The following is a 105955-nucleotide window of genomic DNA, read 5'->3' as shown; positions in this document are numbered from 1 at the left end:
TTTTCCTTGGTTTCTTTGACCTCTTCCTTCACTTCTTTCTGTTCCTTCACTTCTTTCACCTTTGCCTTCCCTTTCTTGGGCTTCATGAAGCAGAAGCAGGAACAACAAGGACACTGAAACAAGAACTTCATCTTCTTCTTCTTCTGTTCTCAGATCTCAAACTTTCAGGAGAATCTGTAGTGTACTGATAAGAGTTACTAATAAAAGGTTCAGCCTTTATGATTTCTCTGTCTCCTTTTATTTATTTCATATATTGGTGCAATTTTTGTATTGTCCCCACTATATTCTTTTTTGTTTTTTTGGTTTATCCTTTTGCCCCATGTTTATTCATGAACCGTTGGATTCCAATTCCATCACTTTCAATGAACATGCTTGCCTGGTAATGACAGCTTTAGAATGATGGAGGATAGCTAGTGGGGCTACACTAGACATAGTGGAAAATAAGTAGAATCTTTATGTTGAATCTTCTTCAAACATTGCAATCTGTATCATTATTGAGGAGAGTTTAAATCCTACCTATCAAATGCAATTTACTACCTATAAATTTATTAAATTATCTCTCTCTCTCTCTCTCTCTTCAATTATGGGACCCTGGGCTAATACAGATTCAAGTTCATATAAGAAAATGGTACGAATACTCAAAAAATTAAATTCCATGCATACTCATTCATGTGATAGGTGCAATACTTATATGTTAAATAATTCTGAGAGTATTTTATTTCTCGTATTTTGAATTTTTTTATTTCAAAAGATGTAAAATGTAAAATAAAAAGGTTTTAATTTTTAATTTAAAAAGTAATCATGCCTTAACTAAAAGAAAAAAGAGAAGAAAAGGAGTGAAATATCAAATGGGACGCAGTCTCAGTTGTGTCAACCTTGTGGGTCAACTTGGTCATGAATTGGGGACAAAAGGGCACTCCTTTTTTGAATTTTTCATTTTTTTCTAATATTATAATGATTCCTAAGCTGGCAAGCAATAAGATAATAATTATATGCTAAGGAAAAAAAAGAATATTTCAAGATTTAAAAGAATAAGTTATTAGCATTCTGAGGGAAGGGTTTGGTATTTAATAATCTTGGATGAAAGAAAAGATTGAATTCAAGTTTAAACTGCGTTATGTCGTTAAACTTCAGTTTTATTGACGGCACCATAAATTTCAGTAACTTCAGTAACTTTCATCCAAAATAAACCTAACCATTAATTTATAAACAATGAATTTCAAGATATTAAAAATTATAAGATTATAGGATAAAAGACTCCTAATCCAGCCCATGAAGGTCATCATCAAGAAGATCAAAACTCGATAAAATCCCTATGTGGAGGCCCAACACAGTAAAGGCCCAAGTTAGTGTATTGTCTTTGGGCCTCTTTATTCTGAATCATCAGCCCAGTTTCCAACCCATCACAGTAACATAGTTATTACTCATGACGGACTCGTCGTGTGTCGACCCAAAATAAGAAAACAGGAACAACCTAATCCAAGGTTTGAAAAAATCTTTTGATTCCAACATAGTAGCATGATCAAGTATCACTTCGGAAACCAACGGGAGTTGGGTAAAAGAAAAGAAAATAAAAATATTTTTTCATAAGGTGACGGAGATCAAAAGACATGTGAAAGCGTGTTAGGTGACGGCATACAAGTTTGTGTTTTGTTTGAAATCTGAGTTAGCCTTTTTCTTTGTTGGGGATATTTTCCCATTGTTGGAGGCTTAGATATATCATCCAAGTATTAATTATATATTGGAGCATCGCGTGTGTGGTTAAAAATAAACGAGTGCGAGAAAAAAAGAACAAAGATTAAGACAATAATCTGGTTATTGGAGTGATGATTTAAAAGGGTGGTCCTGGTGGTCCAATTTGTGTGTGTGTGTGTGAATCCATTGAAACTATTGGTTAGGAATCCAATGAAATGAACGTGCTTGTTCTCTTGGATTTCATATATGATCAAAGTGATTATGAAAATAACAAACTTATGTCACATTCAAACCGATTTTAGATAGCTCGGCCTTCTTTCTTTCTCAAGTTGTTAGAAGTATGTTCTTATCCTACTTCTAAATATGTCTATTGATTAACATCATTTTGTTGTTTTACCCCAAAAGAAAAAACAGAGCATATGACACTAAACAGTCAGGATAAGCATTAGCCCTTTTTAACTTTTTTGTTTGCTTGGTTTATTTTATAAATTGGGCCAGTTTTGTTGTGGGCGAAATCAAACCCAGTGAGCAGGGTGTTTGAATTCAATTTGGTTTGGAGGAAGAAGAGAGTGGGAGATTAAGGGGGGGAAAAGGGGAAGAAAGTGAAAAGAAAAGAGAGGCAAAGAGGGTAATGTTTGCTTTAGGCTTTAAGGTTGCGTGGCTGACTGGGAAAAGCACCATTACTATTCAGCACACTTCTTTGCTTTCTTCATTCCTCATAGCTGCTTTCTTCCTCACTAATCCATCCCTTCTAATTTCAATCTCTTGTCTTTCACATCACTAAGCATGGCAACAAACCAAATTGTTACACCAAATTGTTTGTTGCGTTTCCAAAAATAAGTTCTATTTTTTTATATGATATAATTAAATACACATACACATACAAATATGTACTTTGTTTGTCAATATTGAGTTCTCATCTAAGCATGATATGACATTGCCACTAGAACAACTAACTGTTGACGTTGACAGGTCTATTATGTTGTTTCTCATGCATTCCTGTAAAAATCGTACTTGTATATGTGAGTTTGCTGTGTGCTTCATTAAAGAGCAAGCTTATGGCATAAATAAAGGTAGGAAGTAAACTATACACACACATATATATTTATAAAGGTGCATGACATATGTTCAAGGAAAAATGTACTTAATTATTTACTTCTTAGAAATTTTTCCTCTGTTTTGTTTGGAGTATGAAAATAAATTATACGGCTTGTTATTTATGAATAGTTTGACCTAATATACGTTTTTAGGAAAAATGATATATTAGAGACCACTGTAATTAACAAATTAATTATATTTACTGATAGCTAATTGTTAGAAAATATCTTTGGGAGGGTTGCCTTAATTGGATCTAACAATGCTCAAATTTAACCTAGTCGAACCATCATATAAGAAGATGAATAATAATGACGGACCGAAATTTTTTAAAATAAATAAGTAAAATTGTCTTTACTTGTGCAATGGCATCTTCATTGTAAATTTTAAAAGCTTAATTACAAATTTTAGAAGATCATATTTAAATCAGTTGTAAAAGACTATAAAATTCACGATTGATTTGGAATTAATATTCCCAAATGAACTTCCGGAATTAATGTAGCCGTGTTCTTTTGCCAATTTATGAAGCTAAAAGGGAGTTTGGATAAAAACTAAACTACACTTTGAAAAGTAATTTTACGGTGTACGAAGCAAATATATGAAGGCGTTTGTCTCGATTTGTGAAAAAGTGGTTTTCAGAAACATTTTTATGTCATGCCAAACACCGCCTAACACAATTTACAATTGATTTACAGAATTACAGCTGATTCTTGGGAATTTTGCAGCCATGTTATTTCTCTGATACCCAAGGGCATTTTAAATCCATTTCTTTGTTTTTTTTTTACAAAAAGAACCTTGGTTCTTTTTTGTAATTTCATGAATTGGTGGTTTTAAAATCTAATTAATTCCCTAGACTAGCCGCTCTAAACGCCATTTTCCCTGCATTTACATTTTTTTTTGCCAACAATTTACTATATGCATATTATGATATGAATTTCTTAAGATCTGAACATTAGTATGTTTTTATAAGTTTTAAGAAAAATGTTAATTTCGTCTGGCAAAAACAAAAATGTTAATTTCAATATTTTTAAAACAATTACTCCATTTTTAAATTTTGTAAAAGAAAGAGGTAGGTGGCAATCAAGCGCCATAATCCTATCTTTGACTTTTTAACTGCGCTATTATAAAAGATAATAATGATTTATCAAAACGTCATTGAGCCGCTACGCCAATCGGATTAGTCCTATTCTTTCAAAAGAAAGCAACCTAACCAAATAAATAACTGAGTTTTTATATTTTACAATTTGGAAAATGGTATCACTAATTATAGATTTCGCATTTTATATTGATGTGGAAAGTTAGGTGGTTGGTTGGAGGATAGACACGTTTTACTATATTAAAATTTATTTTCTTAAGACGTACACATTCGTTGTAAAGCAAAATATATTATATATTCTCTTTAATCTTGATTATAAGCACTTTTTTAAAAAAATGACTGAATTTATTATAAGGCGTATTAATTAATTTTTTTTAATATCACCCTTATTTTAAGTCATTAGATATGGAGATAATATAATTCATATATGAAAACTTTCTATTCAAATATGGGTAAAATAAAAAAATTTATCCAGTTTTCATTTAAAGTTAATGACTTAATTACATTTTCTTAAGAAAAATTTCAAAAAAATTCTTCTTGAATTTTAAAATTTTAAATCGCTGTTGTTTACTATACTTTAATAATAATTGATTATACTTGAAAAAAAAATAACAAGTATCTCCTAATTTAGAATTTTAAAATTTTTAGGGATATTTTTTTTAAAAATTTTTCGTTATCTTAATTGGGTAAGATAGTTTATAGTGCATTATATCAAATAGGGAGGGTCATTTTTTAGGCCCTGTGTCACCAGTCATAATTATCTCCTTACACGAAAACGTTTAAAGGCTGACAATTTTATCAGTAATGATAGAATCAAAGTGGCAAAAAAAAACTCAATTTTCTTTAAGTTTGATAATTCAAATTTTGTCAAGGCCAAAAATAATAATAATTCAAATTTTGTGGGTTTGAAATAATCACATTGGCAGAAATATCCTCTATTTTACCTGACAATACAGTATATATATTGGAAAATAAAAAGCAAGCAATCATGTCTCTTCCTAGAAATGGAGATATGTAATATTTGGATATGATATTATGGATTTATTTATTTATATTGCATGATTAAAGAAAAAATATGAGAGTGTTAATTAGAGACTTTAAAAAATGTCAACGATGCAAAAGGGAAAAGGGAGAAGCCAAGGGAACAAGTGGGAAAAAGGGGTATGATTGAAGTGTTAATGGTGGGAGTCGGTGCCATGATGGTCAAGTGTGAAAGTCTATGCCCTCTTTTCATTATCTTCCTTTGCAAGACATATCATTAAACCAACCATTTTTTTTAATTTTCACTCCCAAAAAAAATTAAATTAAAAATAAGGTGCAAAACCATTTGGAACAAAAGTGATTTGGTTACAATAAGCCAAATTAGCATTATGATCAAACCCCCTCTTTAATTTATGATCAATAATTCACATCATTCATTAATTTTCTTCTTTTTAACCCCAAAACATTAGACTTATTACTTTTTGTCGAGTCAATTTTTTATGCATGGAGCAATTTTCTAAAAGCCGACCAATTTTTTTGAACACACATTTAAGTCAAACTAAACCATGCGTTTAAATTAAAGCCCTTTAAAACAATACTACTTCTGATCCTAATTATAAATACCAATTGACTAATTTGAGAATATTAAGGAAATAAGTTAAGTTAGTTATTTGTAATAAATATGTGTTGTTTTTCCTAAAATATCTTGCTAATGAAGTGTATTGGTTAGAATTACTATTATTAGAAGGAATATTTTGGCAAAGAATAGATAAATATGAGAGACAAAGTAGATGGAGTCTTATATTTAGAATCAAAATAAAAATAAAATGAGGTCTTATATTAAAAATCGGAGATAGTATGTGTGTGTGTAAAATCAAGATTAAATGGCGATGGTACTTTTGAAACAATTGATATTAGTGTGTGTATTCATCCGTTCTCTCTTCTTCTTTTTTCCCCTATCTGCTGTTTTTAAATATAAAGAACAAATAATTTGAGTAGAACTTTTTCCTGCCTTCATTTTATTCCTCTTAAGGATCACTAATATTCCCACCAGCTAACAAATTTACATACAACAAATGCTATTGAAGTTTTTATGGAGAGCAAATATCTTCTATATATATATATACACACTATATAAATTCAAAACTATTTTTTTGGCCGGTAATATATATTCAAAACTATTACAGCTTTATTCAAAGTTTAGGTAAAATCATTACCTAAAGAAGTTGAATTGATTCTTCTTCTCCAACAGTTGTAGATTCTCTACTTGCCTTTATTGATCTACTGGTAGGATTTTTTTCCATGGGACCAAGAATATTTTCATTAGACAAGGAAAACTAATCTCTCTCGGGATGTGGGATATGGGATATGGAAGGAAAAGGATCTTCATGTTGTAATTATTGAAGTTTGAGTTGTAAATTTTGAATTGTTAGTTTGTAAATTGACCCTCATATTATACTTTTTCTTATTAAGAACTAGTTGAGAGTTAAATCCTATTATAAATATAAAATTTTAATTTATTTTTTATCCCAAACTTATAATTTTCCTTTAAAGTATCCCTACTAAATATTGATTACAAGGAATTCTCACCAATAAATAGTTTTACTATACATAATTAAAGAGGGTAATTTGTAACTAACATAGCTAATTTTTTTCAATATCTTCAAATTAGTTATCTCATTGTTATAATAAGGATTGAATGTACTATCAGCTTTCTTATCATTCTCCCTAAATAAAGTTCAGGAGATGTTTGACATAATTTAATTATTTTCAAATAAAAGGATATTAGAACAGAAAAATAAATTAAAATCAATCCAACTTGTTGATGAATTAAATATGAATGGTGGATGTATAATTGATCACGCTGATGCATCATGGCCCATTAATTAATATTAATAAGCACAGAATTCTTACATTCGTTACCGAAATTAAGGACTAAGGTCACTAATGTGTCCTATGATTAAGGAGCATTGTGTTGATTTTACAGGGCAAAATGTGGACTTTTCACACGACAAGAAGACAAGTAGTGCTGAAATTGTGGTACAGCTGAAGATAATCCCAATAATATATTGGCTTACCCTAAAGCTCCTTTTTATCATAATCAGCTCTTTTATGTAAAAGTGGTATTGCTTTAAGTATTACTTATAATATATATATATACTCCTCCAGTCCTTAATATATGACCTAATTGTTGAGTTAGTTTTGGTCCTAAATATAAATATAAGATTCATTTCTCATATTTATCAATTTTTTCTAAATTACTCTAATGGATACTCTCTCAATCATAATCAAGTAGAAGATGAAGAGGGGTATTAAAAAAGATGATTATGGTATTTTAGGAAAAACGTGTCACATTTCTTATAATTAACTAACTTACTTAACTTTCTTAATCTAATCAAATTAATTAAATAAATCTTATATTAAAGGAGTATTATTTTCTTCTTTATTTGGTATAAAAACTACTTAATTGATTTGAGTATATTAAAAAAGTCAGGTAAATTAGTCAATTATAACATATGCAACATGATTTTTGTAAAATATTTCTATATTATGTGAGATTATATCTCAATTTATAAGTTAGATAAATTAATTTAAAAAATAATAAATATGAAATATAAAATAAATTGAAATATTATATTTATGACCAAACATAATACTCCCAAAAGGAGTATTTATATAATTGAAACTAATATGCGTTAGTAGTAGATTTTATATAATATAACGTACAGATACAAATGCACATTTCACATCATACAGTATATTTTACGGGGAAATCTTAATAAGCTCCCTCAAACTTCTGTTAATCCATATGAAATAATTGGATTGCACCGTATTGTACTATATGTTTTATTGTATGGCATTATACTTTTTTAGTTTTAAAATTAATTAATGAGTCTCATTTTTTCGCGGGCTAACATATATCTGACCATTGAAAAGAATGAACGTTCTTTCAAGACCAAAAATATACCTGGTTGATGGCATAAACTACTTTTTTTTGGGGGGGGGGGGGAGTATGGACAATTAAAGTGAAAGAACTACATGAGAAATAATAAGTCAATAAAACTTTTACTTCTAAATAAAATACGTGGAAAAATAATAAAAAATAAAATTGTACTAGACTGAGTGGTTTTGAAAATAAAAAATATTATATAGAATTCAATAAAAGATGCATAATTTATAGTAATTCATAAATAATGCGGCTACTCTCTTAAATTTTATGTTTTATAGTGTGAAAATATAATAACAAGCCGATAAAAAAAAGGATAAAATGGGATGTGAACCAACTTCGATTAGGCTGTGTCCCAAATTGTGAAGTGTGATGATGAGCTCCTAAAAAACTGTGATCTCTGAGACAAGTTGACTGCTTTCCGCATTGCCTTTACGTGAGATATTCAAAGTCTTATTTATTATATTCACATTTTGCATGCATACCATATTCCAATCCAATTTTGCCTCGTCTTCTCTATTATTCTCACATTAATGTTAGTCCTCACTGATTTGTGCCTAATCTGTAATCTCTTATCTAAATTTGTCAACTACCCTCAAATTGTTTTAGGAAGTATTTGGATGGAATCAAAACTATAATTTTAAAAGTATTTTTACGGTATACGAAATAAATATATAGGAGAATTTATCTTGATCATAGGAAAAGTGTTTTTCAGAAGTATTTCTGATGCTACCCAAACACCTTTTTAAAAATACTTTTGTGACTATTCTCACAATAAAGTTAGTGCTCACTTATTTGTGACTAGTCAAGCCTGTCTTTTTACTACTCCTATGGTCTTTAATGTAAAACATGTTTAACTATATTTAAGTATGTTAAGAAAGTCAAGTAAATTAGTTAATTATATGAAATATGATATGTTTTTTCTAAAACATCATAATCATCTTTCTTAATATCTTTCATCTCTTTCCTACTTGATTATGGTTGAGAGAGTATCAACAAAGATTATTTAATAAAAATTTATAAATATAAGAAATAAGTCTTACATTTAGGACCAAGATTAAGTTAATAATTAGGGCATATATGAATATATATATATATATATTCGTTTTAAATGTCCTCCATGCTGTTTAGGTATTTTCTGCATGTTACGTTAATTTATATTTGAAGTCTGATGTAAACTATGTTTTAATTAAATAATCCGAAATACCTTAACCACATAGTATCGGAATTTATGGAAGCCTCGCATTTCGAAAATAGAAGCAAAAGTACAATTAATCCTGCATGTGCAGTGCAAGTTGATGCATGTGTAGTAGTTAACATTAATTGTGCATTTCGATGCATATATATATATATATATATATATATGCAAGTTGGTTCTTCCTCAGTCATGAGACATGAAACTAACGTACATATGCGGATCCCTATGACTAAATTTGAGCGACATATAAACTAATTACTAATATAATACATAGTACTATTTGTCTTTCAACCTTTAATCACATGCATATCAACAGATCCATTTTATTACTTGTTATTATTATCATTATTATTATTATTGTTATGTACAAACAAGTGAAATTTAAAACATTTGTAGTTCTTGTTGGTAAAAAAAATAAGGTTAATACAAACTTTAGTGTCCAAGTTTTAATCTTAAATTTTTTTTATTTATAATATTTTTTCTATAATCTAATAAAAAATTAGACCATGTTATCTAACTTATAATTTAAAATTAGAGGGGATTAAAATAAAAATGAGGGCAAACTTAAAAAATAAAAAATTATATTAATCTAAAAAAAATATTTTAAGTTCCAGATCTCATGGTGAACGTGAGGAGAGGAGGGGTGGATGCGTGTGATGCCATTAAGGACACTACCACATAAAATTGCATTTATTGTCCCGAGTTTTTTAGGAATACAGTACAAGTTTTTTAATTAATAATTAATACAACCATATGATATCAAATACTATGTTATTATGAAATATTATGGTATTAGATTTGAGTTTTATCATATATTAAATTATACTTTTCTGATCCTAAATATAAGACTCTTTTTGTAGTATAAATTACACTATAAAAAATGTCTTATATTTAGAACCGGAGGAGTATTTTTCTTTCTTACCTCACACACACATACTGGTCACATTTTTCTTTCTTGAGGATTTAAGATCGCAAATTCATATGAGAAACAACTTTAATTTAAGAAATGTCCTCAGTGTAATTATTTGGGTTACAAAGTCTTGATAACATTTAAAGCAGCAACAAAAATGTAGAAGGGTTTAATTAGAATTGCTTATTATATTAAGTGTTTATCAATACGTTCATCTGAGCCAATTTTTTGGTTGTTGCAAACTTACTTATTTTGTATTTTATAAATCACAATAAAAAAATAATTTTGAAGAATCCCAGTGCCATTCTGAATAAGCACTAACTCAACTATAGCTTATGCTAGTTTACCCGATGGTTGAGTTTTTTTTTTTTTTACTTGATTTAAGGCACGTGCAACTATCTGTTCAAAAACTAAGGAAATGTGATTAAATTATTAAATTTGTTTGAAAATAAAAACTTTCTAAATCTGGTCACATCAAATAAGGCAAATAACATGAATCATACATAAGAAGTCATAGAAATTATAATTAATGAGATTTTAAATTTTAAACAGAGAAAATTTTACAAAAATATAATTAATAACTTAATTGTTAGTAACTTATAATAAGGATTGATGTTTCGATGATCATACAGATCAAGGAGGGCCGCTTAGGAAAGCCGCGTCACCATTAGACTTAAATTAGTCGGATGCTAACGGATATGAGTGGGTTTAATTAAAAAAATTTAATTAAAGTGTGTTGTAATTAAAAGAGTATGGCTTAATGTATACTTATTCCGATCTTATTTATAAGTTTGAAATTTAGAAAGAGATATGATTGATTATATAAGTTTTAATTTTTTTTATTTTTTTCATTATTTATTTTATCTTATTTGTTATATTCTCTCTTATCACATTTTTCAACAATTCTTTTTCATAATGTTTTTCCTTTATTATATTTTTAATTAATTTTAATTAATAATCCGTGAATTAGTAATTGGAGTTGATAATTACCAGTATTGATGAATGAAAGGAATCATAATTGGGGGGGGGGGGAGTTGACCCGACAAGGGAGAGAGAAAGAGAGGCTGATCAAATAAACACAGCTTCTTCAACCCGTGACGTTCGCCTACCGTACCGCCGCTCTCCTTTTCACCTACTCTGTTTCAGCGCGTCCTCTTTCACTTCTCCGTTCTCCTCGTACCTCCCACTCCCCGTTAGGTATCAAGATAAAAACTAGATAATGATTTTAAAAGTGTTTTTATGGTATACGAAGTAAATATGTAGAGGAGTCTGTTTCGTTTTGTAAAAAAATATTTTTCAGAAACACTTTTCTATCGTGCCAAACACCCCCTAAATTAAGCTTATTTTTTTTAAAAAAAAAAAATCATTTACAATTACTTAATAGTAGTTCGTTGCTACCATGAAGCCATGAGCTATAAAGTATCAAGGTTCACTTTCTGTGAACAAGTAATTGTAGAAGTGGTCTACTTTTTTCTTTTTTTAAAACAAATGTCTTCGTGCTGGATTCATAACTCTTAACCTTCGTGATGCGGTTTTAAGATCTCTACTATCAATCTTTAACAAATACTATTGGCATGACATTTTATCTTTTGTATCTGATTTCTTTTCTTATTATTATGTTCAACGATGTTTCCTTACCCTCTTTTCTTAGTTGTTTAAAGTAATTTATCTGTTCATTATCTTATTGTAAATTTTAAACATTTCATTTTTTTAACATATCGTTTTGTCTTCCTTTCAAAAAAATTATTGCTAATTCATTAAAAAGTTAGAGTGACTGATATTTTAAAATAAAACCAAAACTTGAAGTCACTCAAACTATAGTAGATGAATGACATATAATGTGATGGATGTTTCCTAAGAAAAATGGCAGATTATAAATTATGAACAATACAACTTTCAGGATTCATTATTAACAAAATAGGTCCATATTACTTTCATAAAGTAACTTAACATATGTTGTTTAAAAAAAAAACAGGATATATTTCCAGTATAATATTTTTAACTAATTTGTATAATTTAAAAAATATTTAAGATGATCACTTTGTAATCAATATGTAGAGAATTTATGACATTCTTTGTAAAAATACTCATAGTATTTAATAATTAAAATTTATGCAAAGATAAAAAGATTCCGATAAAGAAGAGTATTATGAAACAAAACGTAAATGTGCCTCCAACACTCTAATCTTTTTTTTTAAGTGCATCCAACACCTAGTTATTTTTATTGTGTTCTTCTTTTCAATGCATCTAACATTCTGATATTATTTTTTTAGTTATATCAACACCCAAATCTTTGCTAGATGCATTGAAAATAAAATTAGGATGCTAGATGCACTAAAAAATATGATCAGGATATTGTATCTTTGTATGCACTATTAACAAGATTAGAGTGCTAAATTGCATTTGAAAAGAAATATTAGAGTGTTAAATGCACATTTACCCTTTTTTTTATAATAATATTTTTATTGGGATTTTTTTACGTCTGTATAAATTTTGATTATTAAATAGTATGAGCATTTTTAAAGAATGTCACAAATTCTCTACATATTAATTACAAAATAAAAATCTTAGATATTTTTTAAAATTACACAAATTAGTTAGAACAAATAATGCAAAAAAGAAAAAAGACTTATATTTAGAATTAAATAAAACTTTTAAATATACTTATATTTAGGGGGTGTTTGGGTAAGAACAAAACCATGATTTCAGAAGTGTTTTTACGGTATACGAAATAAATACGTGCAGGAATTTATCTCGATTTACGAAAAAATACTTCTGAAAAGTGATTCTGAGTGTTTCCAAACACCCCCTTAATCAAACAAAAAATCAATACTATTTTAACTATAAAAATTAAAAAGCACTTTGGTAGAGTCAAATGATAGCGCGAGCAATTGAGTGTTAAATGCACATTTACCCTTTTTTTATAATAATATTTTTTGTTGGGATTTTTTTACGTCTGTATAAATTTTGATTATTAAATAGTATGAGCATTTTTAAAGAATGTCACAAATTCTCTACATATTAATTACAAAATAAAAATCTTAGATATTTTTTAAAATTACACAAATTAGTTAGAACAAATAATGCAAAAAAGAAAAAGACTTATATTTAGAATTAAATAAACTTTTAAATATACTTATATTTAGGGGGTGTTTAGGTAAGAATAAAATCATAGTTTCAGAAGTGTTTTTACAGTATAACGAAATAAATATGTACAAAAATTTATCTCGATTTATAGAAAATACTTCTAAAAAGTGATTCTGGGTGTTTCCAAACACTCCCTTAATCAAACAAAAATCAATACTATTTTAACTATAAAAATTAAAAAGCACTTTGGTAGAGTCAAATGATAGCGCGAGCAATTGAGACAAAGACCCATTTGTAATCATAGCTGTGCCACGTGTGCAAAGCACGCGCGTAATGAAAGCGTGGGGCTTGGAAACCTCTTTTTCTCCTCGTTTTACCGCACTTACCGAATCTGTTGAACCTCTTAACCCCATCGCCCCTCTTTATTCCAAAGAGAGAGAAAGAAGGCAGACAAATGCAGGTGCCGAGCATTGACGCTCAGACACACACATAGACATAGAGAGAGAAAGAGCGGGGGGGAGAGAGAGAAGATGGCCATGTGGGCTCTCTTTCAAGTCAGCATGTGAAGGAGCAGGCAGCCTCGCAGGCATTTATCCACTGTGAACAGGAAAGAAAGCAATCCAAGCGGTAGAGAAAAATACTTATAGTGCTCAAGTCAGCTCTCTTCCCTTCGTTCTCGTTTCAACCTTCAAACCTCTCTCTCTCTCTCTCTACTTACTACTACGACCCAACCAAATAAAAAATTAGATTCTCAGGAAAGAGAAAGAACTTTCCTTTTCTGTCTCGCACTGTGCTACTGCCTACTAGTGCTCTCTCTCTCTTGCACTATTTCTTTGATTTGAAATATCTGCTCCCCTTGTCTCTCTCTCCTCTAGATTCTACCCTCGTCTGTGTTTGGTTTGAAAATCAGAGAGAAGACAGCTATTACGTTTGAAAAAAAAAATTTACTCACTGTAGCGCAGGGAAAAGACCATAGAGAAGAAAAGATCGCCTGGTTTGGAAACCAAGGGATACCCTTTGACGAAAGTTTTTTTCCTGCTGAAGTTAGGTTCGCAGGGCCTTGTCATGTACCCGTACTCCATCTTTCTTTATTCTTCTTTGTCAACTCCCTTAGCGCATAAGTTCAACTTCTGTCTCCTTAAGTAGCCAAAAGATTTGTTTTTTTATGGAAGGGTTTTTTTGGTAGTTATGTTGTGATCTAGTGGGATTTAATTTTCATTCAATAATCTGTGTGGTTCTTGTTTTAAGTTTTTGGCTTTTGTCCCGTCAATTTTTAGTTTATGGATTCTTGATTTTCGGTCAAGGATCTTAATTGCAGGTGGGGACGAGGGAAGATCACCAGTTCTACCTGTATAATTGATTGTTGTTTCCTTTACCTTTTTTTTTTTTTTTTGGGGCTCCTTCATGGCCACTGTTGTTCGCTTCACCCGCAAGCTGCTCTTGGATGGTCCTTTTTGTGCTTTCTTAGGCGTCTGGGGGCAGGGGATATAAGTTTCTTCATTTGCGCTTCTTATCTCTTTCTTCAAGGGCTTGTTTGTGAGTGTGCGTTCAGATTGAGTAGTGTTTTTTTCCCATTGTCTCGATCTCTCCTCTGGGGATTTGATTTTCCACTTGGGGATTGGTGACATCCTTTGTTTATTTGTAATTTGTTCTTCTTCCCTTGCGATTTCAAGCTCCTTCTTTGTAGTTCTGAAAAGCATTGAGATTCTCATGACGCTAGCTTCTTCTTCGCCGATGGGAGCTTAGCCCTGCCTTGACTTCAGCTTGAGGATATTATTTGGTTTCATGATGGTGGTACCGAGACATTTCTTGATGAGTTTTCTCCAATGGGGGCTCTTGGCCTGCTTTCTTTGCTTATCTCTGGGTCTGAAAACCTCAACCCAATCCTGTGACTCTCGTGATGTGTTGGCTCTGAGGCAATTTGCTGGCAGCCTCACTAATGGGTCTATTATCGCATCATGGTCCACTGATATTGATTGCTGCAATTGGGTTGGAGTGGTCTGTGATAATTTGACTGATGAGACAACTGGTAATAGAGTGACCAAGTTGATTCTGCCTCAAATGGGTCTCAAAGGGGTAATTTCTACTTCTCTAGCGCAATTGGACCACTTAATTGTGCTGGATCTTTCGTTCAATCATCTCCAAGGTGCGTTGCCCTCAGAATTCTCCAAGTTGAAGCTGCTGAAATATCTGGATTTGAGCCATAATATGCTGTCAGGACCTGTTGCTGAAGCTCTTTCCGGCTTGCAGTCCATTCGGACACTGAACATTTCCAGCAATTCAATTAGTGGAAACCTCTCTGAGCTTGGGGAATTTCCTTATCTCGTTGCATTCAACATAAGCAACAATTCATTCAACGGTCAGTTCAATTCTCAAATTTGCAGTTCCTCTAAGGGGCTTCGCGTCCTTGATATATCTGCCAATCGCTTTGCTGGTGGTCTCGAAGGCTTGGGCAAATGTAACACATCTCTTCATGAGTTGCATTTGGATAATAATTTATTTTCAGGCCCTCTTCCGGATTCTCTGTACTCACTGTCAGCCTTGGAGCAACTCTCGGCGTCTGTGAACAATTTCTCTGGTCAGTTAAGCACGCAACTAAGTAAGCTCTCTAGCCTAAAGTCCATAGTAATTTCTGGCAACCAGTTTTCTGGGGTACTCCCAAATGTGTTTGGGAATTTGTCAGATTTAGAACAATTGGCAGCGCACTCCAATTTATTTTCTGGGTCATTGCCATCTAGCTTGGCTTTATGCTCAAAGCTTCGTGTGCTTGATCTTCGGAACAATTCTCTGGCGGGTGGAATTGATCTTGATTTTACTGGGTTGTCTAAACTCTGTAACCTTGATCTTGCGTCTAATCATTTTACTGGCCCTCTTCCAAACTCCTTGTCATATTGCCGTGAACTGAAAGTTTTGAGCCTTGCTAAGAATGGGTTGACAGGCTCAATTCCTGAAAACTATGCAAACCTTTCATCGCTGTTCTTTTTGTCTTTGTCAAACAACAGCTTAGAGAACTTATCTGGGGCCCTGTCTGTGCTGCAGCATTGTAAAAACCTCACTACAGTTATCCTCACAAAGAATTTCCATGGTGAGGAAATACCAAAAAGTATTTTGGGATTTGAGAGCCTAATGGTTTTAGCTCTGGGAAATTGTGGTCTCAAAGGCCAAGTACCTGCTTGGCTTTTGAATTGCAGCAAATTAGCAGTCCTTGATTTGTCTTGGAACCGTTTGGAAGGCAATATCCCTTCTTGGATTGGTAGGATGGACAATTTATTCTACCTGGATTTCTCAAACAATTCTTTCGTTGGAGAAATGCCAAAAAGTTTGACACAGTTGAAGGGTCTTGTATCCACAAATTGCACTAGGCCAAATCTGTCTGCATCAGCCGGTGTTCCTCTCTATGTCAAGAGAAACAAGAGTGCTAATGGGCTGCAATATAACCAGGCTTCAAGTTTCCCCCCTTCATTATTATTGAGCAATAACAGATTGAGTGGAGTGATATGGCCAGAAATTGGGCAACTCAAAGCACTGCATGTTTTGGATTTAAGCAGGAATGAAATCTCTGATACAATTCCTAGCAGCATTTCAGAGATGGAGAACTTGGAAACATTAGATCTGTCATATAATGATCTCTATGGAATGATCCCTCCATCGTTTAACAAGCTTACATTCTTGTCAAAGTTCAGCGTGGCATATAATCACTTGCAGGGACAAATTCCATCCGGGGGACAGTTTCTAAGCTTTCCTAGTACAAGTTTTGATGGCAACCCGGGACTTTGTGGTGGAATAATTTCTCAATGCAAAACCAACAATATGGGATGGAGGCCCAATATGCCTGCTGGTTCTTCCAGCAGATTTGGTAGAAACAATGTCCTTGGTATAACAATCAGTATAGGGGTAGGGCTTGCCCTGCTTCTTGCCATTGTTCTTCTGAAAGTATCAAAAAGGGATGAAGAGAAGCAGGTTGAAAACTTTGATGAGGAATTGGGTCGGCCCCCCAGGTTATCTGAAGGACTTGTTTCTTCAAAATTGGTTCTTTTTCAGAATTCAGATTGCAAGGATCTCACAGTTGCGGATTTGTTGAAATCCACAAACAATTTTAACCAAGCAAACATTATTGGTTGTGGTGGGTTTGGTCTCGTTTACAAGGCAAATCTTCCAAATGGCACAAAAGCTGCAGTCAAGAGACTTTCTGGTGACTGTGGTCAGATGGAGCGTGAATTCCAAGCTGAAGTAGAGGCCCTTTCCAGAGCTCAGCACAAGAACCTTGTTTCTCTAAAAGGTTATTGCCGGCATGGCAATGTCAGATTGTTAATCTATTCCTACTTGGAGAATGGAAGTCTGGATTACTGGCTGCATGAGTGCGTGGATGAAAAATCAGCTTTGAAATGGGATGTGAGACTCAAGATTGCAAAAGGTGCTGCTCATGGATTAGCTTACTTGCATAAGGGGTGCGAGCCATTCATAGTTCATCGGGATGTCAAATCTAGCAATATACTTCTGGATGATAAATTTGAAGCTCATTTGGCTGATTTTGGCCTTTCAAGACTACTTCAGCCTTATGACACCCATGTTACAACAGACTTAGTGGGTACATTGGGATATATTCCGCCAGAGTATAGTCAGACATTGACAGCAACCTTCAGGGGTGATGTCTATAGCTTCGGTGTTGTTCTTCTCGAACTTCTTACTGGTAGAAGGCCGGTAGAAGTCATCAAAGGTAAAAACTGCAGGAACCTGGTGTCTTGGGTGTTTCAGATGAAATCAGAAAACAAGGAGCAAGAAATTTTCGACCCAGCCATTTGGGACAAGGATAATGAGAAGCAGCTCTTGGAGGTACTGGCCATTGCTTGTAGATGTTTGGACCAGGAACCAAGGCAAAGACCCTGTATTGAAGAAGTTGTTTCATCGCTCGATCGTGTAGGGGCTGATGGTTTGCAGCAGTGATTATGAGTTCTTACATACGTGACAGCTAGCTATCTGGATTTTGGTTGTTCTCTGACTGCCAACATTTATAGCAAGTTTGTTGTATGGGGGTTCGGCGTTCTTTGGTTTTTTTTTTCCTGGTCCTTTTCTCACACTATACTGATACGTGTACTCTGTAAAAAAGGCTAATTTTGGCCACCAGATGTTCCTGCAAATAAGAATTATAGAGGATCTGCATTTTCTTCCCATTAACTGAGTTGTAAAATTGTGAGTTTCAATATCACAAATCGTGCAAGTCATCTAACTGTTCTTTCCTTGCATTTGTACATGCATGCAACAGATGGTGAATGTGACAAAAATTGCTCTTTCCTGCTGTGTTGTTCCTAATAACCTTTATTTCTGTTCCACTGGACCTGAACACGATTCATTTACAGTAATATCTGTTCCGCATAGCGATGGCATCCAAATACCTTTAAAAAAATCCATAGTGGGTATTAGACTATCTTATCAAAGTCTGAGGTTATAATTAAACTGATATATATTGGTTGTTGTGGCTCAATGGGACAGCTACTTTGTCACCAAAATTGATCTAAAGATTATCTCTCCACCCACCAAAAAAATAAGGACTGACAATACATAGTGGTTCAAAGGGGTAGTTGACAAAACAGATAGAGATTCAAAAACCCAAATGGGATCAGACCACTGGAAGAGTCTCGGCAAGATTTTGAAAGAAATAAGTGGAATCTGCACTTTAGAATCAACCAATTGGCTGAAGAAAATACCATCTCAGTATATTGTGTGTGTGTGTGTGTGTATTGCTGATGCGAAGTCCCACTTGGTAACAGTATATTACTTGGGATGATCCTTTTTTCCGCATGGTTGAAACTCCTCTTGTGCTTTTACTTTAAGAGGCAAGTACTGGCGCGGAACTCACAAAGTGGCCTTTCTCTTTTTATAAAAAGAAGCTAATCTGTGTGGTTCAGAGGCACGGAAGTTTCCTATCAGAAAAAGGCTTTGAACAAACATTAAAATCCTCATGAAACCAACCATAAAGTTCCAATCGGACAGTTAAGGATACACTCAAATATTGGTGTGGATTCTGTCCCAGTGAGTTTGTTGTCTATCTAGTGCTGGAGGCAAACATTTCAAAGGTGTTTTCTCCACTGCCGTTTCCTTTTTTTTTTTTTTTTTTTAATGTTTTGAGTTAAAAGGACAAACACTAATAGCTAGAGGTTATAAGCGATAGTGAACCCGCAACCTCTTACTTACAAAGAAAAATCAATACCACTGGGCTACAGGACCTTTGACTTTCAATTTTATTTTTAATTACAATATTCTGATTGCAGATACAATAATTAAAACTTAATTAAAAAATGCAGCTAACAATATGTTAAGGTTAGCAGATCATTTTAATATCTTAGATTATAGGTACTCTCAATAAATGTTGCGGCCTTGATCAATTCTGTAGTCCAAATTGAAACGGACCAAACTTCTCACAATGTGTGGCTTAGTGTTTATCTTTGTTTCCTTTCATATTGTAATATAATAAGACATGTTTTTTTAGGTAATAAAAAGTAACTTATTTTTAGAGTTATATTGAATTTTATACTTAATTTGAATACACTCGAGTGAGATTATATGTGTATAAAAATTTTAACAACTTTAGGATTATAAGACGTGTTTTAAAAATTTATTTGGGAGAAGATTCTTCATAATATAACTTGATGAATGGTGCTGCCATTATTATATTTAAATAAAATATTTTATAATCATGTAATCATACATTCAGTAGATAGAATGGATGAGATTAAATAGAGTATCTAGAATAATTTTCCTTATTTATAGTCATCTTCTTTTTAGTTTTTTAAATTAATATATGATCAACGTAATCAACCTATCAACTCACCATCCACATCAATATCAATTAATATTCAATATAAAACATAATTGCATAAGGACCGACCCAGCATGCAATTATTATTCTCGTAATTAGTCAAAATCATTAACTTAGCTAATTAATTCAGTGATTTCATTATGACACATTTTTAATAGTATATGGTAAAGAAAGATAGTGTGAAATTGCCTAATGCGTTTCCCATTACAAATTGAGTGGCAATTTCACTTTTTTCCCCCCCTTGTTCTTCATGAGATAGCGACCTATAAGCTATAATACTTATAATAAAAGGAGATAAATTTGGAGATTATTAAACAAAACAAAAACGGTAATGCAGGTCAATGTCATGATCCAGAAATTAAGGTTCAAAATTTTCAAACTTTTGATAATAGTAAAAAATTCAAACACAAAATATAAATGCTTGGAACGCGGTCTCCTCTTCTTTACGTCTCTTTGGAAAACACTGGGCTATGGGAGAAAGTATTCACCCAATATTCAAATCTTTTTAAAAAATTTGAGACTTAGACAGATAACCATAACATCCATTCATACTCTTTTTTTTTTTTTCAAATTGATAAGATGACGAAAAGAATTATATAACGGTAACAGTTTATCCTGTGAATTTTGTAAATTTTGAAGAAAATTGCATGAATTAGTGTTTTTCAGAGTAATTTTAAGATATACGAAGTAAGGATGTGAGGAAAATTTTATCTTAGTTTATGAAAACACTTGTTTTATTATAAGGCTTTTCAAATTCTTCGATATAGACTTATTATCTCCCCTTCTTTTCTTTTCTTTTCTTTTATTTTTTTTTTGGTAACAACTCTTTTTCTCTTTTTTATTTTTAATGGTTCAAGCATTTATTGGGTGGGAGTTTTGTGGCCTCTCACTAATTTATTGGGCCTACCACCATTTTTAACAGTTTGCCAAATGGGCCATTCTGATCCAAAACAACAATGCATCCTAATTTCAACTTATGTGAAGTGATTCGACAGCGTATGCATCGATTCTATTTTCTTATGCGCACAAAACTTTTGCCTTCTATAATTTTTTTTTCACAAGAAAATCAAACTTCATTAAAATGTAAAACGACTTGGCACATTAAAACCCTCCTATAAAACGTCAGAGAGCCTAAATGAGAATAGGTATTCGAACACTAATGTGTACATTTTTTTGAGAACTGGCTCTTTTTAAGATCCAATTGTTAGCGTAAGTTAAATGTTTGATGATTGTTTTGTGATAACCAACAGCGTTTGATCGTTACTACACATATGCATCGGTATTTCTATTTTCTTTCTTCTTGTGGTGGTTGTTGTAAATGAAGCTACGCGGTGCAAGAGGCAAGAGTGTGTCCAAAATCCATAAAGGAAGGTGTTCCGATCAACTCTCGCCGATTAATTAAACTCCCCCCCCCCCCCCTCTCTCAACATCAGTTATATCCACAACCATACATGGTGACAGCGCAGAGAGAGATATATAAACGCCGTACCAAACCAAATCGACAATCATTATTATTATTATTGCAGTAACGTTATAATGTTCACAAACAACATCCTCAGTATCTCCAAATTCCCTCTTCATGTCTTGTCCCTGCGCTCTTCTGCTTGCCAGTTTTCGCTAAACCCTACCTCTTTCTTCTCCGCAGCTTTCCAACATCGTCCCCAGGTCGTGTACATACAAACATACATACATACATATATATATATATATCACAGTGGTTTTTGCATGCATACAATGCAGGGCGGTGGAGAAGGAGGTGGTGGTGGCCGGTGGGGGTTTGGCGAGAGAGGAAATGTACGAAGTGAAGCAAGAGGAGATGGCTATGACGAATGATGCAGCAAGAGAAGGCCCCATAAGAGCTGTGGAAGCTTCTGACATGGAGGCCATGCATGACGGCTGGAAAGAAACTCAGCGAACTGCTAACTGGGTTCATCACAATATTAATACTAAGAAGGATGACCTCAACAACAAAGGCTCAAACAATAACTATTGAACCACATTATATAGTTGCACAAGAATCTAACAAGGGTTTGTTTCAATGTCATAATTAACAATGAATGGCTCCACTTAATTATTAAAAGTGTCTCAGTTCAGCACAAGGAGCCCAAAGGCTTTGATTAATTTCCTTTCTACGTGTTGCTCTAATTTCTTGTTCAGATATCTCATTTGGTTTCGGTTCAAGTTAAGTTGGATCAAATTGATTAATCTTTTTTGGATATGTTTTTTTTTTTTCATCTAATTAAACCAAATCCCAGCTTGGCACGAAGAGATATTGAACTTTGGTCACCCACCAACACCATTACTGCCAGTTATATTCTAATTTTTTTGGGGGGCCGGGGGGACATGAGGAGCTGGAGATTATGTTTGTAAACACAGCATTAAATTCTCTTTTTTGGCGAATTTTTCTCACAATAAAATGGTATAAATATCTATTTTAAATTTTTTTAAAACAGGTTTGTATCATATCTCAAACAAGTATTTTTACCAACTATCCATTTTCCTTAATATGCATGTTTCCCCTTTTACCTCGAGAAATAATTGAACGTTTCTGTAATTTTTGATACATTCTTTATAATTGAAGTTAGAATAGTGGGTTCTTCAATTTTCACTCATAAATTTATGCTTCATGATTATATTGTATGTGCTAATGATTACCACCTATTGTTAGTGAACATGAATGTACAAGAGTTGTTGTCATTGAAACTTATAATACTCTCCCCAATCCATACTATACGATCCCTCTTCACGACAAAATCGTATGTAACTTGTCTGAAATTTATTTCATAAACATCATATATTTCTTAATGAAATAAATAGCCTCTTAACTTACTCATTGTATTCTATTTAATAAATTTTATCATGAATAATTTTAAGAATTTAATAGCATTAATTAATTTTAATAATTTTTTTATCCTATGTAAAGTCACTCAATAAAACTCGTAAGAAGTAAATACAAGAGCAAATATATATAAATATATATTCCGGGAAGTTCACGAAAATGTTAAGGATATATTGTCACATATTTTAAACATAACACTATACACTAGATGCAAGAAGAAATATTTTTCCTCAAACAACTACTACACACACACACACACACACATCAAGAGATATTTCTTTTGAACAATTCATTAATTTCTCTGTTTTTGCCCTTTATATCTTCTTGCAATGAACGAAGCACACGTCTCCTATACTACTAACTTTAATCAAATCCACAAGCATCTCTTTAAATCAATGGCTTGTTTGTTCATGCTCTCCGAACTAGAAATCAACTGATCCAAGCGGAGCGTTTTGAATGAAAAATCTCCACTTGACGTCAGGATATATAGTGATTCCAAGACAACCCAAAAGAAAAAAAATAAAAGTCAATTACGAACCTAGTAGAACCATGTCAAAATTTCCATAGAATCAGATACCTTAGTCAATTATTTTATCACCCACCCACAAATCCTCCTCGTATAAAGTTACAGCAAATCAAAACAAGTTTGTGACAGAAGACTCAAAGGTACCTACCTTCATATACATCATTGTACGAAGAAGAAGTGTGGCGTGAAAACAAGTCCTCGGTTTTCTTTCCTTTCTTTTAAGTTTCTTTCAGGAGGCCTAATGGAAGTGTCCTTGGGACAAACAACAAAATACCATATGCTCTTAGCATGAACATGACTTTAATTAATTCCTCTGATCTTATCAATCATTCAACAATCTAGCTGTCTTCACAAAGACACATGGAAGCAGAAGAAGAGGAAGAAGAAGAATCCGCTCGAGATAGCACTACAATTTGAGGCTTGCCTTTAATTCTTGCTTTTGTCCATTCACAATAAGAATTTGCTCACAACTGTCCTACACAAACGAGGGCCTTTTCCATCTTCACTTCTCTCTTTCTCTCTCTGTGTCCACCTTAACGCGTCCCAGTCATGCATGTACCTTTGTGGGGTTGCAGGGCTTTATTGTCGTGGTGGATACACCTGCAATTGCATAACAAGTCACTGCTGAGAGAGAAGAATATAATCGAAAGAGCGAAAGCAGGGGACCGTAACACAACTCAACGTCTCAACGAGTGTGACAGGGTTGATTTTGTGGCGTTGAAGTTTTTGTGTGGTGTGATATTCTGATTCTTGTAGTGGACAAGAAAGAATAACACAATTATTATTATCATGACTGATGAATTGATACACAATACTCTATATCATGTATTACTGTTTCATATACTTCACATCAGTACAATTTGAAAGGATGTTTGATGTAGTAATAGTGAGCCTCCAAATCAAACTTTATATATATAGACAAGTGCTTTGAAGCTTTAAAGGCTTTCGAGGATTATTGCGGTGAAAAACCATACAAATATGGCCTAACATTCAAGCATGTTCATGAGTTTATGAAGCACCTAAGTCCCACGTTAAAGAATATGGAATATTTTCTGAGATATTTAAGGAGATTGATTCTTAGCTAGTTTTTTTGGCTTCAGGAATACTACAAATAATAATTGTTTAGAGCTTTTGATTGACGGTTCCTCACATGACTTCAACTATCCGTCAGGTTTCAACTAAAGCATTTCCATACTTAAAGAAGGCATTACCTGACGAAGAGTTTTCCTGGAAGATGCCAAGAGGTGCTTGAACCTGTCTTTGGAAATTTTCAAATCAGTAAAAAAGCACAGAACGTGAGCGATGTCCCACAAATGGGTGAAAGTGAGAACAAGCTAGCAGTCTAATAATAAAGCACAGATGTGAACATCAAATCCTCAGATCTTTTCCCATTAATAAGTGTTTGAACCCACCTGCTTTTGTCTTCCATATCCAGATACCTTCCATATGGTGAAAGCTCACATCAAGTACTTAGTACTATGGCATCTTATGAATGGTGCTAGCGTGCTTGGTCATGTCAGTGTAAAACATCATTTTCTTTGTGGCCCTGCTAGTTCAGTACTACTGTTGTAACATACATACAAAGCGTCACGGTTCAGAATTTTTGTTTTGGTTTTGAAGAATATGGCATGATTATCACCTTGATACCCACAAAGATTTAAAAGTTAAAATACATCTGAGGACGCAAAAAAAGAATTAATTTTCAAAATCGAAAGTTTGCATCAAATTTTACGGTATTTATTACAAGTTTTAAGAAAGTTATGATCAACTGCAACTCTTTGTAATTTGATAACAATTTTATTTGTTAGCAGTGATAGCTTTTTAAAAGATGTTCTTTAATAAAAATTTAGGCCTTGAAAGAATGTTTTTATCCTGATGTTAAGTTGGTGTAATTGTCAATTTGGTACCCTGATTTTTTTCGTTCTGCTGTAAAATAGTTCAAAGTTTGCATTTGTTTCAACGTCATGAAATATCTGATTTAAAGGCTGTTTGTTGCCATCTTCCATTTTCAGAGCAATGAAATTATTTTTAAGGGGATGAACAAAATCATACTCTAAGGTACTAAACTGAAACAAAAATGGGCTTTTGTCCAAAAACTTAAAGCTAATGATTGAAAAATTTGGTAAAGACATCCGTACAACGGGGAGACGGTAGAGGAAAATAGAGCACGATTCAAATTTTGAAGGGCAAGGGGGAAGCTAGAAATAACAAGGAAAAGAGAAACAGTTTGATATACTGTACATTTAACTTGAAAAGGCTTCCAAGTAAAACTTGTTATGTCTCTCTCATCTTCCTAACCTCTCTCAGTACGCTGAGCTCTTCATATAGACTTTAAGTAAAAATGCAGTACATCAGTACCTTCCACCCTTTCCATCTCAGTTGAATGCTTAACCCACAAAATTGTAGTGAGAGTACTGGAAAAGAGACCAGGACTGAAATGTCTACCATTTACCCTATACATGTAAATAAATAGTGGCAGTGAATAATTTCCTGGTAAAGTTCTTGTGGTGATTCTGCAAAAGTTTGAAGGATGCCATGAAATTTTTGGTAAATATGGTTTTGAAGACATGGATTCATTATGCACTGCTTGTAATGTGGTCTGCTTATCATAAAGCATAAAAACAAACAAGGCAGAATTTCCCTTTTTCATGTATAATTCCTTCAGCACCAATAGTTAAGCTTTTGAATTGACATGTAAGTGTATCTGAGGGCACTGTCACTTTCAACACACCTTTCATACAAAATCAATCCCCACTTCCCACTTACTGCAAGAATTGGGATCTAAACTTTTTGTTACCTTTCCATAACAGACAAAACCTATTGCATAAAGACAAGGCTTTGATGAAGTTCTTCATGCATTTGCTATCTAATTCTCTAATAAAAATGTTTTTTGAAAAATAAAAATAAAAAAGTTTTGTCTACCAATAATCCTCCTCTATGCATATTCCCACACTATTAATAAAAAGCACACACTTGACAAAATGGAACCTGTGGTCCACCCTCTCTCCCCTTTTCCTCCTTATAAACTCCCTCATCACTTCCTAGCTTCCCAAATGGCGTGTTCCATTCAGTGTACTTGTTCCCACCACTTTCTTCACCTACATTAACACCACCTTAGTGTAAGATCTCACAATAGAAGCCAAGATGGAGAGGAAGAAAACTTTAGTTGAGAAGGTAAGGAGGGATAACAACATAGTTGAAGAAGAAGAAGTAGAGGATGAGATAGAAGAGGAAGAAGAAAGCGGTGGTGGAGGTGATGGCGGAGTTGTAGAAGAGCAGAAGAGGAAAGGTTTCATGGGAAGTGGAAGAAGAGGGTCAAGTGGATGTGGCGGAGTTTCTCCACCTTCCTGTCAGGCAGAGAGGTGTGGAGCTGATCTGAGTGATGCAAAGCGGTACCATCGCCGCCATAGGGTGTGTGAGTTCCACTCCAAGGCACCAGTTGTCATGGTTGCAGGACTGAGGCAGAGGTTTTGCCAGCAATGTAGCAGGTGCTTAATCTCTTCGTCAACTAGAGCTTCATCCCTATGTTTGAAATTTCACTACAGATTATAAAGATTGATTTTTCCTCTACTATGATATGATATACATTTGTTTCATTCCTTCTTAAGTATTCTGGTTTTTGTGAAGCACAGGAAGGAATAATAGCATTTATATAAACAAGCTAATAGAGATCGGATGGTATCCTCCTGCACCGTGGATATAGGAAAATTAAGTGAAATGGATAGAAATTTTGATCACTTTAGTTCGCCTAATATTATAAGCCATAAAAGGCTGGTTCCTGCTTACCATTTCTAGCAATTGAGAATCAATGTCCTGTGCTTTAAACATGATCGTAACCTTGTCTAAGAACTTGAACTTCTTTGCCTAAGCCATTTTCACTTTACTTTTCTCATGAACCCCAGGGAGAATAAATTCCAAATAAATGTTCAATGTTCTGCTTCTGTGTGTTTACCTTAATAGGAACCTATCATGACTCTGCAGGTTCCACGACTTGGGGGAATTTGATGAAGCCAAGAGAAGCTGCCGAAGGCGCTTGGCTGGGCACAATGAACGTCGCCGCAAAAGCACTGGTGAGATTTACAACGAGAGCTGCAACCGTGGCAAAGGTCACCACACAAAGGAGAGCCATTGCAGACATGCTGATGATAGAGGAAGGGTTCAAATGAGCGTTTCTGGGAGTTCTGGCTACAAATCTTTTCACATAAAATAAAGCCTTAGCTATATAAGAGGCTCTCTCTCTTCTGTCATCCTCCAGTTTCTTATGTTCCAAGGCATACACCGAATATTTGCATGTTATCAGAATAAGCCAAAGAGAGTAAATCATTGTCCAGAGAGGGTGACTTCTACGAGTTTAGTTATTAGTTATTAGTAATTAGTACGTGACTTAGGCAGAATAAGTATAAAAGAACGATCCGTTGTCTAGAGTGTGACTTTTGCGAGTTTTATTAGTACGTGAATCAGGCTTTTTGCCAGGAGCTCTCTGTTTATGTGCGTTTCTTCTGTTTCTGTGTGCCTTAGCTAAGTGTCCTGTGAGAGCACCTTAAATGGAGTCCTTGTCTTGGACTTGCATGGGCAAAGAGGATTCCCTCTATCAATTATTTTCATACCTATTGTATGTTCTATTCTATGTTATGAGAATAAACTGTCCAAAAGGGAGTTATTAGCGCGGTTGGTCAAGAAAAATATTATCTCTTCTTACGTTAACCTCCAACAACACTCACAAGCACACTTTAATTGCAATATCAAAAAAACCAAAAAAAAAAAAAAATACAAAAGGAAAAGCAGAAACTACCTCATATGAAAATAGAAAATAACATGTGTTTGATACTCGGACTGCATACTTTGAGCTCCTTTATATTCATTTTATTTTGTTGGTTATAGAGATAACTCTCCATCAACTTTGACTCGCTTCACCTCTAAATAACAAGTTGCAGAAACTCAAAAGGCAAGAAGCGTGCCCTCCTAAACATGCTCTTCGGTAAATGCTTTCGGAACCGATGGGCTAAGGCCCTTGCAAGGGTTATTCATAGAATAAAGCATGTTCTTCAGTAAATGCTTTTTATTCAGGAATGATTTCCGAAAAGTTTGGTATCTTACCATCCTTAATTTCGTTTAATAAAGCATCAAGGCACAGCATTCCCAGATTTCCCCTCCTTTTTCCCCAACAAAAAGGCACACAAACATACACAAACGAAGATGACTTGTATTTCATATGAAAAATGTGTCTGTAAGATCTCCTAACCCGAGCAAACATCCTTGAATTATACATTAACACGTTTGTTTTGTCTATCATATTAAACAACAGGTCACTTCCCCAGATTTTTTGCAAGAAAGCAGGCACGACATCACGTTCACCCCTTAAAGGACTCAAGCATAGCACCTGGCGCACATCAAGCTTTCCAAACAACAAACTGTTATACACTACTTCCAAGTCTGCACACCTTATTGCAAATATGATGAGTTCTTGCGAGTTGCGATCATTGAAACTTCAAGACAATACAGGAGATATCATCTGAGCTCTTCCTGTTAAGTGCCTCTTCAGTAAGAAGTTTTGCTGCTGATCGAGCATCCTTTACATCCTTGATAGTATCAACTGCTTCTTGATTTGACATTACCTAGGATAGATGTGATAAATTAAGTGTGAGCAGCAGATAAGTATGCAAGTGAATCCAGCTATATATAGATAGATAGATAGATAATGCAACAAAGCATCTGTGAGGTGCATCATGATTTGGTGTCATTTATTAAATCTGACCTTCCATAATCCATCACTGGCTAGTATAACAAACTCAGCATCATCTATAATCTCCTCTGCTACATGTGGTTCTGAACTAAGGTGATTCTTCAAGCTTTTGTCACCAAATGCCCTGGACACTGCCAACTGCCCATCCACGCGTGGAACATCCCCTAAATTAATCACTAATCAGAAAGACATCTATGCTATAATCATAAGCCCATCACACTACAGCCACCATAAAAGGATGAGCCAGAGCAGTATTCTAACGAGAATGGAGCAGAATGATCACAACGTCTAAAACCTGCTTACCTGGGAAGTTTGAGACAAAACCACCTCTATTTTCGATCTGCTCTCTTTCAGTGCTTGGCTCATGATCCACTGATAGCTGTTTGGCCACACCATTCCTGGATAGAACAGCCCTTGAATCCCCAACATTAGCAATTACCAGCTTTTGACAATCAATCAATATCGCCGTGACTGCGGTGGAGCCCCCCGGCCCCAATTCAAATGCTTTCTCTAGAATGGCTGAATCAGTTATACGATATGCTCTCCTGATGGCTTTTCCAGTTTCTGTCCAGAAGTCAGGCTACAGGGGAAGATGAATAAGGGGAAAAGTGTTATTGGAAAATATCATGTTCCAAAACCATTGTCAATCCTAAGTAAAAGCAAACAGAAGGACAAAATAATTGACAACACAGACCCAAAAACTGGAAGGGTTTGATACAACTTACAAGTGTACATTGAAACATAATTTACAAAACAAATAGAGCCCACTTGTCAAATACAACATGATACGGTGCACTTTGAAAACTGTATAATGAGAGCACAAATTTGAGTATATATATATTGAACAATTTAATAGGAAAAAAAATATAACAATATTAAAAAAAATTGTTTTGAATAATATAACACTATAAATTTTAGTTCAAAATAAATATCACTCGTCATCTTTATATCATTCAAATTTTCTATTAGCTCTTGAAGCCGACCAAAAAAAACCAACACTCATATCGAACACGTCAGAATATGAAATGCACACATCATTTCAAATATGTGCCCGATATGAGCGTGTCAACTATTATGAAGCATCAGAGCAACATGGTGCACAAATAAATACCCAATGGATGCAACTCATAATTTAAGCAACGGGATCCTTCAGTACCTCTTTTAAGATATTTTCAAATAAATGACACTGTAAGTAGTCAGCCACGTCATGACCCATGTGGCCATCGAATATTGCAAACAAACCCAATTCATGATCATCAACTTGCTTAAATTTTGCAACGAGATAATCTTCCATAGCATGAGCTGATTTTCCCTTTACCAAGTGAAAGCCATGACTTATCTGCTTTGACATCTTGCTCTTTCCTTTCCCTGAATCAGGATCTGACAATCCAACTTTTTCCTGCAAGAAACATACGTTTGTCAAAGGCTCACTACATGAGAATACTTGGTACAATCTAAGAAGCACAGATACTTAACAAATACATCTATTTGACACAAGGCAACTCTTCGAATTACAGATATACACTTCATATTTTGTCTATATACGTTCTTCCAAGAGCAAAATTGTAAACGATTTACAATATCACAACCAAAACAGAGTGATAAACTCTCAAATCTTTTATTTCTAGGAGTACAAACATCACAGTCAATGAATGAATGAATGTAGATAGATGCTACCCCAAGTTAAGACCAAAAAAAGGAGAAAAATATTGTTGTTTAGGATTTGGATTTAAGAGAAAACCGTCCAAAGTTTTGTTAACTAGGTTGTTGTCGTCTTTCCCGCGTCCGTATGCACCTTATCAGCAAGTTCAATTTGCTGCTGCATGATGGGTGACTCTTATAATAATTCCCGATGCATTTTCCCAATAACAGGATATAGCATCAAAACTCTTATTTGAGGGGGCGTCCCCCGGGGGTGGTTTTAGACAGTCACTAAGTGCAGTAGTGTACGGTGTATCCACTATATTAATTCTTTATTGCGATAAAAAAACATCTGGAATATTACTCAATTATGCATCTTGTGGATGGTAGTTTGCTTTTAATTCAGAATCTAGTCCTTCCAAATTGGTCATTTGTTTGTCCATTAATCCATCAGCAAATCGTCATAGTAAACTCCAATTTTCTAAAGAATCATCCAATCCAATGCTCTTCCACTAGGCCTATACCAAACTAACAATAAACTGAACAATTCATTACTCATCTCATCAGCATTGTTTCACTTTTCGGTACCAGTCAAATCACGAATTTGAGGCATCCATAAGATGCTACAGTTAAAGGCCAAACGATCTCTAGAATTCAACATCACTAGAGTGATTGGCTTTGCAGCTGGATAAGTCATAACTGACACAGAGGATATCAAGGTGCGGAGACAATTCATTCACATGAATGCTATAAATGAGCTTTACTGATCATTCTATGTTTCTATGGTTAACAAAGGAAAGAAACCGAGTTTTCAACCCGTGATCCAACCTGCTTTGCTCTTACAGGAACAAGGAAGCATTGCAATAAATTCCATAGATTGTTGGCCACAAGAAGTAGATATTTTCCGACCATTAACCAAACCAACGGCTATAAATGAAGCAAAAGAATCCAAATGCCAACCGACCGAAAGAAACTATTTAAAACAGGACGATTTAGTACATACAACATGAAACCTGTTGTAACTAAAATCAATTATGGATAGAATGCCCCGTTAATCAGTAATGCCAGGTATCAGCTGGGTTCTAGAAGAGAGCACACCCCAACATCTTGGTTTTGTCTTATCGCGAACATTTGCATATTAGGGATGAAACACGATGGAAAGACAAAGCATGATGAATCGTCATTCAATCACAGTGATATATCATTCTTTACAGACCCAAGCAAGTTCAAAATTTTGAACATTTAAGCTCAGAAACGTAGAAGGAGGCCATCGTGTCGATAGTCACCAATGAAAGAGAAGGCACGCATATATGAACGCATTGATACAATTGGAGCTCAAACCACCCATCAATCATATCCAACATCTTCAATTGATCATAGAAAGAACACCAACAACACAGGAAGATCTAGAACATTCACCCATCACAGAATAGAGGAAGCAAATTGCACTAGAAGCAAAGCTATGAAAAGATGCAAAATGCGATGAAATCATTCAAATAAGTCATTACCCAAAAGAAATTCAGTCAAAAGGGTCATGATTGAAGACATGAAAAAGGAAAGTGGGGGAGCCATACCTTTATTTTATGAAGAATCTCTTTGCCAGTCATGGCGGGAAGGCCTGGGGTGTATATATAGGACAGAAGGAGGTATGAATAGAGGCGATGTGCAGACCGAGGCGAAGATAGAGACAAAATCGAAGGAAGAGTAGGCGAAAGAGAGGGGCGAGGGAACAAGGGAGAGACGAGTGTGCAGAATTGAAGCTGACGAATATTGTTTGGTTGACACGACCAAACTTTCCCTCTTTGTCTCTCTTTCTCATTTTTCAATCCCAACAAAGAATCACACCCGTTCGCGCCATGACACGTCATTACTCCCTTCCTTGATTATAGTCCCCCCGGGTCCCTCTCTTTTCCCTATTTTTATTTGGATGATTAACTTCTTTTCAATTTTATTAAATTACTTTCTACTTTTTGGGAGAATCACAAGAAAAAATCATGAAAATAGAAAAATTATAAATAAAGATCCTTTACGACAACAATAGAGAAAAATTTTTATAAATGAGTCTCTATATATAATTTTTTAATTTTTAGGATTTTTTTTACTATTTTTTTTTTCCAAATAATCTATCCTTAAGTTCGACTTAATTTTTGACTTGGTCTTTCAAATTTAACCTTTATTAATCAAACTTTTAAAATTTTATAACCGTACACAACTACAATAATTTAATAATTTACCAATCAATCAATATTCTTATGTTCCAAATACCTCGAAAACTTGCCAGATAATTAATTTTCAAGTTTGACAAGTTTCTTTTAGTTTGCCAAGCTATGCTTCACGAAGTGCGTCTAAATGCCATGAGGCCAAGGGGCGTTTGACTTAAAGAATGTATTAGCTCCGATCCTAATTATAAAAGTTAGTTAACTAATTTAAGAGGATTAAAAAAATAAGTTAAGTTAGTTATTTATAGTAAATATGTGTTGTCTTTCCTAAAATATCCTTGCTAATCAAGTGTGTTGGTTAGAATTATTATTATTAAAATGATTACTTTAGGAAAAAAGACATAAATATTAGAGATAAAGTGAATTGAGGTCTTATATTTAGAACCAAAATAAAAATCAAACGAGGTTTTATATTTAGAACTGGAGGTAGTATTTGATAATGAAATTTTTAGATATAACATTAATTAAAAATTCCCATTTGATAACTTTTTTTAATAGTTCTTCGTATTTCTTTGATTCTTTATGTGACGCAATTGAGCCCAATCAACTCTTCTTTATGAATTTTTGTTTAAAAGTATAACTACATATCCATATATGTGAAGGATGATTCCAATTTTCAACACTTAAAAAATACATTTAAAGTAAAACCACTTAACTTTAGATAGAGCAACAACAAAAATTAGAAACTTATTGGGGGAAAAAAGGAAATTTATAAAGGTTATAGTTTTGACTTTTGATTTTGAGTTTATAACAAATATAAAGGTTGCAAATAGAATCTAATGCGTTGGATCTGACTCAGACCCGATTTTAAGTCTCTTGATCTTTTCATTCCTTGCCAAATTTTCTGCGCCGATCATGATATTTTTTAATATTATAGATTGGAATTTTATAATAAAATAAATTAATTTTTATTGAATAAGTTTTTAATTTTAAAAAATTTAAATAAATCAAATACAAAACTCCTAACATAGAATTTGCCCTTTAATTTCTTTATATTATTGAGAATAATGTCAAAAATAGAATGTCATTTAAATATCAATATCTTCCATATAAGTCTTCAAAATTTTTGTTTCATCAAGAATTTTTTAAAATATTTTTTTATACAAAAAAGTTTATGTGAGTTAGTGCACGATTCACTACAGCCAAGACATGTTTCAGATCTAGAGAGTGCTAATAGATATTGTTATAGATTGTTTATCAATAAAATTCTCATATTAACAGTAGGATTCAAACTCATGACGTAAAGAATTATGAGTTTACTTCTTAAACATTAGACCAATTCTTTGATGCGTTGCTGTTTTATACCTGTCGCTTGCGCTTTGAAATCCAACAATATGAATTAAGCTATTCGGGTGTTTTTTGGGCCAAACTTTTCAAAGCTTGTTCTGAAGATACTTTGTTTTGCCCACAAGACCTTCTTATGAGTCAAACTAATCATGATATTGGGCCTGGTCCACTATGGACCTTCGGCCCAACAGATAAACCTCCGAGTTTCTCTACCATGTTAATTAATTTATGTGCGCCAATTTAAGAGTGCTTTTGAAGAAAAGTTAACAAATACTGGTAATTGGGTTAGATTGGAAAGAGGTGGTCCCAAGCAGAAAGGGTTCAAATGGGACCAGTGATTCTTCTGAGAAAAAACACCAAATATTTTTGCAGTTCACACTTTGTCTCCTTCATTAATCAGTTCATTAATCAAAAGGTCTTTGATCATATCATATTTTCTAATTGAATTTAATTTAATTTGATAATCTAAATATTTTTATCCTCATCGTTGATCTTCATCCAATTTTATCCAAACATGCACAAAATATATATATATATATATATATATAGTTAAGTTAGAAGATGTTTCAATTTGAAATTTTAAATTAAATTAAACTAAATTTATTTAATATGACTTTTAATTTCAACAACAAAAGTCTATATTCTAAAAAAAACTAAATTTTTTGTTATTTTAACAGATGGTAAATATGTTCATAAATAAATTATTAATTACATTTTTTTTACCATATACATGTTTGGTCTTCATTTGCAAAATGAAGAAGAAGAAGAAAAACTGCGGTGGGAACAGGCATATTTGATAGTGGGATTATTTATTTGGGGTTGCTTTGGAGAAAACAAAAGGAGACAAAAAAATGAATGAGTAATTTCATTGAATATGGGAGATGAACAAAGATTGAGAAATCAACAGCTTGTGGGCTAGCTAGCTAGCTAGCTTAGTGACAATATGATGAAACACATCTTATCTTTAATTTTTCCAAAACCCACCTAATTATTTCTTCATCAAACTTGGTAACACCATCATTACCATTTGTTAATATCTATGTTTAGTTGGCATCTACTGCTTCTAATTGCTCACCTCACATCATTACTTTCGCATGTGTTGACACACCACCTTCCTCCCTTGACTCCATTATTATCATTTTCAATCGTTTCATCAGAATTGAGAGAAAAAAAAAAAACAAATTCATCAAATCTGTCTTAAAATTTAAAAATTTGCTAACTTTATTAAAAATAGAGAAACACTATAAGTTAAATTCTCTTTTTAATAATTTTCATAAAATTAGATAATGCTAACTAATAGCGTTTTAGGTGACTTGTATTGGGGCCATGAATTTATTCTATAATAAGGATGTGAGGGACTGTGTACCTTATTCAAAAATCAAGTTGAACTTCGTTATTTAATTCTGGAGATTCTACTATCATGTAAAAAAATGTGATTAACTAACTAATTAATTAATTATAATATTGTAAATGCATGCAGGCGACTTAGCTCGCAGTAATTGCCTAGCAACATATTATTCAATTTTTTTAATTAATTTATTATTTTAAAAAACTTTACATTTTCTCAGTCTGATCGATATTCTTTGATTTTGCATTACAAGGTATCGTTGATTTATAGAAACTTTCAACCAATTAACCCTTAACACGTCTCGTTTTGCAACAAAAACACAATATAGATATGATCCCATTATATATTCAACACCATTTTTTTTTTATCCTTTTCTTTTCCTTTTCAGCATTTTCTTTATGTCTCCCTTTTGCTACACCCAAAGTTTCTTTGGGTGGAACATAAAAAACATACCAAGAAAGTTAAGATATGATTTCTCTTTTGAATTTGAACTAGGATCTCTCTCTCTCTCACACACAATTATTTACATATTTACTATTTTATTTTCTAATATGATAATATAATAAGCTTGTAAGAGAATTACATAAGAAGGGGATAATTATGTGAACTGAAGTTATAATAATTCATAATCATCAAACTCGTATTGAAATTGAATCTGATGATAAAAGATATGAGTTCATATAATCTTTGGTCTTTTAAGTTTACTCTCATTTTGATATTAGTCTCTTAAATTTCAAATAATAAGTTTTAATCTTTTAAGAGATAAAATGATTCAAATTTTTATTGTATTACAAGAAATGATGTTTTAAATAAAAAGAAATTTAAGGGATTAAAATCTATGATTTAAAATTTGAGAAACTAAAACCAAGAATAATTTTAAAAAATTAAAGTTTATATTAACCCTAAATATATCAAGAATTATGACTAAATTATTGCCCTTTTTATCTTTTAACTGCCAATGTACTGTGACTAGCGTCCATCATTCACCTTCAACCTTGTATGGAGCTAAGACAGAAATTATCATTAATAAAGTATGACTAATAATAATCAAGAAAAAGGAAAGAAAGAAAGGAAACATAAGGACAAAACTACAAAGTGAAAAGGCAAAAACACATGAAAAAAGGGAATAAAAAGGGACACGATCAAAGAACTATTACGCATACATACAAACTCATCATCTCATCATCTTCTCAATCAAGTACCCACTTTTTTGCCCTGGCTAGCCTCCGCCATTATTGTTCCAAGTTAAAAGGTCTCCATCACATCCTGGTATGACCCTCCTTCTGATTTCCTGTAATCCACAGGTTGCTCCTGTTCCTGTTCCTGTTGCTGATGATGTTGATGACGATCCATTAATGGAGTTGCAGGAGACGAAGAAGACAAAGCCATTCTTGAAGGTAGAGTGAAGCTCCTCTTGAACTTATCCATGGTGCTTTCCTGCTTCTGGAACTCACTTCCAGTACTAGGGTTCGAGTCTGGGTTGAAAAACGACAGCCCGTTCTGCCATTTGAGGTCGTCGTTTCCATGGCCGCCCAATGGCGGCGGCTGATCAGAGGGATGATGGTCGTGGAGGAAGAGGTGGGTTTGGTCCCTGGGTTGATGAGGCATAGAACTACTCAATCCGAGTGTTGACGAGTTGTGGAAGTTGGTGGGAGAGGAGAGATTAATGGAAGTAGTTGCAGAAGGAAGGAGTGGTGACCGGTGGTGGTGATGATGAGGCCAGTTGACGAGAGAAGGCGGTGGATGAATGGGAGTGACGGCAGCGGCGGAGGTGGAGGAGGAGGAGGAAGAAGGGTTTCTGGTTGAAGAGAAGAGGTGGGAAAGGTAAAAACCGGACTGATATCCCAGAGACTCGAACGTGTGCCTCATCCTCAGAACGAAATGAAGATCTTCTGGAATCTATATTCACACAAAATTAAAAGCCATGCATGCATCACTATAACATAAAACACACACAAATTAAAGCCATGCATTTTTTAAAATAAATATATTCTTTAATCAAAACATAATAAAGACAGTTTTTGTAGTTAACAAGACCACGAAGATAGTACAAGCAAGTTTTCAACTAAATCGCATACTTGTTATACCTTGCAATAACCTGATGGGTGTCAATATACATATAAGCAGATAAAAATGTAATTTTTTATTAAAAAGAAAATGTTACCACACATCTGATTTCTTTGACTTTGCCACCGTATATGAATATATAAAACACCATGTGAGATATATCCTAATCCATGGGTTCCAATTTCCCAAAAATCATGTATCTTAAATTTATCCTTCAATCCAGAATATACGCTGAAGATGGTGATGAGCCAAAAGCTGCAAATTATAGAGAGAAGCAAAGTGATGAACTCACTATCTTGCAAGAACCAAGTTGCAGAAGTCCGTGCCCAGCTTGAATCACAGCTATTGTCTAATAAATGTGAAACAAAAAGCCAAAAACAATTAGTAATAATAATAATAACGATAATAATGATAATTCTGAGACCCATAAGGGCAAAACTGAACGATTGATTCTGTGATTCTGACCTGAATACCTGATTCAAACTGGTCAGTCCATTCTGGTGGAAGCTGCAATTAATATCACCAAAAAAGACAAAACGTAGTAGGGTCAGTCAGTCGGTCAATAGAAAAAAGCCAAATTTAACGCCACATTCTGTTTGTTTCAAACTTCAAAGTAAAGCATCTTCCAAGTTTCAGAAACCAAAAAGAAAGAAATCAGAATGAAATGAATGAACTGCTTCTTCTGGTTTGGTTTGGTTTGGTTCATACAGCATCAAACGAACTCTGCCAGTAGTTGGAGATGTTTGGTTCACTTTCTGAAGGTTCTTTGAATACCCATTTGTGACACTTATCTGATGCAACTTTCCCCATCAGCCTGGTTCATTAAATCACTTAAATCAGACATCACAATGCAAAGAAAAATGAATAGACCAGTTTCCCACAAGTATACATGGAAAAAAAAAAGACTTTTTTTCAAAAAAAAAGGGGTTGAAAATGAGAGGAAGATCCAGAAATGAAACCATAAAAATATAATAAACACCTACCCAGTACCCACCCTTCTCCATAATTATATAATTGAATGGACATTTTGCTGAATGCTTTTCTGACTGGATCTTCTTCTCCGTTCATGTCTTCCAGACAATCCGAAACCCTTCCACGGCAGAAACCATCCTCCCACATCAACATCCTGCCATAAATTCAAGCGAAAGTTGCATGTCAGTACATAAAATTCCTAACTTAAAGCCCAGAGGATCTTTTGTTGCCCTGTTTTCCAAGGAGAAACTGTAAACTTTGCTTGGATGCCGAGAAGAAACAGTTTTTTTTTCCTGCAACAATAAGTGCAGCAGAGAATCTTGAAATTTTATGTTTTCTCCTCTGTTTTCTCGTTACCACAAAGCAGACCCAGAGCGAAAGTCTGCTTAAATTTTCAGTCTTTCGTTACTCTGTTTCGTGGGAAATACTTAAAACTCTGTTTGGACCCAGAAAGTGTTCAGACAGTAGTACAAAGGCACAGGGAATTTGACTGTTGCGATGGGCTTTGGGTATTTTCTTAGCATCCAAACAGAGAGTAAGAGAAACCATGAAACCATACTTACAAGCTACCGTTGTCATCCCCAACCTTGCATCCACTACCACCTCTGAGTCTTCTGCAAGTTAAGATGGAGAATCCCTAGTTGAGAAAACAGCTCCTGACAGAGAAAACAAAATTTAACAGAGAAAGAGAGAGAGAAGCATATACGGGCGAGGACGTATGGTCCAGAAGACGGAATAAGTCCAATCTGAGTTGATACAGACGCTTCTGAGGGCCTCATGAAGTGCCATCATCCCAACAGCTTCTTTGCTTCTATCTGATACTGATCCTCCTGAGCCCACCATCTTTCTTTCTCTCTCACTATATACCTTTCTTCACCCTCTCTACTTTCCTTTATGAGATCTATCTCTGAAACGCCTCCTCCTCTGTTTTTTTCCCCTTCTAATCACCACAAAGCACACCGATTCTGTTCTTAATTCTTGTGGGGTTTAGGCGCTCGATCGCAGAGATTTGGCGGAATCTTACAGAAAGCAGTACAAATGATTCTTCATCTCTAGAGTTGTGCGTCTGTGGCTTTCTTTTTCTTTGTGAGTGATGTGAGAGCTTTTTGTTTTGGACAAGAAGGTTACTTTGAGAGAGGGAGGTGGTGGTATTGTAATAAGTGTGTAGCCATGGAAAAACGTGGGGTCAGCTTTTGTCTTCTTTTTCTGTCTCACTGTCTCTTGCAAAGCACGAGATACAGGGAACAACGGAGAAGGAGGAGGAAGGGAAAGAAAGTGCAGGGCAGGCCAGGTCATGAGATATTGAAAATATTTATATATTGTATTAATTATACTGATACATGCTGCTTGCATAAATTCCACAAAATTTCACTTTATTTTAAAATTAAGAAAAATCAAGTTTAAGAAGAAACATAACATTGTAATTTATTATAGATCATATAGTTTATATTGATATTGATTGGGTTGTGTTGACTTTTTTAATTTAACTGTTTAAGGATTTGATTTTTAAAACCCCTGGCCAAACGCAGCTTGTTATTTTAAAATGGGATAGATTAACAAATTTTGGCACCTGCAATAGGAAAAATTGTTGAAAAATCTCACATTGCGAAATTTATTATTTAAAGGTACATAAATTTTGTTTAAGGACCTACTGCAATTTGTGTGAGTGTGACTTTTTTAAAAAAAAATTATGTACAATCTATCTTTAATTATATGCAAATGAATGATACTACTTCCGGTTCTAATTATAAGAATCAGTTGACTAATTTAATGAGATTAAGGAAGTAAGTTGAGTTAGTTATTGTCTTAAATAGGTTTTGTCTTTCATAAAATATCCTTGCTAATCAAGTGTATTGACTAGAACTATCATTGCTAGAAGGGTTACTTTGGAAAAAAAATGTATAAATATGAGAGACAAAGTGAATTGAGGTCTTATATTTAGGACCAAAATAAAAGTCAAACAGGACCTTATATTAAGGACCGGAGATAATATATGCATGTAACCCAAAACCAAAAAAAAAAAGTTACACCTGCTACAAATGAATTGTACTCGCTCAAAAATCTAAGATGTTGTGTATCTTTATATAATGCTCTTCTGGTCCTATCATAAGTTAAGAAGAAAATTTTTTCATATAAATGTATAATTTTATCTTTTATTTATTATTGCGTTGATTTTGTTTTTATGTGGTATATTATATATTAAATAGAAATAAAGTTAAAAAGTTATTAAATTTTAAATAAGAATTAGTGAAGTTTAAAATTTTTATTAATATGTATAAAACATATAAAAATGATTTATAAATAAAAGTAAAGGAGTGAGTTTTACAATAAGAAATGTTTTTCACAAATTTCCCCGTCTTTTAGGTATAGGACCTGTTGACTAATGAAATTGCGGTGATTTGTCCATTTTCCAGCTTTGTCAATGCAGCAAAGTATATTTCAAAAGAATAGAGATCATTTCCATATAAGCATGGCAGCCGTTCAATATTTTCCAAAAATAATAGAAATATGTTATTGATAAGACAAGCTAACGATTTTTTCCCCCCAAACTAATTGACATATCCGCAACACTTGCAGGCTGATGGCCAAAATATATAGAGAATCTAAGTCATTGATTTACAGCACAAAAAATTACCTTCATTCTTATTTCTACTAAAAATGATATTACTAAAAATATAAAATGAATTTTTACTTGAAATTCTTGAAGTTAGATGTGATCAGCTCTGCTCCAATGTTTTCTTTCACCTGAAGCATCATTAATTCTTGATCCAATGAAAAAATTTTGAGTTAATTTATGAAGTATGACATTTACACACTATTTCTCAAAGTAACATTAAAAATAAGGAAGATGATACTTTGGGACCTTTTTCAGGAGCTGTGACCGTTAAGAGCCTAAAATTTGAAATATACTACTGGTTAAGAACAAATGTCTTTTACTTTTAGAATAAATTAGTGGTTTTATAAGTTTTTTTTTCTTAAGTCTTTCTTAAGCATAACATCATAAGTTTGAATAGAATACAATGGATGCACACAACAACTTTTTTTTTTTTAATCACCCTTACTTATATGAAAGACTTTTTTTAAATTTGTACCTTTTCAAGTTTTAAGTAAGGATAAACCTGAAAAACTATTTTATTTTCATATCATTTTAATGACTCAAGTATTTATAATTCTAATGAGATAGTTATAAGTGCAATCTATTTGAGATGGGAGGAAAGAATTTTTCAAATTGCACATTAATTAATATAAACTACACATAAGTGAGTTTTGCATGTGTAATGTGAATTATGAAATCAAATAAATTAGTCAAACTTTATGGAGAAATTTTATATTCCACATTTGCCCATGAAAAGTAAATTATGGTGGAAGGTGATGTGAAAGGGGAAAATAATAAAGCTGAGACTTTGAGAGAGGCGTTAAATTGTGAAGGAAGGATGCGAGTAGAGAAGAGAAGATGGAGTGGTCAAAAGTGAGAAGAAATTAATTATTTTTTTGACCAGAGGAGAAGAAATTAATTAGGAGGATTGAAAGGCTGAGATTTAGATTATTATTTTAAGGGATCATGAGATAGATATTATTGGTGTTATGCATGTCTGCACCTACCTCTCAAGCATCCTTTCCAACTCTTCACCTCATTTACTCATTATTAGAATATTACGACCTTTAATGTAATAATTAGTTGAAGATTAGATTTATTATAAATATAATATTTCAATTCATTTTTTTAATTTATAATTTTTTTCTCAAAATACTCCTATTGATTATAAAAAGTTTATACTAAGGGTAATTTAAATGTATAGGATTAAAAAAATAGTTTAAAAAACCAGCATATATTTATTACAAATAACTAACTTAATTAATTTATTTAATATTTCTAAATTAATGACTTAACTCTTATATTAAGGATTAGAGATAATGTTATTATACTTTATATATTATTCTCCTCCAAACTCAACAAGTCTCTCGCCCTCTTCCTTTTTCTTCCTTCTCTTCTCTTCTAGGGCCATTCTTCCCAATTAAGTTACATCAAATCCCAAATTTACCCCTACCCCAAAAAGTTGTTGACAATGTTTATTAATTACAAAAACGCTCCTTAATATAAGAGTTAGTAGAGGTACTTATTTTTATTTTAAGTGCAAGACTCCTATTTATTTTTTCTCTTAAATTCTTAATTTTTTCTATACTTTCACTATTGATTATACATATTAAGAAAGTTTTCTATCGATTGAGCGATACTTCTTAATATAAGATCTAAATAACTAATTTATAAATATTAAAAATTAATTAAATTATTTGTTTACAATAAATATTTTTGACCTTTTTAAACCGCTATCTGTACTTATGTGTATGGCAAGTGGGAATTAATTTTTGGTCAAAATCTTTTTAATATGTGCTATCAATAAGGCTACTTTTAATATATATATATATATATATAAGTTTGGGAATAGGAGTAAATTGAGTGCCTATATTTTATACATATCTGTCTGTGCCGTGTAAAGTGCTTCTTTTTTTTTTTTTTTTCCAACAGTGTGATGTGTACCGGTAAATAATAATTAAACAAAACGGGGAAATAAAGAGGAACGTTTGGTTTCAGGAGTCACGTGCGCACGTGCCATGGTACGTCGTTTCTCATAAACAAATGTTTCCCTGCATGAGTTGCGAGGCGAATGCTTAGAGTTTGAACTTTCTGACCCTGGCCACTCTGTATCACGCGATCTCTTCTCACTTCCCGGAATCCATCGGTACATATTTTCCTCCCTTGACCAATGATGAATGCCAAGCCGTTGATCGGGGCGTGTCTTGCAATCGCTCAAGAGGTCACATGGGACATATAGCCCAATAGATGGAACAGTCTAAATTCCCTGGGCCTTTCACTATGTCCACTGCATTGATCGGTCCAGCTTTGGGCCCCCACGACTGGATCTTTGGTGGGACCCACGCCATAGAAAATCCATCAAGTTCTTCATTACTTTGGTATTATAGGATTTAAAAAGCTGGCCCAACGTTTAAAAAAAAGAGTCATGACTTTTGTGATTATTTTTAAAAATTATTATGCATTAATAATTGATCACAATCCTCTATTATTTTAATAACAATTATCCTCCGATCCTTAATATGGACCTATTTAACTAATTTGATTAGATTAAAAAATTTAGGTAAATTATTTAATTATAAGAAATATGACACTTTTTTCTTAAAATACCATAATCATCTTCTTAATACCCCTCTCCCTCTTCTACTTAATTATGATTGAGGAAGTATTAATAGGGGTAATTTAGAGAAAATTAATAATATAACAAATGGGTTTTATATTAGGATCAAAACCAACTCAATAATTAGATCTATATTAAGCACCGGAGGAGTATAATTTATTCTTCGCCTTATAGTCAATTAAAATGTCAGATACGTCGATTTTGACATTGTGTATGGCTGACTTTTCTTTCTTTTGAATCTATATACCCCTTTTTTTCGTTTGAACTGTCTTCAAATCCAATTCAATTTTAGTTCAAATAATATCAATACAAATATTAGCCTATAAGGCTAACCACTTGAGTACCCGTAAAAAATGATAAATTCTTTTTATCATCATGATTCAATATTTTTAGACGTAGCAGATAAGATCATGTGCCTAGTTTGCTTTTGACTCTCAAAACTTGAAGCTTATCTATTTTGTCCCCAACTTGAAGCTTATCCTTTTTGTCCGGCCCCTAACTCAAACCATATATCAATGATTCGCATTCGATTAAAAAAATATATATTATCTCCGATTCTTAATATAAGATCTAGTTGACTAATTTGAGTGGATTAAAAAAACTAGTTAAGTTATTTATTTGTAATAAATAAGTATTATCTTTTTTAAAATATCCTTGTTAATCGAATATATTAGCTAAACCTACAATTATTACAAGGACTACTTTTAAAAAAATGGATAAATGTGAAGGATTTAGTGAATTGAGATCATATATTTAGAATCAAAATAAAAATTAAACGAACTTATATTAAGGACGGGTAGTATAACTCTTTTTTTTTTTTTTGATAACATAAAATAGACAAAGTTTGGATTTTTTATCGGGATAACTTGCTAAATTTAAGCAGTAACCAATACATCTTCCCCCCCCCCCGCCCAAAAAAAAAGCCGTTTGAAAATGATACTTCTAATTAATTAAGAGAAAGGGCCTAGTATGTTACTGAGGGCATTTGTGGAGAGATCAGTAATTTTAAGAAAATCAATTATTTTCTTGTTCAAAAAAAAAAAATTATTTTTCTGATTTATGTAAAGTGGGTATAATGGTCTTATAAATTAAATTTAAAAAGGAGAGACCAATTATGCACAGCTTAAATTTATTTGGATTTAACATCAGTTTTGGTTGAGCTAAATTAATAAAGATGAATGTTAGTCAGGTATTAAAAAAACAGAAGGAAAATCAGTATTTAAATATTGATTCATTTAGCAGCAAACGAGCATCTCAATCGCAAATTGAGAATTACATTTGAAAACTTAGATATAAATCTAAAAAATTTATATTTTTCTCTTTTAATTTTAAATCAGTTATTAGTTTTAAATTTGATTTGATGCAAAACAAAAAAAACCTCAATTCTTATATTATAATCATTCAAAATATTAGTCCTTATCTTTTAAATATAAAATTATATATATAAGAGCTTGGTTTGGGGATTAAAGTTTGAAATAATTCAAAATATATGGATTTTTTTACCAGAGTTACGATTAGGTTTTAATCAAGTTAAAATTATCAAAATAGAATTGCGCTGATTCAAATACTAAGAACAACCATTTCAAAATTATAAGAATCAAACGATCAATTTTTCCCACGAGTATGCAATCGAGACTTCAAAGTTTGCGAAAATTTGATTTAATATTTGCACTTTATTTTTCAGAAAAATTTTATGGAATTAACACGTTCAACCCTGACTCTCATTCTTCCAATTAATAATATGACTCTTATAATATCATGAACTAATGTTTCAATTTTCACCAAGAAAGGTGTTTAAATTTAGTATCCGACAGTATCTCAAATAAGATTACGTTCAATAGAAGGATATCTATATACAAAAAAAATGACCCAAATATATGACCACTGTTTTATCCTTTGAAGGATAAAACAGGTTGACGGTAATTATTATCTTTTACTATTTCCGGTTTTTAATATAAGAACTAATTGACTAATTTGAGTAAATTAAAAAAACTAGTTAAATTATTTATTTGTAATAATAAGTATTGTTTTTCTTAAAATATTCTTGCTAATCAAGTGTATGAGCTAAAATTACTATTATTCTAAGGACTTATCTTGAGAAAAATGGATAAATAAGAGAAATAAAATAGATTGATATATTATATTAGGACCAAAATAAAAATCAAACGAGTCCTTATATTAAGGATTGGAGGCACTAATTTTTATTAGCAAATTAATATACTAGGAAATATGTATTTCTTAAAAATCTAAAAGTTGGTCTTTCCCCCTAACAAACGAAATTTCGAAAGTCTAAGAACAGAAAGTTGAAGCTGTCTCGGTAGCAAGGTTGACTGATGACCAAAGTTAGTTTGGCATGAATGCACATGTTTCACACATTTCACACAGTGAACATGTTTGAACTTTATTTTGAACTTTCGTTACATGAATTTAAACTCCATTTTAGACGCGCACACACAAATTTTCTAACAGTTCACATCGAATGTTCCTTTGTTTTTTGACCAGGATTTTGCAGCCCAAATTCTCTGACGTGTTCTTTCCAAATAAGCAAAATGGTTCTTAATGTGTTGGCGAAAATTCATGAACGTGATGAATATCTGTCATTTCTTCTCTCTGTGCTGGATAATTAGGGTGTTTGACTTTACAAAACCCAAAAATGTCAATGATCTTCAAAGTTGAACCAAAAATAAACTGTTAGGGATTCAACGTGTGGCTGAACTGCCACTCCAAATTACCAGTCTTAGAAATTTAAAAATCTTTTTATTGTTTATTTCTATCTGGATGCTAGCTAGCTTTTGCACCCAAAAATAACCAAATTCTCTGTGTTTTTCTCTTGGAAGTTGGCCATCAATTTGCCAAATTTTGACTTCTCATGTACATCCCTGAATTTTATTATAGGTTTTCTAACAAAAATCTCAGCCTTTTTTTTTGTAAAAAAATATTTTAACCAGTTTGAAAAACATAACTTATATTGAGTCTTAATTAAGTTAGATTGAGCAGGCTAATGAGGTATTTGGATAGAAATAAAACTATGATTTTAAAAAGTGATTTTACGGTTTACGAAATAAATATGTAGAAGAGTTTATCTTGATTTTAAAAAAATACTTTTAAAAAGTATTTATAGACTCATCCAAACACCCTCTAAAACAAAAATAGGTGTAAAAGATTCGCCCCTCATACACAAGACTTGAACATTTGACTGTATTATTACTTTCATATCATTATGTTAGTAAACTAAAATAAAATTAATGCTTTTCTTTAATTTCTTTAACTCTCAAAATAGAATTATATATGAGGGGATTCAAACGATACAATATCTACGTCTTTTAATCAGAAATTTTGGGATTGTCAAAAGAAGACTTTTTTGTTAGTTGTTTATTTAGTATGATCATGTGATCAAAATTATGATACGTGTGCCTTTTTAATCCAAAAGCAAAAATAAAACATACGTGAATGTACCAAAAAAAATTGTGAGAGGTGAATTAATTTAGTTAGAAGTGAATATTTATGTAAGCTAAAGATATAAAAGAATGGAAGAATGGTCAAGGTATTTTTTAAGTTAAATAATTAAAAAAAAAGGGATAAGAATCAAATAATCATATTAAAACTTAGCATAACAATAAGAAAAACTAAATACATGCATTTTATGGATTTACCCACAGAAGAAATAATCTGAATCACTTTTTTTTTTTGGCCGCATTCTGAATCACTCGTTCCCAGACATGAAATAAATGGCTTAACATAGGAACTTAGGCCCAACTCAAGCAACTTAGCCCAATGAAATTATTGGGCATAAAATGATAGGCCCATATTTATAAGCGGACATTGAAGAGGAATCCAGCTCATTACAGATTCCTGCTCCCTTGTGTCTCTCAATCGCCCATTTTTGTTCAAAAGGGCAAAAAAAAAAAAAAAAAATCAATGCAGGAGACGATTTGGGAATAGTGTACTGATGATATTATTTTAGTTGTATCCGATATTAAGTCAAATATACTGCTCCTCCTATCCTTAATATAAAACATATTTAACTAATGTGATTAGGAAAGTGTTTAGATAGAAACCAAACCATGGTTTCAGAAGTGCTTTTATGGTTTACGAAGTAAATATGTGGAGGAATTTGTCTCGTTTTGCGGAAAAGTAATTATGAAACTATGGTTTGGAGGTTGCCAAACACCTTATAGATTAAGGAAGTTAGGTAAGTTAGTTAATTATAAGAAATGTGACACGTTTTCCTAAAACACCATAATCATTTTTCTTAATACCCCACCCCCATTCCTCTTCTATTTGATTATGATTGAGGGAGTATCCATAAGAGTAATTTAGAGAAAATTAATAAATATGAGAAATGGGTCTTATGTTTAGGATAAAAACTAACTTAACAATTGGTTCTATATTAAGGACCGGAGGACTATAACTAATATTACCTTGATCTTTAATATAAGACCTTGTCTGACTTTTATTTTGATCCTAATTATAAAACTCCAATCCACTTTGTCTCTCATATTTATTTATTTATTTTCAAGATAGTCCACTTAATAATAATAGTTCTAACTAATAAACTTGATTAGTAAGGATATTTGAAAAAAGACAACACCTATTTATTACAAATAATTAGCTTAACTTATTTCCTTAATCTACTCAAATTAGTCAACTAGCTTTTATATTTAGGATCGGAAGTAGTACTATTTTTTTTTAATATAGAAGTTAGTTGACTAATTTGAGTAGATTAAAAAAATTAATTAAATTAGTTAGTGATTCTAAAATATCATTATTAATAAAATTTACTAACTAAAACTATCATTTCATGAAACATTTAATATGTGTAGTTACTATAAGAACTATTATAAAAACAATAATATATATAAAAAAATTTATATTTAAAATCAAATTAAAAATCAAAATAGTTTTAGTCTTTACTTACTACGGTACTAAATTAAGGTCAGGGTGCATCGGAATGAAGTATTTTATGATGCAATACATTAAAAGTGGATGAATTTCAGGCCTGCATTAGCGCTCCCAAACGTCCGTTTGATTTCAATGGATACTCATCATCTCTCCCACCGGACGGGACGGCTTCGACTATAGCAAGACCCTGATGATCCGATCTGCCAGTGCTTTGTTTGCTTTCTCTGCAAACTTCTTTGCTCTCAATCTCCCTCTCTTCATCTTTTTCACCCATTACTTTCTCTACTGCCTCTTTCACTTTCTCCCTCGTCTCTCCATCCTCATACTTGTTTAGTTTCTTCCCCAAAATTCATACCACTCTCAATTCCCAACGTTACATCTATTTTCAACGTACACCTGCACAATAACCGTCTCGTTATAAACAAATTTGACAAGGAAATAGAGAATATGTTACCAGTGGCGCGCATCCAGAGTGTGTTAAGATTGCTCCAATCACTGTGTGTGAGAGTATCACCATCTCCTCTTGCTTTCACTCTCTCCTCCAGTCCATCTTCCTTCAGTATCTTCTCCCTGTCCTCTCCATCAATTTTTATGGTGTTACACGGTTCAAGCTTCCAAGGCAGACACAGACGAAAGATCTTGCAGGCCATGGATCAAGCCTCTTCAAATATTATTATTCTTCGGTGGAGTCTGTTTTAATTTGCCTCTTTAAACCCTATCCATGTCGTCCTTGTTTTAAGAGTGAGACTGAACCCATACACCGCCGCCAAGGAATGTTGAACAATACAGGCCATGGTGGAGGGGTTGAAGCTAGCGCCGCCGAGGATTCTGCCGACTGGACCGTTAATGACGACGAGAATGGTGGCAATGACGGTGATGAGGGAGAGGCCTGCGAATGCAGAAGTAACGTAGAGGTTAGAATGCTGGCAGATTTGGGTCTTGCGACAGTCACTTCATCCATGAAGGTGAGAGATGATTTCCCGGGGAAGTAGACGGTAGGGATGAAATTGATCCGTCTTTAATAAAAGAGAAGTTGCAAATAAAGACTCCAAACATGTAAAATTGTGATTTGGGATCCTGAATTTGGAAAATAATAAATAAAGACTCGGTCTATTTTTACAAATATGAAATGTGGGTGAAATGTCTTAAATGTCTCTCAGTTAAATTATGATTTGGTCTATTGAAATTGTCATTCACTAAAGTGAATTTATCATTTCCCATAGTCAACTTATCATCTGGCATACCCTCTGTCAAGTTGTGATTTGATCTACTGAAGTTGTCATTCGCTAAAGTGAACTTGTCATTTCTCATAATCAACTTGTCATTTGACTGAGAGACATTTCAAACATTTCACCAACATTTCATATTTGCAAAAGTGAGAGTGGGTTCTTATTTGTTATTTTCTAAATTCAGGGTCATAAATTACAATTTTACATATTCAGGAGTTTTTATTTGCAATTTTTCCTTCAATAATAAATTAGGAGGCAAAATTAATGCACGTTAAACCAAATTTAAATCAATATTATGGACACTTGATTGCTTGTTGCTTACTTGAACATCTGGATGGATGGAGTTAACCGGTACAAAATGAAATTAAAATAAAATGAATAGAAATTAGAAATGACTTAAAAATTGTGTGCTTGAAACTAAGATGGAAGTAAGAGAAATTAAAGATGAGTTAAGAATTCAATGTTTCTATGAAGGAAAGAGACAAAACTTTCTGAGCAACGAAACCTGAATGAAAGAGATAAAACCTAATGACAAGGAGCTATTGAGAAGATAAAATGACAGCCTGTAAGTTGCAATGCGACATATATTTATAGAATAATGAAATCTTAAACACAAGTATTGAAGAAGACTGCACTACGTGGAGAATGTATTGTTGAATAAAATTTTATATTTTATACCACGCATGTATATAATCTTAAAAGTAAGTTATATTTAGGAATGTTTAGATGGAAAGTAAACCATAATTTTAAAAATAATTTTATTATATACGAAGTAAATGTGTAGAAGAGTTTATCTCGATTTACAGAAAAGTATTTTTTAAAAGGATTTTTATTTATAAAAATTTGTTATTAAATTTTTAACTTTTTTTATAAGAATTTATAAAAATTTGGCATAGGCGGGTTTAACCAAAAAAAAAAAAAAACTTGGCAGCCTTCACAATTCCGGATAGAATCCGGCCCGGATCATGTTCCGTTGTATTTCGAACCAATAATGTCGTCCGTATTACAAAGCATGAGGGGCCCTCTAACCTCAATGCAAACGAAAGAGTTCGTTTCGATCCATTGAAGCTCCCTAAAGTCCCTGTTTTTTTTAGGAGGCTTCAACTGTGGCAACGTAGAAGGAGGAGTGACATAGACGTAGTCTATAAAATCTATATAATTGACGATAGATCATTGGCTTAAACCCACAACAAAATGGCAAAGTTCCCTCCTTGCTCAGAGTCGCATTCATGGGTGAGTTGGAATCCTGATTGCCCAATCTCGTTCCGCAAAATATACGAATATGATGAATGTTTACGGCACTGCCGAAAGCCCACAACCCGATACGCACACATACATATATGTGCGTGTGTTGTTATTTCGCATTCATTTCGTTTTCGCCAGTGGATATTAAGTGTCATCGCGCATTCAATTCTGTTGGGTGGTCACTTTACCATCCCACCTCCCACCTAACAATACTCAGGAAACGTTTCCAAGCTCATTGCTTTGCTTTTTGTCCAAGAGCTTCACTACATTTTATAATCTCCCCTCCGAAACAATAATAAACTTTAGTTATGGCAGAATTGGAATGCAATGCTTTTCTTTTGCATAATCATGTAATGAGTTACTTGAATGCTGACAATTTGTATTGACAATTGCTGTTCCAGAATGTGTGTATTCGAAGTCTACATTTAAATTGTGTGCATTCCCATTTCTGGTTATATGGGCATTTGGTTTGATCTGGATTGTGGGATTTGAGCAGTGTGGGGACGTGGAGATATTTGGATAATCTGTGCATCTCAGTTCTTGTGTTTGGTGTTTTAGTTGTATATGTAGCGACCGTATAAGGTTTTAAGAAGTTGCTTGTGAGAATGGCTGATGCAGCGGGTCTAGCTGAGGCAGCAGGATCAAGATTTACTTCCTTGGAGCTTATTGGACAAGGTTCATTTGGTGATGTCTATAAAGCGTAAGCGTTTACTGTTGGACTAATATATTGTAAATGTAAGATGCGGCTTCATGTTCTCCCATTGAGTCCATAGTTCTTCTAAATGGCTTTTGTTTAATCAAATCAATGGGTTTTTCTTGATTGTTTAAGATGCTTCTTGGGGTGCAATTATGCGAGCTAGATCCTGTTAATATCAGATAGACTTTTTTCCAAATGTTTATTTGTTCCATAGCATATAATAACGCCCAACTTCTGTAATCTGTAACTCGATGCAATCGAGAATAAAGGGCCGTTACTGAATATTGTAAGAAAGGAAAGCTTTGTCTGAATGCTGTTATTGAGGAAAATACAATGTTGAACTTCCTAACCATATTTTATATATAATAACTTGAATTGTTTCTCCAACAAAAAATAGAACACTCAAAAATGGATGCCAGGCAAATCCTCAAGATTTGCAAATCAAGGTGTAAAAATTAAACTGCCTTGACTTTTGCATTTTGTCAAGAATTAAGTGTTTCAACACAAATTATTTTGAATTTTTAATCATCAAGTGTTTGATTGTCGTCTCAGATAAATATTGTGAATCTTTGAAATAACTTATATATTTCAAGTGTGTCATTCTATTGGATCTCTTTTCCTAAAGTTTCTTTCAGAGACCAAACTCCAAAGACATTGCTGCACTTCCGTATCAATTAAAAGATCTGCTTTTGTTGGAAATTTAGAAATTAAAGTGATATGCCATGACGTAGATGCATGGTCAGGTGTGCATACAATTTATGATTAAGTATATCACCGTATTCTTAACTAATTCATGTCCAATTTCCGAGAGAGCTTCCTTTTTGGGAGATATTGGCATACTTGTCCTGGTTATTTGAGCTGGCAATTCTTACATATGTGCATAGGCTGCATGGCAGATAGCAGTTCTATTTAGTTGGCTGATTTTTGCTGGATATAAAAAGATGGTATATTTATGATTCATGATAATTGGTAATTCTTTTCCTTTTCAAATTAACGTCTACTTTATAATCTGTGATTATATAAATTGCTGTTTGATTATTTTATCGAGGCATTAATGTGATGGAAGAAAAGCATATGACTTGTCAAGTTTGTGAATTTTTCATTTGAATTTTTCAAGAGATTGAAAAAGGAGATTCGGTGGAACTCCCAAAGGCTTCCTGCGTCGTCATTTTACTTCATAAATGAAATAAAGCGGACCAGTTTTAAATAACGTTTTGGTCTTCTCTGAACATTGTTTTAGTAATAGGCCACAATATTAAACTGGGCCAGTTATATGTTGTGCTTCCTAATTTTCAGGTTTGACAAGGAGCTCAACAAACAGGTTGCTATCAAAGTGATTGATTTGGATGAATCGTAAGTATAATACTTTCTCCTTATCTTTGGCTCAATTTACACATTGCATGATGCTAGGAAGATAATGCAGCGAAAATAAAGTGGTCATCTGATGTTTAATTTGTATTTAACGTGTAATCAGAAACTAGATAAAGAAGGTGACTTGTAATCAGAAGCTATGTTTTGTGAGTAATATTCAGTGCACCATTCAGCTATCTCTCTCGTTCTCTCTCTGTCTCTCTCTCTGTCTCTTCTCTTCTCTTCTCTTCTCACCTCTTTCTACCACTACCCATCATCATCATTTATGGAAATCATTTAAATTGGGTATAATGCTGCGGAGAAACTTATCTATTTCTATGGAAAGCAACTAAATTGGGAATGATGCTATGGAAGAATTTATCTATTTCTGATTAAAAGAAGAAGAAGAAGAAGAATTTATCTATTTCATTTGATTGCCACATTGCACCTAGAACTTTTATGCATTACTTGCTTTGTGAGCTGCTTCATCGCCTGCTTTTTCTTCGTCTTTTCTGCTGCAGGGAGGATGAGATTGATGACATTCAGACGGTATGATCTTATAAATTATTTGTACATCCATCTGCTGTAGGCTGATGATTGTTAAAATCTAATTTGCTTTTGTCAGGAAATTGCTGTTCTATCACAATGTCGTTGTCCATATATCACTGAGTATTATGGCTCCTATCTCCATCAAACTAAACTTTTTATAATAATGGAGTACATGGCTGGAGGCTCTGTAGCAGACCTAGTAGGTTACTTCTGTTGACTTGCTAGTTACTACTGTATGTTGAACACATGGAAAATGATGTTAATGTTTCTCAAAATTCTGGATCTACTATCTTGATAAAGTTGTTATGCTATCTTTTGAACCGTTTCCTAATTCTTCTCTGGCGAGTGACAATGTAATTGGTGTGTTTATGCATTCAAAATATGCATAGATACGGATTATGATGTAGCATATTTCAATGCAAACAAATGAAGCATTGATGTTAGTTTTAGGTATGGTTCCTTTCCCAATGCCATGGCTATTCGCTTTGGTCCATGACCTTCTTCAGATTCATTGGCTGCATGATCTGTAGATGGATTTTGTTAGATTTATTTTCTCTGTCGTTGATATTGACCTTATATGTTTCAATCTTTGTATCATTATCATAAATAAAGTCTTATTTATGTATTTTCTACTCTATTTATCATTTTGTACATTTGCTAATGGTAATCTCTGATTTAGTAGTATGACAGATAGTCTTTGTTGTAGTTTTTGTTGGATCTAATGGTAATTTTGCTTCTGTAGCTTCAATCAGGCCAACCCCTTGATGAAGTGTCAATTGCTTGCATTTTACGTGACTTGTTGCATGCTGTTGATTATTTGCACGCTGAAGGAAAAATTCACAGGGACATCAAAGGTAGCATCCCCTATTCCATTCCCCTATGTTGTGCTTTAAAAGTGCTCCTCTTTCGACTTGCTATATGTAGTCTTGGACCTTTTTGTTCTTTAATTTTGTAGTTGATAATATCTGCTTATCAATTCTGCAGCAGCAAACATTTTATTGTCTGAGAATGGTGATGTGAAGGTATGTCTTATTCCCAACGAGGATATAGTTATCTGTTCTTCTGACAAAGGTTTCAAAAAAATCATATAAAATAACTTGAGAGTGGACTTGCATGTATTTAGATATGATTTTCTAAGTCAATCTGTGACTGTCGCAGGTTGCAGATTTTGGCGTTTCTGCTCAGCTAACTAGGACCATATCAAGGAGAAAGGTGAACACATTTCATTAAGGGTAGACCCTTGATCAATTGGATATGGATTGGCTGTTAACCCTATGTTTCATTTTTCTTTAAGTTTTTATTCAAACTGACAATAATTCTTTTATAACTTGCTACTCCTATCAACTTCTTCTCTAGAACAAAATTCTCTTTCTTCTTTTAATTAGACTGTTTCTGTAGACTTCAAAAGTGAAATAAATGAAAAAGAGCTGCATGATCTAATTTGATTTGGACAGTGAATTTCAGTTTGCTTTTGTTGTTTTTGTCCTTTTTTAGATCCCTACTATAGTACACCTCCTTTACTATTATTATTTCATTCAATGATTTTTTAAATATAATTTAATTAATTCTCTTTGAGTTGTAAAATACAAGTTAGTATTTTTCATCTCGTGCTGGATATGCTAATTATTTTGACAACAGACATTTGTAGGAACACCATTCTGGATGGCACCAGAGGTTATTCAGACTGCAGAAGGATATAATGAGAAGGTTATTTCATAACTATTCAAGTCATTTGTTAACTTCTCTGTTTGAGTCAGTTCTTTCTTTTGTATTCTTGTTAGACCTTAGAGATCATTAATATATATATATATATATATATATATATTCTGTTTGTGCAGGCAGATATCTGGTCTCTGGGGATCACAACAATTGAGATGGCAAAAGGGGAGCCTCCACTCAGTGACCTTCATCCCATGAGAGTGCTTTTCATCATCCCCCGTGAGAACCCACCACAGGTTGTGTTATTTAATGTCAAACTGGTTCATATGAAGTTCGATGTACAGAAATATTTTTCTAGTTTGAAAGAGTTGACAATTACCATTCTTTTGTGCAGCTAGATGAGCATTTTTCTCGTCCCATTAAAGAATTTGTTTCATTGTGTTTAAAAAAGCTTCCAGCTGAGGCAAGGGTCTATGCCATTCCCACTCTTACTGCTGATTCAATTTCTTTTTTCTTTTTCCCCCTATTGAGCACTTAGTATGATATTTTCATTGCGTACTTAGCATAATTGATTTTTTAATTGAGCACACAATATGATCTTTTAACAGTTAATTGCTTATAGAGCCCAGTGACATGCAATCCATGTAATTGACATCACTTAGTGGGACAAGGCTTGCGTTGATGTTGCTGAACACATAGTAGATTAAATTAAGTGAAGCTCTCAGACAGTGATACTGATAAAAGATTAGTTGTAGACTCCAAAACGAGCGAGAAAAGCTAATAAAGTACTTATATGAAATTATTATGCTCACTTTTGTTTGATATTAAAAATATTCTTTGCCTTTAACTTTACCAATTAGTTTTTGAGTTGAAGTGGTCCTTATTACAATATCAAGGCCTTTACAACTAAGTTGCCTTGCTCCCATCCCATGATAAAATTTAAGTTTTAGTTCAAGTTATGTTGAGTTTATGATTTGTCAGAACTTCAATTCCAGCGGGTTATCATTTGAGGTGTTGGAGATTATGATAAAACCATTCATAAGCTTTCACTTAATGGCTTGCATTTTTTATTAAAATTACTTTTGCCAACTTATTGACACCGCAGCCAGAAATTTCTTTTAATATGATTGTATTTACTATGCTCTTTAAGGATTTTTTTTTTTGGGGGAAAAGATGTGCTAAAAGAAACAAATAGAAAGATCTGAGCATGAATATTCAAAGTTTGCATCTCAAATATAACTGTTTTTACTCCCGCGGTTAAACTGGAAGTGAAACAGGCTAAGCAAGTGTTTCTCTTTCTCTTTCGTAAGTTTTCTTCTTTTGAATTTCATTTCAGAGGCCAAGTGCCAAGGAACTTCTCAAACATCGTTTTATTCGAACTGCTAGAAAGAGTCCAAAGCTTTTGGAAAGAATAAGGTGCGAATCACTGCTGAAATCTTGCTATATTTTGTTTCATCTTATTCTGTCTAGGTTGCTTTGTGATTATTTTTTTCTATTATCTTACTATTTCTTCTTACACTATGGTATCTTGAATTAAATGTAGATTATCTACTGAAACGTTGCATTACCGTTTTCTGCAGCAAGAAAATTTAACATTGATACTCCCTAGGCTGTAGGCTTTTTTTTTTTTTTTTTTGGGGACCAAATCCCTAGCTTGTAGTTGACATCCTGCCTTTTGGCTCGATAGGGAGCGTCCCAAGTATCAAATAACAGAAGAGGGGACACCTAGAAATGGTCCAAGAGGTGTAGGGGAGCCATCTGATACGATGAAAGTGGCAAGAGATTTAAGAGAAGAAGCCACTCAATCCATTTCCAGGTAGGTTCTTAATGTTCCTCGTTGTTTTCATATCATAAACTGATTTTTCTAATGGAAAATTTCTGATTGACAGTGGTCAGGGTAAAACTGTGAAGAATTCTGGATGGGACTTCAGCATCAGAGGATCAGAGGGCACTGGAACTTTTCGCAGTGTTGCACGACCACCTCAATATAGAGATAAGAAAACAGATATTTCCCAATATCAACTTGACCAAAATAAGGCAACAGAGAGAGAATATCTTGGGGCATCTTCCTATAGAAGTGCTCTTAATGAATCACCAGAACCTTCCCTTGAAGATGTAACTGACTTTTCTACTAAGTATATTTGTTTATATTTGTTTGTCTTTGACAAATAAGTTGGCTTAATCAGCTCTTTGTTGTTAAAGTAAGCATCAATATTGGGAATATTGGGGGTCTTTTCGTGGTGTCTTATAGGCTGAATTTAATGATCTATGCTAAACTCCGAAATTTGAATGGCTGAACTTCTAAATAGTTTGAATTATAGCATGTGAAATTTCTTATGTTCATTCGATATTACCACCAATTTAGAAGACATTTAACAAATAAAATAGCTGAAGTAAAATTTGACCTGGTCCAATGTATGAAAAAATAGTGTCAATTATGAAGTAAGATGGAAATCCATTTAGCCGAATAAATTTGGTCAATTTCCAGGATGAATTGTCTGGGACTGGATCAGGAACTGTTGTTATTCGGTCTCCGAAAGGATCACAATCATCACTCCTTCGTGACCAAAGCTCCCTGGTATTCTCCAGGCAGAATTGCTATAATAAGGAATTAGTTAGTTCTTATTGTTGTTCCATGCACTTGCCTAATGGAGGCTTTTTATAATATGCAGTCTAGCAGTAGGCATGCTTCTTTTGAAGATAATTCTTCCAGTGGAACTATTGTTGTCCGTGGTCAGCATGATGATTATGACTCTTCACAGACAGTGAGGTCCAGGCCGGGACTTAATGAGAGAACTGCAAATGCCTCACTTGAAGATAGTGTCTCAAATCTCGCAGAGGTTCTTTTTTGTACAAGATGTTAATTACAGATGTGTTTGTTACTTTAGCATGAAAGCATGATGCTGGAAAATAAAGAACATCTTTCACCCCTTCCTTTTTCTCTGTGAGGGATTGAATATTGATTGATTGGTATTTGGAATTTATTTAGCAAAAAGCCAAATTAGATTTTATCATTCTACTGTGTTACATATTTGCCAACTTACTCGTACATTTGACAGGTTCAATTTTGGTACTTTTCTCTAGTTACATATTTGTTGATACTTTAATTTTACATCCCGAAAATTTGCACTCTCTTGATTACCTATGAGCAATTTTATTGCTTGGACAGAGAAAATTGTCTTTGACAGCACCTTTTTGTTTTCCTAGGCAAAGGCTGCTATCCTAAGGCCAAGAAAAGGAAATACTCGAGAGAGAGTTGCACAGGGAAAGACTGGCAATGATTTGCAGGAAAGCAGAAGAAACCAAGTGACAAGCAGCTCTGATTTCTCAAGGTACATTCATCATCATAACGCTGGAGGTTTTCTATGATGAAGGGGTCATTTATATTCTCAATTTTGTTTTCAGATCATCTCGTGTAAACAATGGTCCACAACAGGGAATTTCAAGACTGCGCCATACTGATGATGATCAAGACAACGTCAGAATATTGTCATCCTCTGTGGCATTATCTGTTTTACTTATTCCTTCTTTAAAAGAGGTGACTATTTTTAAGCAGTCCGGTAGATCCTGTATTATGTTATAACTCTTGTCCTATATCAGGTTATGATATATAGCAGATCCATCAAGTATGGGCACGTTCAAAACAAAGACATATCCACGTCAAATGTGAAACTTTCTTAAGTATTAGATTTCGCCAAATAGTTTTGGCTGTACTACTGTTCCTGCCCTGTGTGCATGTTCATGTCCAAGCTTCTCAGAATTTAGTAAATAATGCAAGTTCCTAAATTGTTTCATATACCATAGTTCTAGCCTGAACTTGGATTATTTTCCAATCAGTATTGCATATTTCTAATAATAAGGCCAAGGTATGATAGACTGTTCAGAGAATAAATGCGAAGATTTCATAATGATGTCACACACATGCACATATAGTTGCTCCTTCAAATAAAAGATAAAATTGGCTACGAAAGTGCTTTTTTTAAGAAAAGATTTTTCTATCTGGTTCTCCTGTAGAAGCATGACATATGGATAATTTTTACAATGCTGCACATGATTAACTATTTTAAAACAGTTTCTTCTCCTGTTGTGTTTCTATTAGAAAACCTCATAATATACTCACGAGGAACTTAGCAGAGTCTTGGCCCTAGAACAATGCAGCAAGTTCCCTGCAAAAACCTGCTAACTTGGCTAGAGTCTTGGGAAGCATGTCTTTTCAGTCCTATTATGGAATTATAATGGGCCTGCTGGCCCAAGTGCTGTTACAAGCTGAAGGACTTATTGCAGAAAAGGGAAAGCATGGCAGAAAGGGGATTGAAAAGGAGGCATGACAACCTCTGCCACTAGTGGGGTTGTCGAAGAGTAGTTGATGAGAGAAAAAACTATGGCATGGGATTGAATGATTGATGAAGGGTTCAGGTAGTGGGCCCTTTTTTTTTTTTTTTGGAGGGAGGGGGGTTATGAAAGAATGTTGAAGGATTTCACCTGGGAGGGACACTAGCCCCTTGAAAGTGTCACTCTTTTACCTTTTAAATGTTGGGCTTTAAGTTGAGTAGCTGCTCTTTTCTAAACGTAAAAAGGTTGATAGTCTTGTGGGATCTTTTTTCTGGTTTCTATATATATATATATATAGAGAGAGAGAGAGAGAGAGAGAGCAGTGGAATCAAATCTCTGCCTTTGTGCTCTGTTTTAGCAGTGACCTTTGTTCTTCTATCCAAGTACCCTCGATTTTTAGTGCTTTTAGGGTTCTCCGGCCTTCAAGTTTTTATGTCCTCTATTTGCTTGTAGTTTGAATGGATTTTAATCAGTTAGAATATTTGATACATTTTTTTGGACGTTGATTATGCAGGCCTTTGCCAATGATCCAGAAGGGTCTACTGTACAAGAAATAATCAATTCACTCATACACATGGAGCACATAAAGTCTGGATCATGTGATGCTCTGGTCAAAACGTTGCTTCAGAGATTGGCCAGGTTTGCGTTCTATTCCAAGCAAAATTTATTTTGCATGCTAATAGAGAAACATAAATGTTTTTTTTATTTTTCATGTAAATTATACGAGCTAACCTGGTCTCCCCATGATAAAATGTTGATCAGTTCGAAGGAATCTTCATTGAAGGATCTGCAGGGGCTCGCAGCTCAATTATTCACCAAGGCCAAGTCAGCTCCTGAAGAATCCCAAAATGCAACTGCAGAAGTTGATGCCAGGAGGAAACAACAGAACAAAGAACTTCATTCAAATAGCAATCTGGGTCCTCTTGCAAGATTTCTTCTCTCAAGGTTACTGGAAATTATTTTTCGTCCTTTAATCTTTAAATAGTAAATTCCTTAGATCTTTTACAAGGAGAATGTTGATAGGAATACTTGAGCCAACATAGTGAGCTTTAGCTTAGCTCAAGTCTAACATTTGGGCCAATCTATGCATTTTAATCCATCTTGGGCTCAGCCCAGTCCAACCAAATCCATGAAAATTTTCACTTTTTTGAAATTTTGTGTGATATTCATTTTTCTGGTAACAAATCAAACATGATAAAGACAAGGTTGTTTGGATAATATTACCGTTAGGTATATCAATATTAGCAAAGGAGGGCATACTTCTCTCAGACTCATCTGGCACTAACCATGCTTGTGAATGTGTCTGGTTCTTTTGTTTCACAGATGGCAAGGTCAAGCCTAAAGGAATCTAAATCCAGTCTCTGAAGTGGGGGTTAGAAGCCACCTTTTTGTGGTGCTTTTCAGTTTATGCATTTAACCTTATTATTAACTGTAAATAGGTCGTTGTAAGATCTTGTTTGTCAATTTTCTAATTATGATTATCATTCTTTTTCCACATTCTTTTTCATACAGAGAAGCATTGCTGTTCAATTACATTAGGGTTTTGTATGGTTTCAAAAGATTGTTGCGTACTATACATTTTACTGGTGTCTGTCTTGTGGCAATGCTGAAGAATGAGCCAAGACTAGATTATTTGTGTTTTGGCTCAGTTTTATGTTCTCTTTGTTATGTAGAGTCTGTGAAACGACATTGTCTTCTGTGATACCTTTGAATAGAAAGCATGCACCGATCATAATTCATTTTCCCTGCGCATTGGAAAGTGCATCAATATGCTAATATTTTATCAATAATTGGTTTGATCTACCACTAATTTATAAGTCATGAAATTTCTCATTATCTCAGTAATTATCAATTCAGCCATCTTTTTCACAATCGTCAAATCAGCCATCTGGCTTGTATATACTTGATACGCAGGGAGAATAAAAAGTAATTGATGAAAAATGAAATATAAAATGGTATTTGTATTTGTATTTCTAAATAAAGTAACAAGAAAAAGAGATGAATAATAAATATAAAAAATAAGCATTACATATATCCCGATTTAATACAATAAATTTTCAAAAATTATACTCGTTAGACTAAAATTCAATGAACAAAAGAGTTATGCATTGTGCTTATTATGTGCCCATCAGTGAACCCCTAGACCATTTCATTTATCAAAATGATTTTCGATTGGAAAGTATAAACTTTGGCGTAAACGTGGGAAATACATGTAAATTAAAAAAGAAAAAAGCTATATTGCCATATACTTTATTTGTCATATACGTTTAAATTTCAAGTCATGAGGACGTCAAAGTCCTTAAAAAATCACATCACTATATGCAAGTCATAAGTGCAATGGTTATAGCAGTAAAATAATATTAAAACATCCAGGATAGCCCTGCCCTGCACCAGTAAGAACTTTTTAGAGGCTCATAAATTTCTACATGATGAGCATTATTTTCTGTTAGGCCCCTGAAAAAAAAAACAGAAAATCTTCTGTACTATAGCCCCTTGAGTTTTTTTAGCATGTTGCCCGCCCCTAGTGCTACAGCTACCACCATACTCTCCGTCGAGAAGGTTGCTTTGTTGCAGGGGTCAATTTTCGAAATGCTGCATGCAGAATGATGCCTGCAAATTGGATCTTGAGCTCAGAAGGAGCCGGATAAAGAAAACCAGTTCAGGAAGAGAAGAGGCAAATATAGCAAGACACTCACCAGCGTAACTGACACTTAATGCACAAAAGAGAGCCAACTGAACATTGAAGAAGATGAGAACAATAGCGGTTGCTGCAAAATTAGAGATTCAGAGAACCAGTTAACCATGCAAAGATAATGAAACAAGTAATATGCCACAAAAACTATGAAGTTCACAAAATTCAGTATGTTGCAAAAGATAAGGCTGGATAATAAGTTTGTTTTTCTGCATGTTTGGTTTCTTTCTTTCTTTCTTTCTTTTTCGGGAGGGGGGTGGGGTTGATGAATTAGGTGAGGATCACATATGATAAACTATCAAGAGATGGCCTTTCACAGAGGCAAAGCATTCTTAAATAAGGAACCACCAGAGAGAGAGAGAGATATTAACAATTATTTTGGACTTTTAGCAGTAATTGCATATACTGGAGGAACTATTGATGCTAGAAGCCTGTAGTCCACAAAAACCAAATGTTGGCAGAAAACTAATTTCCTCATCAAGTGATGAAAAGTAATTCATAAACATCAGACACACTCCCATAGAAATGAGTACTCACCACATTGGACAAGGCGGATTAAACACAGCCGAGTCACAGGATATTTAGCCAATCCCCATCTGTCACTACAAAACTTGAAAAATTCCCACAATGCTAAACATGATATCAATCCAAAAAGAGGAACTGGCATTTTATACCTGCAAACATCAATAGCAAGCACACTCAGCAAACAACAAAGAGGGCAGAAGATCAGAATGACACAGTCCAGCGTTAAATACCACAAATGCAACAATATAATATATAGAAAAACAATTAAAAAAAAATTCTCATCCTTAGAAATAAATATTCATCATTCACCGAAGAAACAGCCTTCTCCTGTGAAACCTATGTAGTTGCAACATAGTCACAAATATTCTCCACTTCTAACTATAATGGACCACAAGCTATATTCGAAGGGAGTATATAGATGGGAAACAAACCATAAACTAACTTCACAAACTCCCCCACAAATGAAAAAGCTAGCAACATGACCGCAGAGTTAGGCCAATTCAGCCTTCATTCCTTAAAGTTAGTGGATACGTAAGTTGGCTTTCGATTTTTTCTTCTTTCAAAAAACCTTATTACATATAAGTGCTTTGGCCATCTCTTAGTCACTGAACAATATGCAATAACGTGCAAGAGGGATGCCATTTTGAGAGACTAACTTGTATTATCACTTATCAACAATAAGCATAAAACAATAATAGGAACAAACTGTTACTAAACAAGCTGATAAGATATTCACTCATGTGAAAGTCCAAATATAAAGAATATAACTGAAATTCCATCCTTTGACATAAAAACCCGAGCACGCAAATAGATTAGATACTTCAAAAGGTAAGAACCAGAAGGCAAAGAAAACCGTACAAGGTGCAGGCAAAGAAGAGGATAAACAGATACGCATAATTACGAGCATAGCGCTTGACATTCTCCTGGACCCTCAAGCGAGCCTGAGACGGCGACGAAGGGAAAGAGTAGGAATCGCAACAACCAATAAAGGAGTGAGACCAGGATGGCGTCTTGCCGGCGAAATCCTCAGCAGCGAGCTTGGCGAAGGGGTTGAAAGTGAAGAGCGAGAGAAAGGTAAAGATGCGAGAGAATAAGGAGACGAAGAATCCGGCGGTGACCGCCGGAACGGCTTCGGAATTAGCGGCGGAGGAAGATGCGGCTGCGGCAGCAGTAGTACGTTGGTCGAGAATTTCGAGGTAGCCACTGTCACGAAGCCATGACTCGAAGGCAGGCTCGGGAACGCTGAGAGCCAAGGGATTAGCAGCGAACGCCATTATCGTCGTCGTCTTCTTCTTCCCAAATTCCAAAACGGCAACTTCTTTGCGCGCTTTTGTGTTTTGCGCGTTTGTTTGTTAGTTCCCTTGGCTTTCGCAATTTTTATAACTGGAATCTTTCCTGCTCAATTGTTGTTGGACAAGGAAAAAAAAATCCTGTTTAATTAGTTTCTATATTTTAATTTTACTACAAGTCACTCTAGTCATAAATTTATTTAATTACAAGTTACTCTAGTAATAAATTTAATTAACAAGTCGTTATTTTGATGACCTGGGATTCCTTTGTAACTCCAAAAGGCAAATTCTTTTTAATTTTGTCCCTACAAAAATTCATATTTATTTTTTGACGACCATATCTCTTTTGAAATCTCAGCATGAATGAGAATTAATTGAATCAAAATGTTTTCTTATGATTTTATGTAATTTGGGAATTTATGGTTGAAACATTTAAGGAAAATTTTCACACATCTTTACCTGATATTCTTGATTATATATATTTTGCCAACCTTAATTTTATATTCACTTCAATGTAAATCTTTTGAGGAAAGCATTATTAATAGGAAAGATCTTGCGGGTGTAATTGACAAATACGATAAAATACAAAATACACTAATAACTTCATTCTTCGTATACAGATATATAGTCAATTCAGAATATTGAAGGAAACTTTCCTAATGTTTTTATTTAAGTTTTCTAAATGAAAATAATTATATCTAACTTCTTACCAATTAATCATCTTGTACTTTAATGAAAATGTACAGAACATAATTGACTTACCCCAAAGACTTTCACTCAGATGGATTAGCTCTCCCACTCAACGCATCCCCACCTAATCCCTTTCCCCTCTGGTACAAGGCACAAATTTTCTTTGCACTAAGTTTTCTTCTTTTGAAATTATTTTTTTCAAAAAATTGCGTTCCACAGATAATTTATTCTCTATTTTGATTTTAAAATAAGACATACTGATTAAAAAATAGAATTCAAAATAATCTAAATAAATTTAAATGACCCAAATTTAAACATCTAAGCCTATTGAAATATTCTCAAATAAAGAAACATAAATCCTCCTGTAAGTGCAGCCAATTCCCCTGATCACGTGACCAAAAATTAGTTCCCGTGTCAGGTTGAGATACATCCATCACTTGAAGTGTGTACTTTACATGAACAAACATATAACTTTTTATAATTAATTTTATTTTAAAAAGTAGTAATATTGCTTATGAACCTGACCATGGATATATAATTAACCCTAACCAAGTTAAAGCCAACGAAATATTTGTATAATTATTTTTTGGCAAAAAAATATTTGTATTATTTTAGTGACACTTCAACTGGTTTTGCACCATATTGTATTGATTTAAATTTGATAGGTATTCAACCAAATTGAAGGGACCCAAGATTTTCTAAACGACAATAATGCCTTATGAGTCAATGTCATTAGGAGAAAATTGACGAAGACCAGCTATTTCTTGGAGTGTAAAAGTTCAACAATCTAACTAATCAATTTTGAAAATTCAGGAGTCACTTGCAAGTAACCCAAAGACCAAGAGCTTTCCTCGGTACCATTTTTACCAAGTCAAATAGATAAAACTAATCTAAATATGCATGTAAACATGCCTGACAAGCTTTTTAACAAAATCTATCTTCTACACGCTTACATGTTTGTTTATAATTAACTTTTATTCTACTAATTTTTTGTGTTAAACAACAAAAACTAAGCTTACTTGAGAATATCTCCATAATCACCTACTCTTATCATCTGAAATAAACTACTATATATAGTATTACAGTTCCAAGGTCTACCTATAGCCGAAATGACATTTTACCACAAATTCTTTTACTTTCCTGGTTATTCATTAACTCATTCCATGTGCGAAGCAATGATTCCACATAATCTTTTCTCACCAGAAGCAAAGATACATGATCATCGCTTAAGTTTCCTTCTAGCCAAAGCTGGGGTTTTGTTTGGGATATAGACCTTGTAGCTCACCTGAGATTTCACAGACTAATTGTAAGATAGCAGTGTATTTTTAAGGCCTCTAACTGACCATCATGATAAGAAATATTACAAATCTAAGACATTGCCGTACACTAACCTGAACCATTTCACCACCGCGCATCACATTCATTGTTTTCTGCTCAAATTGGGATCCCTGACTGGCTTCACCCTGCAAATTATTTGAGCTATTTTCTACTAGTGAGCTTTCTGAGGAAGGGTTACCAATAACAGAAACACATGGCTTGTCAACATCTCTTCTACTACTAGCGCCCTGAATTGTATCATGAGTCTTAGCTGCATTCTGGTCTACATTACCCGCGGTTGGTGGGCACTCAGAATGATGAAGTTTGTCCAAGGTTGATGTTTGCTTCAATTCAAATTGAAAGTGATCCTTAACTTCATCTTGCTCTTTATGAGGTTTTTCTGTCGCAGAACACAATTCTCGAATGTTTTTTATATCACCATTGCTACTATGAACAGGATCAGAAGCATGCCTATCTATAGCATTCTCTGTCACCACCAACTTTTTATGTCCTGAATTGTTAGATGCATAACTAGCAGATGGTAGGGCTGTTTCATTATGCTTGTCTGCATCCATTATTTTTTCTGAAGAAAACGCAGAATCCTGCTTCAGCGGTACGGCTTCACCTTTAGCACCATTTAGATTTTCTTTTTCACTCGAAGAAGCTACTGACTTTCTCCTCACTGTAGCCAAATTAATATCCTCTGCAATGGTTATCTCGTCAAAATTCTCCCCCTTACCTGCATTATTGACAATAGACTTGCCTTGAACCACTTCATGGCTCTTAATAGGAGGTTGAATCACATCATTGTCTCTTCTAATCTTCTGACCGGAAGCTTTGGCACTTGACTGGTTCTCACCTCGGAACTTTCTCAAGTTTTCCAATGCCCTTTTTCTTAGAATTGCCTCCAAGTCTTCGTCATCCAAACTAGCCCCAGAAGTCTCACTTGTTTTCTTCTCCACAGATTCACTGGTCCCAGCACCATAAATATCAGGCTCACTTCTGTCAAATTGGCTGTTGTTATTATGGTTCTGATCTCTTTCAGGTTCTGTTAAATTAGAAACAGCAATCCTATCAACTTCTGTATCCTCAATTCCCACTTTTTCTTTTGAAGTGGGAAGAGAATGGTGGTCTGATTCTCTCTTACTGCCCCCATCATTACTGTCATTACTTCTAGAGGGGTAATCATAATCATCAACAATCTCCTCTTTAGTCTCATAGTGACATAATTCTTTTGTTTCCTCTGCCTCCTCTGCAACAGTAATAACTGATTTGAGTCGCCTTGAGCTGTTCTTACTGACATATTTCTCCTCGGTCCATTGATCACTGTTTTCACCAGAGAAACTGAAGGATGAGCAACTTCTGGCTCTGTATCTATTACTTCTTTCACTTTCACTTCTGCCTCTATCCGGTCTTTTTTCCTTTCTTTTTCTTTCTACTCTTCCCCTATGCCTTTCAGGTTCATTATCATCACTGCCAGCACTCTCACCATAACAGGTTGAGCAGCTCAATGACCCATTGCTCATAGAACTAACAATTGCTTCTTTCCTAAGCTTTTTCTTCTTATATGGTTTCTGCCTCGCCTCTTGCTCACTCTTTCTCTTTGCCCTCTTTCTCTTCGTATCATGGCGAGAGTCATCACTGCTTTCATGTCTATAGGAATGTCTCTTGGCCATTTTCCTTCGACCTTCCTCATTTTTCCTTTTGGAAGACCGAGCTCTTCGACTTCTGTAGCTATCCTTGGGACTAGAAGACAATGAGGTGTCTGAACTCAATGAATCGCTATAGTCAGAGATGGAAAGAGATGCCTCACGCTGCCGCCACAGTTTCTTGGATGTATGTCTCCTGCTCTTACTTTTACCACTTGTCCGTACCTGAACCAGCAAATTCAACATAAAATTATATGGAATTCCCATTTCCCCACTCCACAGTAAAAAAATCCAATTCGACCATCCGATATTGCAGGGACATGGGTACAAGTATTGAACAGGTAACTAATGTGGCCATATATAGTTATAGATGGAGAGTAATGAGTGCGAAATCAATCAAAATATTAACCTAAGTTAGTATTAACCTAAGTTACTTAATCTGATACCAAAGTTCACATAACTTCGTTAAAACTGCATCAGAGTAACATGTGATGTCGAAATTGTGCAAGCAAATATGTAAGATTTCTCCATCTCTTTTCTAATTATTTGTTGAGTTAGTAAGATTTATTGAGAGTCAAAACTTTGGAAGCAAACCAACAAACCATGCACCAGGTAAGTCATGCGCCTAGAAGTCTCCGTGCTTCATAGCAACCAAAATTTACGGAGTGCAAACCAAATGCACTAAGAATGAGCACGAAAACCAAACAACCAAATCAAAAATCGTCATCTCATATAAGAAGAAAAACTTGAAACACTTAAACCCGGCAAAGAACTTCCAGCATCCAGAAAGGAAAAAGTGTCTTCCTCAGATAAGTATATCATTTCCACGCTCACTAATTCATTTCAGTTCCCAAAGCACAAGGTGAAATAGAAAGTGGATCTCTTTTCGGAACAGTCATAAATCTGAAGCGAAAAAACCCAATACCCAAAACGAATGCAATAGTGTCATGGAGAAAAAAATTGAGTGGATGTTGATATATTGGTCATACCTTCAAGGATTTCTTAGAACGTTTCTTCTTGCGCGAAGCGGACGATTTCCCCATTCGAGCACTCTGCAAAATCGAATATTCAAGAACAAATCAGAGGAAAAATATAAAGAAAAAGGGCAAGAAATCCAAGCTGTTAATAAATAAAGAAAATTTTTGGTAAAGGCATCGTCCACGTACGACAAGATAAAGTGGTTCTTTCTACCCCATAAATATTACCAGAGAATCCGAACTCGGGAAGTTTGAGAGAAGGGCATGGATTTTTAAAATTAATACTAATACTGATCGTTGTTTTAAATTCTCTTAAAAAGTTTACATATTTTTACTTTATTGGCTCATTGGTTCATCACAACCCCAGGCCAGGATCTATTATGTATCTATCTGGGTTCGTCGGTTTTAGGATGTAGTACCTGTCGGGTTCCTCGCTTGCCCGTCCTAGGTTTTACTCCTAGGATGTCATTCGCTTTCCTTCTTGGTACATTTGCTTAATGTTAATAAATTATTAATAATAATATTAATTACTAGTATTAATATATCATTATCGTTTTACCAAAAAAGAAAAAAGTTCATGCATTTTTAACATTTGATATTTAAATAATTGGATATAATTCTTTTTTAAAACAGTTAAAAAAAAGAAAGAGCATGCATTTTTTTATTAATTTTTTTAAAATATTCACAGTATAGTTTTGAAATAGGGAAAAAGACAGAAAAATTCACTCTTAATTTCAGAAGCCCAAAAAGGTCCGCTGAATTCAACAAATCCCAGTTTGGTACCATGAGACCAAATTGGGATTATTATTTGAAAGGAAAAGACCAAATTGCCCTTCATTTTAAATATTACTTTTAAAATATCACAGCCCCTACTGGCCGGCCGGCCACCGGACCTCCGGCGACGGCGGTCACCGGAGCTCCGGCGACCAGCCGACAATTGGTCACCGGAGCTCCGTCGGTCGGAATTTTTTTTTGTTGAAATTTTCACAACTTCAATATAACGGTTAACAACTTTTGTAATGCGATTAACAACTTCAATATATCAATTAACAACAGCTTTTCTGGAAAATTCAACAAAGTCCGGCGACCGGAAACAATTTTTTTGAAAATTTTTACAACTTTAATATAACCGTTAACAACTTTTGTAACGCCATTAACAACTTCAATATAGCAATTAACAACAGGTTTTTTGAGAAATTCAATAAACTCCGGCGACCGGAAACAATTTTTTTGAAAATTTTTACAACTTCAATATAACGGTTAACAACTTTATAATGCTATTAACAACTTCAATATAGCAATTAACAACAGCTTTTCTGAAAAATTCAACAAACTCCGGCGACCGGAAATAATGTTTTTGAAAATTTTTACAACTTCAATATAGCGGTTAACAACTTCTGTAACCCTATTAACAACTTCAGTATAGCGGTTAACAACAGGTTTTTGAGTTTGTTAAAGACATTACTGAAGTTATAAAAATGCCAATTTTTGAATTTAAAAACTTGTTGTTAACTGCTATATCAAAGTTGTTAATCGTTATATTGGAGTTGTAAAAATTTTCAAAAAAACGTAATTGTTAACATTATACTGAAGTTAAAAATTTTTACAACTTCAATATAACGGTTAACAACTTTTATAATGCTATTAACAACTTCAATATAGCAATTAACAACAAGTTTTCTGGGAAATTCAACAAACTCCGACGACCGGAAATAATTTTTTTGAAAATTTTTACAACTTCAATATAGCGGTTAACAACTTCAGTATAGCGGTTAACAACAGGTTTTTGAGTTTGTTAAAGACATTACTGAAATTATAAAAATGCCACTTTTTGAATTTAAAAACTTGTTGTTAACTGCTATATCAAAGTTGTTAACCGTTATATTGGAGTTGTACAAATTTTCAAAAAAACGTAACTGTTAACGTTATACTAAAGTTGAAAATTTTTACAACTCCAATATAACGGTTAACAACTTTTATAATGCTATTAACAACTTCAATATAGTAATTAACAACAAGTTTTCTGGGAAATTCAACAAACTCCGGCGACCGGAAATAATTTTTTTGAAAATTTTTACAACTTCAATATAGCGGTTAACAACTTTTGTAACCCTATTAACAACTTCAGTATAGCAGTTAACAACAATTTTTTTTTGAAAAATTATATAACTCAAAAACCTGTTGTTAACTGCTATACTGAAGTTGTTAATAGGGTTACAAAAGTTGTTAACCGTTATATTGAAGTTGTAAAAATTTTCAAAAAAATTGTTTCCGGTCGCCGGAGTTTGTTGAATTTTCCAGAAAAGCTGTTGTTAATTGCTATATTAAAGTTGTTAATAGCATTATAAAAGTTGTTAACCGTTATATTGAAGTTGTAAAAATTTTCAAAAAAATTGTTTCCGGTCGCCGGAGTTTATTGAATTTCTCAGAAAACCTGTTGTTAATTGCTATATTGAAGTTGTTAATGGCGTTACAAAAGTTGTTAACGGTTATATTGAAATTGTAAAAATTTTCAAAAAAATTGTTTCCGGTCGCCGGACTTTGTTGAATTTTCCAGAAAAGCTGTTGTTAATTGCTATATTGAAGTTGTTAATCGCATTACAAAAGTTGTTAACCGTTATATTGAAGTTGTGAAAATTTCAAAAAAAAAAATTCCGACTGACGGAGCTCCGGTGACCAATTGTCGGCTGGTCGCCGGAGCTCCGGTGACCGCCGTCGCCGGAGGTCCGGTGGCCGGCCGGCCAGTAGGGGCTGTGATATTTTAAAAGTAATATTTAAAATGAAGGGCAATTTGGTCTTTTCCTTTCACATAATAATCCCAATTTGGTCTCATGGTACCAAACTGGGATTTGTTGAATTCAGCGGACCTTTTTGGACTTCTGAAATTAAGAGTGCATTTTTCTGTCTTTTTCCCTTTGAAATACTACTAATATAGTATTATTATCAATTAGTTTCACCTTTTCATGCCTAAAAAATAGTTTTTGCTTTTGAAAGAAATTTTTGTATAATATATTTACCAAACAACGAACATGATTGTTATCCTTATCAAAGATCCTATTATAGAACAATATAAGCTTTAAAAATCACTTTTTCCAAACAAATTTAAATCTGTTTCCCCTTTCTCAATCGCCAAATGGGGAAAATTGTGTGGCATGAATTGTTGTTGTTTTTTTTTTTTGTCAAAAGGCATGAATTGTCATTTAAATCTACCATTATGTTATTTGAACTAATTATGAATGGATAATCATTAATATTAACATTATCTGTGTGTGTGTGTATAAATATTGTAATTGTAGTGCCCAGACACAAGTCACAAAATAGTGAGACTTATTTCAAATTTACCCTCTCCCTAATTTACCTGAATCAGTAAGTGGTATTTGCATCGTAACATTTCATTATGATTAATATTTCTAGTATTTATTTAAACACATACTAGTGGAAAAATCTATTTGGACTCTCGCAACGTTTTTTAGTTTTTTTGAGGAAAAGCCAAGATGATATTAACATAAGAAAACATACAAAGTTAAAAGAGTTACAATAGTAGAAGGATAGAAACAGGAATTAAATACAGAGGAGAAAAAGGAAAAACATTTTTCAGTTTTTATTTTTTATTTTTGAGGAAAAGGCAAAATGATATTAACATAAGAAAACATACAAAGTTAAAGAGTTACAGAAGGATAGAAACAGGAATTAAATACAGAGGAAAAAAAGGAAAAACTAACAGAAGTAATTTGAACACTAGAAAAGAAGGATAATAGAAGAGAAATATCATGTAGTAGATTGCTAAATCGAAGACCAAAATGTTGATATATGTTATGAAGCTTTTTCCCAACACCTACAAGGTGCAGACATAGATCGTCTTCTCCCAGATGTTGACTGTTGCTTGTAATCCAAATCAACGCAATTCTTAAGCTTAGAAGAAGTAAGAGGGTAGCATCTGAATGTCTTTCGTTAACAAAAAAAGAGTGAATAGCTTTTCCCTGAGAAAGGATAATGAGAGAGCATGATGTATGCCCTTTCCTCTTACTTCTTTTCATTAAAACTGATAAACCTTGTATTGGCAAGTTGTGAGCAGTGAGAGGCTTCAAACAGAAAGCTTTAGTTAGTGGCCTATTACCTAATAACTTGAAAGCCATTTGGAGATAGAAAGCCTTACTTTTAATTTCTTCACTAACTTTATCTAGATTTAAGATCACACCTTTATGCGGTGCTAGATTCTTCTTATGCCAAATAGTGTGCAGAACAATGATGATTTTCTTGACTTTTTCTAAGTGACCATCTCGATAAAGGCAAGGGAGAAGAACTTCAAGCCAGGCTCTGAAGGCTGAGAGATTTGTACATGACAGTCTAATTGAAAGACTTCCAAACCAGATAGCACGAGTAAGTAGGCAAGTAATGAAGATATGCTCCCGTAAATTCTGAATGCTTTTACCCTCTCCAGGACTTCACAGAATGGCTTTCAATTTAGCGGTTTCATTATTCTAGAGGGCAATCTTCAACCTCCAACTCATCCGGCGCTCTTGTTCAATGTATATTATAGCCTAAACCCCTTCTGATGTACACTAGCACTATACTTGTTCGTAATTGATAATACGGTAGTGTTTTCGTGCGAAACAAATAATAGAAGGCAATATATTACTGTTCAGTTTTTCTTATCAGCTGCATTTGTTGTACAGTTCATCTATGATAAAGTATAAGCAGCACAATAAGAAGAGATTTTTTTGGTCTACGAGGTAAGTATATAAAAAAAATTTTGCTCCAACTTGCGTAAAGATATTTATGAAAAGTTAATCCTAACACACCTCAAAAGGCCATATGAGTAAGTTTGGGTAAGTGCGAGTCAACTACTCAAGTCGCATACTTTGCATAAAATATGAAATGAGACTATATTGTTTATGATTTATAAATCATGTAATTTCCTATAGATTTTATTACTAATTGTTTAAAGAGTATTGAAAATTCACTCTAACATATTATTTCATATGATGTGGGTACAATTTATAGAGTCTCATACCATCCGGTTACAATCAAATAATAATTGAAAGATATTGCAATATCACAAGAAATCAGGAATTTATTGCCTAGCTAGAATCATGGGTAATTAATGGAGAGAATAAGGAGAGAAAATCAGGGAGGAGATCAAGGGCTTCTAACACTCCCCCTCAAGCTGGAGAGTAGATGTCAACCATTCCCAGCTTGCTTCGAAGCCCTTCAAACTTGACTCTGGCTAACGGTTTGGTCATGATGTCAGCAATCTGATCAGTTGAACGCACATAGTTCAAGTTAATGATGCCATCCTCGACCTTTTCTTTGATGAAGTGCCGATCAATGTCAACATGCTTTGTTCGGTCGTGATACACAGGGTTCTTGGTCATTTCAATGCTGGCTTGATTGTCACACCAGAGATTCATAGGTCCTTCATAGGAAATTCTCAATTCCTTCAGAAGTCTAATCACCCACATTCCTTCACATACCCCCAGGGCTACAGCTCTTAGCTCAGCCTCAGCACTGCTTCTTGAGACTACTGTCTGTTTCTTGCTTCGCCAAGTGACTAAGTTTCCCCAAACATAAGTACAGTATCCTGTGACAGATCTTCTGTTGTCCACAGCTCTCCCATGATCTGCATCAGTGTAGACCTCTATGCTCCTTGTACTCCCCTTTTTAAAGAATAGTCCTCTTCCAGGGTTGAGTTTGAGGTAGGTGAGGATTCTGTATACTGCTTCCATGTGTTCTTCCTGGGGTTGATGCATAAATTGGCTTACCACTCCAACTGCATAGCTAATGTCAGGCCTTGTATGAGTCAAGTAGATTAGTTTGCCCACAAGTCTTCTGTACCTTTCTGAGTTAACTGGTGTCCCTTTTGGTTTCACTTCCAGATTGCATGACTCTTCCATAGGAGTCTCACTAGGTTTAGCCCCAAGTATTCCTGTTTCGTGGAGTAAGTCCAGTGTGTACTTTCGTTGGGACACACTTATACCCTTTTTGGATCTAGCAACCTCCATTCCAAGAAAGTACTTCATTTGGCCTAGGTCCTTCACTTGGAATTCCCTAGCTAGGGCTTTCTTGAGATGGGAGATAGAAACCTCATCACTGCCAGTTATGACTATATCATCCACATACACAATTAGGATCGTTACCTTTCCATCACTGTGTTTGACGAAAAGAGTGTGATCAGCTTGTCCTTGAATGTAGCCAAACCTTTTGATCGCTTTGGCAAACCTGTCGAACCATGCTCGTGGAGATTGTTTCAAGCCATATAATGATTTCTTCAATTTGCAAACTGAGTTGGGTGGAGCTATTACTCCATCTGGAATTTCCATGTACACTTCCTCCTCCAAATCTCCGTTTAGGAAAGCATTCTTCACATCTAGCTGATGTAGGGGCCAATCAAGGTTGGCAGCTAGAGACAGGAGTACCTGGATGGTGTTGAACTTTGCCACAGGAGCAAACGTTTCTTGATAATCAATCCCATAGGTTTGGGTGTACCCTTTGGCAACTAATCTTCCTTTGTACTTGTTGATGCTACCATCAGGATTGAATTTAGGGGTGAAGATCCACCTGCAACCCACTGCTTTCTTGCCCTTAGGAAGTGTGGTGATATCCCACGTGTTATTCTCCTTCAAGGCTCTCAACTCCTCATATGCAGCATGTTTCCAATTAGGATCTGTTACAGCCTGTTGAAATGTTTCTGGAATTTTCACCTGTGAGCTATTCACTACAAAAGTTTGCATTCTCGCAGATAAATTGCCATAGGAGACAAATTTTTGAATAGGATGCTGAGTACACGATCTTACCCCCTTTCTAAGTGCAATAGGCCATCCCAGCTCTTCAGGATCCAACTCCGGATTGGAATCATGTTGCTGCCTTGGAATGGAAGGAACCCTACTACTACTGTCCTGTTCACCTGATTGAGGACTTGAGTGCTCTGTCACCCCTGCATCAATTTCAGCATTGGTTTCCATTGGGTGAGGGGTGTTTGTGGAGTTTTGGTGTTCTGGAGAAGGTATAGTAGTAGGGGTTTTTGGTTCCGTTTCCGGCTCAGGGATGTTGTCTTGAGGTGGTATGGTTATAGGTTCGGATGTAATTAGCCATTCTACTCCATAGTGCTCCCCCTGAATGGGTAATTTGGGATAGTAAGCATCATCCTCATAAAAGACTGTGTCTTTGGAGATTATAAGTTTTCTGGTGGTGGGACAATAACACTTATACCCCTTTTTGGTGGAGGAATATCCGAGGAAAATGCATTTTTCTGCTCTAGCACCTAGTTTGCCTCCATCATGTTTATGGACAAAGACGACACACCCAAAGACCTTTTGAGGGATGGTATTGATGATAGGTGAAGTGGGGTAAGTCTCGAGGAGCTTTTGAATAGGGGTACTAAAGTGGAGAATTTTAGAGGCCATGCGGTTGATAAGATAAGCTGCGGTTAGTACAGCATCTCCCCAAAACAGATTTGGAACATTTCTTTCCATCATAATAGCTCGGGTTACTTCCAAAAGGTGTCTATTCTTTCGCTCAGCAACTCCATTTTGTTGAGGAGTATAAACACATGAGGTTTGGTGATGGATTCCCTCCTGCTCAAGAAATTCCCTAAAGGCTCCACTCACATACTCTTTGGCATTGTCACTTCTCAGGACTTTGATGGTAGTTTGGAATTGGGTTCTCACAAACGAGTAAAAGTTTTTGAAAATTTGTAGGGCTTCGGATTTCTCTTTCATAAGGTAAACCCATGTGACCCGGGTGTGATCATCTATGAATGTGATAAACCATTTTGTGCCTGTTCGGGTGTTGGTTTTGGCTGGTCCCCAAATGTCGGTATGGATCATTGTGAACGGGGTGGAAGGTTTGTAAGTATGTTTGGGATAAGAGGCGCGAGTTTGTTTAGCAATTTGACACGTTTCACATTGGAAAGGAGAAGAATTTTTATTGAATAAAGTTGGAAACACATGCTTCATATAATCAAAGCTGGGGTGGCCTAATCTTTGATGCCACAACATTACATTTTTATTCTGAGAGTTGGAGCTAACCATAGCTTTCTTTGCTCCTGCTATCTTCATATCCTTTCCTTCAAAGTAGTAGAGTCCATCCCATTCTTTAGCAGTCAAAATCTTCCTCCCCGAGGTCGAATCCTGAAAAACACATTTAACATCATCAAATATCACCCGACATGCTTTCCCTTTAGTTAATTTGCTCACAGAAATAAGATTGCAAGTAAGAGCAGGGACAAACAAAACATTATGGATTTCCAGATCTTCAGATAGAGCCACACTGCCAACACCCTCAACTTTAGTATACAGTCCAGTTGCCACTTTTACTCTAAGGTTCTCATGGCAATATTTGAGGGTTTTGAAGAAGGACTTATTACCAGTCATGTGATCTGTAGCACCGGAGTCAATAATCCAAGTCTCATCACTAGTTACCATTGCATTAAGGGCTATAATGGAATTACCTGACTGTATCAAGTTCACGTTGGGAACAGATTTTGATTTGTTTTGTTTTTCAAGTATCTTACGAAGCATTTGAAGCTCTTCTCTGGTCAACTGGTCTCCATCATCACCTTTTTCTTCAGAGGAGGTGTGGTGGCTCTTTCTATCTTCCCGTTGTTTCTGTTTCCCTTGAGTTGGTTTCCCATGTAGTTTCCAGCATTCATCTCTGGTGTGGCCTCTCTTGTTACAGTGGTTGCACCACTTGTTCCCTTTCTTCTCAGGGCCCTCTGATGTCTGGAACCCCCTCGTCACCAATGCCGAGCCCTCTGCTGCGGTCAGGCTACCTTGAGTGAGGTGTCTTCGGCTTTCTTCGAACTTAACCATACTGAAGACTTCAAATAGGGATGGCAGCGGCTTCAGTCCCATAATTCTCCCCCTCACTTCTTCAAAAACATCATTCAGGCCCAACAGAAAGTCATATGTTCTTCCTCTCTCCACCAATTGTCTGTAGTAATTAGCATCATCCATATCCTTCCAAGGATGTACTTCAAAGAGGTCCAATTGCTGCCATATCTTTGTCAACGTACTGTAGTATTGAGTTACAGTTAAGTTGCCTTGTTTCAGATCTTTGAGCTGCCTCTTTAGATCTAATAAGGCTGCAGTGTTATCGAGGGTAGAGTAGGTCCGCTTAGCAGCATCCCAGATTTCCTTGGCTGTGCTTGCAAGAAGGTATCCTTCACTGATTTCGAGAGTCATTGAATTGCACAACCAAGACATCACCTGATTATTTTCAGCGAACCAGGTATCAAATTTGGGATCATTATGTGAAGGTTGTGTTGCTTCTCCATTGATATACTTCTCCTTACGCTTCCCACGCAGATACATTAATACACTTTGAGACCATTGGAGATAATTGCTTCCATTAAGTTTGTGGGCTACCCCCATAGCTTGAGGTTCAGCGGCTATTGTCAAGTCTGAAGAAGGAGTAACCACTGGTGAAGAAGTAGCTTGAGTATTTGAAGATGTACCGGACATGAGGACCCTTGGAATATTGCGAACAGACCCAAAAAGTGGTGGGAATTCTGGGTTATCCATCTTCTGGGTCTCTGGGAGGTACTGGAGGTCTCTGGCGGCGACGCGTGGGCGGCACGCGCTGGTACAGTGGCGGGGCGCGGCGGCACGTGGGCTTCACGCGCGGAGCTTGTAACGGCGCGTGAGAGTCACGCGCAGCTCCGTTGGACGTCGGCTTCTGGGGACGCGCCGATCTGGGGATGCCGGTGAGGCCTGGAGGGGTGGTGTCGTCCACGAACCACTTCTGGTTCCAGTTTTGAGGACGCCTCACTCTCTCTCTCTCTATCCTCGCCGTCTCTCTCTCTCTGGCTTACGGCAGACTCTCCAGGACCCTTTCTGGGCTCACACGCTCTGATACCATGTTTAAAGAGTATTGAAAATTCACTCTAACATATTATTTCATATGATGTGGGTACAATTTATAGAGTCTCATACCATCCGGTTACAATCAAATAATAATTGAAAGATATTGCAATATCACAAGAAATCAGGAATTTATTGCCTAGCTAGAATCATGGGTAATTAATGGAGAGAATAAGGAGAGAAAATCAGAGAGGAGATCAAGGGCTTCTAACACTAATATAGTGATTCACTTCTCAGTCAAGACTTCACTTGAAACATTTCTCAAGTAAATATTTAAGGGCGAAGCCGGATCATTAAGCATATTATATCAGCGTCATTCCTCCAATTACTTAACAAGAAAACCATTGCTGCTGCAACCAACAGGGTGAATGACACCTAAACAAAAATTTCACATAGAAGAGACTAGAAAGTTGTCACTGTCAGAGTTTAATGCTCTTGTTAAGGATCAATCTCACCGAAGTGAAATCAAATGCTAAAATCATTAGGATGGGAATTAGGGATACATTCAGCAATATGGCTCATAAGTTCATCTGCTACAGTAAAGTGTTCGATACTTTTAATCCATTTCCATCCAGAAGCTTTACACACTGGAGAAGTCTCTCCTGTTCATCTGCTCCAGTATTAAAAAAAAGGAAAAAAGTAAAACGCAAGCATGCTAGATCAGGGTGGGGAAAAAGCGACACCATTGTTCTTATTATTATTATTATAGTCATTACAATTATTATAATTATTCACATACAAAAGCAGTGTTTGATGACCAGAACGAAACATGCTAAGCGTCTTCAGCATCACTCATGCTGGCATGAGTGTCAATATAGAATTCAGGGGAGATATCAATTTCATCAACAATCCTTCCTCTGTCATATGGACAAGCAAGAAGATTATACACAATCAGTAAACCACATCGTATAGTCCAGAAAGATATTTAGCAAAGGTGTCAATAGAATAGGATGATACCTCTCGAGGAAAAACGAAAGAATGGGATGGTACCTCTCAAGATGATTTTTTTTTTTTCCTTTTTTTGGCAAACAAGAAAAAGAATAGGATGATACCTCTCAAGAACAAACTTCCCCTCTTTATACTGTTGGCTCTTCTCATGCACAGTCTCCTGTAGCAGAACAATAGCATTAAAGGGATTAAAAAGTCTTTTGACAGGCGACTACAACTAAAAAAGGGGAGCTTATGCATGACAAATACTTCAATGTCTCTCTTCCATAACCATTCGTCTACCAAACCCAGGTTGGGCCAGAATAAGCTTTTAGAAGGCCTAGGGTCCTAAGCCCATCATTAAGAGCCAAGTAATAGCCACGGCTAAAGCTTTGAGCTTGGCCCAATTATCTTTTAAACAAATAAAATTTAGGTCAAATTTGACTCGGAAAACACAATTATGTAGTACCTAAATAAGATATGCAAGTAAGGAAAATATTGGGTTAATACAATCTCAAGTTTCAAATTACAAGTTTTGATCTTTCAAGTTTCCTCCCGTTTAAAGCATTGGTTCCTATAATTTAATAAACACCTAGACCATTTTGCCCTTTAAAGAACCAAAATTTATGATTTAAAATGAGGGACTAAACCAAAATTCATGCAAACTTAAGGAATCAAAAATTGTATTAATCCAAAAACATATATTCAAACACAATAATGCAAAATTGAAAGAGTAAAATAATAGATTTTTGTTTGCCTGGAAGAGGCCAAGCCCTACTTGGCCCTAAAGGGAATACTATATGTGGGAGGATGGGCTTGAGTTTAAGACCAATGGCCTGGATTACGTTGGGCCATGCATATCCACGGACCAAACTAATCCACCACAACCACAAAATTTCTATCCAGAATATGCATTTTAAGAGTTTCATCTTTAACACTATTTGCAGATGCAAGAAGACGAAAGGGTAAATTAATGGAAAATTACATATTTCCAGCCAACTATTTGACCACAGCAACAGCAAAAGATATCTGCCACCGTATGCAATCCTGAAAGCATCATCCTTTCCTCTAGTACTCCAGCTGTGATGTTCACTCTAGATCACAGGCCCAAAACATTAGCATCTTAAAATAATCAGAACAAAGCAATATTTTCATCCCAGAATGAAGGAAACAGACAAGTCCTTAATCATCCAATATTTGCAATTATTGCAAGGTTAAAGAAAGATAAAACATTGTTTCCGGTTTCTTTTTTGCAATAATGAGCTACACAAAGTTAGCCTTGGGACATGCTTTCAAACTCTCCCCCTCCCTCTCTCTATCAACACATGGATGTGTGAAGGTTCCCGTATTGAATATCGTACTTGTCCAATTTTACAAGAAGTTATGCAATTATCTGATAGTACTTTTCAAATATAAGAAACTCTCAAATATTAAATATTGCTGCATGCTCATAATCATCCAGTTTTACTAAAACTCAGCTTGCAAAGACAGCATCTTCATTATTTTTTAATTCAAGGGCTGAATCAATATCAATCACATCTATCAAGGAGAAAAGTTGACATGAAAGAACAACGAATGGTTGGCGACATTATTCATAACAAAAGAAAGACGGTCACAATAAATAAATAATGGAAAATTCACCACAAAGAATCAACCTGGAAACAATTCCTTGAACTTCCTCCTCTAAACATAATAACTTGAAAACAGTAAATTCAACATGGGAGGCAAGAAACTTTTGAGTGAAGGAGAAAGAATCAATGAATTTGTAACAGAGCAATATAGATTCCAACTGACACGACGCAAAAAACAATCTGTTTTGAACATAGAAACAAATATTAGCGGCTTTACTTCCTCAGATATATCAAACGCATATTTATTCAAGGCATGCACCTACGAGTTAAGCAATTTTGGGATATAACGTTTAAAGACACATTGTCTCAGGAAACGGCTGCATAATCCAGCATGGAAGAACAGAACACCACATCTTCAATAATTTTTTGAACAGCAGCAAGTCTGAGCCACATCGTTGATTAAACTTTGGCTATGGTCAAACTTATGCCAATAACATAGATTCCACTATTTCCAGATTTCGGTCACTTAAGAAGACCTGAAATCAATTTCTTATAAAGTCACTGTAAGCAAATCCAACATGACTGTCTACAAAAGGTTAGGGAAAAACTTCATTTACTTACATCATTCTTTTGAATATGGTTACATATTCTCTGGATGTCCCCTCATTAGAGTATTACAATCAGGGCCAACGAATTGAAGATTCCAAGTTCACTTATCAGAAAGCTTTCAATTTGCGCAGAACTGTCAATATGTTAGAGAGAAAGAGGAAAGAGCTGAAGAAATGAGAAAAGGAGGGGAAGAATTAGCCCCGGATAATTGAATCTTTTCTGAATACATTAACAAGTGATGGACTCGTGCTAAAGAGAATTTTATAATAATGTCCCCAAGAGTAAGGTTATTTACAATAAACTCTTGACTAAATAAAGAAAAGGGAATATTAGGAATTCCACGTTATCACACTTCAAGTTAGGATATCAATAAATTTCTACTAGCAGGTTCCTTCCATTCTATGCCACGTAATCAAAAAAAATTCAACAACTCATCAGCAGATTTAATCCAATTTGTTGCTTTGAACAAGTGATGTCAGTTGATACAATCATGTCTAGTGCTTGGGATAAAGATGGCAGAGTCAACAGAACACAAAGAAAAAAGCATTACTGTCAAACAATGGCGCCATCAACGGTTATTTTAAATAAAGAATAACTTGATCATATACGTGTACAAGATGTAATCTTCAACAAAAGGGGTTGGGTCATGGTTTATAAAAGGAAGTGCACGCACTCGCATAGAAAAAGATTCACAAAATTAGACTTAGGATCTAAAATTTGTAGATGCACAAGAGTGCCCTTCATCTTGTTGCACTTTCTCACCTCAATTTTCAAGATGCCCATGGTGTACTGATGAATGCAACACTCACAATAAAGAACGAGTTTACAGAATATGAGAGCTACATGGATCGGGTAACTAGTAGTTTCAAATTATATAAAATAAAATATAAGAATCACAGTAAAAGCTTTAGCTGGATCAGTAAGCATTGTTAACAAAATAAAAAACACAAACACTAGTGACAAGCTGGTATTGTTAACAACTTAACATACGAGATACAACACAAACACTATCATAACTGTTATTTTTCACAACAGAATACCCAGTAAGAAGTGCAAAGTACTTACACATTATTGAAGAGGTATGCTTTACCTCGTCGGCAATGAAAAGCCTGAAAATAATGATACAAAATTTTGCTTAATGAATTAGATTTTAAAAAAAAAATCTATTAGAGCATTTTAAGCACTATAGTAATAGAAACCAAGCAAAATCAACAACAAAAGGATGATGCATGCAATAAGAAGCAATAGATTTAGTTATTCATCTCTTATTTACCTTCATAATAAATTATAGTAATTCACATTTTTGTAGTTATCCCTATTATATGAAGACACCCAATCACAGTAAGATAAATACAAGTAACAATACTAAATGAAGCTAAGCTGGCAGCACTGGAACAGTCAATATTTCTAATCATGACACAGGCATTTCTTCTCCTGGGCCTAAGCACACCATTGGTTCAAGCTTCTTCTTATTGAAGCTTTCTGACGTTAATTACAGTCTTTTAAGGGACCAGCTATAGTTAAGATTGGAGCTATGGTAGTAATGATTTGATCACATCTGAGGAAAGGAAAGAAGCAAAGGATACTTCCAAAAAAAAAGTCAGGAAAAAGGTAGAAATGCTAGCGAAACTATGAACACTCTGCAAAAAGCTTACAAGCCAAGGCATCATAAGAAACTCAACAATAATGTTAGGCATAAATTATTCTTCTAGTAGATGCCATCTTAGTTGACGGCCTCCAGTGACCAGGTTAGATTCATGATGCAATTGTTGCCATCGGTTGGGTTTACAAAATGAAGCAGAAATCAATCCACATATCAACACCTTAGAAAAGGTGTTAGATTAACAATAACTTTGGAGCAAAATTTCTAGGAAAATCCAATCTTTGAAAAAATTAATTGATCTAATCATTACTAATAAAAATGCTACACGTGTCAGAAGTATGCCTCACTAAAAAGTATATTAATATGTTTAGTGTAAAAAAAATGATTGATTTACTCAACCAATTTTTGTAGAGCTAGTGCATCTCAGTATCTAAAACTTTTTATCACCTTGCTAAGTCAGATCCTTTGTCCAGGCTTCATCACAACATACATGCCCTCATCAAATCAAATTCACAAATTTAAAAACCTGTTGGCTGATGGATTCGCGGTTACAGAAAAGGATGAAGGGCGGAGAATCACTTCCCCTCACCAATGAATAGTGAAATGTTCAACCGACTACATAAGCTTTAATTCTTCCAATAACGGAACATAACATATCAAGCTTTGAAGGTTTCTGAATGTCAAGAACAGTTCTCCAGCGATAAGACTTCAGTATAGTAGTATAAAAACACCCCAATCCCATTAGCTATCCAAGAGAGTAAAGGCTGACAGCTGAAGTTTTCAAAAGCTTAATTGTCACTAAACCATGCTTGTACATCCACTGTACAAACCTCACAGGCCCCAATTACATAAAAGACAGCAAATTAATAAACACTAACAAGCACCGAGAATCGTACTTTCCAATCAGAAAAATGGTCTGAGGTTACCAATAAAGAAGGAATAATACCCGAGAGATGAGATCATCGGCTAGGGCCAAGTGGGTTTTGCAGTACTTGCACCTGTAAGACCTGCCCTCCAGCTCCACGACGAAGATTCTTCCCATTTTCCCCTGTTTTGCTTTTCGTTATTATGGAGACTCACGCACCCGAACCTTACCCAAATCAAAGACAAATGGGAGATTTCAAGAGTCCACAGTGAAAGGAATAGAGGGACCGAGGAAGAATTAGAACCGAGTCACGACATGGTGAAAAGAACTTGGTGGAACTATATGGGCCAGGCTGGGAAGTGCAGACTCGCCTCTGCTATTTGTTTCCGGATAATATCTGGCGGCGCCGGAAAATCTCCCTCCCTCTGTTTTTATTCTTTTCCCGAAAAAGCGGCCAGGCTTCCAAAACTAGAGCCGAAAAACGGCCATCTCTTCGACACGCTTAGCCCAAAAATTGTGAAAGCATGGCTTAAAATTTTTTCTTTTAACTGAGAAGTAGATTTCAAAGAGTTAGCTTTATAAGGCCGCGGGTTTAAATTTAACCCCTCTTATAATTTTTTATATTTTTTATATAATTTTATTATTTTAAAATTAAAGTTTGTAAAATAGTTTGATTTATTTGATTTTAGACAATAATTTTTTCAATTAATAGCCAGAATATAAAATTTAAAAATAAAATTTCTATTTAAAAAATTGATATTTTTGCCATTAATAAAGGGAAAAATTACACTCAGGTCCCACAGAAGATAATTAATTTAAAAAAAGTCCCTAGAAATCCCGAAATGATTCTGAAGTCCCTAGGGGCCTGTGTGTAATTAATTATAATTGTGAAATTACCTATTTACCCCTATTAATTTGAACCCATTTACAACCTTAACGGTGGTTGTTGACAACTCGAGGAGAGGTGGTTAACAACCTCGGCAACGCTCCTGGCATCCCATAGAGTGAGTTGTCAGTAGCACTGCCGAGGTTGTCAAGCACTTCTGCTCAGGTTGTCAACAGCCACTGTTAAGATTATAAATGAATTGCTATAATAAAATTAATAGGGGTAAATAAGTAATTTCACAATTACAATTAATTACACACAGGCCCCTAGGGACTTCAGAATCATTTCGGGATTTCTAGGGACTTTTTTTAAATTAATTATCTTCTGTGGGACCTGAATATAATTTTCCCTTAAAAAAGAGCATGCTCATAGAAAAGAGCAATTAACGATAGAGATGATGAAATTTTAAATAATTAATGATAGTGTCTATCTATTGCATATTTGTATTCTTGATTAAACTTTTGAATGCTATTGTCTTGTTGATAGATGTTTGTTAATGAATGTTTAAATATGATAATGTTATCTGTTTTTGACTTAATTTTATTTATATTTATGTCTTTTATTAATAATTTTATTACTTTATTTTTGTTTTCTTTTTATAAAACCGATGAGAAATATAAAAAATTATATATTTCTTAAATGGGCCAAAAGCCGCAATAGTTGTCTAACTACAAATAAAAAATTTAAATATTCCTTCGGTTTTTAATATAAGATATTAAGACCTATTTAACTAATTTAATTAGATTAAAAAAGTTAGATAAGTTAGTTAATTAATCATCTTTTTTAATATTTTCCCTCTCCCACTTAATTCTGGTTGAAGGAGTATCCATAGGGGTAATTTAAGAAAAATTAATAAATATGAGAAATAGATCTTATATTTAGAATCAAAATCAACTCAACAATTAGATCTTATATTAAGAACTGAAAGAGTAATATTTTTAATATTCGTATACTAGTTTTCTAGTTCTCATATCAAACAGAAGAGTTAGTATTAGTTTTTCTTTCCATATTGCCCCTTCTCTTTTTCTTCATCCGAGTTTGTTGGGCTTTGACGGCCCACATCATCTGCTTGTATCTGGGCAGGAGTCCATCAGGCATGTATACAGGGTATAAGGGCCTATATGATATTGCTATGATTTAATCTGACCATAGCAAAATTATAAATTTCATTGTAATGTTACAAAGTTACTACTCTTCTAATTATTAATATAAAACCTAATTATCCAATTTGAGTAGATTAAAAATATCTGTTAAATTAGTTAATATGATATGTTTTTTCTAAAACATCCTAATTATCTTTTTAATTTTCTCCCCCTCTCTCTTACTTAATTATTATTGAGAAAATATCAATATAGTTAATTTCAAAAGATTGATAAACACGTGAAATAGGTCTTGTATGGAAAACAAATATTAATTTTCAAATTAAGTGGTGTATTAATGATGAAAGGACCTCGCATGAATAAAGCAACCCAAAACGCACATCTACTCTGAGCAACCATGACACGAACGATTTTTTTTCTTTTTCGGTTCAATGACACGAACGTTTTGATAAATTTATAAAATGACAGACATGATATGGGTGATAATTAATTAATCTTAATCCTTTTTTGGGGGGGAAAAAAGGAAAGGAGAAAGAAAAGTACAAAGATTGTTTCAGGTAAGACCGCACTTAAGTCAACAGAAACTCATCTGCAGCTCATCAAACGTGAATAAAATTCTCAGTTCATGGTCCTTTCTAATTATCATTTGTAGCAGTTTTTTAGAGATCATTAAATAAATAAATTTTTTATCCTTATTAAATATTTCCTCTAATCTCATATATAAGCTTCACTTTTAGAGAGAGATCTAATCCAAAATATAATATTCGTTTTTGAGTTCTCTGAGAATTTAAATTAAAATATTAATAGTAGCTCGTTGTTAATATAAGAACTATGATAAGTATTTTTTCGGTTCTAAATATAAGATTTTTTTTGTAATATAAATTACACTATAAAATAGATTTTATATTTAGGTATGGAGGAGTATCATATCTCTATCTACTTTATTTTTTAAATTTATAATTTATATTTTAAAATAGTTTTATTAATTATATATGTTAAAGGACTTTCATCCTATGATAGCATGATTAAAAATGTTACTTTAAGAAAATCAATTCATACTTGTTACAAACAGCTAACTTAATTATTTTTCTTAATCTATTTAAATAGCTTTTATATTAAGAATCATAAGTAGTATCATTTTTAGTCTCAAAAGCTTAACCTCATTTTACTTTTAGTTTTGATGCTTGAAATTTAATTCTATTTTGATATGTCTAAAAAGTTTTGGTCCTTTAAATAACATAGATTTTTTAATTAATTAATTTAATCAATTTTTTTAATTATTTAATTCTCACATTAATGAGGGAAGTGAGTAATTCTTTTTAATTTTTAAGAAAATGAAAGGATTGATTTGCGCCTTCCCAGTAAAGGAAAGGAAGCATTTGTCCCTTTCTTTTCTTCATTCACACATTTATTATATTATTATTTTTATTTATTGCTTCTCACATTTATTCTCTTGATAAATAAGTGCAAATTTGAAAAAAAAATATTTATGACTTATTTATTATTTTTAAATAATTTTAACTACTAGATCATTAAACATGATTCTGTTATTTAAAGTTTATATATAGAACAAGAAGGAGTAGTTAGTATTGTTTTTACCCATTTTCTTCTTCTTTACCTCTATATTTGTTTCTCTTAATTAATAGAGATAGAATTTAAAATAAAATCTTAAAAACATATAAAAGACCACCATTTTTTTCCTACAGGAACAATTTAAAAAAAAAATACAGTGGTATGTTGATAGTGCATGTTAGCGTGCGCGAGTATTTAACTATGCGGGAAAAAATAAAAGGTTAAACCGCACCTAATGAATGAAATGGGCGCGGGGGCGTAAAGAAAGGAGGACGAAGAAGCACGCGCCACGCAGAGGCAATTAATGGGGAGGGAACGCGCCGCCATAATTGTTGGTTGTTCATCCGACAGACACGTTCCCAGCTGGAGCTGCGCACTAGCCGCTGCTTCTTCCAACCGTACTCATTACCCACGTGGCCCCACCAGCATCACCACAAATGTCTGCCCCCTTCCCCCTTCATCACACCCAAAAATATTCAAAAGGCACTTCGTACGTAGTATACGTGTTCGCTCCACAATAAATAAATGCCCCCCCACTGGGTCCCACCCAGGCGGCCGCCGCGTTTCTTTCTTCCCCCTTACGACCCAGCCTTCTCTCCCTTTTCTTTTGCTTTTTGCATGGTTTCCACGTAATTTCAACACCATTTATCCTGGGCCCCACTCCGCCCCATAGTATTCACATGTGTCCCCCTCTACAATCTTTGCTTTTTTTATTTTTTATTTATATTACTTTTATACGACAAATAAAAACTAAAATGCACTCTCATATTTAGAACTGAAAGAAGAGTACTACGAATCGCGAAGCGTGGGATATATTATCGGATCCACTAGCATTAAAAATTGGAGTTCCTTCTACCAAAAATAAAAATTGGAGTTTCGTCCGAGTTAAGTTAGGCAGTTGGCGGAGAGGAACGAGGAATTTCAGGAAATAATAAAATAGAACAAATAAAGAAATCAATAAATATGATTTTTTTTTTTTTTTAATGGTAATGGGAAGTGAGGCACTGAAACATCACGTGAAGACAACATCAACGCCGACAGAAACACAGTCCACACGGAATGCTCTCGAGTGGGGCCCACCTTCAGACACGCTCGCTTCTGATTCGGTCTTACCACCTTGTACGTACCGTTTTCGCCGCCCCTGCCGCCTCGCCCCCAATCACACTTTTCCCCTAATAATAACTAATCAAGGCCCCTTAATTAAACATAATTATTATTGAATTTCATTAATCATCCTAATTCAAACAGTGATTGGACCTACCGTCGTTTCATTGTCTGCCCGCGTTATCTGGCGTTCAGATCCGCCCCCTCAAATACGACAATAATAACGCGAATCACGAGGCAATTATTCATCCTCATACGATGACACGGCACCGTTTTGTTTCCGCTTGGTCAATGCCATTGAATACCCGTTCACACCCGACTTTGGTCCTCCTCCTGAAAGATTCCTCCATTCATCAACATAGTAATTATTTAATTGGGAAAAAAAATATTTGGTTTTGGATAACAGCCATCACATAAATTCTCTGTTTCTCTTCTCTCGCTCATCCGCTCATTAAAGAGTCGGCATCAAAGAAACGCCTTTAGGCCTGGCTGATCAAAATCGTCAGATCTCAACAAATTAAATTTCAGAAGTTGTTTCAACCATGTTCGGATCTGTTTGGTTAATGGCAAAATGTACGGGCACAATTGAATCAACGGCCGTAATGATGAGCGATCTTTGACGCTTGGAGCTGCTTCAAATGAGAACAATTCTTTCTGAGTTCATCTCTCAGGAAACACAAAATTAAACTAAACAGTACTGAATCTTAAGGAAGGAAGCGAGAAAATGAAGGGAAATCTGGGAACAAAAAAGAGATCGATTGATTTCCATTATATATAAAGATGAATAGTAAATTCAGAAACAACCATATGAGAGAAACTCTTGTCAAGTTCTCACACAAGCTGCAAAAAGGGATTCTGTTATCATCTATTTACACAACGTGCGGATATTATCGTCGTCATCAAATCCTAAGCATGTCAGCTACTTTCTCTCCCAGCTGTCTACATCTTCGAAAGACTGTTTTTTTTTTTTTCCTTTCCTTTTTTCTAAAATCACTAGGAAAAAAAATATGAAGTAGATATATAAAAAACGTCGGATCTTGGCCGGAGGATCTTCAAAACACAGCCAGATCAGGCAACCTCCGCCGGAGGAGGAACGTTGAGGTCAAGATCTAAGACTGTGCGAGGCGAGCCACGCTCGTAGTCCACCACGGAGGACGAATCAGAGTCACTGTGGGCACCGCCATCGCCGGCGGAGCGGCGGAACTCCAGAAAAGGCCGTTCAAAGCCGCACATCTCACGACGGCCGGCAGCTGCCATCATGCTGTCCGCCCGAGCAAACGCGTCAAAAAACATCACCGGGCGAGCTACAGGAATGACCGGGAACCCCAAAGCACCGCCGGAAGTGTACGTCCCAAGGGAGAGTTCCAGCGGTGGAGGAGCAACTGGCGGCGGCGGCGGCGATGACGATTCAAGCGTGCTGCTCTGGCTAGGGCTGCGACTGAAGTTGTTCATCGGAAGTTCAGACGGACACGGGAAATTAGTCTTGGCCTTCGCGCCACGGAACTCCCTAGCCGCCGCGTCGTAGGCACGCGCCGCCTCTTCCGCCGTATCAAAAGTGCCAAGCCAAACACGGGTTTTCTTGCCGGGATCACGAATCTCAGCGGCGTAACGCCCCCACGGCCTCTTGCGAACACCTCTGTATCGGATCTCCTTGGCAGTGTGGGCCGGATTGGAGGCGGCGAGAGCGGCGGGTCCATCCCTAGGAGCCATGTTCTTGGTTCAAGACTTTGAAGGGTTTGAAACGGAGAGAACTTTTTGAGGAGAGAGAAGACGGGGGGAGAGAGAGTGGTTAGGCTTCAGAGGAAGGAGACGCAATGTCTGAGGAAACCGGATGGGGGGTAGGGTCATTTTATAGTGAAAGATTGGAGACAGAGAAGGGATAGCGTGTGCGTGCGAGGAAAAAGCTACGCTCCTTTTGGGCGCTTGATGCTCCAAGCTGAAGCACTTGCGGAGGATACTGCTCTCCAATCATTTCCTGCCACGTATGTACGGCCTTTACTTTCATTCTATTTGGTCACCCTTCTAATTTTAACCAACACAACAAAATTATACCTACGGGAAAATATTATAATAAATCAGTAATCATATTTTGTTGTCTTTTCTTGCATATATTTAAGTCTTTACTATGTGCCTGCTTACAAATAAGATTAAAAAAGTACTCCCTCTGTTCTTTATTATAAAAGACAAATAACCGAAATACGTTGATAAAAAAAACAGTTAAAATTAGTTAAGAACAATCAATGTGTGAAAAATATAATTTTTTTTCCAAAAATGCCCTTATTAATAAGGAGAGAGAGCAATTAAATTATTGAAAGAAAGAGAAGTGGAAGGGAGAGAGAGTGTGGGTTGGAGATAATAAATATGGGTAAAATAGGAAATCAACACAAAAAAGTAGAGACAACTTTTAAGTGTCTTTTATATATAGAAACATGCCATAAACATCAAATGTCTCCTATAATAAGGAACGGAAGGAGTATAAAATAGATAATCATCATGCATAAATTTCTTTTCTTGAACTGGCCAACTAATTTTTCTAATATGTCATGACCATAAATTTTCTTAATACCAAGAGAATAGTAAACTTGAGTTCATATTCAAATTTTTTAAAAAAAGAGAGTTCATATTTTGTAAATAAAATTGTAATTGCTTTTGAGCTATATAAAACTCTCTAATGTTAGTGAATTTTTGGGATATAAATCACATAATTTTTCTCCTGAAAATTTCTTTTAAGAGAATGGATGCCATTTTCCATTATACCCTATTTTGAGGAGCCGGACAACACCAAAAAGGAAAAAGATGATGTGAAGGAGGGAAGAGTTATTGGAAGGTGATATGATAAGATGATGTGAATTGGGAAGAAGAAAAATGGCAAGGCGCCACGTACTGGGAAACGCGTGGTCCATCAGAAATGCGTGTGGGCTCACACACACACGTGCCAAGGACCCCTCTCTCTCTCTCTCTCTCTCTCTCTAAAATCCAATCCAATCTCAAAGGAAGCGGGACGATGATGAAATATTCCGCTGAGTCAGTCAACGAGGGATTTGACCGCTTTTGCTTTCCCCCACACACCCACACAGATAATAATAATAATAATAATATATTAATATATTGATGTTAATATTGAGAGTATCACATGAAAGCCCGCGCGCCGCCCCAGCCCACCCAGTGGGGCCCACAGGGAGTAATTGCGCGGAAGGAAGAGGAGGAGGAGGAGGGAATCCACGTAGCCGCGCTGTCGCGTCAACACGTGGCCCCCTCAAAAGGCTGCGTCATCCGTTAACGGCGGTTATGACGTGTCGGCCTCTGACTAGATGCTGTATGAAACGGAACATGGGAGTTAGCGTGACGGCAGTTAAGGTGTGTGGGTACCAAGTTTCAGGTTCCGACATTTGTCGGCAACACTAGAGGTTGCGTGTGAAGTCGGCATTATTTTGAACACAAAAAGTAAAAGCGAAACAAAGACAAGTTTTTTTCATTCTATTTATTCATATCATATTATTATTTTTTATATGAATATAATCTTTTAATTTTTAATATAAGACTGATTTAAAATTAGAGAGTTGTTAAATTTAAAGATAGAATTAATAAGATTTAAAATTTTTTGTGTCTTGAGGAAACATAGTGAAAATATCTCATATAAACCCATATTCTTAACTAGATATCATTTTTAAAGGTAGGAGCACAATATTTTTGGTTATATACAAATATTTTTATTTTATGCTTAACTGAAAATTGATTTCACGCGACTCTTTCAACAAGTTCAACATATTTATGTACAATTAAATTTTAATTGGGCATTTTTCTTCAGTTTTTTTTTTTAAAATTTTAATTAAAGAAAAAGGACGGGCACTCTCGCAGGCTCACTCGGTGGATCGGACGGATGAGAATGGATGGGGGTGGATGAGAATGAGATGTGGACACGTCCCCCGCAAGGAGACACGAGTAGCCGCCCCGGGCCGCCCTCCCAGAACACGAGAAGGGGGGGCCTTGGATTTCGTCAAGAGGCGGACTCATTCTGGCATGCATGTGAATGCTCATCATCAAACAAACTGGGCTCTCTCTCTCTCTCACTCTCACACAAACAAACAACAAATAAATAAAAAATAGTGAGAATGACAGCTCATCACCAACTGCACAAACATTTTCTATTCTAAAATTCATTGTATAAGGATATCTAAAATATGTTTAAAAAAAAAGAATTACAACAAAGTCTAAAAAAAATAATTATAAACAAGTTTCAAAAATTGTCATTTTTTACTGTTTAAATTGTTATTAGAATTTTTTAGTAATTTTTTCTTGAATAATCGTTATAATTTCCCCTTAGAAAATCTTCATATAATATATTTTTAATTAGTGCAACTCTTTTTCTTGATACATAAATTCACGCAAACCTAGATGAAGTGGCTTTCTGAGCTCACAATCACCTATAATAGGCTCATTCTCAATCACTCTATTTATTTGATTAATAATTTATTATGTTTTTGGGTGGACACACATTATGATTCCTCTAAAACAACTTCTCTTGGTAATCTGAATCATTTTTCAGTCCTGTTTATCGAATTTCTTATCTTTTTCAGAGACCAAAGTAACTTTATTGACTCAATTATTTTTGTACATGAATTTCTGATGACCACCCATTACAAGTTTATCCTAACATGACTATCAACGAATAGCTTTGATGTCTGTTTGTTGCCATTGCAAAAAATCTTATTTAACAAAGAAATCACCAATCACTTGACCACCAAAATTTGCGGACTCAAAAGTCGTTTCAAAAAGTCACTTTGTTGCCAGAGAAAATCTCATATCTTCAATAAATTATCTAAATCTCCTCGATGGAAATCTGAAAATTGCACCAATATATGTCCATATAAGCTCTACGATTTGAATAACCTCATATTTGGATTCTCTTTCCCCAGTGGCCCCTTAGGGCCTGTTTGGTTTGAGGGGAGAGAAGGGGAGGGGAGGGGAGGTTTTATCCTCACCTTGTTTGGTTTGATTAAAAAGGAAGGGAGAGGAGAATATTTAATGATCCCTTGTTTGGTTCAAGGAGGGGAGGGGAGGGATAGTAATAATCAATTTACCATTTTACCCTTACATATTAGTTTATGTTTTTTATTGATATATTATATAAATTAATTTACATCTTAATTTAAATTATATAATTTAATAAAAATTCAGTCTTATTATGTTAATATGTGTATTAAAAAATTGGTATAGTAATTTTTTATTCTAATTAATATAATAATATATTTAAAATAATCAAATTAACAACTTTTATATGCTCTAAGAAAAATGAAATTTTATTTTCTTTAGGCTATCTTTTTTTCCAGCTTTAAAATATATTTAATAAATAATATATTTATAAAAAACAATTAATTTTATATATTATAATTTTTTATTTAAATAATTTTTTATTTTTAAATAATTTTTATAATATATTTTTAATTATAATAATGTATATTTTTTTATTTTTTACTTAGGATATATATTTTTTATTTGAAATAAATATTATAATAATATATTTTATGGGTAGAAGTGGAATATTAAAAAAACCATAAGGGCATAATAGTCCAAAATTTTAGCTCCCCTCCAAAAACCCCCAATTTGGAGGGGAGCCAAAATGGGGGAGGGGAAGGGACATTATACATTATTATAATTAAAAATATATTATAAAAATTATTTAAAAATAAAAAATTATAATATATAAAATTAATTGTTTTTTATAAATATATTATTTATTAAATATATTTTAAAGCTGGAAAAAAAGATAGCCTAAAGAAAATAAATTTCATTTTTCTTAGAGCATATAAAATTTGTTAATTTGATTATTTTAAATATATTATTATATTAATTAGAATAAAAAATTACTATACCAATTTTTTAATACACATATTAACATGATAAGACTGAATTTTTATTAAATTATATAATTTAAATTCAGATGTAAATTAATTTATATAATATATCAATAAAAAACATAAACTAATATGTAAGGATAAAATGGTAAATTGATTATTACTATCCCTCCCCTCCCCTCCTTAAACCAAACAAGGGATCATTAAATACCCTCCCCTCCCCTCCTTTTTAATCAAACCAACAAGGTGAGGATAAAACCTCCCCTCCCCTTCCCTACCCTTCCCTCCCCTCCCTCCCCTTCCCTCCCTTCAAACCAAACAGGCCCTAAGTGAAGTCCTTTATTTTTTCTTTCGATCTTTGTGATAGTGACAAAAAAACATTTATAAACATATTTCACATAAGTTGAAACAAAATCCTTCTTGCATATTTAACTTGTATTCCATTAATCACGTTAAAAAACTATTTATAAGTTACTCCAAATAGATCATAAACGCTCTTTGAACAAGTTGACATGCCAACATCATACATGCACACACAATGGTGACTTCCCTCTAAACTTAAATCAGAGAAAATAGTCTCCACAAGCACATATCTTTCTAAATTTTTTTACTAGGCCTAAATAACAACCACACACACATCAACTCATGTTTGCATGAGGGTATTTTTGGCTCAATAGAGAGACGGGAGGAGAGAAATTTTAATGGAGGAAAAGGAAATGAAAAGAAGAGGACGAATTTTAATATTATCTTGTTTGGATTAATACGAGGGTAAAGAAGGAATTTTAATGTCATCTTGTTTAGTTTAGGAAAGAAGGGGAGGCAATATTTTTGTATGGACAACTTTATCCTTATATTATTTACATTGATTTTTACAAACTTTATAATGTAATTAATAAAATATAATTATAAATAACATTTAATATATGAGAATTAACTTTTTATAATTAGCAAAATTAAATAAATATAATAATACACAATTAATAGCTAATATATATCAATAATTATAATTGTATTTATATCCAAAATTTGGTCTAATGAAATAAATATGTTTAATTTGAGTATGTTTTTTTTCAACTTCCATTTTCCTCTGCGTTGTTGATATGAGTAACCAAATAACTTTTTTAAAGATGGCATAGATGACTTATTTGTATGTTTTTGTTAAGTGCTTGATTTGCATTTGAAAATTAAAATATATTTGATAGCAACTTTTTTTTTATATTTGATGGCATGAAAATGGAGGAAGAGAGGCACGATTGAATCCACAAACATACCAAATCACATACAATTCAACGACAAAGGATAACATGAGATTATTAAAAAATAATATGAATATATTAGCCAATACAAACCAAAATATTACCCTTTCCTCCAAAATTCCCTCAATTTCAGACAGGAGGCATGTGAGGGGGGAATGTTAAAAAATTTTCCCTCCTTTCCTAAAATATTTATCTTGCCAATTAAGAAAGAATGATCAAAATCCCTCTTAAGAGGTAGAGCTCACGTTACTTGAACAAATAAATAAAATAATTGTTTTACGGGAAAAGATTTTTTCTCTTTTAAAGAAGTACGCAAATGAAAAAGAAATATTAACATAACAATAAAACTCTCCTATTCTTCCTTCCTTTCTTTGTTTTTGTTTTTTTGTTTTTTTTTTTTTAAAGGAAGCGGTTCCATACATCAGAGGCACTAGAGCCTGAAAAGGACAAAGAAAGGTGGCTTAAGTGCCATGGCATCTTCTAAAAGAATAAGAGGGCCTAGAAGCGACCAATACCGAAGCCTAAACAATTTCTCCATTTGAAATCGGTAATAGATTGCCGTTATCCATACCAATACCTTTGCACAAGAATAGTTCTAACTTCAGGCTTATTCTAATTTTAACGATCCCCAAAATAATCCAGTGGTTTGTTCCCACAAGGCCTACCTACGACATCAACCCATTTTTGTCTCAGGTCCTCAGGGGATTAAAAATCCCGAGTCCCTATTAAAAAGGATAAATCCTGCTAAAAGATTGGCAAAGTGCACAAGTTACATCTGATTACAGCTGCATCTTTAATCATCCTCCCCTTTGATATTTGAAGGTGGAGGATGGAAGAAACTTGCATTCTGAAAGGACTCTTCTATAATTCTCTTTGAATGAATGAATCACCTTCCATTCAAAAAAGATAAATCCAATCCTCAAGCGAAAAAAGGTATAAGGACTTGTGCAGAATGATAATTACTCTGAAACATCTAATAAAATAGTTTTTTTAATCCCTATCACAGATCAAAGCCATTCATGCATATCTAGCGTTTTACCCGTATATAGGGAAATAATTACTCTGAAACATCTGATAATGACATGGTGCCAACATTGTCTTCAGTTCCAACATTACTGGACCCACTTTCTAGCACTAAGGCTTTAGTACGATACCATTGCATATATTTGCTCAAGGCAACACATGCAATGACCACACCTTTTGCATAAATTAGAATCTCTCAGCCGTCATCACAACAGGTTGAGCTTCCGCATGCCTTTTACCAAGATATGGACCCATTCCAATAGCTTCCTGCAGCTGCGTATGACAAGATATGGCCGATTGAGTTGGTTTAGTTAGGTCAAGATTTATGATCTTCTTTTGGCATATCACATGTGCGTTACATAATCGTTCTTTATTTTTTCAAAACTCGAAAAAACAACACAAACTTTAGAAGCTCATATAGTGGCTGGGGATCTGCCTGGAATATGAACCCTATAAAAGGCCACATCCAAGTTGATCCCCCACCAAAACATGCCCAGACAGTAGTGGTAACGAAGAAGATTTAGTTTCTAACCTTTGCATCTATTGCTGCTAGAGCAGGATCAACGGATAGTTTACTTGACTGCATCAGTGCTTTGTGTATAGCCTTGCAGCAGTTATATCTAGCTTCCATGCCTGAAGTTCTCAGTTGTCTTAATGATATGATGAAAGGGGAAAAAAAAAAAAAATTGTAGTAGGAAGCTGCCAAAATCATACACACACGTACACATGTGTGAAAATGAGGAAAACCTAATACCAAGACAGGAGAAACATAACAGGCAAACATCAATTTTAAGCCTTAGTAATACCATTGATTAATTTACTATTATATTAGCCCCTATTGATTTTTGCTTGACTTCTCCTTCATCGCATGATCCATTAATTTTAAGATGTATCATGTGGGAGAAAAGAGAACTCTCCTATATGTAGTAGTAGCGTCCCCAACAACGGGGTTCAGTATACATAAAACAATTCAGGCCAAAAAAAAGAGTATACATAAAAGAATTGCTTACCTAATATTCTATCAGAAATTATTATTTAATTTTTCACATCTCAAGAATAACTATAGCCAATCCCACAATCACATGGTACGGCATGTTTTTGTTCAAAAAACTTGTTACATTGCCCAACGCAGGGTTAGTTATACCCGTCACAAGAGGCAGATTAGTTACATTGCCAAAGGCAGGCTTGCCATGGGAAAACTCTGTTTAGCTCAAAAGCTAAAAAATGCAAGTGAAGGTTCATTAACTTAGAATAATTTTTAAGCCACTCCCAATAAAAGTCTAATAAGTTTGAACTATGAACAAAACACCATCATGCCTAGGTCTGAAATTTTAATTTTCATAATTGAGAGTATGGACAAAGTATCTTGTTTGATTATAGAGAGTAGAGACTCTGATACCAGACCTGAACCAGCGAAACCAGCATGCTAAATGGTTCAGGCCAGGTTTGGGCATTTTTTAAGGCCAACTAGAGTAATTTTTTCTTAATTACTTTGTTGTAATATTTTTAAATTCTATCTTGATCTTTCTTAGTTTTCCTTCCTTCTACTTTATCGTTTCTTCCCAAATAGAATTTGGAAGTCAATTATTAACACAAGTTGAAGGAAGAACAAAATATTCAGGGTGGTTATCATTATAATTGAAACATATAAATGAGGTTTAGTATGACAGTTATTGCTAAAGTTGGCTCCCATGGAATCTTTTAAATACCTACAATTATATGAATTACCAGATATGAAAATGCATTGTAACAAGAGCTACAACTGTCCAAACTGGAAACAGACCTATTTTTGTGGTTTCAGTACTTGGGTCAGTCACCATCTGTATTATCTCTTGTTTTGAGCAGATCTCCATCAAACACCATGATCGAGCAACTAATCCACTTATCATTCTGTAGCCCTGACAATACATTACAAAAATGCCAAATCACAATTTTATGATAATTCTGTAGCGCCAAGTAGCAAGTTTCATGTTAGCACCACTGCTTCTCATCACTAGAAAATCATGGAATTTGTGAAGATGTTCTAGTCTAAATGCTTCATCCTTGAATGTTGAGTACCTGCCTTTATGGATGCCTAACATATCATTGTAGAAATACTTCTAACAGATCCACTTCTGAACTATAGCAGGAATTGGCTAATGAGTTTGGCTAGAAAATAGGGATACATCAATATCAAACTTTGAAATTCAGAGACCAACTTCTAAACTCTAAATCAATACAGGAGAAAATCCATTAGTGTTATCCCAAGTGAAACCTTAAATACTTTTTCTTTTTCCCCCGGTGTCATCATTTACAAAACTTTGCAATAGAAAAGTTCCCATGAATGTCTCACCGCCAATCGGATTTCTGAATCCTGCTGCAGGACTGATAGGAAAAGACCCTACATAAAACATGAACACTATCAGCTAAATCTCAATTACCAGAAAAACTGAGCGACAAACAAGTGACAGACATATAAGCCAGCTGAATGAATCTTATAACCCTCTATTATTCTTCTAAATCGCGATATTATGGAAAGAAGGAAAGTACATCATGCACTGATAATGAATTGCCTTATTTCATTTACTTGAAAAGAAATGTGGCAAGAAAAAAGTGCAGAGGAGTATAATACTTTTTCTGTTAATATTCAAATCACAGAAAGTTATAATGAAGGTCAAATCAACATGCAGCTGATTTAATGCACCAGTAAGAAGAATTGAAGTTTTGAAGCTACAAATGCATTAGAAAAAATACCGATGGTGTAAACTTTAAGCTCCTGGATGCTACTTCATAAACTAAACGTCGCAAGTTTTCTTCTGCCTCAGAATTGAGTATGATGTTATTTTCAGACCGAGTTTCTCCACAGATGTTTCCTAGAGCATGCAAAGCAGCCTGCAATTGCCAATTAAACCCCCAACACCCCCCCCCCAAAAAAAAAAATCAGAAGCATAGCTAGGTTTGAAAGAGACGCAGCATGACTAATACATCTTCCAAATTACTTTTCCGGTCTTAAATGTAAGACCCTGGAAATTCCAGCTTTATCAATTATCTTAAAAACAGCCATTGCTTTCGAGTAAAAACTAATGCCTTTTCTCTTAAAACGTTCCTAAAATAAATCCCTAGAGGTGTCCAGTTATCAGTTCTTACTCCTTGCAAACTGGAGATCAGCATTTTAATAATAATAGGTGATGATTACAAAAACCAGCTAGGAATAAATCCCATTTGGATCTTTTTAATGTATCTCTGAATGTGCGGGGAAACTATTTGATTGTGAGAACCACTGAATAATGGAATCCAGTATCCACACACTACAGGCACAGGTTTGGCCTTGGGGGCTATTTGCTTCTTGACATTCTTAAGTGATTCAAACATGACATACATTCCATATTCACTGAAAAATACAAAACGAAAGGGAATCAGCGAGTTCACTAACCAACTGTTTACCATGCCCTTTTGGTCCTTGTCGGTCAAAAGCAGCATGAATAACATGCCTTGCAACAGGCGATGAACCAGAGAGCAGTAATGCAGCCCCAGGGATAGCTACAATAACCACAAAATCTCACATACAAATTCACAGAACTTGAAAAATAAGAGGCTTTAAGGAAAACAAAAAACTCAATGATGCAGATAAGCAGAGCAACTGTCAAGCTTAAATCTCAGGAAAATCTTCAAGAAGGGATGAGTTTCATTAGATGCATAAATCAACTCTCCTAAACGGGCAAATGTGCATTGGAGACCATCTCTTCTTTCTGAAATAGTTTGGAATACCTAGAGATTCTATCACTTTCAGAAGCATTGGATTTTGAAGCATTCCCAAGCCTCAATTTTTATTTTGGAGTTTTAAGCAAAGGAAGAATTACAAGGTTCTTTTTTTCTTGAGTCAATCATGTCCGCGAGGCCTCTGGAAGAGAGAATTGTTAGCTTGGGTAAGTGCATTTTGTTTGAATTTAATGCCAGCTTTTCAAAGACGGGTTTTTATCCACACAAGTTAAGTCAATTAGGAATGCCTTGGCACGCTTCGTCACACTGTAATTCTTATTGAAGAGATATTTATGCAACTCACCACCAAAAATAAGCAATTGGAATTCTAGAACAGATGGGAGGTAATCAATTTCCAAGGTTGACCAAGATAACAAATTAACCAAAACTATTTTACCACATTGAAAGGGTGCAAATCTGTACCGAACAACAGATAATACATGCTTACACATTCCGATATAACCCAATGCTTCAAGTGCAGTTTCACATTCATCTCTATCAGAACTTTCTAACGACTTGAGCCTTCCATCAATAGAAGAAATAACAGTTCTAAGACCTGTGATTGATAGCACAAGGAGTATGTATTAATGAAAAGTTTCTAGTCCTTGAATAATTAGTAAACTGCAGTTAAAATATGAAGTACTTGGACATTAGAAAAAGCACAAAAAAGCAGCAAGGAGAGAAACTATATTTGGAGCACAATTATTCAAATTACAGGTCATGGTAACAATCTCTAATCTACAGTGAACTAAAGTAGATACTCATATTCGAATACAGATAGAGTAAAGAAATTGTCTGGTTGAAGATCAGGGAAGCAGATGGCTATATATCTTTCACCTCAAAGGGGGGTAGCAATAACTCCAGGAATAAAAGTGAGTCTTACATGATTCATCTATGAAGGAGTACGTAATTTCCTTGGACAGAAGCCTTCCAATTATCATCACTGATCTAGATCTTAAAATGGCCTCCATGGAATTGTTGCTAACCTCATGAGAAAAAAAAAAAATCATTAAATCACCACTCATCCAGTAGATTTACAGAAACCATTGGGCAGAAAATATTGGAGTACCTAATTATAGAACTAAGAAGTTGGAGGAGGTTAGTCTTTGAGAAGAACTCAGTACTATGCTCGATCTCTGCTAACTTCATTTCAATATAAAATGAGAACTTATAAATGCACATGAAAAATTAAATTTACAAATTAGGGAAAAAGGCTAAAGCTAATTGCAAATGTAAAGTTCTTCGATCCCACATATATGATGTGTGTCTAGCATTGTGCGTTTTTGTTTCTCTATCTTTAGGGGGGGGGGGGGGGAATTTACAAGAACTGATTTGAAGGAATTCATTGCATAATCAGTTATTCTGGGAACCTACCATCTCCACAAAGGGCATGAGAGAAACTGCTTGAGGTTAGGGAAATCACTTTTCAGTGTCATTTGTCAAATTGTTAAAAATAGTTAAGCAAAACTAAACTTTAGGGATTTTAAATGTGAAGAGGCAATCTCCAATTACTCAAGAGATGCTCAGAATTGAATACAAAACAAAATTTCAAAGGAAAAAAAGGATGCAAGCAAATGAGAGTTTAGGATGATAATGATACTTATCCAAATATATTCTTAATAAACGTAAATAAAATAGTCCCTCGAAGCTCCAAAAAAGATTCAAAAATTCGGGAAGGGTTTTACATCAGCAGTAAAGAACCTCCCCCATGGGCCCTCCCCACTTTTATTTTTCCACATATTCACTGACAAGCACAAATCCAATCAATAAAAGTCTTTAACAGCTAAATCAAACAGGAGTATTCTGGTTCAAGACTTGAAGAGTATCAAGAGAATAGATGAGTAAAAGGGAGAGGGACAAGAAAAGAAATTAAGACATATATATATGAGGGAAGTAAGATAGCCAAATCTTTAGCATATCTCCAGGCATCAGATAAGAAACTGAAACCAAAACCACTCCAAATAAAGGAAAACTCGAAAATACCAGTAATAGTAGCCGTAAACCCCGAACCTCAAATTTTAACATTTATGCTGTCCCAAAAGTTCAGAATAATTAACTTATTATTAAATCCACTTTTCAAATAATAGGATATGCTAACTAATCACAAATCAATCGTCAATGAATACACATAAAATATATAGGAAGCCAGATTATGACAATGTGAGTCACTTAGATTCTGTGTACATGGGCCCAAGAGCAGCCTAAAATTAAAAAAAGAAAGAAGAAAAGAAACAACCACCTAATAGTTTAAACATTATATCTAAGTTAAGACCTCCAAAGAAATGTTCTTTAAAAAAAAAAAAAATCATATCAAATCAAATCAATTATCTTTAAGCCAGTAAAAATTGTCTTCATAAGCAATGTTGTAGTTTTACGTATTTCAAGTCAAGGAATCCAATACGTATTTGAGTGTCTTCACACACACACACACACACACACAGAAAGAGATAGAGAGAGAGAGAGAGCATATAGCAACCTCATATAGAAGCTCCAAAACACTTAAGGTTACAAGAGTATCATCTGCATTTGTGATTTCTGCCTCCAACAAATTAAGAAGATTTAAATTGTAAATGGTTGATGCAGCAGATCTAGATACAGAAAAAAGCTTCACCACTAAAGCCATCACACGAACCCGTCCCTGAATCAGAATGATAATCATGAGTAACTTATGTCCACGTCATACATGGGAACAAAAAATTACAAAATCAGTTGAACTTAATATCAGCTTCCGCATTCTTTAGCCATGAAATTTAACAATTTTTGGCACATATCGCAATGGAATTCAGTACTTCTGATATTATCACTGAATCACTACATTATACCCACAATGCTCTAATCAAAAGTTTTGCTTAAGAATGATAACACTAAATCCTAACATAAGATATACTATTAGCTATTAGCTCATAATAAGGCTTTTCCTGACATCTCCTATGTCAGCAGGGTTATTGTAAAAGGTTATTTCCTGTGTACATTGCTTATTCAAACCAAGTTCTCAGTATAAGAAATATTAGCTACAACTGAGACATGCTTAATATTTAGACAATTAATTGTCCATTTACTTGAATAATAAGTCAACAGATTAAAGTTTAGGATTAAGACTTCTACTAAACACCATCCATGATTTTTTTTTTAATTAAGAAAATCCACCAATAGATGTCGCTTTGTTATTGTGAAAAAATACGTGAAATTATATCACAGCTGAAGTTAGAAAAAATGGGGGATGCAATCAAGACACGCCTTCAAGGCGAAGCATTTCATGATAAATAAAAAATTTCCAAATTTTACACACTTCTTCAAAAATTAATCCCATGTCCAAAACAACAGATCAGCGTGTTTTTCTCTCAGGTAACTGGTGGGCCAACAGTCGTAGCAATGTCATTATATTTAAAATCAATGTAAATAATGCTTCCCAACATAATGGCATCCACATGAATTTATGACAAGAAAGAAATATAACATATGTGAAATTCCCCAATGACAAATGTGCTATCATACCAGTGACGAACACTGCAGTGCTAAAGTCCTGAGGTCTGTAGCACCTTCCCTTTCAGATGGAAAGATGATTTCCTACGCAAGTATCGTCAACCATGATAAGCATGGTTAAAGCATATTTCCGTTTGTCATAAAGGCAAAGAGGATTTAAACGAATGGTGAAATAATGTGCTTTCTTACCATGCCCTTAGGAGAATCAGCTAACTTCTTTATTGCATCCATTGCAGCAGCTGCCACTTGCTCATTGCTGCTTGGGAAAATAGATACACATCAAATATTTATTGTATGTGAGGTTTAATAATACATTATTCCATACTATGCCACAAGACCAAAGGTATTTGTCCTTCTTACCCATTCACAAGGCAATCAAGCAAGAGAGGATATACATTGTACTCTGTAATTAGACGAGCAGCAACATCAGTATCATTGTCAGCTTCCTCCAGAAGGCATGTGACCTACAAGGTTTTTATTTTTTTTATTTATTTTTTAAACGTAAGAGAATGCAAGAAGCTCCTCCAGTTGAATTAGAAGTACTTTTGTATGAACAAATTCAAAACAAAACAATCTTACATGAACTTAATACGACCTGAACAGCACATAATGTAAGTTAATGTTAGGTACAAAAGAATAGCTAGTCAGCCATATAACTGTCCTCTTCAATTAGGAGAAACACCAAGAAGTATTAAGGAAAGAAATGAGGAAAGCTACAGGGATATAAACTAACAAAAACCAAGAAGAGAGCCAGAGAGTAACTTCAAAAACAGCAGAACAAGTTGCGAAAAAGTCATGGAAGCAAAATATGTATTAACTTCCATTGTAACAAACAGACGAGGTTAAAAACTTTTATAGGAAATGCTAAAGATCAGAGAATGAGGGTTCTTCATTAAAAACAGGGGACAGAGTATTTTGACAACTTGCCTAATGAAAGAAATTGAGGAAAAAAATATGGCAGCAGAACAACCAAAGAATCAACTTTACTTTTATCTATTAAAAAAAAAAATTCTTTGGATCAATTCAGAGGTGATATTCAATTAGATACATATTCCCAGGCCCAGATATGCACATACACGAATGCATAGACATGCATGATTTAGTTCGGGTTTTAATAATTGTTAAGTTGGTTTCACCTTACCAAAGAAAAGGGGGATTGTCAAAAATCAAAAGGCAGTTGCTACATATTCTCTATTATTATAGCAATCCCCTTGGGAAAGAGTCAAAGTTTAATAGGGAGAGCCAAACTCACAGCTTACTAGGAGCAAAAAATAGAGAAGATAGCAGGAGAGACATATATTTATTGATGTTAATGGAAAAGCTAGTGATAATTAGATTGTAAAGTAAACCCTAAATACATCATAAGGTAATCATGAAGTCGCATGAGAGTCAATTTAAGGTTGCAGTGGAAATAGCATGGCAGGAAAATCATAATATTAAGACAATAACATGAGCTACCATAGGTGTCAGGGAAGTGTTGACCCTCTTCCAGCACAAAGGAATAAATATAGTATCTTTGAAGAAATGTAAAAATACATTAAATCAAAGCTTTTTAAGTGTTGATTGACTGTAATTAACATTAACAGATAAACATGTAAAGAACCAAGCAATGTAAATGATTTTTAACAACGAAATACTGCTAGAGAAGGGAGGGAAGTTGTGGGGAGGTACATCTCCAGCCAACACATGAAAGAAGCATTTAAATAAAGTCAGGTAGATT

At 34.4% G+C, this 105955-nt stretch overlaps 10 protein-coding genes across 16 annotated transcripts in view; 3 read left to right on the top strand and 7 right to left on the bottom strand.

Moving 5' to 3' along the window:
- Positions 1-13599: 13599 nt before the first annotated feature.
- Positions 13600-18215, top strand: LOC114762193 (phytosulfokine receptor 2). The gene has a single exon (XM_028951651.1). The coding sequence runs from the start codon at positions 14795-14797 to the stop codon at positions 17951-17953; it is 3159 nt and encodes a 1052-aa protein (XP_028807484.1). The 5' UTR covers positions 13600-14794; the 3' UTR covers positions 17954-18215.
- An 8020-nt stretch (positions 18216-26235) lies between these two features.
- Positions 26236-27854, top strand: LOC114762197 (squamosa promoter-binding-like protein 3). The gene is made up of 2 exons (XM_028951656.1): positions 26236-26679; positions 27173-27854. The coding sequence occupies exons 1-2, from the start codon at positions 26336-26338 to the stop codon at positions 27399-27401; spliced, it is 573 nt and encodes a 190-aa protein (XP_028807489.1). The 5' UTR covers positions 26236-26335; the 3' UTR covers positions 27402-27854.
- A 520-nt stretch (positions 27855-28374) lies between these two features.
- On the bottom strand, positions 28375-32357 carry LOC114762195 (probable protein phosphatase 2C 39). The gene is made up of 5 exons (XM_028951653.1): positions 32150-32357; positions 30091-30333; positions 29238-29514; positions 28947-29098; positions 28375-28806 (listed from the first exon to the last, which is right to left on the bottom strand). The coding sequence occupies exons 1-5, from the start codon at positions 32180-32182 to the stop codon at positions 28669-28671; spliced, it is 843 nt and encodes a 280-aa protein (XP_028807486.1). The 5' UTR covers positions 32183-32357; the 3' UTR covers positions 28375-28668.
- Positions 32358-36429: 4072 nt separating this feature from the next.
- On the bottom strand, positions 36430-39345 carry LOC114762194 (protein RICE SALT SENSITIVE 3-like). Its single transcript, XM_028951652.1, has 7 exons — positions 39175-39345; positions 39032-39082; positions 38491-38622; positions 38205-38310; positions 37962-38003; positions 37789-37845; positions 36430-37328 (listed from the first exon to the last, which is right to left on the bottom strand). The coding sequence occupies exons 1-7, from the start codon at positions 39309-39311 to the stop codon at positions 36675-36677; spliced, it is 1179 nt and encodes a 392-aa protein (XP_028807485.1). The 5' UTR covers positions 39312-39345; the 3' UTR covers positions 36430-36674.
- Positions 39346-50918: 11573 nt separating this feature from the next.
- Positions 50919-61235, top strand: LOC114762176 (serine/threonine-protein kinase 24). Of its 4 annotated transcripts, XM_028951635.1 has the most exons (21): positions 50919-51045; positions 51616-51757; positions 53051-53107; positions 53626-53653; positions 53730-53852; positions 54396-54507; positions 54638-54675; positions 54812-54865; positions 55292-55360; positions 55492-55608; positions 55707-55775; positions 56649-56728; positions 57000-57128; positions 57202-57427; positions 57801-57890; positions 57985-58152; positions 58520-58644; positions 58718-58850; positions 60159-60283; positions 60407-60589; positions 60968-61235. In XM_028951635.1, exons 2-21 carry the CDS (start codon positions 51663-51665, stop codon positions 60984-60986), a joined length of 2040 nt encoding a protein of 679 aa, XP_028807468.1. In that variant the 5' UTR covers positions 50919-51045; positions 51616-51662; the 3' UTR covers positions 60987-61235. The 4 variants fall into 4 exon arrangements, with proteins under 4 accessions (XP_028807468.1, XP_028807469.1, XP_028807471.1 ...); XM_028951636.1 differs by lacking the exon at positions 50919-51045 and having other exon boundaries at positions 51262-51757; positions 54641-54675; XM_028951637.1 differs by lacking the exons at positions 50919-51045; positions 51616-51757 and adding an exon at positions 51788-52497.
- A 626-nt stretch (positions 61236-61861) lies between these two features.
- Positions 61862-64197, bottom strand: LOC114762199 (PRA1 family protein H). Its single transcript, XM_028951658.1, has 4 exons — positions 63720-64197; positions 62874-63010; positions 62341-62412; positions 61862-62254 (listed from the first exon to the last, which is right to left on the bottom strand). Exons 1-4 carry the CDS (start codon positions 64133-64135, stop codon positions 62178-62180), a joined length of 702 nt encoding a protein of 233 aa, XP_028807491.1. The 5' UTR covers positions 64136-64197; the 3' UTR covers positions 61862-62177.
- A 1470-nt stretch (positions 64198-65667) lies between these two features.
- On the bottom strand, positions 65668-69192 carry LOC114762201 (transcriptional regulator ATRX homolog). 3 transcript variants are annotated; one of them, XM_028951661.1, is made up of 5 exons: positions 69127-69192; positions 68973-68987; positions 68796-68858; positions 66232-68031; positions 65668-66125 (listed from the first exon to the last, which is right to left on the bottom strand). In XM_028951661.1, exons 3-5 carry the CDS (start codon positions 68847-68849, stop codon positions 66060-66062), a joined length of 1920 nt encoding a protein of 639 aa, XP_028807494.1. In that variant the 5' UTR covers positions 68850-68858; positions 68973-68987; positions 69127-69192; the 3' UTR covers positions 65668-66059. The 3 variants fall into 3 exon arrangements, with proteins under 3 accessions (XP_028807494.1, XP_028807493.1, XP_028807495.1); XM_028951660.1 differs by lacking the exon at positions 69127-69192 and having other exon boundaries at positions 68973-69119; XM_028951662.1 differs by lacking the exons at positions 68973-68987; positions 69127-69192 and adding an exon at positions 69012-69119.
- A 9932-nt stretch (positions 69193-79124) lies between these two features.
- LOC114762188 (protein yippee-like At5g53940) lies at positions 79125-84683 on the bottom strand. Of its 2 annotated transcripts, none has more exons than XM_028951645.1 (5): positions 84300-84683; positions 82816-82859; positions 80556-80664; positions 79601-79751; positions 79125-79500 (listed from the first exon to the last, which is right to left on the bottom strand). In XM_028951645.1, exons 1-5 carry the CDS (start codon positions 84393-84395, stop codon positions 79436-79438), a joined length of 465 nt encoding a protein of 154 aa, XP_028807478.1. In that variant the 5' UTR covers positions 84396-84683; the 3' UTR covers positions 79125-79435. The 2 variants fall into 2 exon arrangements, with proteins under 2 accessions (XP_028807478.1, XP_028807479.1); XM_028951646.1 differs by having other exon boundaries at positions 79696-79751; positions 84300-84669.
- Positions 84684-89617: 4934 nt separating this feature from the next.
- LOC114762186 (ethylene-responsive transcription factor 4) lies at positions 89618-90694 on the bottom strand. Its single transcript, XM_028951644.1, has one exon. It carries the CDS (start codon positions 90588-90590, stop codon positions 89949-89951), a length of 642 nt encoding a protein of 213 aa, XP_028807477.1. The 5' UTR covers positions 90591-90694; the 3' UTR covers positions 89618-89948.
- A 6022-nt stretch (positions 90695-96716) lies between these two features.
- Positions 96717-105955, bottom strand: part of LOC114762185 (uncharacterized) — an 11116-nt gene continuing 1877 nt past the window's right edge. Inside the window, exons 5-17 of the mRNA XM_028951643.1 lie at positions 104596-104699; positions 104425-104491; positions 104248-104319; positions 103229-103390; positions 101822-101895; positions 101636-101733; positions 101201-101308; positions 100427-100533; positions 99748-99885; positions 99347-99394; positions 98798-98912; positions 97547-97647; positions 96717-97287 (exon numbers count right to left, since the gene is read on the bottom strand). Of these exons, the coding sequence (XP_028807476.1) occupies positions 97201-97287; positions 97547-97647; positions 98798-98912; positions 99347-99394; positions 99748-99885; positions 100427-100533; positions 101201-101308; positions 101636-101733; positions 101822-101895; positions 103229-103390; positions 104248-104319; positions 104425-104491; positions 104596-104699 (1281 nt within the window). The 3' untranslated portion in view covers positions 96717-97200. The remainder of the gene's footprint in view (positions 97288-97546; positions 97648-98797; positions 98913-99346; positions 99395-99747; positions 99886-100426; positions 100534-101200; positions 101309-101635; positions 101734-101821; positions 101896-103228; positions 103391-104247; positions 104320-104424; positions 104492-104595; positions 104700-105955) is intronic.

Source organism: Neltuma alba, unplaced genomic scaffold (genome assembly GCF_004799145.2).
Source record: "Neltuma alba isolate B1F8T4 unplaced genomic scaffold, ASM479914v2 tig00011198_pilon, whole genome shotgun sequence".
In the NCBI taxonomy this organism is placed as follows: domain Eukaryota; kingdom Viridiplantae; phylum Streptophyta; class Magnoliopsida; order Fabales; family Fabaceae; genus Neltuma; species Neltuma alba.
Note: the sequence above shows the minus strand (reverse complement) of the source record. Positions and strands in the feature narration are given on the sequence as shown.

What these genes read in the sequence shown, in the direction of transcription:
- LOC114762201 (XM_028951661.1), bottom strand. Translation starts at nt 68,849, where the DNA reads ATGGGGAAATCGTCCGCTTCGCGCAAGAAGAAACGTTCTAAGAAATCC. An exon ending in GTTCTAAGAAATCCTTGAAG is followed by an intron (nt 68,032 to 68,795) that starts GTATGACCAATA and finishes TTGCTGGTTCAG; the next exon opens with GTACGGACAAGTGGTAAAAG. An exon ending in GCGGTGGTGAAATGGTTCAG is followed by an intron (nt 66,126 to 66,231) that starts GTTAGTGTACGG and finishes GTGAAATCTCAG; the next exon opens with GTGAGCTACAAGGTCTATAT.
- LOC114762193 (XM_028951651.1), top strand. Translation starts at nt 14,795, where the DNA reads ATGATGGTGGTACCGAGACATTTCTTGATGAGTTTTCTCCAATGGGGG.
- LOC114762197 (XM_028951656.1), top strand. Translation starts at nt 26,336, where the DNA reads ATGGAGAGGAAGAAAACTTTAGTTGAGAAGGTAAGGAGGGATAACAAC. An exon ending in TTTTGCCAGCAATGTAGCAG is followed by an intron (nt 26,680 to 27,172) that starts GTGCTTAATCTC and finishes ATGACTCTGCAG; the next exon opens with GTTCCACGACTTGGGGGAAT.
- LOC114762188 (XM_028951645.1), bottom strand. Translation starts at nt 84,395, where the DNA reads ATGGGAAGAATCTTCGTCGTGGAGCTGGAGGGCAGGTCTTACAGGTGC. An exon ending in AAATAGTTGGCTGGAAATAT is followed by an intron (nt 79,752 to 80,555) that starts GTAATTTTCCAT and finishes GTTCTGCTACAG; the next exon opens with GAGACTGTGCATGAGAAGAG. An exon ending in CTTTCGTTTTTCCTCGAGAG is followed by an intron (nt 79,501 to 79,600) that starts GTATCATCCTAT and finishes TCCATATGACAG; the next exon opens with AGGAAGGATTGTTGATGAAA.
- LOC114762186 (XM_028951644.1), bottom strand. Translation starts at nt 90,590, where the DNA reads ATGGCTCCTAGGGATGGACCCGCCGCTCTCGCCGCCTCCAATCCGGCC.
- LOC114762195 (XM_028951653.1), bottom strand. Translation starts at nt 32,182, where the DNA reads ATGACTGGCAAAGAGATTCTTCATAAAATAAAG. An exon ending in AGATTCTTCATAAAATAAAG is followed by an intron (nt 30,334 to 32,149) that starts GTATGGCTCCCC and finishes TGTTTCTTGCAG; the next exon opens with GAAAAAGTTGGATTGTCAGA. An exon ending in TTGAAAATATCTTAAAAGAG is followed by an intron (nt 29,515 to 30,090) that starts GTACTGAAGGAT and finishes CTTCCCCTGTAG; the next exon opens with CCTGACTTCTGGACAGAAAC.
- LOC114762199 (XM_028951658.1), bottom strand. Translation starts at nt 64,135, where the DNA reads ATGGCGTTCGCTGCTAATCCCTTGGCTCTCAGCGTTCCCGAGCCTGCC. An exon ending in CTCTTCTTTGCCTGCACCTT is followed by an intron (nt 63,011 to 63,719) that starts GTACGGTTTTCT and finishes TGATGTTTGCAG; the next exon opens with GTATAAAATGCCAGTTCCTC. An exon ending in ATTAAGTGTCAGTTACGCTG is followed by an intron (nt 62,255 to 62,340) that starts GTGAGTGTCTTG and finishes TCCAATTTGCAG; the next exon opens with GCATCATTCTGCATGCAGCA.
- LOC114762194 (XM_028951652.1), bottom strand. Translation starts at nt 39,311, where the DNA reads ATGGTGGGCTCAGGAGGATCAGTATCAGATAGAAGCAAAGAAGCTGTT. An exon ending in GGGGATGACAACGGTAGCTT is followed by an intron (nt 38,623 to 39,031) that starts GTAAGTATGGTT and finishes AATTTATGGCAG; the next exon opens with GATGTTGATGTGGGAGGATG. An exon ending in AGTTTGAATCAGGTATTCAG is followed by an intron (nt 37,846 to 37,961) that starts GTCAGAATCACA and finishes CACATTTATTAG; the next exon opens with ACAATAGCTGTGATTCAAGC.
- LOC114762176 (XM_028951635.1), top strand. Translation starts at nt 51,663, where the DNA reads ATGGCTGATGCAGCGGGTCTAGCTGAGGCAGCAGGATCAAGATTTACT. An exon ending in CAGAAGGATATAATGAGAAG is followed by an intron (nt 55,361 to 55,491) that starts GTTATTTCATAA and finishes CTGTTTGTGCAG; the next exon opens with GCAGATATCTGGTCTCTGGG. An exon ending in TAAAAAAGCTTCCAGCTGAG is followed by an intron (nt 55,776 to 56,648) that starts GCAAGGGTCTAT and finishes ATTTCATTTCAG; the next exon opens with AGGCCAAGTGCCAAGGAACT.